The following is a 144179-nucleotide window of genomic DNA, read 5'->3' as shown; positions in this document are numbered from 1 at the left end:
AGCAGCATGCCGCTAGCTTCATGCTAATTGTCATCATAATGTAATGCATTTTTAAAAAGTAAAATATTGAACAGTGAATAAAGAAACTTGTACATTGCAAACAGCACATTCGATCCATGTAAATTACCAATAATGAGGTAAAAAATACAATAGCCCTTAATGCGTTTTTATGCAGTAAAAAATATTTTGATGAAGCAAAATCATTAAAATTGTATTTCATTTAATTAACAATTCTTAAAACCTTAGTGCATTATTTAAGTTTGATTTTCCTGAAATATGTGTGCTCATCTGGAGGCATGCAGCTGTAAAGAAACTTGTTATATGAACAGCTAGTAATGGATGAACTTTTGAATGAATCTTGTGTAAAACCAATTGTATTTAAACGTAGATATTTGGCATGTATCATTGTCTAGTTGGTTGGTTGGGTTTTTCTTCGACGCACCAACACAGAAGAAGTCATATGCCAACTTCCCAGCGTTACTGATGGAGAAAGATCTCGGATGCCCCTCCGTGCATTATTTCAGGCACTTGAGTAGAGACACCGAATTCGTAAGCTAGGTGGATAGCTTCCTCGCATGATTTTGAACCGACAGCGGTGAGGGGCAAGTGGTTTCAAGTCAACGACCTTAATCACTCGGTCATGGATGCCCAACTTAAACTTTTCCTTGACATGACGGAACTGGAAATATTTTTTTTTTCGATATTAATGTTCCATTTGACCGATATTTGTCTAGACCAATAGCTGGTGTGCATTGAATAATTATTCTAATTGTAAAAAAATGATGCAAAATTAAAAAGGGTTGCAACTCTTTCATTCAAACTGGACAAGGAATTGCTTTAAAGAAATAGAGGATATTGAATGAGTGTAAGTTCAATACTGATTTTATTGCACGAGTTGAATAAAATTATATTATGCGAGCCTCTTGCGAGCATAATATTATTTTATTCAACGAGTGAAATAAATTCAGTAATGAACTTACACGAATTTAATATTCTATTTATCAGTGTGGCAATACCACGTGACATTGATGTCATTTTTGGCATCATTTCCAAGACAAATATTGCTCGATTCGGAAAAGAAAATATCCGTAAATATTTTATTTCTGTATCAATATCTTTGGGATATGCACCAGTCTACGGGGAAAAATAAAAGCTTCCCACAGAATATTGGATCTTCGTCAGTTTATAAGCCGTTTTATCAAAACACTTTTGCATAACCTTGGAAGTTGCTTGTATTAGAGCGGGCTTCGGTTGCAAGCTATTTCGTTTTCTGGCGTTATTTGGTCTACGCCATGATAAAATAGGTCAGGTTTTACATCAACCGGGGGTTACAGACAGCAAAAATCCTACCTTAATATGTTTATATGTTTATTATTTATGGCGTAAATCTTGCCAATTTTCTTCAATTGTCAATTCTGGCACCAGTTTCCAAGTCGAAAAAAAGGATTCAGTTTAAAGCAGATTTATGAATCTGTTGCAAATGCGAAGCAACATGCCTACCGTTCTCTCTCTATATAATTATGTTAACCATACAAACATTTGTTATTTACTGTACGATTTACATAAACACAAATGAATATTTAAATGATTTTTACTTGCTGCGCTATAAGTGCTTTTAAAAGTCGTAAATTGTTGTCTGCACATGTGTATTTGTAAAGAAATTGATTTGCTCTTTAATCATTGTCCTTTCACGGTAATGATTATGAAAAATCTATATGTGTCATGTAGCAATACTAAACGTATTCAAAATAGAGAGAAAACAGAAACCCAAAACGGCAAAATTGACTTAGCTAGAATGTCCAATGAACGTGCACATTCAGGATCACTTCCATTTTATGCTGTAAAGCGTTATGCCTCAACGCTGCAATTTCAAAGTCAAAGGGTATTCTTTTGTAAAGAGTTATTTATACGTATAACCATAATGTTATAAACCTGTAGCAATGTTTAAGTATAATAGATTCAGCTTTTTAATACAGTGGCACTCGTTGATAAAAAATATTTCACATCCTGTTTTCATACCCACGGTAGATCTAACCGTTTTTCGTGAAGTGGATATAACTTCGTTCACTTAAGAACACTAAACACTATTTATTTTATTATTGCATTTATTTCTGTTGATAAACTACATATCTGACAAATTTAGTTAATTATATCAGTCAATCGAGCTTTATCAGAGAGCTCACCAATACACATTGTAAAGAGAGGAAGGGAACGGAATATAAATTTATGGTTTGAAAACATTTAAATCGAGTAGAATTTTTAACAATAATGTCTCTTCCAACTGAATAAAAACGATAGGGCTATTTGGGACTATTTCTTACCGATGTGGTCATTGGATGTAAATGCATGGATTATTGCACGCGGCATGACCTGCAGATGTCCTTAACAGGATTTTTGTTGCATTTAAAGATTTAAAGAAGGACCACATATTAAAATCTAAAACATGATAAACATAATGCATATGCCAAATAAATGAATTATCTGATATGTGAATAAAGAAATAAGTAATTTGACAGTTGAAGAATAAAAATTGAATATACTCTTCAAATGTAATCGTAATTTTACGTAGCTTATGTTAGCTATCAATAATTCAATGGACGCATCAGTGTCATATATGGACCTCAGTCGTGTTGCTATTACATATATGTTAATGTAAATATTTATATAATTATTGATAATCATTGTTATTTCCGACTTTTAGAATGTTTTGTTTCAAGAAATTTGACTGTGATCGATGGCTGTTGGTTTGTAAAATCATTTATCTGTTTACTATTTTCTACTTTGTTTACACCACATGGCGTCCATTCTCGTTTTTTTATTGGCGACTCATGGCTATTTTGGGCCTTTTTGATAAATAGAGAATCATAAGTAACGCAACTAAGTAACAATACTATCAGGTTTACACGCAAAGTTCCAAGTTATATGTAATGCTATTTAAAATTGTTCTACACAAAGAACAAAATCTGACTGATGATGAATATGCTTATAGTAAAATAAGCATAAAATGTAAACGTCATGTTAATGCGCTTGACAATTAGATTCAGGATTTTAATTTTAAATTGTGATTTTGCTTATCAAACTTTATAGAAATTTATTATACGGCAATTCCAGAAAAATATATACCTTTTCAAAGTCTCTCTTTAATTTGAGGACAGAAGAACCTATTCGTCACATTCACGAGTGTCAGTGTTTGTTAGTTACTCTTTACAAAAAATAGACTGAAAAAATTACCTTAAGCCATTTTACAACACTCGCGTTATAGTGTAACCCTTTCCGTAGTATTGTTTTATTTTAACTCTTTCTCTCACTGAGAGCACATTTATTTCTTATCAATTTCGCCATTGTGAAATAGAATAAATCACATTTTACTACATAGGATAAGATGAGCAATACTTTAAACATCTTCAAAACGAAACCAAACTATTATTTTTCGGTGCACTATTGCGATACAAGTAAGTGTTATTGCTTTAAGGAACAATCAGTTTTTTTTCACAATCTCTTTGTGAAAGATCAACAATGAAACAGGAAATTGTAGAAAGAGAACGGTAGTCATGTTGCTTTGCATTTGCAACAGATTCTAAAATCTGCTTTAAACTGTAGTCCCTTTTTTCGACTTGGAACTGGTGCCAGAATTGACAATTGAAGAAAATGGCAAGATTTACGCCATAAATAATAAACATATAAACATATTAAGGTAGGATTTTGCTGTCTGTACCCCCGGTTGATGTAAACCTGACCTATTTATCATGGCGTAGACCAAATAACGCCAGAAAACGAAATAGCTTGCAACCGAAGCCCGCTCTAATACAAGCAACTTCCAAGGTTATGCAAAGTGTTTGATAAAACGGCTTATAAACTGACAAGATCTAATATTCTGTGGAAAGCTTATATTTTTCCCCGTAGACTGGTGCATATCCCAAAGATATTGATACAGAAATAAAATATTTACGGCTATTTTCTTTTCCGAATCGAGCAATATTTGTCTTGGAAATGATGCCAAAAGTGACGTCAATGTCACGTGGTATTGCCACACTGTTTATCACATACCCAAAATAAAGACCGTTTAAAGTGAAATAAGAGTCATTTTTCTTTGACGCGCCTATAGTTTAACGCTATTAATGAGCGCGTCTTTACACTGTGTTTGTATAGAGGATATTGTTTAGTTCAGTGTAAGATCGGAATATATTTCACCGAGTGAGCACCAAAAGGTATATTTCACGAGTGGCGCAGTGTCATTTACGACGTCACGTCATTAAGTTGGTACCCAGTACTGTGCACGCTGGTATTTCACTGAAACAACGTAAGGAGCTTAAATTCAAAACAGTGAAATTATCAAAGTGGTAAGTTCATTGTTTCAAACAGTGAAATTACCAGTTTTATATCACTGATATATTTCTATAAACCACCGTAAAGCATGTAATAAATAATGCTAATAACGTCACGTCAAAATATATGCACGGCCGTGCAATACCATATTTACGGAGTCGTAAAATCGGCACGGGTGTGTGATAAACGATTTTAATTTCATTTCTGAATACATTGTATATTTCATCTTTTGTATATTCCATTTTGCTTTAGAGTCCCGGCCAGCTTATACTATGAAAGAATTTCAAATTTGATGTTATTAGGATTTTTGAAAACAGCGGCGTTCCTTTAACAAAATTTGTATACAGTATGCCCCTGGAGTAGAAACTCGGAAAATCTCAGACACGTCTGTGACAAGAGCATAACATACATATATTTGGCGTACCTCGTTCTCCACATGAGTTATACAAGTCACAACCCCAGGGTAAAATGTTGGCCTCAACCTGCCATAGACATAAATACAATATAGGAAATTGTATTTTAATCAGCTCTGAAATACTACGAGAATTGATCTAAACGTTCTTGGCCCGATGTACTTCCGGTATATAGTTAGAGAACCCAACTAATGATCTTACTTTCAATATAATCGCCCACTACAACAATGCACTTGGCCCACCTGTGCTCCAACTTGTTTAATCCTTCAAAATAGAACTATTTTGGTCATCAAAGAACTCATTGACCGCCTCCATGACACCTTCATTGCTACCAAAACGTCTACCGCGACGCTTGGTTTTCAGTTTCGGAAAGAGGTAGAAGTCAGAGGGGGCCAAGTCCGTAGAATATGGGGGATGGGGTCGCAGTCAGTTGCAGCAGCCATCGCATCTTGGGATGTGTGAGCTGGCGCATTGTCGTGCAGAAGCAGGACGCCTAGAGTCAGTTTTCCCCTCCTTTTACGCGCGATTTTTTGACGCAGACGCCTCAATTCGTCTGCATTGTGCGTACCGTTTATGGTACGACCTTGCTCAAGATAGTGAATCATGATTATCCCCTGACTATCCCAAAAAATTGAAGCAATCATCTTCCCTGCTGATGGCACCCTTTCAAACTTCCTATAATGATGCCAACCTATAGCCAGATATCGACAAAGTTCTATTTGGCATGGAGTTTTATAGTGTATGTATGTCTGTGTATTTGGCAAACAAAACGCCGGATTTTTAAAATAGCTAGTATATTTATGCCGAGATTTGACTTACGCCTATACTCGTATGTGTTTCAATCAAAGTAACTTGGTCTTACTTAGATGAGTTTTCCTTGGTCTATTTGAAAGTAACGTGCTAGTTGGCACACAAAACGCGGGTATTTACAATAGAATGATATGCAGAAAATTTGACATGCGCGCCAGGTAATCAAAACCTGTAAGTCTTCCAATCAAAGTAAAGAAGAAATTTCCTATCATGATATCACATAGATGAGTTATACCCGCCATACTTTTGGGTCAAAAGGTTATTATCACAACGTTGCTATTTTTGGGAAGTTTCTTTCTGGGTGTTTAATTTAAATTGAAACTTGATGTGTTGACATGCAGTTTGGTGAGTTCTACTTGCATTCCAACCACATTGCCGGGACAAAATATCAAATTCAATGTTTAAATCTGTTAAGATTTGATATCATTACAATTTCTATTTTGTATCACAATACTGTACATGCAGTATGATGATACTACAGTCGGGATTCGAACTCACAGCGGTGAGGGGCAAGTAGTTTGAAGTCAACATCCTTAGCCACTCGACCATGCACGGACGCCCCCATAATGTAATAAAAAGCATGCAAGTACAAGTCTCTGAAAGAACAGTACTGTTCAAACAGTTAAAAAGACAATAGAAAAATAAATTGATATATGACACGATATTTCTTATGAAAGCAATAAACACGATTGATCGATAATATCGGAACATCTCTGTAAAAAATACAGTTTACTAATCATGCTAATCAGCACTGAGAAAAAAACAGTGGAGCGCTCTGCTCCTCACAGATTGTTTACACCATTCTCCGCCTCCCATGTAGAATTCTTTAGCAATTTTGTTGGGAACTACAAGTTCCTAGTCAACCAATATCATAGAATTGATGTTTGGTACTAGTGTGGCTCATTGCAGGGGTCTTGGGTGAGATTTGATGTCACAGAGACCAAGGTCATTGAAGATGAAAATGGACATCATTGTACTGTTTTCCATAGTCTTAAAAAAGTTACATGTAATGACTGATGAGCTAACGGGGTCAATTTCACCGAGGCTAAGGTGCAATCCCTGTCATTTTGACGCCAAAACGAAACCATGATCAAGCAGCGGAGGAAATACGAAAGGTTAAAACCTAACTAATTTCCCCCGCTAAACCCGCTTCCTTTTCCTACGGGCATGTGGGGCGGGCTTACAACCACCTTGCGCATTCTAGTTTTCAATATCCATGGTATCGTGGTCATCATCAATTCAGTGTTCAATATGTTATAAATTGTGCATTACTGTAACAAAGTAATTGATCAAAATAATGAATTAACTACCCTTAAATATCTAATGTATTTTGGCGGGAAAAATTAGGCATATATATATGTATAATTATAGCATAAGCAATATTGTAAGTCTTCAACTGCTGTTTGAAATGTCAGTTAATGAGGTATTTTTATGTCTTTGGAAATGCGTATTTATTGGAAGGAGATTGTAAATTGCTTGACATTATATATTCGTCAATTAAAAAATATATTATTATTTTTAATTGGTTTTATAGTATATTCATGGTCATTAGATGTAATGGAAAGTACAGATTAAAATGGACCAGAAAGAAATAAAGATAAGATTAAGTAGATCTGGTAAATAGATCTATATAAATTCTGGAGAGAGAATTTTCTTATAAGTGGAAGGCAACTGATGAAACTGTGATTGACATAACTTGATCTAGATCCCTACTTTAATTTTAATATGAATATGAATAACAACAGATTTAACCACAAAAAGGGCATGTGCTCTTTTGTTAACAAACATGTTGTGGTGAAATTCTTATTGTATCCGATAATTAGAATTACACGAGCCAGGGATCTTTAGAGAGACGTAAGTACGAAAATATATAGGACGAAAAATGATTATTATCTCCCTTTAATCGAAATACAGAGAAATGGGTACGAAACAAACGTCGAAGCCGGAAAAGCAAAGCAAGGTTGTTTCAAGTCCTGATTGTATCAGTATGAGACACACTATAAGAGAAGGAATAAACGGTAAGATGCAATGTGTTTGTACTTTTCTTTTTGACACACCAGATTTCTAATATAAATTTGTGGAATATTTTTTGTTTACAGTCTTTCGCCCTTTATGTTTTCGTACCTATAATGCTGTTTTTAAATAAAATGTGAGATAATAGTTTGTTATGCATTTTAAGCGTACAGGGTTAGTTGATTGTTACTTCAACAGCATCAGTCTGACATGGAACTATGCAAATTTTATTTTATAGTGTATCTATAGGTGTAGTTTTGGACTAATTGCTTACCATGACTTTAGATATTGAGCTTACTGTTGTAACTTGATGTTTCAGGTTACGTATTCTGGTGTTTGTTCCAGGGATTAGCCCCAATGATTTGGTTCTATCCTTTAAATGACTTAGAAATCTCAGGATATGAAGCTTTTGCAGCGCTTTGGTTTACACAAATTCTAGCAGGTAACTTCATTCCTATTGTGTCAGTTTTGATTTTTAGTTTGTGACACCATTTGACACTGCTGTCCCAAATGTATTGCTCATTGTAAAATAATGCTCAGTCTGATAATGTTAGTCATTACCGACTTTCAATACTTGTATTTTCAACAAATAAGTTTAAACTTTAAGGAATGAAAAATAAATCTTAGGAATGACAGATAAGTCTTAAGAATGATAGGTAAGTCTTCAGAATGAAAATACGTCTAAGGAATGACAAATAAGTTTTAAGAATGACAGATAAGTCTACGGAATGACAAATGAGTCTTAAGAATGACAAATAAATCTTGAAAATGACAAATGAGTCTTAAAAATGACAAATAAGTCATAAGAATGACAAAATATGTCTTAAAAATCGGTATGACTAAATACCGAATATGAACTCATATTCGCGAATATGAATTCATGTTCGCGAATATGAACGGGAGTACCGAATATGAATTTTATTTTCATAAAAAAACAGCTGTTTTTGGATATTTTTCGTCCACAGAGAATAGAGAATATCATTTACTTGTATCATGTCTTTGAATGAAAAAACTAGATAAATCTGACTTTAATTTGTAATAAATATTGTGACCAGAACGGTAGGCCTATCCGAATATTAACAAGAATAATGAAGATGAACATTAGGCCTATTGTTTATAATCTTCTAAAAGTATAGAAAAGAAAGTTAAAAGTTAAAATTATATATGTTATGTTAATATTTGCTTTATTCAACTTTATTTAGTCACCACGGCCAGAACGACGTACAGTATATAAACATGTATATACATGTATATGTGAATACGAGGTTGTTGTTTTTTTTTTCTTTTATTTTTTTTACCCCTATTGTTAATTATTCGGTCACTAATAAAAGTCTGAAAGAAAGAATCCTTGATTAAACATGGATGACAATTTATATTTGCTAGGTTAATTGCAAGTTATCGCTCCTTATAGAGATATGTAATTCATATTCGTGAACGAATATACCGAATATGAATTTTAAACATACAGTAACTCAATATGAAATTTGTTGGAAAAGTTTTGTCGATAGAGACTACCATTTACTGCATCATAAGTTTCTGGTCATCAACCACATCTTATGTGACAAGGTTTACAACTCTAGCACAAAAATTATCAGTATTACCTCCCTTGAACTTAGAATTTTTATGAAAAAAATGTTGTCATTTTTAAATAACTTCTTTATTTCCTAATGTATCTACTACAAATATATATGTTTCTCATTATCACTCAACATTTTTGAGAAGGTTAAATACTCTAGCAAGACTATTCCAGAATTATGTCCTTCTTGAACTTAGATTTTTTTCGAGAAATTGGTATTTTTTACTCCAACTTCTTCATTCCTTATAGGATTTACTTTAAAATCCCACATCGTAATAATATGACAAGGTTGTACAAACAATATTTCCTTACTAGGAAGGGAAACTAAATTACACATTACTATGAAATAGACAAACTTAGAACTCAAAAGATTTAAGTTCATTCATGTCATTCATTCACTGGTAAAATTGAAATCAGAATGTTGCTGGGGTTCTAACCGGTAGGGGACTTATGGATTGCTTGCAATACTATGATAATTGCTTGTTTGAATTTGCGTTAGTATATTTTCTAAATAAAGTCATACTTTGAAACAGCAGAATCAACATAAAACATCTTTTTTTCATTATAAGTATTCAATGTATCGTTGCAAAAATTCATCGGTCAAAACTACTGTTTTTTTTATCTCTAAAAAATAGTTATTAAAAATGATATAAAAATTTGGTATTGGTCACACGGTAGAATATTCTAAATGCACGGCGAATTGGACTTAACTTCGGCGCAACGGAAAATAAAGATTTGCATAACGGGTAGATCTTATAATAACTTATAATCGTGAAATTAGTAATACAAATTGATAATAATAATTAATAGTCTTTCAAAAATGATCAATTTGAAAACAGTATGTTTTCGAGGTATTATTTGTATGACAGATATATAGATGATATAATCATATAATTATAATATATATATTCTTTACCTTAGTTTTTAGCTTAGATGATGTTTGATATGTTTCATAAAATAAGTTGATCGTTATGATAACACGCTTGCGGTACACGAGTACCTTGCCAGTATGATATAAAAAATATTATAATTTTTAACTGATATATATTATTATTATATAAATGGTATTGAAACTTTTAATAACTTATACTATAAATATTTCTATCATCCCTTTTTCAATGATTATACATGTATTTTTATATCAAAGCGAGAAAAGGGCCATTTACTATTATAATAATAGATGCAACTGATTATACCAATAGAATCTACTTTAACTTATAAATTCATACATCTTTTTTCATGAGATTCATATGATAAAGGCTAAAGTGTACAACTACTGTATGTTAAGAAGAACATTCTGTTCTCTTAAATTTCCAAATATCATCGAAGAAACATGCATATTTGTGATTTATGGTGTATAATAACAGATAAAACTCTGAAGATCTATTTTTAATATCATATAACTTGTCAATTTTTTACAGATATGTATTATACAAAGTTTCTTTTTTCTGAAGGCATAAAAAAATATATAAGGGGGGTCAGTATACTCTTCTGTACATAAGTCCATTTTGACGGCACACAATCCTTTACAACATCAAAATTAGCTATATCATATACAATTTATATTATATACTGATATTTTTATTTCTTTCTTTATTTATTTATTCAAATAACTTTAATTTTAATCAATTACGTTTTTGCTAAAGTTATCTCTGCGTTGTGCCATTTCGCCAGACATATTACCTCAAATGCAATTACACATATACAAATTATGACACATTTTAAAACAAATTTACTAACTTGTGCTTAACAATAATTTTATATACTCAAATATAACCAAATGACTGGCGTGCCAGTTTTTTTTTCATATATCCGTTGCGCCAAAAATCTCCATTGCGTATTTTAGTGGTACCCGATTTTCTGAATTATTAAAAAAAACACTCAACACGTTCATTCTATTTTTTAAGAGTTTTTTTATACTAATATTTTCGTGAATTTTTTTTTTTTATATAGATGTTTTTTTTTTCTTTCTTTTTTTTACAAAAGGTGAAGACTTCCTGATAACCTCATGTATTTCAGTTTTTATCATGATTCGATTGAAGTTGTTAAGGAAACCCATCAAAAACATTAATTAAAAATAATGATAGCATAGTACGTGACTTATTCCATCAATTTAACCGTTTATGCACGGTAGATGGTCTTTTTCATGCGCATGTTTTATGTAAGATTATTGTGAGTCAGAATGCATTGAATAGCGACTTCAATGCAATTCTGGCCCCGGTAAATCTTAAATAATTAATAAATTTAATTATTGAAATATAATAGTTAAATAGCACCGCACGTGCACATGTGAAAAAGTCGGCCAAAAATAAGGAAAACATAATCTTCATATATGTTTATACGTGTGTAAATAGGGATTTATCGTTGGGATTTTTTGACTGTAAAAAAGAGATCTTATTTATGTTTTGACATTTAAAGCTGCTTGCCTGCTGAAGAGCACTTAAAAAGCTTGAGAGAGAAAAAAGTTAATAAATTAAGAAATGAAAAGAAATACACAACAAAAGTATATTGTTCATATATTTTTGGTTAATAATGAACTTTTCATCATTATTTGCTGTACAATCTTTCTCATAACGAATATGAAGTCTTGAATCCTTTTTTAAAAATGTAAATTACTATGCAGCAATCATAGTATTATACATTAGATGCGTTTAAAAGGTTTATAATGTTAACTTCTGATTGTTGTATTGTGAATGTTACAGCTGAGAATTTATTTTAATTTATTTTTTATTTATTTTAGCTTTAGTTTTTAAAGGGTTTCTCTAGAGCGTAAATAAAAGTTTCAGATTAAGTTCATATTTTAGATAGAAAATGCACATTTAGAAACGGATAAAATTTTCGTCTTTAGAAAAAGAAAGTTTATGTACAGTTTTACAATGTCTAAATGATTTTAAAGCATGTTAGAGCATGATTATCACCTCAAGCACCGAAATATATGAATGAATGAACGAACGAATGAACGAACGAGCGAACGAACGATAGCATCGAACGATAGAACGATAGCATCGAACTGTGAAAACTTAGGCATTTTCTTTTACGATTTACTTTTACTAACTTATTTAATTTGAGAGAAAACACAGCAAAAGTAAATTGTGAAAAAGATATAGGTAAAATTCAAAGTTAAAGTTAACAGAAAATGTGGTAAATGATTAAAGCAGAACAAAAACATAATTATTTAACTGGAAGTAAATAATTGCAATAATGTCTCATTTGATACTCGACATATATAACATTAATTTTTGTTTTTAAGTTTTAAGATGATATGTAATATAAAGAATTATAAATGTACAGTCAGAGTTCATTTTGAAAAAAAATCTTTTTATTGTTTCTTTAAATGCTTTTAATTTGATTTGAAATCCGGGGCGGTCATTAGCTCCACCCAGCGTATCATTTCATTGGATAATTGTACTTAGAACCACGCCTCCAAAATAGGTTTGTCCAAACCAAAACATATCAGGCGCGATAAATACTATAACTCCGCCCTAGTGATTACTTGGTCATGGGATAGTGAAGGGAAAAAATTAAAATGAATTCTTTATTCACTCTGCTTTGTTAATATGTCTGTAGTCTTACGTTTTGCAATTCCAATTATACAACAATGTACCATTATTTGAATATATATTATTAGAATTAAATTAACAATTTAGCTTCAGAAATACGTTAAACATTAATTTATGTGTAAATATATATGTAATAAATAACATTCGATTTTATGTCAGTTTAGAATGGGTATATTAATATATTGAAAATATATTAGAATTGAAACTTGAAAATATGTCGGAAGGCAACCAGAAGAGATTTTGTAAACTTTGTTCCTCGAACTTAGTAGAAGATGAGATGTTTATTTCAGTGCGAATTGTATTCTGACCAACGTAATAATAATTTGGACCTTGATTAATGATTTTTTTCACATACGAATGAAACGAAATAAAAGAAAAAAAAAACAACTTAAAATATTATCTCGGCTTTAACGAATTGGTATAATTATTTCAGTTTACCGACGCTATGCAGTATGTACATATTTTACTTCATATTTATCCTAATTAAATATACATTTCCCTTTCTCACATGTACAGTAGATAAAATTCATATACATTGAAAATACATGCATGCCCAATCAACTGAGATTTATAAGAGACATATGTAACCATTTATCACATGTAATCTTACTATTTACGTACAGTACAGAACAGAACAGAACATATACTTTATTTAGAATGACACAGATTACAATATACAAGTATAATGTAATAACATGTGAACAAAGTCAGTAGACAAAATAAAATAAAATGGGTATGAAGAAAATGACAGTAATATTATGTAATGCAAATAATCTTTGAAGGTATTTTTGTTATATGGGTATTGCAGTAAATAGTTTTATCAAACTGTAAAAGCAAAAGAAAACAGGTATAGAGATTTGCACGAAAATTTCATTTTCTTGATGAATGTGTAATACAGCCGCGCGGTTTTATTGAATAACGAAAATCATGATTTGCGTCGTATTGCTATTTAATTAATGATAAAAACACAAACAAAACTATTGAGCCATGACTGTCTGTACGTCATTGAGGAAAAAAGAAACAAACATATAAAAAGTAAATAAATAATAAAAAAACAGATAGATACAAGTAGAAATCTGATTTATCTTTAAAATGCTATAAAAGAAGTAAAAGAAGAAGATGGGGAATAATTTGGCAATATACTCAACACTACAAAGTGGTTGTAAAATAATGATAATATGTTTTATTTAAATCGAACATACTTAAAATTTGTATCTTGTAATCGAGTAAAACATATTAACCTAAAATAAAACAAAAATAAATTTACAGGATAAAAACTATTTTACATCTGTAATATCAGAAAGCAGGCTCTTGCACAACATCTGATTACATCATCATTCTTAAAGAAAAAAATAATTTCTCTTCCTAAATCAAATTATGAAAATCATTATTTAACATAGTTGCTTTTATAAATAACTCATTTATATAATTGTCATCAAAACGAAAATTCTGTCGCTCAAATTAAGGCGTTGTGATATGACTTTTATATCACTAATGTTTAATGGGGTTTTATTTAACACCCTCTAATTTTATAACAGAAACTTTTGGTATTCTAATTATCATAATAAAATATGTTTTTACTCAAATGTAAGAGACTTGAATCATAAAAAAATTGATTCAAAGTTAATCACTTTGATATTTTCAAACTAGTTAAATGTAAAAAGTATTCCATTCTCTTCATGTTACTTCAATATGTTTCTCAGAAATATAATGTTTGTAAAAAGGGAGACTTTATGTCACACAGAGACGCACGTGTACACGCATAATAAGTAATTTTCATGTATTAGTATTTTAATATTTTCTTATATTTAACAAAATATCAAAGCCTGTTTTAAGCTCATACACTTATTTTAAACAAAAATATTTGTCATAGATCTTTAAATATATCGCTTAAGTATGACAATAAAATTTTAAAACAAGTTAAAAAATTTACTTATTTAGGAGTAACGCTATCAACTTATGGAAGTTTTTATCAAGCTCAAAACCAAGCTTTAAAGGCTCTTTATTCTTTGAACTCCATTTTTGATAATGTCAATTTAAAAAAGAAGAATCTTTATTTTGCAAATTAACTCTCAAAAGAGTCATGTACAAGCATTCATAATATATACAATAACATGTATGCATAAGTAAATAAATAATTACGTAGCAAGATGACGTGACTGCAAGTATTTCTTTTCTTTCATTATTATAATGGTTACCATTGATTATATATTTAATTTACAAGTTATTTACTTTTGAGAGATTCTACATTCAAATATATAATAATAAGAAATACTTCGTGTATGTATTAGGTTCTTCTGAGGAATAACACAAAATTGGTAAAATAAACTTATCAAAAAGTTCTAAATGGTGTTTTACAGAAAGATCTGTGAATTTATATACATATTTATTCATTTTGTATATTGCTTTTAAAGCTTGTCCTGATAACATTACATCGTGTTCTCTAAATGAACCACCTGTGGTAAACAATGTTCCTAAGTATTTAAATTTTGAAACAATTTCGATAAGACAAAAATTCTAAATTTCGAGGCAACAATCCACTCTTTCTATAAAGATTGAAGATAAATTAAAACTCTTTAATTCAATGGTATTACCAATTTTATGTTACGGCAACAATGGTTCTAAATTAGATTATTATAAAGAATTTACGTTAAACTTTATTCAAGCTAGTTATTTAAATTCTGTTAATGTCGAGGCACGCGAGATTTAGATGTTCCTCACACAACTTAGAGATTGAAGAAGGTCGATATAAGAATATTTTAAGAAGCGAAAGATTATGTAGAAGATGTAATATGAAGCAAGTTGAATCCGAGTATCATTTTTTGTTAATATGTCCTTTTTATAGAGAATTACGTTTAACTCTTTTAGATAATTATTATTACACATGGCCTAATATATAGAGGATATTGAATGAGTGTAGTTTAATACTAAATTTATTGAACGAGTTGAATAAAATCATATTATGCGAGCCTCTGGCGAGCATAATATTGTTTTATTCAACGAGTTCAATAAATTTAGTATTAAATCTATACGAATATAATATTCTATTTATCACATATATAAAATAAGAACAGTAAACTGTTAAAATGGGTATTTTTTCAATGACGCGCCTATAGTGCAACGCTAACATTAGCGCGCTTTAACGCTATGTTTCTATAAAGCGCAAATGACGTGACGTCAATACGGAATAAGGAATATTCAACCAGCATATGTTATTATAGGAACATATATCCCCAAAGCGCAAGCGATATTTCGTCTTATATGATGTACGACTCGAGAAAAGTCAAGACATTTGTATGTGATAAAGGAAACAATTAAATCAAGTCATATTTTCAATCATATATAATACGTACTTTTTCTGACAAAATGAAAAACACTTGCATCTTTATAATATGTATTTCTTTCCTAAAATTATATTAACATATAACAAACATACTATAAAACCGAAAAAACTATACAAAGTAAATAACGTAAATTATGTATCATATATATATAGTGGTGGTCGCTTTACTTGACCTAACCTTTATAAACGTAATGTTCATATTCGGTATTCACTTCCATATTCGGCAGTAATTTTTACAGTTAGTCTATATCTTGTTTTTCAATTTATATTTCAAATATATTATGTCATTTTTTAACAGTAAAATTGTAATTTATTTCTCATATGGTCAATTTTATTGATAGAAATCGCGCATTCAAATTTCTACAAACGGAAATTCTATTCTTAAAAAATGTTTTCACCAAAAATAATTCTTGTCGCTGTAATTTACAAAAGAAACTTATCAAAATACTTTTTTTAACATGCTAAATATTTATCATGGTTTATGTTGAAAATACTGTCAATTTATTACTTTTAGCCTTAAATATTATGAAAGCAATATTCATATTCGGTACTCCCGTTCATATTCGCGTACATGAATTCATATTCGCGAATATGAGCTCATATTCGGTATTTAGTCATACCCCTTAAAAATGACAAATCAGTCTTAGGAATGACAACTAAGTCCTAGGAATGACAACTACGTAATAAGTCTAAGGAATTTCAAATAAGTTTTAGGAATGACAAATAGGTCTTAAGGATGGCAAATAAGTCATAAGAATGACAAATAAGTCTTAGGAATGACAAATATGTTAAGAATGACAAATAAGCATTGGGAATGAAAAATTAGTCTTAAGAATGACAAATAAGTCTTAGAAATGACATATATTATAAGTCTTAGGAATGACAAATAAGTCCTAGGAATTGTATTAAGTGTTAAGTCTTATGAATGACAAATAAGTCTCAGGAAAGACAAATAAGTCTAAACGATGACAAATGAGTCTTAGGAATGACAAATAAGTCATAAGAATGACAAATATGTTAAGAATGACAAATAAGCATTAGGAATGACAGATAAGTTTTAAGAATGACAAATACGTCTTAAGTTAAGAATAACAAATGAGTCTTTGGAATGACAAATAAGTCCTAGGAATGACAAGTAAGTCTTAAGAATGACAGATAAGTCTTAGGAATGACAAATGAGTCTTAAGAATGACAATTAATTCTTAGGAATGACATGTAAGACTTGAGAATGAGAAATGAGTCTTAAAAATGACAAATAAGTCTAAGAAATGACATATAACTAATAAGTCTTAAGAATGACAAATAAGTCCTAGGAATGACAAGTAAGTGTTAAGTCTTATGAATGACAAATAAGTCTTAGGAATGACAAATAAGTTAAGAATGACAAATAAGCATTAGGAATGACAGTAAGTCTTGAGAATGACAAATAAGTCTTAAAATTAGAATAACAAATGAGTCTTAGGAATGACAAATGAGTCTTAAGAATGACAGATAAATCTTAGGAATGACAAATGAGTCTTAAGAATGACAAGTCTTAAGAATGACTATTAATTCTTAGGAATGACATGTAAGACTTGAGAATGAGAAATGAGTCTTAAAAATGACAAATAAGTCATAAGAATGACAAAATATATCTTAAGAATGACAAATAAGTCTTAAGAATTACAAAGAAGTCTAAGAAATGACATATATATAAGTCTTAAGAATGACAAATATGTCCTAGGAATGACAAGTAAGTGTTAAGTCTTATGAATGACAAATAAGTCTAAGGAATGACAAATAAGTCCTAGGAGTGACAAGTAAGCATTAGGACTGACAGTAAGTCTTGAAAATGACAAATAAGTCTTAAAATTAGAATCACTAATGAGTCTTAGGAATGACAAATGAGTCTCAAGAATGACAAGTTAGTCTTAAGTCTTAGGAATGACAAATAAGTCTTGAGAATGACAAAAAGTCTTAAGAATGACAAATAAGTCTTAGGAATTACATTGACAATTTAATAAGAATATACATGTAATTTGCGGCAGGATATAACACCAGTTTTGCTTATCTGAGAGTGGTTTAGATATTGTTAAGTTTTCTTGCTGTCCAACATCTCATTGGATCAATAGTTTAAAAGTTGTATGTAGCAGGAAGGAATGTATTTCATACTTACAAAATAACATCAAATTTCTAATCTGAAAGTTGTTATAATTTTAAATGTCCAACTAAAGACAAAAGTGAGCATGCAACATGCATTGCATGATTATGAAATTAGAAAATACTTTGCAATGATTATGTACAAATATTGCTTTATCTTTTTTTTTTAAAAATTGTATTGTTGTTTTTTTCTGCCAGGAATACCTTTGGTAAGGATTTTTATACACAAGTGGTATGTGCTGGGATGTTTACGTGGTCTTTGTGTTTGTGCACTGTTGTCATTTCAAGCACCTACCACCCTATCAAGACTTGTTACTCTGGCAGCTGGTAATGGTGTAGCAACTCTAACACTTACAGCCACACTGTGGAGTCCAAGTAAGAGAATCAGGTGAGAATATGTTGACCTGTACCAGCATCTTTTATTTTTGACATGTTAATGTACAATAAAGTGTATTCCTATTGAAACAAATTTTGTAAAATTATGAATAGGATGGTGAATTATAATAAAACAACACTTCATATAAGAAGATTTCATATCTTTACAATGGATCAGTCTGTTTAATTTATAATCTCAGTTCATTCATAGACTAAGAGATGATCAATTGTTACTGTGTCAGATCCAAATAAATTTTGATGTACTTTCCTCATCTCTTTTGAATTTTTCAAGTCTGAACTTCCATTCTTTCATGTAAAGAAGCCATCCAGCTAGCTTGCTGGACATTGACAGTTCATTTTTAGACTGAAATACACTTGTTAACCTTCAAAGTTGATAAAGGGGAGAGGTTGCCTAGAGATTAAGATGTCTTCCTGTCAAAGGATTATGGAATTGAGCCCTATTTGAGTACAACCATGTAACCTCATATGTCACTTGTATCGGTTATTTCCAGGAAATATATCCAAGAATAGTTTAAAGTAGCTTCAAGCTTTCATCACATTCAAACTAAATTAGATATGTTTACATTAACTATATTACCAATGGATCTAAACAGTAATTAGCTGACAAAAACATTTAACAAAACAAATGGAAAATAAAAAAAAACATTATGCTTTAATTTTTGGCTCACGCACCCTCAGTACACCATCCTCGACTACTCTGCCTACTTTGTAGGGCCACTCCCCTCAGCTATTGTAGGGCCACTCCCCTTGGCATAAGCAGGACACTGGCAGCTGGTCCGCAGTTCAAGGCCCAAAACGCTTACATGGATTTTGACAGAATTATTGCCCTTTTTGAACTTAGAAATTTCTACATTATCCAGGCTCTTGTTTTAATCAAAAGCACTCAAGCATGCTGTCCTACTGACAGCTCTTGTTCAGATAAATAGTTATTACTGTTTTATTGATGTTTCAGGGCATCAACATGCTGGGGCTTACTGCTTGGTTTTATTGGGTTTGTTGTAAGTCGTGTCTGGTTTACAACATTTGTACCAGCTTGGTGGTCAGACATGTCCAACACTGTGGTCGTTACCATTGGAGCTATAGCGGTAATTGACCAATTCCTCTCAGGTAACTATTCCTTTCCTGACTTCATTATATACAGAATGTTTTTAATTTGGTATTTAATTAAAGGCACATTAAGCCTCAGAAATTAATAACTGTATTGTTTTATAAAATGAAATATTGCGTTTGAACTAGAGAGTAAAGGAATGTAATATTTTCAGGTTATGATAAGATAGATGAAGGTGAACGCCATGTAGACAAGAAGTTACAATACCCTAACTCACTGGCCACTGGTCTGGGGTTTGGTAGTCTATTATTTTTGATAAATTGGGTATTTGGAGAGGTGTCACTTATAACAAGGTGGACTGTCCGTGCATACCCTGATAATGGACCTGAGCCCTATCCATGGGGGTAAGTCTAGTGCGCTTTCTTCAAAATAAATCAGGTTTTTCTGATCTGTTGGGCTAATTATCTAAAGGTTATTGTTTATTTCACTGTGTAAGATAAATAATATTTATGAAATAGTAAACTTATATAGATTTACAATACTCTCAGAACAGGCTTCCAGATAGTTTTCTGACCATCAGACAGGTAACAGTAAGGCTTATTTTCAAACTAGTTTTTCAGTTTTGGGTATCAGGTTGACTAATTTCTGGCATGGTGTATCAAACAAAACTGAAAATAAATATCTGGAAAAAAGTGATCCCTCGGAAGCATTAAAAACAACAAAATTGCATGAAAATTGTAGACTTGGTTTGAACTCAACTACAAGATAAATGAAAATAATTCAACAAATTTGAAAATTTGTTTTGTTCTCACAAAACATGAATCAGTTTTGTCTGACCAGATACTAGGCTTTTTTGGCAGTAGTTTAGTTATATTAGTCCTATTTGAAAAAAGTTTTTTTATGTGAGTTATAAGTTACAAGTTATCTTCTGATCAGTCCTTTTTTGTTAAATTTTGATTTTTCTTATTTTTATAGAGCTTGTATATTGGTTGCGTTATGTTTTGGAGCGTATATGTCTGCATGTAGACATGTAGCAATAAGTAAAATCTGGTGGTTTATCGGGCTAGTCTCATTCTGTGCACTCTATTATCTTCCTACATGGCTGGGATTTACAGGTATTGGTAATTTAATAATATTTTATTGTATAGTTTGTGTTACACAATCTAACATCAATAATTTAAGCATAAATACAATGTACATACAGAACGGTTGAACCAAAAGTTAAACCAACATTATCTGGGGTCCTCCCCTAATGGTCTATCTTGTTGGCTTAATAGAACCATAATTAGTAAGTGTGGATTTTAGAAATTTCTAAAATCCACAGGTATAGTTGGTCGCGGTATATTAGTTAGCTGATTCCAGAAACTTGATATTAGATTAGTGATATTTTCTGTCAATAAGTAAACACTGATCATTCGTGTTTCAATGATAACTGATCTTTGCTCATAATATGGCCTTTATAATAATCTTCTGATCAATCTCTTGTTGTTTTTCTAAATTAAAGAAGTGTACAAGTAATTATGCATGATTTTTGCTTATTTGGTGTAAACATATTTTGTCACATAAGAACATATTTATCAGTTGGGCATACTTCCTGATCGGGAAACAAGGGGATTCCCCTTCAAGGCTTCCCGATCAGGCAACAAACGTCAAAATCCTTCCCGATCGGGAAGTTAATTGGCCTTTTTTTACGTAGTTCAGGAAAAATGGCCGGTGCAGAATAGTTTTCAACCCACTTTAATATGAATATCACATTTAAGTGCAGAAAAGATACATCTAAAATCCTACCGAGTCATTTTCTTTAAAAATGTCTACAATTAAAATAATCTGAAAGTGAATTTGAGTGAAGTTTTACGATTTTACTAAGAAGTAGCTGCTTCCCGTTTTGGAAACACTGTTTCCTGATCAGGCATCTAGCATAATATTCACCATTAAATGTTACCGTTTGGAAAGTTTTATTCTTTAAGTTAGCGCGTTCTATTCTGGAATTCTTTCGTGCTGATTGAGATTGCTTGGGACAACACCAACAAATAAAGTTGTATGTGCAACAAATCAACATGTGAGTCATGTCGTGAATGTTTTGAAGTCTGGTGTGTCTAGCAGTTCAGATACAAATGATAGCATCATAGGTGGTGTCTTCTCAAATTTTGTAAAAACGAATATTCGAATATATTCGAATATGGAAAAACGAATATTCGAACATCAACTTTCTTATTCATACCCGGTCCTAGTTATTTTTATTATGCCCTACTTCGAAGAAGAGCGGGTATATTGACTTGCTAATGTCCACACAATATCTGTATGACTATAAATTGTATACAATTTTATGTTGAATAAAATATATGCTATGTTATGTTACGTTAATGTTGGTCCGTCAGTCCATCATTAGACCTCAGTTGTTATCTTAAAAACTATTTAACACAGAGTCTTCATATTTTACATACTAATTGGTCATAACTATAGTAGATGACATCTATTGATTTCAGGGTCACTATGTCAAAGGTCAAGGTCACAGGGATCCTAAATGTCAGAATGGTTTCCGCTCATTATCACTCACAAAGTCTTCATATTTCCAAATTAATTAGTCATATGTAGTAGATGACTCCTATGATTTTGTGAACACTATGTCAAAAGTCAAGTTCACAGGGACCTTAAATGTCAGAATGGTTTAAGCTCATTATCTTGAAAACTATCTATCACTAAGTCATTATATTTCACATATTGATTTGTCGTTACTAGTAGATGACCCTATCGATTTTGGGGTCTTTAGGTCAATGGTCAAGGTCACATTGACCTTAAGTATGTTTGTTAATCCGTCGTTAGACCACATTGTTTCTGCTTAACTATTTATCAAAAAATCTTCATATTTCATGTATTGATTGGTCATAACTATTAGATAACCTATATTGATTTTGGGGTAACTAGCTTAAAGGTCACAGCTACAGGTGTTTTAAATTTCGGAATGGTTTCTGCTCATTATCTTTTCACTTGCCCCTCACCGCTGTGGGTTCGAATCCCGACAGGGACTTTGGATTCTTTCATGTGAGGAAGCTATCCAGCTAGCTTACGGAACGTCGGTGGTTCTACTCAGGTGCTCTTTTGCGCATGGAATAATGCACGGAAGGGCACCTGAGGTCTTCTTCCACCAGTAAAGCTGGAACGTCGCGATATGACCTATACTGTGTCGATGTGACGTAAAACCCAAACAAACAAACATTTAACATTATTTTTTTTATTAGAAGTTTTCATATTTCACATATTGATGGGTCATAACTAGAAGATGAACCTTTTTGATTTTGGAGTCACTAGGTCAAAGGTCACGTTGCTTTAATGTCAAAATGGTTTCCGCACTATATCTTGAAAAGTATTTATCACAAAGTTTTCCTATTTCATGTGTTGATTAGTCATATGTGGTAGATGACCCTTATTGATTTTGGTGTCACCATTTTAAAGGTTACAGTGTCCTTAAATGTCAGAATGGTTTCCGTTCATTAGTTTGAAAACTATTAATTACTAAATCTTTTATATTTCACTTAATGATTGGTTATAATTAGTAGATGACCCTATCGATTTTGAAGTCTTTAGGTCAAAGGTCACAAGGCGTTACGTGTCAGAATGGTTTCTACGCATTATTTTCAAGTTATCAAGTTTTTATGTTTCACATTTTAATTGTTCATAACTAGTAGATGGCCCCTATTGATTTTGAGGTCACTAGGTCTCAGAGGACAAGGTCACAATAACCTTGAATGTTCGAAGTAGATGCTCATATTTACATTTATATGATAATGTATATTTTATTCCAGCTACTCTTCATTTTGTTTAACTTATAGATTTCATTCAATTTCAGATAGATAGGGGGCATATATGTCATTATGATATTTCTTGTTCTATTTATTTATTTATCTTATATTTTATTCATTTTTTTTAAATTAGAGTTGCTTAAAGGGTGTGTTCTATATCTTCAGAAATATTTTAATAAAATTTATCCACAGCAAAATTATGCTGGTTCCATTATTATATGGTTGATTCCCGAAAAAAGTAATGTAACATATAATGTCTCTGTTATTTAATACACATGAATCCTGTGCAAGAACACAATATTGTTTTGCTATTTTAAGTAGGGTTTTATCAGTTTAGCAATGATTTTGTTCTTGCGCCATTCGCGTTTAAGGCAATAAATTACCATATTTATTTTTTACAATCATTTTGGAAGTACATGTATACTTTTTTAAAATTCAAACAATAATTTTATCATCAGATATTATACAAATATGGACTTTTTAGCTGTTGAATATGATGTGATATGTACTGAAAAAATTAATATTGACCGAGGCGATAGCCGTGGTCAATATTAATTTTTCAGTACATATCACATCATATTCAACAGCTAAAAAGTACATATCTGTTTTATTATATAATTTATAAATAGCTTTTATACGGCTTATCACATCTGCCATTGCATACAACGGAAATCATTATTTTTCAGCTTGTCTACTGTTTCCATAATTTGGCCCTTTCCATTGGCATGCTAATCCCTATTGTTCTTAAAAATGTAAAACGGTAACTAAAATAGACTAATTTGACTCTTATGTACACCCCACTCAACGTTTTTAGTATAAAATATAGAATAATAACAACAAACTTGGCGTGATGTCACGTCAAAGTCTCGCGTCTTTTATGGATTTCCAGAAAATCTATTTTTAGAAGAAAAACCGGTGAATATACTCTGAAAATCTATTTTTAGGAAAAAAACAGTGAATATACTCTGATATTGACCTGTTATTTTTTACAAAAAGTTGCTTGTTAGCCAATCAGAGAAAGGCATTTCAAAGCTATTTATAGATTATATAATAAATAGCTTTATACACTTTAAGTTTCAGAAAACAGAAATATGACACAGTCGCTACAAACACATGTAGTATGCAAACACGTCTTGAGCTATAGCCAAAAAATAATATTTTATTGAGCTTTAGTCAACATTTAATTTAACTTAATTATTTGAGCTGCATGGTAATTCTTTTGAAAAATTACTCTCTGTGCAATGTTGTTCAACATGTGCTATACAATCTTAACAATATGAAACTTTTGTAATATAATGATGATTTTTGTACTGTCCGTCAAGTATAGCTTATGTGTTGATAGATATTATTACGCCTAACAAGGACATAAGCTTCGCCAGATATATTCCACTCATCGTAATTGAATTATTGCCTTTAAAACTGGCCAGGCTTAGCAATTTCTAATCATCAAGGCCAGGTACTACTACAAATATAAGGTACTTCCAGATTGGGAAGCAGTGTATCTTAAACTTTTAATGATGAATATTTTGCTAGATTCCTGATCAGGAGCAACGTTCCCAAAACGGGAAGTGGCTAGTTTTTGGTAAAATGTAAAAACTTTACTTAAGTTCACTTTCAGATTATTTTAATTGTAGACATTTTTAAAGAAAATGACTCGGTAGGATTTTAGATGTATCTTTTCTGAACAAAAGTGTGATATTCATATTGAAGTGGATTGAAAACTATTATGCACCGGCCATTTTTCTTGAACTACGTAAAAAAGGCCAAAAAAACTTCCCGATCGGGAAGGATTTTGACGTTTGTTGCCTGATCGGGAAGCCTTGAAGGGGAATCCCCTTGTTTCACGATCAGGAAGTATGCCCGACTGTTTATATACATGATGTTAAAAATCAATGCAAAAAAGGATTAGACAGGAAGCAACCTAATGCTTAGTGAAGTCTTTTCCTTATTTCACTTATTTACTGAACTGATTATCATTCTTTAATGTTTGATTTTTATTCATTATTTACAGCCTTATTTTAGTTTCTCATTGATACATACATATGTAGTTAAAAAATTAGTTTTAAAATTAGAATATATGTTTTAATTGAGTTTTGAAATTAGACAATAGTGTTTCGTAGTAAAGCAATAAATTCTCAGTAAGAAAAAATTTCTGAATTTTACTTATTTTCCAGGTGGACTGATTCTAGGAGTATATGCACTGTCAATATGGCCGGAGATGTGTGACAGAGTGTCTAGATGTCCACCAGCTAGAACATTGTTCCTAGCTATATTAGTGTTCATGATACAGAACTTCTTCCTCGTATGGACAGTAGCGTATAACTTTGTACCACTAGGGGAATATACCAGGGAACGTACATATATTCTGATTGCTATCAACATGCTGTGTATACTTGCTGGTCTATTTGTTGGTATGTCATTGATGTGTAAAGTATTTACTAAACCCATAACCCACTGAATTTCTTTCGATTTGGACAAAACCATACAACATTTTGTAAGGGAAAATTTCAAAACATGTACTGATTGAATATCAAATAGTGTAAACCATGATCAGACGGCACAGATGCAGGGCTATCTGATCATTGTCTAGACTGGTTGCATGGCTAAAACATGTGGCTACATCAAGATTAACTGAATGCCCAGTCAAGTCTGTTAATAGTTTAAAGGAACTCCACTGAGGTCCAAAAACCCAAACAATATAAAATTTAAATTTCTTACATAGATTAACTGGGGTACTTTAAACAGAACTAAATGCATAAGAATAAAGAATAGTTTTGGAAAAACACTCAGAAATAAATTAAAAATCATATTTTTGTGATATTCTGAACCCGATTTGAGTGAAAAGTATTGCAACGCTTTTCAATTTTAGGTCATTTTTCACAAAATAATTATTTTGGAAAGCAAATGAGTAAGCAAATGACCTGAAATTTTGCACACAAGTTATTATATTAGAACTTAATTTTGAAAAATTATTTACAGTCTCGTCACATCAAAAAAGCTCTTGCTTTATATGGCTGGTATAGATATGTCCATATTTGATGTAAAAAAGCAACATGTGTAAATATTGATCATTAAATTTAAGAATAGAGTCTTAAGGTTTACTTAAGAAAGACTAGAAACTTTACTTCAGAGCCTGCATTAGTATTTGCTAATTATAGGTGACCAGTATATTATATCAAAAATATGCTTTGAACACTGTTGCCTACACACAAGTGAAGTGGTATCCTGGGCCATCCTTAAAAAAATGTTTGTTTGCAGTAAAGCGACCGACTAACAAAATTTGCCCCTACTCAAAAGTTTTTTTCATGGTCTGGATAAAAAAATATTTTTTTTTGGATCAGAAAATTATGCCTTGTGCTTTGTTTTTGTTCTTTTAAAGGTTAATAGAAGAAATAAAATGTAGGTATTATTTAATTAGAATTCATTTATCAATTTAATAATTGTTACCAGATTATCAAAGCATAAATTGTCCAGCATCATGAAATTCCATGTTTATTTGGGAGTACAGTTCAATAAAAAAAAAAAAAAAAAAAAAAAAAATCGACCTACCTACCCACCTTGAATATTCTGGGTCGGGTTACTGCAAACAAACATTTTTTTAAGGATGGCCCTGCTTGTTTCAAAATGAAATAAGTTTTATTTACATATGATTTTGTAATGTCTGCTATAGCATAGTTACTGGACAAGTATGGGTAGTGAGATTAAACAACACAGCCATCTGGTTTCTAAATATATTTACTAATGATACAGAGAGGTGATGCTAGGTGAATTTAGGCGGGGCTTATCAGCTAATACTAGCTGATCAATAGCGAGTCAATAAATATATTACGTTATTGTGGCACCTAGGAACTAAGTTCAATGTAACTCCACTTAAATAACAACATTTATACATTGTAAGATTCTAGTTGTTTTCTGGTTGAAATATACAATGTATATACTAATATTGTAAGTTATGATTATTTTCAGGTGGTTCAACAAAAGATGATGGCTACACTGCATTTGTCAATTTACATAAAAAGAAAACACCTCCATCTAGCTTTAATAAAGGTGTGTTTCCTTCTTTGCTTATTTTTCAGAAATATTAAGTCAAAAGATAGAAGCAATATTCTGAATTGTTGAATACATGTAGTAGAATATAAGATTTTAAAAAAATATATACATGATACAATCTACATATACAAACTAACTTCTTTTCGAAAAATAGTATTGATGATTTTTAATTAAAATTTCGAACTTTTACCCATGGCATATAATCTGTATTATACAGGCACTTCTATATGAATTGATACTTTACTTTGATTGTATTTGTAAGGTTACTATATTATGGACAAATAAGGTGGGAAATATTTTAGTGGCAGTGTAACTGAGTTAGTGGAGATACATGTAGTGGAGATAATAAGTGGAGATACATACCTGTATTCTGAAGTCTTTGGTTTACTGAACAATTGCTGTAACACTAAGGGACTTACAGATTTACTATGTTTTACAGGGTTGATTTTACTACTGTGTGTGGGTCTACTAGGATTTGGATATAGATATAACCCACAGAGGTTTGATCATCCTGTCAAGGTATGTCTATCTTGTATACAACATTTACTTTCATGGTATGGTAATGTTATTATATTGGTTAAAGAAGCCTTCAGCTGGAAAAACAATTCTATGTTGTTTTAAACTAAGTACATGTATTTCAGTAATTTTATTTCTGAAAAGTGCATTATATCACGGTTAAGCCTAGTTCAAAACAGCGTTACCTGAGCTGTTTATAATGTGTCAGTGACATTTGTTTCTAAAAATAGGAGATCAGGAAACAAATCATTTGAATAACTAATACTGATATAGAGCACAGACCAGTAGATAAGAGGTATCGAGAGTTTCCTTATTGTTTATGTATTTTAGCTAGAAGTGCCATTGATAGAGACTATATCGATGTATCGTTGATATTTTTCTGCCGATCAATAATCAATACACATTTGTAAAAATCGATAACTTTGGTTAATTATTTTAATGTCTATGAATTATGAAAATTCGATCAAAACATTTACAAAAGCGGGTGGCCTTGTCTACTACCAAACTTTTGTTACATAATTGACACATTTCATAGCAGTGATAACTAAAATTGGTTAGGAAAAAGTCCTACAAAGGACATTTATTAACAGGACACAACATATTTGTATGAACAGAACATATATTTTACTAGGGATGAAAGTGAATTATATACAAGAAATAAGGAGTATACACCGATATATCGGTATATGGGTGTATCACTGATATTTGTCATCCAATATTGATGTATCGTCAATATGCTTTGCTATGAATCAATGACAGCTCTAATTTTAGCATCAGCAAATTTCATTTTCCACCTTTATTCTTTTTGATTTGACAATTATATGAGAATGAACAGGCTCTACACTTTATGAAATAAAAATTAATGAAATACATGTATTAAAAAAAGTTATGGCAGAAAATAAAACCTGGACTGTCTTTTGTTTTGTATTTTGCCCAACGCAGATGTTGTAGAGGCACTGTGTATCATGTTTGTTTAAATTCATCTGAATGTTTTATCCAATACAAAGGAAAACAGTTGTTTTCTGTTCATAATGAATTGCATACATGTAAACTCACCCACTTTTAGTGGGAGACTCTCACTTTCTGCAGCCATATTTTCAAAGATTTTTCTTAAAATAAGGCATATTTTCACAAATTAAAGAAATCTCCCTCTTTTTGATGTTAGGACTTTCTTCTTTGTTTATTGCAAATTCTAAAATCTCCCTCTTTTTGTAGAAAATCTCCCACTTGATCATCTAAAAAGTTCACATGTATGGAATCGCCTTTTTAATGTGAAAACATCTATTTATCTAAATTATCATATTTATATATAAATACAAATAATCATGCATGTCCACATTTCTGCTTGTGAGAGTTAACAAATTAAACCAGCAATGACACACAGGAATGTAAACATTTGATATTTTGTTTTCAGAAGTCACCTAAACAGATCACCACAGCTATATGGACATACCATTTTGGTTATGATAATAAAGGTTGGCCTAGTCTAGAGAGAACAGCTTCATTGCTGGATGATACTGGTAAATATAATATACAAGTTATGTTTTATATACATTTCTGGTTCTGATAAAGGAGAATGTTTACATATACACAGTGGATAAACGAGCATACTTCCTGTTTGGCAAGACAAATACTTATTAGGGGGCAGGGGACCTAAAAATGAACAATTTTGTATTTCAGTGTGACCAGAAACACAATTCCAAATATTTCAAAATCTGTTTCACAGGCAGATAACCAGTTGCACAGCATTATTCAATGATATATGACATACATTGAAGAAAATAATAGTTTGCATACATTGCTCCTTCAAAAAATGACTGACAGCAATTTAAATTAACCCCCACCAAGCCAAAATCACACCTAAAATATACCAATATGGGCAATCTTCATGAAGGTGCAGCATACTCCAGAATCCGCCCGATTTCTTTAAAAATATCAGTAACACGCAGTGCAAGCTATGGCATTTTCAGAAATGACCAATAAAGTGTCTGTCATACGTTTAGATTTTTCACAAAATTTATCTGAAATTTCTTACTTGTTTGGCGCCAACTGTCAAAGCTTGATTTTTAGCTCGACTATACGAAGTATATGGAGAGCTGTCCTACTCGCCCCGGCGTCGGCGTCCAGATTTCAGATTAAAGTTTTGGTGCAGTAAAATATTTTTCACTATAACTTTGTCATTTCTTAAGGTATCAACTTCAAACTTCAAATATATGTTCTTTATCATCAACCACATCTTATGTGACAAAGTTCATAACTCTAGCACCAATATTTTCAGATTTATCTCCCCTTGAACTTAGAATTTTCCTCAAAAAATACTATTTTTTACTGTTACTTCTTTATTTGTTAAGGGATTAACCTCATACTTCAAATATATGTACCTTATCATCATCCCCATCTTATGTGATAAGGTTCATAACTCTAGCACCAATATTTTCAGATTTATCTCCCCTTGAACTTAGAATTTTCCTCAAAAAATACTATTTTTTACTGTTACTTCTTTATTTGTTAAGGGATCAACCTCATACTTCAAATATATGTACCTTATCATCATCCCCATCTTATGTGACAAGGTTCATAACTCTAGCACCAATATTTTCAGATTTATCTCCCTTTGAACTTAGAATTTTCTTCAAAAAATACTTTTTTTTACTGTTACTTCTTTATTTGTTAAGGGATCAACCTCATACTTCAAATATATGTACGTTATCATCATCCCCATCTTATGTGACAAGGTTCATAACTCTAGCACCAATATTTTCAGATTTATCTCCCCTTGAACTTAGAATTTTCCTTTAAAAAATATTATTTTTTACTATAACTTTTTAAATTTAAAGGTATATACCTCAAACTTCAAATACTTATTCCTTATCATCAATTACATTTTATGTGACAATGTTCATAACTCTTGAAGCAATATTTACAGATATATCTTACTTTGAACTTAGGATTTTCTTTAAGAAATATTATAACTTCTTTACTTTTTAAGTTATCTACTTCAAACTTCAAATATATATTTCTTATCATTACACACATGTTGTGTGACAAGGTTCATAACTCTAGTGTGACTATTTCTAGAATTATTCCCCTTGATCTTGGAATTTATGTTAACAGATGTTTTTTTACTATAACTTAATACATAATTATACATAATTGATTTTTCTTTCATAGTTTTGTCCTCCTTACTGCGTCCAGTATTTTATTAGTCCAGCTTCGCTGTCTCCTGTGACAGCTCTTGTTAACTTTTTCACCTCCATTCGGAGAGTCAGAAATACATATAAAGCTACCAAAATGCTTAGTTTCGGGTAAAAACCCAAAAATACTTCTCATTTCCTACACACAAACAAGAAAGAATTACAATGACAGAGAAATATCAGAAGTTATCAGTACCTTCAAAACACCATGTCTGAGTTATTAAAAAATTTGACCGGGGCCATCATTCAAATATGTCCCTTGTCCCCTTATATGTAGGCTCCAAAGGAAGGTACAGTGAATGGAAAAACCAGGTGTTTGAAATAAAAACTAAAAAAAACATGGAACATTCTGAATTGTATAGGCTTACAAGACATTGTACAGTGATTTTGTTCCTCCACTGTGATATTCTTTGTTCCAGATATCTGATTTATCGGTTCTCACTGATTGCTGATTATATTTAATATAACTTGTATCAAGACAAATTTATAAACATTAGATAAACTTTAAATCTTAAATTCATACTCTTAGAAGAACATTCATCAAGATTTCATAAAGTCTCAGCAATGCATTTAGCTTATGATTTTGCTTATATTCTATATTGAAAAGAAAGTTTTACATATAGAATGTGTGCTTGTACAGTAGATTGCTTTTGTTTGTTTACAGGTGCAGATGTTATTACAATGTTAGAGAGTGATGCATCCAAACCGTTTCTAGGCAACAATGATCTTGGTCAATGGCTTAGTGAAAAATTAGGTTTCTATGTTGACTTTGGACCATCCACCAAGGATCATACATGGGGGTGAGGTTTTTTAACTTAATTCAGGTTTTTTATTGAAATTTTAAACCTTTATTTGATCATTTGATCATTATCATCTAACATTAGCTATAATAAATGTAATGTTTTATGTTTTTGCTTTAATTCAGCTTTATATAATATTCTCTTATAAGATCACTTTGATTTAAAAGCCAAGATTTTGTTGCTTTGCACACTTCAAAGTTACTTTATTAAAAAAAAATCTGTTGACATTGCAGAAACTTGATTCTGTCTAAGTATCCGTTTGTGAAATCAACTTATCACCTTCTGCCTTCTCCCCATGGTGAGTAATCTACATGTATTACCATTTTTATGTTTCAGATTTATATTTAGCTTGACTATGCAAACATATATGGGGCAATCTCCTCAATCAGGTGCCAGATCGTCACTTTCTTTTTACAAGTTTCATGTGGAACTTCTTGTATAACTTCAGATCTATCAACTAGTAAACATGTGTGCTAACTTCATATATGTCTTAGTTAAAAATACTATCTGAGGGTCATACCTCAAGCCTAGATTTTGGCATAATTATGGCCGTTTGTCAACTGTCTGTGTTGTAACACCTAATCTCAAAATTACCAAAAATATTTACTTGAAACTGAATACATGTGGTAGGGATCACAATTGGAGGTCAGTGTTCAAGGCTCATTACTTAAACTTTGACTGAATTATGGCCCTTTGTGAACTTTCATATGAAAATTATTGGATATAGTCAATCTTAAAACTTCTTGATGTATGACAGACTTTTAAAATTGTCCTATTTCAAGGGTACAGGTTTTCAGAGTTATTTCTGTACTTCCTTATACAAAGAAAATCCTATAAGTTCATTATTGAGTCAATTGAATTAATGCATAACATTTTGATTGTAAAATAATATGTTACTTTGTATGCAGATTCTATCTGTTTCCTTTATAAATATAATCATACTTTGGAAAGTATACTCTAATTTTTCAAGAGATATAAAAAAACCAGATGTTGCACGATGTATCATTGCTAAAATCTTTTGACCTAGAACTTTATTTTCTGCATACATGTAGGATATAGCATATGATAAAGTATTTTGATTATATCAGGTGAGTTAGCCCCTGCTGTAACAGCTACAGTGAACGTTTCTGGTAGTCTGGTAGATTTTGTGGTCACACACATGGGTAATGATAGGGATAAACTTGACAGAAAACTACAGGCTGAGTTCCTAGCACGCGAGACCAAGAATAGTGAGAACTCTGTAGTGTTTATGGGATATGTAACATCGAAGCCTGGTAGTAAGGAATATGTAGAACTACTCAATGAAGGAAACTTGAAGGATATCGATGATACTGATAGAAAACGATTCTGTGAATATATCATGTACAGAGGGTTAAAAAGGTAGGTCCGTTTTAAATAATTTTGTCAGAATTTACTTCTAATAAGTCTTTAGTACTCTAGAAGTGGAAAATGCATTGAATTAAACAATGCATAATTTGGAAAATGCAATCTTATTGAATAAATTTACTTATCTTGATCACCTTCATATTTTGCCTTATACCTTGATTGATTAGTCATCAAATTTCAGACACTAAAATATGGGGAAAAAATGAATAATTTAGTTAGAAAAGTACTCCCAAATATTCCCAAAATTTATATCAGACTGTTTAAAAAATGAAAGTTTGGGATATCCATTTAAAGGCTCATGATGCCTTAGAATTGCTATCATTTTTTTCACTCAGAAACTTTTTATTTTTTGTATATTACATGTATTCCAGTTTCCAAACATTAACTCATTTGCCACATAGTTGACTATCTGTTGCCTTTTTTGCTCTGTTGACAATTGGTATAATTATAGTGTATTAGTATTTTGTATGGAAGTCAAAATACTATTTTGTTGACATTTTGCTACCTTTATAACACATTACTGCAGGTCATTGCTACTTTCTTGAGTTGTTAGACATCTATTATGCTCTTAAATTCATTATTAAAACATGATTAAACCAAGCTTTACATTTCAAGAGAATTGTAAAAGTATGTATTTCTGAGGCATAATGTGCTTTTAAGAAATTCAGCAGGTGAATGGTAACTTATAATTTTGATATTTTTTAGACAAGGGTATGCAAGAATAACTCATGGTGGATTGAGTGACACAGAGTTACAGATGGCCAGATTTGAGATTCCTGATGACATCAATGATTTCAAGGACAACAGTAAAGTAACTTATGATACAGGAGAACATATCATTCCAGATAATGTTAAATTTAATGACAAGTATGTACATTGTTGTTTTGTTTGATTTCTGGAGTAACAGAATGTAAACACTGAATTGCCGTTCTGCCATATATTATTATAATTTTAATATAAAGAAGGAATTATGTTAATATTTTCTAATTGTGATACATTAAAAAGATTTGAAGGTAATGATGGCAGCGTCCATGGCCAAGTGGTTAAGGTTGTTGACTTGAAACCACTTGCTTCTCACCGTTTTACGTTCTAGCCAAGCAATGTCTGGTTCTACTCGGGTATAATGTTTGTGCTTGAAATAATGCGAAGAGGGCTTCCTCCACCAGTAAAGCTAGGAAGTTGCAATATGACCTATACTGTGTTGGTGCAATGTAAAAACCCAGTAAAAAAAGGTCCTACACATTTGTTTACCTTTTCACATATTACTTAAAGTTTTATCCTGCATTCATAATTTCCATACCTGTCAATATTATATGCAGTGGTATATAATGATTCTAGTTGTTTGTATGCTAGTAAAGCTGGTAAAATCATATTTTGACCTTAACAGTATCAGTGTAATTATACAGAATTTATTTTAATATAATTATGAAGGAAAATATAAGCTTATTAACACACACAAGTCTGTGCCTGGAATCAACTATTACTAAGCAATGAGTGTTGTAAATGTTTTTGCTCAAGGAAACAATGGCTAGTCTTTGACAGGGTTTGAACCCTTTGTAAATGAAAAAATCTAACCAGTAAAAAGGAAATAAAAAAGAAAAGGTAATGTTTGAGATTGATAACTATGCATAGTTTGAAAGTATAAAGAGGTTTCACACAGTTTTAAATTGCTAAGTTGCTTGGCTTGTACATTTTTGTATTTAGAAAATATATATTACTAGGTCTTTATTTTCATTGTTTTACAGGTTTGGAACACTACACCATGGACACGGCTATTTCTCAGGTCACAGATTTCATATGAGTACACCAAAATATTTCCTTCCTTGATGAGGCAGCTGAATGATACATTATGATAAAGTAAAACTGTTTTCACTGCCATACTGTTTATCAAAGTTAGTGTCATACTTGACAAAGTAACTTAGACTTTGAAATGGTATATCATTTATATATATCTTATATTACTAGGTTGATAGTATAAAAAATAGAGACATCTGGTCATTAAACTATATAATATAATAATTAATCTATTTACTTTTGAATTTAGCATGCTCAAAGAAACTATACATGTATTTATAAATACATAATGTACTGCATTTAGGATTGTAGTACATGACTTAACATTTTATGGCAATATGTCAAAATAATGTACTTAAATTGTACTTAAATGTGCTGCATATGTCATTGTTAATTACTTCTTTATTTAATTAACATAATATATCTTTATTTAATTAACATAGTATATAAATAAAATCACTGTATCCTGTCTTGCAAGACTATACAATTCAATGTGTACTCTACCTATGATTACAAACAGGTGTTACTTCCGACTGCTGTACCTTTCTTGGAGGACTATATATTTTCACTTGAACCTTTCTTGCAATTACAGAAAGTAGACTTGTTTATATACTGTCATTAAATAGATAATGTCATGTTTGGATTCAAGCAACTGTATAGTCTGAGAATGATCTCCTAGTTTTGTGTAGAAATTTTTATGAAAATCAAAATACATGTAGTGTTATATTTTATAATAATTTATATTTTACGTTAATTCACGTTACTTGCAAGTTAGTATCTCTATAACTATTTTAAAGGAAATGGAATGAAACATCACATAGTTATGCGAGAGCATAATATGAGGTCAAGGTACAAGGTCCATAGCTCTAACCTAGATTTTGACAAAATTATGGCTCTTTTTGATCTTAGAAAAATCCAACATTATCCAGGCTTAAACACTATCAAGCACTGAGGTTTGTTAAGTGCTACCATAGCTTTTGTTGAACCTAAAATTTAATATATTTATACAATAACATTGATCATACTCACCCTTGCCATACTCAGTATTATAAATGGACTTGTCCATATATCAATCTGGACAGAACCATTTATCCCTCATAGGGAAAATTTTAAAATATTTTTTAACTGAATGGTGAAAAAAGTGCAGACCATGAGTAAATGGCATGCATTTGCTGGCTTATCTTGGTTTACACTGGTAGTATAAGATTATGTTGCAGCCAGCTGGTAAAAAAATAAATTTAATGAATATCTAGTCCAGTCTTGTACTAATAATAATGATATGCATTGGTAGCGTTTGATTTGGATTTTTTTTATTTTACATTCAAATATTTCACAAGTTTTTGGAACACTTTTTAAAATATAAAAGTATATTTCATTTATCTTTGTATTGGTGTGTATATTTATTCTATGCCATCTTAAGGTATTGGAAAGTTGAATATTATAAACAGTGTTGGTTGAGATGGAGGTGTAATTACAATTTTAAAAAGTTACTTTCCTTTAATTGAAATTAAATAAATATTATACAAATATGGACTTTTAGGTGTTGAATATGATGTGATATGTACAAAAAAGTTAATATTGACCGAGGCGATAGCTAAAAAGTACATATCTGTTTTATTATATAATTTATAAATAGCTTTTATATGGCTTATCACATCTGCCATTGCATACGACGGAAATCATTATTTTTCAGCTTGTCTACTGTTTCCATAATTTGGCCCTTTCCATTGGCATGCTAATCCCTATTTCTCGTCTTTAAGGGATTTCCAGAAAATCTATTTTTAGAAGAAAAACCGGTGAATATACTCTGAAAATCTATTTTTAGGAAAAGAACAGTGAATATACTCTGATATTGACCTGTTATTTTTTACAAAAAGTTGCTTGTTAGCCAATCAGGGAAAGGCATTTCAAAGCTATTTATAGATTATATAGTAAAATTTGTTATAACAACAGCTATCAGATAATGTATGAAAATCATATATGCAATGTACATGTATATAAGTCATATTTTGTATTAATATTCACTTACATTGTAACACATTTTTTATCCAGTGTTGGGAAATAACTTATCTCTTGATCATGAATAAATAGCTTTAAATTTATGAATCTATAACTTAAAATGCTAAAAAAGAGATGTTTAAACATTTATGGAAGATCAGAGTTTTTTCTATTGTTTAAGATATTACATTGATTATTTTGTACTGTAGTTAAAATGTTGTGCCATTTTTGCAAGTGCCACATTATGCAAGACCTAAAGGATATTTTATGGTATGTTTTTAAATGTACACACATTTTTGTTTTATGAACAAAGTTGATGAATTTTATTGTTATTGGTTTATCATGTTGAACTCAGTCAATAGTTTTTTGCTAATTGGTCGGTTTTACAATGGACACATTGCTTAAGTATTTTAGATATTGATAAAAAACTATAGAAATTTGTTATTTGGATATCCTTATGAAATAAGAATCTTGAAATAAAAATGTTCTAAGTGTTCTAAGTGATTAAATATAAACATTTATAGGATAATTGATATTTTTCTATACCAATTTACTATCTGCTGTTACAACTATGTAGATCTATATAAATATGTGATATTAAATTGTATAATCTCACACTTACCAACTGCATCAATATATAATTGTTTCATGGTTTGTTGTCAGGTACAGAACTAAATACAACAACATGAGTATTAATTAGATGACATAACTTCCATTTTGGAACAATTCACTTTAAGATTTTTCATAGAAAGTTTTGTGAGAAGAAGATCTTTCTTAAGTTTTCTTCTGTTATGATATGATTTTTTGTAAGATTTTTATTATGAAAAGTTTTGTTAAACTTATGTATGCTCTTTTTTTAAAGCACAAAGATCAAATTGTATGATCCATGACTTTGACGGAGGTTTTGAGTATTTTTTGTAACTTGAACCTTTTGGATTCCAACAGAGACCTTTCAGATTCGACAGAGTATTGACTCCATAGGTCATCAACAGAAATTAATCAGTTTAATTGTAAATGTACCATTGTGACTCACTGTAATATTGTGCACAGTGACATGGTAATATTGTGAGCACATTTTAAATCTTTTGAATTTTGCAAACATTATTTTGTATTATTGTTAAACAAATTAAGTGAACATATATTCAGTCATTTTCATTTTTCACGTTTGTAATATTTGCAATGATTTTTTATGTAGATCATGATATATGAATAAGTTCAATTTTAAGTATATTAAGGCATTTTATGGAGTCAATACCATAAGTTTTGAGCTCCCTAAATTAATTATTTGCTGGGATTATTGTTATTTTGCAAGTTTTGGGTCTTTCAATAGAAGGTGAGTTTAGTGGAATGACATATAAATTTTTTGCATGAATGTTTTATGTAAATTTACATACTGTGCAATTTGAACACCCTATGCATTTATTCTGGCATTTATTATGATTGGTATGAATGTGATAGAAAAGAATGTACCAAATTTTGAGACTTGATGTCATTTACTTAATTGTATAGTTATTGCTTTATGATCAAATTTATTTGAAATATGATGTAAAAGGAAATAATGTAAGTTTTGAATTAAATCAAGGTACAGTTATTATTCAAAATCTTTTTAAGCATTTGCCAGGTGGTCTCTTAATGTAAGTTAGGCTGCTACTCAATAATTTATCTTAATTTTATAACTTGAGCCAATTTCATTCAAACACAATAGCAATGAATTTCAATGTACTTTAGTTTGGTTTCATTAAAAATTGAATGTAAATCTCCTGCTATGAATTATAATACTTTGAGGAAGCTTTCTTGCATGGCTGTGATGAAAAATCATTGACTGAAATAAATAATGTTTCCTCTAAAATTGTATAACTTCTTGACTGTGAAAAGAGTGACTTGTGTTAGCTACGCAATAAAACTTCTAAAACTTTGTCAATATATTTACTGTTACAAGGATATAAATAACACTGACAAATATAGTATATTTGCATTGTATGTACTTATAGTGTCACTCATAGTTATTTTTGTTGTTGTTGTTGTTCATTTTAATTGTTGTTATTTTTTGTAAAAAATATTTAAATTCTTTTTTTGTCTCAGATGTAACAGCTATTAATTTTATATAAATAACTGATGAACATACCTTATTGAATTTTCAAATAGTATATAATTATACAGTAAACAATAATAAGTTGTTATATTTAAGTTTAAAGTAAGGTTAACAGTAAGGAAAGTTTAATCTGAGAAGGCAGGTCAGGTTCAACATACTCTATTAATCATTTTTAAGATCATACATTTTATTTAACAACTTTTTGTCTTGAATGCCTGTCAAATGTTTGTTATGTTAAGGGTGACTATAGAATGAGAGCATTTTTTTAACATAAGGTGTTTCATGTATATTGTCAACTGTGTGTAGTGTAATCAGAAGCTTTATAATATTTGTACACCTAAAAAGTATGGTATGGCACTTACCTGCTCGTCAGTCTGTCTGTTAGCCTCATTGGCATGTGCTCAATAAATTGTCATACTTTGAAGGGAGGTCATGGCTAATAGATAACTCTCTAGTGATTTTGAGCTAATAAGGTCAAGGTCAGAGTGACAGTGTAAAATCCTTGTCTGATCAAAACAAAAACTTCAGAAGAAGTAAGTCTCAGTTTGTGAAACTTTAAAAACCATGGCCCACTAGATGACCAAAGTTGATTTTGAAATCATAAAGGCGTCATAAAGGTCAAGGTCACAGCAACACTTTAATTAAGATATTTGCCCAATCAATTACTGAGAGAGAACAAAAACAAATCTAGGTTTACGAAACCCTGCAGACATTGTTTGACCAGTAGATGACCCTTTTTAGCTCGACTATTCGAAGAATATGAGAGCTATTCTAGTCGCCCCGGCGTCGGCGTCGGCGTCAGCGTCCGCGTCGGCGTCTGCGTTGGTTAAAGTTTTTTGTAAAGTCAAATATCTCAATTACTGCTTGAGATATTCAATTGAAACTTACAATACTTATTTATAGTAACAAGGTACATCAGACTGACAAGTTGGATAACTCTGCCTACAATATTGACAGAATTATGCCCCTTTTTAACTTAGAAATTTTGGTTAAAGTTTTTTGTAAAGTCAAATATCTCAATTATTGCTTGAGATATTCAATTGAAACTTACAATACTTATTTATAATAACAATGTACATCAGATTGACAAGTTGGATAACTCTGCCTACAATATTGACAGAATTATGCCCCTTTTTAACTTAGAAATTTTGGTTAAAGTTTTTTGTAAAGTCAAATATCTCAATTATTGCTTGAGACATTCAATTGAAACTTACAATACTTATTTATAGTAACAAGGTACATCAGATTGACAAGTTGGATAACTCTGCCTACAATATTGACAGAATTATACCCCTTTGGAACTTAGAAATTTTGGTTAAAGTTTTTTTTGTAAAGTCAAATATCTCAGTTATTGCTTGAGATATTCAATTGAAACTTACAATACTTATTTATAGTAACAAGGTACATCAGATTGACAAGTTGGATAACTCTGCCTACAATATTGACAGAATTATACCCCTTTGGAACTTCGAAATTTTGGTTAAAGTTTTTTTTGTAAAGTCAAATATCTTAATTATTGCTTGAGATATTCAATTGAAATTTTAAATACTCTTTTATAGTAACAATGTATATCAGTTTGCAAAATTGCATAACTCTGCCTGCAATATTTGCAGAATTATTTGCCCCTTTGAAACTTAGAAATTTTGATTAAAGGTTAAAGGTCTTCAAAGATATTTACTTGAAACTTTACACATGCACTTAGGGTCATAATTGGAGGGTCATAATTGTATGTCACTGACCAAGTTCCATAACTCTATCTTGCATTAAGGCTGATTCATATCCCCTTTTCTACTTAGTCTCTTGGTTAATGTTAACATGATAGTTTTACATATCTCAATAACTATTAAAGATATTTATTTTAAACTTCACATATGCATTTAGGGTCATAATTGTAGGTCACTGACAATGATCCATAATTCTATCTTGCATTTAGGCTGATTTTTCTCCCCTTTTTCAACTTAAAAATTCATGGTAAAGTTTTGCTTGTAAGCTGTTATCTCAATAACTACTGAAGGGTTTGTACCTTTTTTGGGACAATTTTATGCATTCATAATAATAAAGCAGTGATTAACTTGATAAAACATCTTAATAACAAGCCTTTGTACCTTTTCTGTCAAATTAATGTATTCATAGGTAATTAGTATTATTTTACTCAATTAAACACCCTTGTGACATTACCTTCCGAATAGTCAAGCCAATACTGTATAATTAGACTCTCTCTAAGGCCTATAACATGAATTTATGAAAAAAATTAGCTCTTTTGTGAACTTAAAAAATTTAACATTATAAAGGCTCTTTTACTATCAAGCACTTACAATAGTCGAGCGTGCTGTCCTACCGACAGCTCTTGTTAAATCTGAGGTCATTATAAAAAAGGTCAAAGTTACGGTGTCACGATGTAACATCCTTGTTTGATTAATAACATGTTTTAACTGTTTCCAGCTTAACATTTTGATAAAAAACTTTAATTCATGGCATTTTCTTGTCACTTGTAATTATAAGGATAATTAAATATGCTAGGTAAAACATGCTTGGGTCAAAATTCATTAATTGGTCTCTATTTTGATTAAATGATATACATTTTGTATTTGATTCTTCAAACAAATTTGCATTTAGGTGTATATTGCCTCACCTTTATGGTGATCTTGCTGAATTATATATTTATAATTTTTTTGTGTTTTCTTGCCATGTAACATTAATTTACACACTCTGTTGCTTCATGATGTTCATTGGTATTTCTAATGGTTCTCTTAATTATTTCTTGTAATACTTGATACACATGTTATGTAGAAATCTTTCTTAGAAGTTGAGTGATTTTTTGTTTGTTTGTTTGTTTTTGAGTTGTTGTTTTTTTATTTGATAACCTGAGCTTTTGTGAAAGCAATGTATTTGTCATCTATCTTCAGCATTTGTCATGATGTACAATTTCTTTAAACATCTGTCCCAAAACAATATGGTGGATTTTTAGCTCACCTGTCACAAAGTGACAGGGTGAGCTTTTGTGATCGCTTTTCGTCCGGCGTCCGTCCAGCGTCCGTCCGTCCGTAAACTTTTGCTTTAAATGACATCTCCTCATAAACCACTGAGCCAATTTCATCCAAACTTCACAGGAATGTTCCTTTGGTGGTCACCTTTAAAAATTGTTCAAAGAATTTAATTCCATGCAGAACTCTGGTTGCCATGGCAACCAAAAGAAAAAACTTTAAAAATCTTCTTTTAAAAAACCATAAGAGCTAGAGCTTAGATATTTGGCATGAAACATCTTCTAGTGAGTGTCTACCAAGTTTGTTCAAATAAAAGCCCTGGGGTCAAAATTGGCCCCGCCCCAGGGGGGCATTGATTTTCCCTATATATGCATATAGTAAAAACTTAAAAAATCTTCTTTTAAAGAACCCAAAGAGCTAGAGCTAAGATATTGGGCATGAAACATCTTCTAGTGAGTGTTTACCAAGTTTGTTATCCCCCGCCGATGGAATCGGGAGGGGGATATAGTTTTGGCGTTGTCCATCCTTCCGTCCGTCCGTCCATCAGTCCGTCCGAATTTCGTTTCCGGAGTAGTTCTCTGCAACTAATGGCTGGAATTCAACGAAACTTTATGGGAATGTTGATCAGCATGTGAAGTTGTGCACCTGGGTATTTTCGTCTGGATATTTTTAGTATTTTTAGAGTTATTGCCCTTGACTTAGTAAAACGTCCGAATTTCGTTTCCGGAGTAGTTCTCTGCAACTAATGGCTGGAATTCAACGAAACTTTATGGGAATGTTGATCAGCATGTGAAGTTGTGCACCTGGGTATTTTCGTCTGGATATTTTTAGTATTTTTAGAGTTATTGCCCTTGACTTAGTAAAATTTTGTAATTTTCAACTTGTGTCGCATGTAACTCAAAAAGTATTTGACCTAGAGACATGAAACTTTACAGGAATGTTGATCAGTATGTTTAGTTGTGCACCTGGGTATTTTCATCTGGATATTTTTAGTATTTTTAGAGTTATTGCCCTTGACTTAGTAAAATTTTGTAATTTTCAACTTGTGTGGCATGTAACTCAAAAAGTATTTGACCTAGAGACATGAAACTTTACAGGAATGTTGATCAGTATGTGTAGTTGTGCACCTGGGTATTTTCGTCCGGATATTTTTACCAGTTTTAGAGTTATTGCCCTTGACTTAGTAAAATTTTGCAATTTTCAACTTGTGTCGCATGTAACTCAAAAAGTATTTGACCTAAAGTCATGATACTTTACAGGAATGTTGATCAGCATGTGTAGTTGTGCACCTGGGTATTTTCGTCTGGATTTATTTAGTATTTTTAGAGTTATTGCCCTTGACTTAGAAAATGTTTGCAATTTTCAACAAGTGGTCACATGTAACTCAAAAAGGATTTGACATAGAGTCATTTAACCTTATTGGAAAGTTGCTCAGCATATTTAGTTTGTTCCTGGGGTTTCGCTTGCGGATTTATCCAGTATTTGTAGAGTTATTTCCCTTGACTTAGTAAAAACTGTTTCATTATGTTGTTATTTGATCCTTGAGTGCTTGAGTTAGAATCGACCAACTTTACAGGAATAATGATCATCATCACTAAATTACAGGAATATTGATTCACCTCACTGTGAAGCTATGAACCTGGGACTTTGCATGTGGATTTTTTTCAGTTTTGTTAGAGTTATTGCCCTTGAATTACAGTAGTATAGATTTGCAATTTTCAACTTGGGGTTTGCTTGGGGATATATTCAGTATTTGTAAAGTTCTTGCCCTTTACTTAGTAAAAAGATTTTTAGTTTTCAAAAAATATTTGACCTAGAGTCATAAGATTGACAGAACAGTGGCGCGGTGGGGGCACCCGTGTCCTATGGACACATTTCTAGTTTTTATTAAAGAAGAATTAAAATGATTTGTTTCAATAACATTTAAAAATATTTGAAAATTGTGAGATCAAAAATGGTTCCGGTCTGTTGCATAAGTAGGTCACAAAGGAGTTTCAAAAATGCAAAATTAAAAAATCTTGTCTGAAAGTACAAGGCCTAGAGCTTTGATATTTGGTATATGATATAACCTATAGGTCCTCTACCAAAATTGTTCAAATTTTAGCCCTGGGGTCAAAATTGGCCCCACTCCAGGGGGTCATAGATTTTCTTTATATGTATATAGTGAAAACTTCTTCTTGTTTGAAGGTACAAGGCTTCAAGTTCAAAGAATATTACAGTTTATGCCATGATTAATATATAAATAAAGCCTTATGTCTTCAGTTGTTGTGTTAATAATAACCAGTACTCGGCGGGGGATATAAATTCAACGAATTTGCTTGTTCAAATAAAAGCCCTGGGGTCAAAATTGGCCCCGCCCCAGGGGGTCATTGATTTTCCCTATATGCATATAGTAAAAACTTAAAAAATCTTCTTTTAAAAAACCCAAAGAGCTAGAGCTAAGATATTTGTCATGAAACATCTTCTAGTGAGTGTCTACCAAGTTTGTTCAAATAAAAGCCCTGGGGTCAAAATTGGCCCCGCCCCAGGGGGTCATTGATTTTCCCTATATGCATATAGTAAAAACTTAAAAAATCTTCTTTTAAAGAACCATAAGAGCTAGAGCTCAGATATTTGCCATGAAACATCTTCTAGTGAATGTCTACCAAATTTGTTCAAATAAAAGCCCTGGGGTCAAAATTGGCCCCGCCCCAGGGGGTCATTGATTTTCCCTATATGCATATAGTAAAAACTTAAAAAATCTTCTTTTAAAGAACCCAAAGAGCTAGAGCTAAGATATTAAGCATGAAACATCTTCTAGTGAGTGTCTACCAAGTTTGTTCAAATTAAAGCCCTGGGGTCGAAATTGGCCCCGCCCCGGGGGTCATTGATTTTCCCTATATGCATATAGTAAAAACTTAAAAAATCTTCTTTTAAAGAACCACAAGAGCTAGAGCTTAGATATTTGGCATGAAACATCTTCTAGTGAATGTCTACCAAGTTTGTTCAAATAAAAGCCCTGGGGTCAAAATTGACCCCGCCCCAGGGGGTCATAGATTTTCCCTATATGCATATAGTAAAAACTTAAAAAATCTTCTTTTAAGAACCCAAAGAGCTAGAGCTAAGATATTTGGCATGAAACATCTTCTAATGAGTGTCTACCAGTTTGTTCAAATAAAAGCCCTGGGGTCAAAATTGGCCCTGCCCCAGGGGGTCATTGATTTTCCCTGTATGCATATAGTAAAAACTTAAAAAATCTTTTTTTTAAAGAAAGTCAAAGAGCTAGAGCTAAGATATTTAGCATGAAACATGTTCTAATGGGTGTCTATCAGTAATGTTCAAATAAAAGCCCTGGGGTCAAAACTGGCCCCGCCCGGGGGGTCATTGATTTTCCTTATAATGTGTATGGGAAAAAAACTTAAAAACTTTTTAAAAAACCCAAAAAGTATAGATTTTTAGATTTAAGCATAAAACTCTTTTAATTTAAAATATTAAAATTTTTGTTAAAATAAATCCCGGGGGGTAAAAACTGGCCCTGCCCCGGGGGTGTATTTTTTTTTAACTATATTTTGGTAAAGTAAAAATTTTAAAAATCTTTTTTTAAAAAACCCAATAAAGCTAAAAACTTAGATGTTTTGATGAAACTTTTCTTAGGGGGTGTCTCCCAAGCCCTTTTAAAAATAAACAAAAAAAACCCCCTTTGGAAAAAATTGGGCCCGGGGTTTTTGGGGGGGTATATACAGGGGGAGCGAAAATAAAGGGCCATCATGGCCTTTGTTCCCAAACTTTACGGAATTTAAAATGACAAAGGAGTGGTTTTTTTTAAAATTTATAAAAAGGGCCCAGTCTGATTAAATAAGGATCATAAAAAAGGCTTTAAGTCAACTCTGCCAATATTCAGAAGTGTCATGTAGCATCACCTAAAATGTCAAGATTTTACCTGTTCCTTGGGTAACACACATTAGATTTTTCTTCTCTGAAACAACATGTTCTAGAACTTAGCTGTTTGCCATGTTGCATTCCCTAGTAGAACACTACAAAATGTATAATAATGACCCCCAGCATTTAAAAATAGCCTGCAGTAATAGCAATTGATCAATTGCCTACTTCTGTATAAACGAATTATGACTTTTTTAGAATGGGATTCTAACAAAATAATTTGATTACAATCCTTACATATTTTCTTTACTTTTATAAAGTAAAACTCCAAACTTTATGCAATCGTTTTTGGTGTTACAGGCCAAGAAAACTATGAATATTCCAAAGAGGTGCTAAAATAGTTATAAGATTAAGCTATAAAGGAATATAATTATGTCTCCCCCACCTCGGGGGGAGACATATTGTTTTTGCCCTGTCCGTCCGTCAGTCCGTCCGTCCGTCAGTCCGTCCGTCCGTCAGTCCGTCCGTCCATTCTTCGTTTCCGGACGATAACTAGAGTTCCTTTTGACCTACAGCTCTCAAACTTCATAGGATGAATGGTCTTATTGAGCAGATGATCCCTATTGTTTTTGGGGTCAGTAGGTCAAAGGTCAAGGTCACAGTGACCGTTGGTCAATTTCTCGTTTCCGGACGATAACTAGAGTTCCTTTTGACTTACAGCTCTCAAACTTCATAGGATGAATTGGTCTTATTGAGCAGATGATCCTATTGTTTTTGGGGGGTCAGTAGGTCAAGGTCAAGGTCACAGTGACGTTGTTTGGTCAATTTCTCGTTTTCCGGATGAATAACTTGAGTTCCTTTTGACCTACAGCCCTCAAACTTCATAGGATGATTGGTCTTATAGAGCTGATGATCCCTATTGTTTTTGGGTCAGTAGGTCAAAGTCAGGTCACACTGACCGTTGGTCAATTTCTTCGTTTCCGGATGATAACTAGAGTTCCTTTAGACCTACAGACCTCAAACTTCATAGGTTGATTGGTCTTATTGAGCAGATGATCCCTATTGTTTTTTTGGGGTCAGTAGTTCAAAGGTCAAGGTCACAGTGACCGTTGGTCAATTTCTCGTTTCCGGATGATAACTAGAGTTCCTTTTGACCTACAGCCCTCAAACTTCATAGGATGATTGGTCTTTATAGAGCAGATGATCCCTATTGTTTTTGGGGTCAGAGTAGGTCAAAGGTCAAAGGTCACAGTGACCGTTGGTCAATTTCTCATTTCCGGATGATAACTAGAGTTCCTTTTGACCTACAACCCTCAAACTTCATAGGATGATTGGTCTTATTAATCAAATGATCCTATTGTTTTAATGGTCAGTAGGTCAAAGGTCAAGGTCACAGCGACCGTTGGTTAATTTCTCCTTTCCGGATGATAACTAGAGTTCCTTTTAGACCTACAACCCCTCAAACTTCATAGGATGATTGGGTCTTATTGAGCAGATGATCCCTCTTGTTTATGGGGTCAGTAGGTCAAAGGTTAAGGTCACAGTGACCATTGGTCATTTTCTCATTTTCCGGATGATAACTAGAGTTCTTATCAGTGAGGACATTTAACTATTATTGATATATATCAGTGATATATCAGTTGTCTGGTTTTATATACTCTGTTCTTTTATCTCCATTTCCATTCCTGTTTCCATTCACAGTTATTCTCAGCAGTGGGGGAGACATGCGCTTTTTTACAAAAGCATCCTCTAGTTTAAAAAGGTTTTAAATATGATTTTATTTTAAAAATTAATAATTTATTTGTTTGGAAAGAATGAATAATTTTTTTTTTGTTATTCTATTGAGAGGCATGAAGTTTTGTTGCCTTCCATTTATGACTTTGTTACTTTTGTTTTGCAAACCCTTGTCCATACGTCTTGTTTGTTTGTTGTTTGTATTAATATACTGATTGCTATCAGTATAGTTTCTTTACTTTAAAAAGTAAATCTCCTAATTGTATGTGATTATATTTACGTGTTTACATCCCAACAAGGCTATGAATAACCAAAAAAGGAGAATTTTTTTTTTTAAAGATTTAGCAAAAGTCAGGTAACCTCGGGTGAGTGGTTAAGGACCATTGTGGTTCTCTTGTTAAATAATATGAGCCGTGTCATGACAAAACCAACATAATGGGTTTGCGACCAGCATGGATCCAGACCAGCCTGCGCATCCGCGCAGTCTGATCAGGATCCATGCTGTTCGCTTACCAACTCTATTACAAGTAGAGAAACTGATAGCGAACAGCATGGATCCTGATCAGTCTGCGCGGATGCGCAGGCTGGTCTGGATCCATGCTGGTCGCAAACCCATTATGTTGGTTTTGTCATGACGCGGCTCATGTTACATTTGGACAGAAACGATATTTACCTACAGAACAAAAAATGATCAGATTTCTACTAGCAGTTTATAGATAGAGTTTCTTAATTATGTAACATCATTCTGGAAACAATTAACAAATAAACAAAGCTTTTGAAGACTTATAACTTTGAAAAAGAGATATTTCTTAATTATAGGAGTGTGGCCAATCTATTGGTCCTCAATTTTCATGACATGTTTTGTTTGTATGTTGTAAGATGTTTGATCGAGAATATTGCTGTTCTATCAACATACATCTTTTGTAATATTGTTAATGATTTATCCTTTCTAAATAAACGGTATAAAAAATAAGTTTATGTGTTTGTTATATTAACTTATGATGTACACTCACATTTAAATCTCATTTATTGGAACGTTACCAAGTTTTGATACGGGGCTGGAAATTTTTTGAATAAACCCTTTCCCGGGCATGGTCAAGAGTGGTTTATTCCTCTAAAAAGTGGTAAAACACTCTAAAGTTACTAAATGTTGAACACAATGGCCACAAAAGCTAACGACAGAAAACCTTTTAACAACATCTCCTCATTTAAAAAAATACAAAAATACTCTTGGTGTTCTGCTGAACAAAATGCCAACCAGTGCTAAATATAGACTGTTTTAAAACAACATGACCTCGACCTACGAGTAATATTTTAACCGCAACCGTTATGTTTTATAGGAAATAGGTACCCGCAATGACAAATTTTTTGGTTTCCTTTATTTAAAATCAAAACCGAGAAGTGCTCTTGTCGCTTTTACTTTAGGGAATTGGGTGGGGGTTTGGCAAGATTTTTTTGTGCGTTTTTGTAAGCGTTGTTTTGTGTTGTGTTGTTCATTTTATATAGTTGAAACGATTCTAAAGTTAATTATTGTAAAAATCGCATATATGAATTGGCAAAAACCAGAAATCACCTTTTTAAACAAAAATAATACTTTATTTCAATGTCATACAAAACAAATAAAAACATACATACATAACTTTAAAACGTAAAAAATATATTTTAAAAGAGTACATGTAAAATCTGTAATACTCGTAAATGCCGTGCACACATAAATAACAAAAACATGTATAAATGTTTCAGAAATGCACTATATACATGTGATAACCGAAGCATGAATAAAATAATTATAAGATATTCATAAATAACCTGCAGGCAACTTAAACACTGTGTGATGATTGATCCTAACACTTGCCCTAAGACGTTACTCACGTAAAATGATTTGCAATACCAATTTTGTATAGGAACTGGTTTATTTTGATACATATTTAAAATGAATTTACGGGTAAAAATATAATCAAACACCAATGCTTACATACCCAATATAGAAATATTGTTTCCTATTAAGGTATGTCTGGTCAATACCCTACTAGCTTCAATCACACAAAATAGCCCTATCATCTCAAATCACCAATCAACAGGGACTTCCCAATTTATTTTATATCAAACAAATCAACATAAAAGATAATACAAAATGTTCATCTAATCACCATACATATTTTCAGTAAGTAAAGACTTAGCACAATTAAAAAGTCTCTAATTTAGCACATGTATATAGGCTTGGATATTCAAAAATACGAGATGGTTTAAACAATTGTCACCTTTGATTTTTACCAACCCAATTATGGAACCATTTAAATCGATCTGACATTAAAATAAATTCCATATAAACGCAACGCTTACATAAAAGAAAACCATCATGGAATCAGCTGCAGTAATCAGTCAAATCAACCGTTCACTCAACGTTTTTGCTGATATATACATGTATATAGCTTCACGACAATCCAACCCTATTGTAAGTATATATTTATATTTCAGATATAGATGCCCGTTCTCGTAATGACGCAAAATGAGCTATAATATCAGCTTCCTCGAGCTCACATATCGAAATTTTTTTGGCATCTGATTTTGTTTTAGACTCATTTATTCTTGACAAATCTGGGGATTGGCCACAGCTCCTGTAAAACAGGGAAATTTCATAATGATAGCTCCCTCCGATATTACAGACTTTCTTAATACATTGAAATGTCGCCGTCTTTTAAATCGTATACGTAGATCTAGTTATAAATAACGTATAAGCTAATCCATATTGTAAATTCCTTAAAAACACAGACACCAATAGAATTACGTCTTTTTTAAGTATGGTTTCACCATAATCGCAGAAATGTTTGAACGACGTCATTTATAAGAACCTGCACTTGCAGAATATGTTTATAGATCTAGTTTGAAAGACGTCCTTAGGATATCAAGAGCATAATTATAGATCTAATATAATATGAATGTTTGAAATGACGTCATTCGTATGGAAACTTACAGCATGCATATACATGTATATAAAAAGTTTGAATGCACTTCTCAAACTTTTGTTAAACATTCAAAGCCTGTATCATAAAGAAGTTTGAATGACGTCCTCCAAAAAAAACTTAAGGACCTTTTCGGGAGTATTCATATAGGCAGAAATAAAACTGTTCAATTGAATTTCTTTAAATTTGGCATGTTGTAAGGATATGATAACATAAATAAAGAGACACAGAAATTCTATGATGCAGTTTTGATTTTGCCAAAATGTCTCTATAAAAACTCCCGAAAACGTCTTTAAAACCACTGATTGTACATGTATAAACAAATAATGGAAAACAATTTTAAATGTGTTACATTAAAACAATAATTTTTCAACCTACAATTTCATGATATCCCACTGGCGTCACCAGTAATTGTCTTTCAGCAACGAGCAATTGTCAAGAGAGCATTTCGTTTACACGTAAGCTCCAATGTGCATACACGTGAAAAGAAGGAGGAAAAACTAGTGAGAACATTCACACTGATAATGAACTATGTACATGTATACTTAACTCTCGAAATATTATTATGGCATGAAAGTTAATAGTATATGATCGGATATGAAACCATTTTCACACAATTGATATGTCTATAACTTACGATCCAACATGTAAAAAAACCCTAAAAATATAACCTTTTTATAGTAATATATTAGGCTGTTTTGTTGTGTTGTTTTTTAGCTTTACAGTACCCTTCTTGATTTATTATGAATGAAATTATACTGTGTTTTTTATTTGTCATGGAATCATTTTAATGAAATATGAATGTGATGTCACAGCATGTCTCAAACTCAAAACACGTGTCAGTTAATACAGGTTTGATTTTGACCTTGGATGCTCGTGTTTCAATTTCTTCTCAATGTATTGGTTAAGTAGCGTTTCCTTGTAAAGACTCCAGTCGGCTTCTCGTTGCATATTGTTTTGCATGACGTCCTCGGACGGGTACACTTTTATCTGATCTCGAACTTGAATTTTGCATCGCTGATCCGCATATTTCAAGAAAACTTTCTTTGATAACATTATCACCTCTGCGCCTCTGCTTACCTGAAACCATTTGTATGTTCAATAAAATATGATTAGCGTGTATATAGCTTTTGTTTTTTTACATTAAATAAGAAAACCTACGTATTCTTTACTTGAAATGCATTTTACTATGGCAACGAACTAGCCAAAACAGACCGGCAGCATGACGTTATCAATGCAAAATATCTTCTTTTTTTAAAGAAGTGAATCCTTTAAATCATTAAAGCACATGTAAATTAACAACTGTTAGCTTTTTTAAACAGTTATGAGTCCACAATATCTGTAGTTTTAGCACCAATAGGAGCATAATAAAAAAGATAGTTTAAAATTACCAGTGACAATATTGGTGTGTCGTCTGCACCGACATCAAACACATCATCGTCTGCTTCCATCACATATTTTAACGTGTTTAAACCCTGTACAAATAAATCGTGAGAATATGAAAAATATTTCCATTCCAATCTCAAAATGCCATTCACTTTGGACTAAAGGCAAAATTCATATACTTACCTTTTTAGAACAAAATGATACTATTTGGAGTAAAGTTATAGTGAGGCAAATATTTCATATACTTTCTTTGAGAACACATTATTACTTGTTGGAGTTAACTTTTAGTAATGTAAATTTCGTCCACTTCCTTTTAGGCAAAAAATACAAATGACGTCGTGCAAGACTTTTATTTATTTATTTATTTATTTATTTATTTACTTGTATTTATCTATTTTAAATAAACAGATGTACTCTAAACTCTTAACAAGTAGATTCAAATAGAAGAACATAAGTTCAAAAACATGCGTCATCTTACAAAGCACTGTTTCGGATACAGGAGTTCCACTTGTACAAAGACGTCATCGGAACCATTGTGGTTAGCTTTAAATACGTCATCGTCCAGTGACTTCGGTCTGTAGGAGGATCTTAACTTCTCACGTGACGGAAGTCGCTGAAATTAGCGCCACAAAAACACGTGAGGTAAAAAAAAACAGGAAGCAGTATAACAGCACGGAACCCTGGGTAACATTAAACAGACAGACGCGCGTTTTAGCGCTTTTTAAATATGTTTCTAAATTTGTTTGGTTCTATATAATAATTTTCAATCATTTTGTTAAAACATTTATTTACGGAACTTAGATGTATTTTTGTTAGCTCATAGAATTGTGACACAGATAAATAGCTTCACAAGACTCTGATGAATACGTAAAAAGGAAAGTCTCAAATAACAACTATTCAAGTAAAAACTACAGATGTAAGAACTAATAAAAAGATATACTTAAGAAAGTTTTCTAAAAAGCCGAGTTTTGAAATTTGCACAACTTATTATTAAAATTAATTTTGTTTTAAAAATGTTCACCGTTTGATGGCTTTTTTATCTAATCACAAACGATATAAAAAGATAATCTTTTAGAGTGACTTTATATTCAATTTTTACCAGGAGTTGTCGTTCATTATTCTCTGTTACAGAAGTTTTAGGACCGATAACTCTGGCTAGACATTTATTAGATCAAAGAGATATTGTTACATTGCATACCATATTAAAAATACAGAACTAGTTGGTAAACAATAAAATTGTTGCAAATAGGCTATAAAATAATTAAAACCCTAGTCGGTCAATACGTGTATTTATTTAGTCCTTTTTGTGTCTCAAGTTGAAATTTTTTACTTTAAAGCCTCTGACATAAACATGTAAACCACTAGTAGTTCTTTCTTTTTTCTCGAAGCAGTTTTTACAAAGCACAAAAGCAAACTTAGAAATGTTTGTACACTAAAACTGAAATGATTGTTTTCAAGCTAACATCAATATATAAGTAAATACATGTTAAAAAGCGGAAAAAGAAATAACTAAACGTATACAACTGTACAAACATTTTAGGATAATCAAAATGAGATTAATTAATTAGCAACAAAATGTGCAAAGCAAAGCATTTAAGTGTACGACATTTAAACACAAGAATTATTACATTGTTAGCAACTGGTTTCCATATGTATCCCTGAAATATGACATGATTTGGGTATAACCTTTAATGACGACAAATAAAATGTTATTATAAATGATTTATCGTTTCTAAACGCTTATTTTGTTATTTGTAAACAACGAAAACGCCGATGCCAATCACTATAAATGAAGCGTATTGTATTCCTTGTAGTTTGTCTAAAATTTCTATTAGTGTTCTATATCTAATTTGTAACACATTTTAAGGTAACAATCTGTAGTGGAAATGAACAACATGTATTGTTTCTACATTTCCAGAATGATAACCATAGATAAATTATATCTGATCACAATATTATATCCCATCATTTTAGAGACTTTTTACTCTTTGCAATGAAATGGTCTGTTAATTAAGAAAGTGTTAAATGTAATTTTAATTGTATTTATAGAATTAAACATACATGTAGTTTAGTTATGTTACAATAATTGGGGGTTACATTAATATTCATAATTTGTGTGTTTTGACATAAATGAATATTCGGGCCATTTCCGAGTAACATTTTCACTCAATGCCCTGTAATAATAATAAGCAGGAGGAATTTAATAAAATTATCTGCCATAAGTCTCAAATATCTTGATGTATGATATATGTTAATACCTAAATGTATGGTGTAAAATGGTGATTTGGTAAAAAGGAGACGATTATGATGAAATAATCAATGTTATAATAGTATACGTTAGAGGAAATCATTTTTCGTTGACATTTTGAAATCGTATCAATAAATGGTGGGAACAAGAAAACAAATATCAATAGTCAGCATGGTTTTCGAGATGAGTGTTCTACAACTGCTGCCATTTTTCTTCTTCATATTTTATTAAGAAGCTTTATCAAAGAAAGCTAAATTATGATGTGTATTTATTATCAAGAAGCGTTTGATTATGTTAAGATACTCTTACTGTAATGCTTGAATCCCGCCAAATAAATTGTTGACAATCTTCAGTATTCAATAATTTTTAATATTTTTATACCGGAATTTAGTACAAAGCGATAAATGATCAGTGATTGTAAATAATATAATGCCCAAGATTTTGAAAAAAATTCGTTACGGAAAAAAAACCGATTTGCTACGATATTGGCCGATGTTAGATTTTTTTGGCGGGAAAACATTACAGATGTGATGTGAATGAAGCTGCTTAAATCTGGCATTAGCTTATGATTAAATGCATATATTCCAACAAATCTCTGTAAAAATGTCAAGTTGTATGCAAATGTCTGATTTGTTTGATGTCTCTTTGGGCTTTAAACAAGGAGAGTCATTTTAACATCTGCATTTTACTCCCCCAATATGACAAAACAAATTTGGATTTCATTTCTAAACAAATTTTTGTTAAATATCTGTCAAAATATAAATTGTTTCCGGATATAGTTTTAGTATAGTATAGTGTAGTTTTAATTACAACAGATCCTCAAAGATGCCTTATCAAATTATTATAAGAAGTGGAACTGAAAAAAATGTACGGAAAAATGAAAGTATGTCTTTGAAAAAACGAAAAGAATCTAATAATTTACATAGATTATGCTCTTTACGATGAACTTGGTCGGATTTGTAAGAAGTGTCAAATTTTGGTTAATATCATTGAAAATGACCATTTACATATTATCGATTTATATACAAATATGAAATTGAATATTGATATTAAATGTACAAGTGCAAGCAGAATGAATCTTATTACAGATCATCTTGGTGTCGTCAGTATGGAACTAATGTTATCTATATTATAAAAAAATTATTATTGTTGTTGAAAGTTAGGATGAGAGGTCAATTTCTTCAATAATGGCGAACAAATATCAACACCATGTGTAAACTAAAATCCTATTGCCTTTGATTCTTCTTTTGCAAAATGATAGTTTAAAACAATAATTATCTCGAACGAGATTACGTTCTCATTATTTGCAAATTGAAGTTAATAGTTAGAGAAAATGAGATTAGTATGTAAAATTTGGGTACAAATGTTGTGGAGTCAGAATACCGTTTTGTTTAAAGTTGTCCATAAAAATTATGTTGACATATATGAATAAAAGTTTAGGTCAATTCCAACCAAAATATTTTCAATCAATTCATGTCTTCAAAGTTCTTTTGTATAAGTTATCTAAGCACTGGATCTAGTAACGTTATACTTGCTAGATAATCTGTTCTATTTCATTTTCTATTACTTAGTATATTATACATGGTTTCTGATATATCATACGCTTTTCTTTGTGATAATATGTTCAGCGTATATTATACGTTTACATTCTGTAAATGGTCAAATGCAAACATAATTATTGCCAATAAACTAAACTACTTGTATAATGATTATATTTATCAAACATGCGAGGGTTACATGTCACGTGACTGATTATAATTCCATGTGATTGGATATGAATGTGCTTGGCGGGGAAGGGATGGGTTATTTCCAATAATTGCCCTTACAAAATGGTCCCTCTTTAATTTCGGCGTATTCTCGTCCAATCTAGCCCGAGAAACAGGTCTTCGTGTATGCTCGGGTTCCAGAGGAACTATCTTAAAATCTTGATTTAAAAAATCTTCTTCAGTTTTTTGCTTTTCGTCAAAAAATCGAACTTTAGGACCAGGGGTGCCTGCTTCAGAAAATTTTCTCGGGGAAGGAGAGCGTAGGAACAATTTCGGTGTTTGTTTATCCGTTATATCAGGCATATCTACAAATAAATCGTCTTCTTCCATTTCTTTTTCAGTTACAGACGGCTTTGGTGTTTCCGCTGCATATTTCTGCGAGTGCAAAAATTACGTCACTGTTATGAAATATCTGTGATTCTCCTTACATGACAAAAAACTGATACTTCACATATATGTATAGACTATCAAATTATAAACTATAGACTTCATAAATATTTGTTTAAATGCTTAAAAAAAATATTTGGGGAAAAAAGATTTTTCACTTCACGAAAAGAAATAATTTCATGATCAAAATGGATAATGTTTTCTTTTAATGCCAACATTGGCAAATTTGCACAATAAGTGATACATGTATATCCATTTATAAATATAAGATTTCTAAAAGAACATTCAGAAAACGTGCGTTCTTATATACATTTATCTATATACAAATTTCCCATTGTAATTTTATTAAATAATCAACCTGTCAGCTTAAATACTATCCTATAATATTGAAAATAATAATTTCTTAATTTCTACTATGTTAAGAGCACAAGCAATTAGCAGTATCAAAATTGTTGACAAAAACTTCATATATAATATTATAGTAATCTATGTAAGTTTTTTTTACATTACTTACCCGTCTCAGTGAATCATAGAAATCTGTCATGTCTCGGTAAACTTGCGGATGTATTGTTCGTCTCCGGGTGTGATTTTTACCCGTATTTATTTTCGGATCTGAAACATACATATTTAACTTTTCTTTATTTGCTATTTGCACTTTAAAATACACTGCATCTGTCTCAATATTTTGTAAAGCAATAGTGCAATACAAAACTAAACATCTAATGAAATACCGGAGAAGTCATAAAAACTTAATTATTTTAATAACTTCACTCTTCTTCAATTATTAATTTAGAAGTTCAATTAACAAAACTTCAATATGTTAATTATGGAAAAAAATAAATGGTAACACAAAAACATTAGATCCTGTTAATAAAATATCACCAGTCTTCAATATTTGGCACGTGTACGTACGGAGCCATGTGTCTTTTAGGGAACCAAACCATGTTTTAACATGAACTTACGATTATTTGGCATTCCTAACTCTGGCAGAATTATGTCTGACATTGGGTCAGATTTTGGCCTCATTTCACTGAGACTTCTTCCTCGTACTTTCTTCAATTTCTTCAAGACTTCGCAAGTACCCTGTAACATAATCATAATTAGATATATAAATATATCTTACAGTGACTATCACCATTCGCTCGTACATCACTTGCTTTAATAATAGTGATATATAATGTAAATTAAGTCAATCAGGTCATTTTAAGACTTTTCTATAATATAAATTAAATATGAAGAGAAATATTCTGAATTTAGAAAGTATACTATCTATTAGTATATGTGCAACTACAACATTTATGTTACAATATATAACCATTCATTAACTTACCGACAATGCTGTATAAAACTAGAATATAATCATACACTGTGTAAACTTAACTTACCGACATTACAATATATAACCATTTAATGCTTAACTTACAAACTTAATATACATTTTTATAACCATTTACTATATTTTACTTACCGACATAACAATATATAAGCATTCACTGTGTTTAACCTACCGACATAATAATATATAACCAATTCACTCTGTTAACTTACCGCCATTCCAATATTTAACCATTCACTGTGTTTAACTTACCGACATAGCCATATATAACCATATACTGTGTTTAACTTACCGACATAACAATATATAACCATTCACTGTGTTTAACTTACCGACATAACAATATATAACCATATACTGTCTTTAACTTACCGACATAACAATATATAACCATATACTGTCTTTAACTTACCGACATAACAATGTATAACCATATACTGTCTTTAACTTACCGACATAACAATGTATAACCATATACTGTCTTTAACCTACCGACATAACAATGTATAACCATTTACTGTATTTAACTTACCGACATAACAATATATAACCATTCACTATATTTAACTTACCGACATAACAATATATAACCATTCACTGTGCCTGTCATTATCAGTTACTAAGCTGCCTCGTCTAAATAGAAAATGAAAAACAAAATCTTAAAAAGTATCTATGTTATTAAAGCTAGCATTAAATAGCGACTCGGAAGCTTTAGAATTTAAGTAAAGGTATAACATGTTCCAAAATATCATTTTTATTCTATATTTACTAACTGTTCATTCGTTTGACTTCATGAGAGAGATTTGTTTCAACATAAACAGCCTGACACTTGTTTCTCGTAGAGAAAAATAACAGAAATATATAAGCGATGCCCTCGCATATCTCACGCACATTTTCTGCCATGATCATTTTGACGTTGTAGCGGGATGAAACTTTACTAGTACGTTCATACGAAAACACAAAAATCATTCACCATGGAAATATATACAATTCTTTACGTATTACATAAAAGTGTCCATTATTAATAAAAATTGATAATTATGGAACTAAAACTTACTTGAAATAATGGGTTAGACATGCTCCTGGTTCCAGCTTCAGTAGCTCTATTGGCCATTCTTTCATAAATGGAATCTTTCTAAAAATATTAATGAAATCGAATAGTTTACTTCATATTTTGCACAGACATGGGAACATTGTTATAACAAACAGTTGAAAGACAAATTTATCAATACAAACAAAGCAATGGGGTGTTTTATATGTACAATGCAATACATATCACACATACTTACCCAACTCGATTGTTCAATTAAATTTTACAACTGATCAGGATCCATGCTGTGCGCTGTTAGTTTCTCCACTTGTAAAAGTGTTGTTAAGCGAACAGCATGGATCCTGGTCAGACTGCGCGGATGCGCAGGCTTGTCTTGATCCATGCTGGTCGCAAAAGCGTTATGTTGGTTTTGTCGTGACACGGCTCATATAATATATAAACTATTGTAGTAGCTTCCGAGCAGTCAAAAACAAGTTGTATTGTAATTCAAGATTACCTTAGAAATTTAATATGATCTGGCTCGTCATCAGGGTTTTCAGCTTTCATAAATATTCGTACAAAGTCCTCCTTGCCAATTACAAGCAATTCCATTGGTGTTGCACTTTCTACTGTAGCTGTACGCAGTGTATCGAACAGTAAACCTATCTCCTGTATAATGAAATTGTAAGGTATAAGACCTAGCTTAAACGAGCGTATTTTTTTTAAAGCTGCATGCCTCCAGATTAGCCAACATAAAGAAAATTATACTTTAAAAATGTAATATTTTTCAGATTAAAAAAATTACTTAGTAGATTAAAGAAAGAATTTACATGTTATTTGCGATAAATGACTAATTTAGCAGTTTATCACCATAATTTTACCGCGTGACAAACGCAGCAATGGATATTATTGGCACATTTGACCTCTTTTACGTGGATTGTAATTGCCGTTTGAAATATGTAAATTATTCTTTTTGTCCACTTCAACATACATTACTTTTTAATGAAAATTTCGAGTTTCATGAAAATTATCATTAATCTGGAACCATAGTGCTTTTAACTTTGCATGATTAAAAAGAACCATGATTGAAACAAATTGATAGAAAGAACATTGTGGGTCACAGTCCTCCTTTTTGGAATTATCTGCCACCGAAAGTGAGTTGTTTTTTCGCTCTGTTATGACATTTTCAAGGGCAGATAAAACAAAACAGGTCAGCAACACCCCACCTAGTGTTTCTGACAAAACCTCAACAATGCAACAGATTGTATTCTATAATTGCTTCAGTGGAATGAAAGAAATATTCGAGTTATGGCCCTCTTCGTTTTGTTCACTCAAGGAAGCATAGCAAAAGATATTCAAAATAGAATTGTTTTAAACTTGCATGATAACTGAAAATAAAGTAAAAAAAATAATTTGAAATTAAATGCTGAATTTTGAGTACTTGCTCCTGAAAGATAGGACGTTGACCACAAAATGTGTTTTATTAATTTATTTAAGAGCCTTTTCTTTAATTATGAAAATAATCTGCGCTGGTTTAAATTTTCTTCTTTGACTATGTAAAATAATGGGCCTTTTAAGAATTGAAGTCATGGCGTCACTACGATTTTCATTTTGAATAGTAAGTTATTATGAAAAGACCAATATGAAGTGAAGTGTAGTACATGAAAATGCTGACAGTAGTTAATAGGTAGATATAAGATAAATAAGCTGTTATAATTCATATTTTTCTATCAAAAAGTTAAATCATAAACAGTGTACAGTTGTCAATAACTAATTAGATCACATCAGCACCGGCCATTTTTTTGTTTAATAAAGCGACGAATAAGAAACAAACAGAAATAATATTGCATAGCAAAATAACTTAAAAAGCAACTGCAATTTCAATATAATGAACATAATAGTTTAACTAATCATTCTATACTACAAGACAGAAGCGGATCAGGCTGTTTACTACATTAGATATTCTATATACTCAAAGGTCGCATGAGTTGACTAATCTTATAAGTAGATCATTATACTCTTAACTTACTAAGTACCAAATCAATTAAATGATCTAAACAAATACTTCAACGTTGAAAAATACTTCAACTATAAGTATGATTACTATTAAATAAAAAGCACTTGCTATTAAAATATTAAATTGTTAAGAAGAGGAACAGTTCAAGCTAAGTTCATCTTTAAATAAGTAAGACATTTAAAGAACAAAGAGTTTATTTTGTTATTTTCAAAGAGGATTCGACATGAAGAAATTGACAAGGTGTAAAACGTATCGCATGTCTAAATACTGACAGAATACGATTAGCAAAGAAATGAAAGCTTAGCTAATATATAGCCAAATGCGATAATTTTGTAACTGTAACTAAGCGAGCAAATTACCCCATCTTCCCAGGAAAACTGTATATAAATAAGAAAAATGTATTATATCTATCATGTGGCACGTTTATAAAATATACATATATGCTTAAATATTCATTCAAAACGTTATCTTTAAATAATGTTTTAATTTTAATCATATGTATTTTGCAGATCTATGAAAAATACTCACTAGAAAATTTCGAATTATTGTACAATGTGAAATATTTTTCGATCTATTGATCGTGAAAGCGACCCGTTAAGCTTATTTTAAAAGATCCCAGACATTTTACTACATACCCCGAAACTATGACCTTTTGTTAATCTTGCAGCGACCTCGGCTTTCGTTTCTCCGGTGACAGGGTCTTGTAACATCTTCTTTACAAATGCTTCAATATCATAGATATACTTATATCAAACATTTGATAATTCATGTCAATATAATCAAATAGACTACTTCAATAACAGAAAACAAAATGTCAATACTTGAAGATAAATTTAAATATCATGAAATTACTATTATTTATGTATTATGTAAACTTTACGTATGGAAACACTTTTATACCTAATTTCTGGTTTTAAGGAACAATCCGTTTGAGCAAAATCCTTGCCCTTTGCTATAAGAAATATATATATATATAATAGTGAACACTGCAGTTAGGACTTAATGCTTATATGGAACACTTGCTCTAAATAGTGAAAACGATCATGCGAACGAAATAAATCTACTCTTTAGCTATGTAATAACAGGAAGTCCATTTTCAAGCATAATCAAACAATGACAGCAGGACATAAATAAGATGTTTGGAAATTTGTACAAAGCTGAAAAGAAAATGTCGGAATTTCGTTCCGTTGAATTTATTATTCATTTACCCATTCCGGACAGAATAAAGTAGAAAGATTCCGCATGATGTCCTTGTCTGACGATAAGTTTCTTTGGGCCTATTCTGTAAATAAACAATGTTAAATATTTTTTAGCCAAAAAGTAGCGAAATACTTAACAAATGTAATAATAAGAAAATTTGAAAAAAAAATATTAAGACGTTACTATTGTAAAGTTCAAATTTCGTTTAACACTATGCTAACTAAACATAAACAAACTCATTAAATTGTTACAAGATTATTCTAAACATATGGAATTGTTTCAGCAAACTTGAAATTCCATTATATTTAAGCTGGGAAACACTTACGTTTGGTACCACGCTACTTTGCACAGTTTTTCTTGTGTCTGCATGGGATACTCCGACAAAGATCGTAAAGATTGTAAACCATTTAAAACCTAAAGAAAAAAAAAACAAGTTCAAGTAATCAGTATTTAGAAATAGGGAGGAAATGAACGCGACTTCAGGAAGGTTCAAGTGTCACTTGAAAGTTGCCCCTGTTTCGAATACAAATTTCTGAATGTCCGGAGATCAAATGATCAAATCAATTAATGAATTAATTAAACGTGAGGTCCAAGTTTCAAATAAAAAACGATACCGGTAAAAAAATCAAGTTTCAAAACTTTCAAATTATCCAGACTCTTCGCGGAAGCTTAAGTGAAAGTTTAATAATTCATAACGCGTCAGGTTAAATGTTTACACAGAAAAAATATCTGATCATATATGGCTACAACACAACGAGACAATATAACGAAAACTTATTTCTGATATCAAGCAAATAAACTTGGGAAAAGAAACTTTTTGAATCAATCAGCAATGTACACCTCGAACATATTTGATTATTTTAAATAAACAACATAAAAAACTTTCAAATAACAGGGAATAAAAGATTTTTTACGAAGTCACAGTATATAAACAAGTCTGCTTGGTGTTATCATAAGAAAGTTGAGGCTCCCAGGAGTGGTATATATACATTTAATTGTATATGCTTGCAAGACAAGGTACACATTAAAATGTATGGGCTCACAAGACAGGGTACGGAGATTTTATTTATCTATAATGAAAGTACTAGATACAACTGTACCTGCTTAATCATTTTGGGTGTTCGGGACCACCATCTTGTTGTTAAAATCTTGCGTACTTCTGTACTCAGTGATATCTGTAATAAAGATTTATACAAGGTTAGCACATGATGTTTTTCGTAAATTTACTGATGAATGAAAATCTTAGCCATCCTAATATTGTTTGAAGAACTATCTTGCTCCCGGGAAGACTAATAAAGATTTATACAAGGTTAGCTCATGATGTTTTTCGTAAATTTACTGATGAATGAAAATCCTAGCCATCCTAGTATTGTTTGAAGAACTATCTTGCTCCCGGGAAGACATATATTGGGGGTAGCTGAATTGCAACCTCGCATGATATAATTCGACTTACAACCGGAACTTGAATACACGTCGGTGAATAGGAATAATCCGTGACAGGGACCTTAAACCATCAGCCATAGAAGACCTTTTAATATAAATATGAGACTGCATTATAACAACTATCTCTGTGTTGATCAGATGACATATATTGACATATATGACTGGAACCTTACAAACAAACAACAACTTCGGCCACTATAGTGAAAATTGGCCTCCGATATCATACATAATTTATGAGATACAAGGATGCGTCAGTGTTGAATAAAAATAATATTTCTATATTCATTGATCGTATCACATGGCTTAATTCAATATTGTATTGTTATACTACAAAGATTCAAATACTCTTCTACGTCGTAAACCTTGAAAAAAAAACGTCACATTATATTTGAAGTAGTTTATTTAATCATTTTAGGATTATGGTTTAAAACTCTTTTAAAATAATTCCGTAGAAACCTTACTGTTTTGTATATTCATCAGTTTTCATTCTGTCCCAAGACGTAAAATCAGGTTCTATATTTACAATACATGTATTTGAAATTGGATAATCATGACTTTTTATACATAGCTGCTGTCAATTTATGAAGAAATTATTCTCTAATAAAATGAGATTGCTTTAGTATTCTGTACTAATAAAGGGTAATCTAGTTTAGCGACTCGGGTTATAAAGTGGAATTAGAGGTAAAATGCTACGCATTGTTAAAAGTATGTATGAAAAAGTTAAGTCTTGTGTAAGGTTGTGTAATACCTATTCTGACTTTTTTGAATACGCTGTAGGCTTAAGGCAAGGGGAGGTAATTTCGCCCATGTTATTTTCCCTGTTTGTAGAAGACTTAGAGTTATATCTACAACAGAATACAGACTCTGGTTTTACCATTGATAACATTATACTTATTTTGCTGTTGTTTGCTGATGATATGATTATTCTGGGTGAATCGCCAGATGAGGTAAATCAATCATTAAAGCTTTTATGTACTTATTGTGAAACTTGGAGTCTAGAAGTAAATACCGATAAAACAAAAGTTGTTGTATTTAGGAGGCGTGGTGGTTTATTAAGTAATGAAGAATTTTTTTACAATGGTATAAGACTTGAAATTTTGGATAATTTTAACTATTTGGGTACAATTTTTAATTATACATGTAGTTTTGTTCTAAATCAAGAGCATTTAGTTGGTAAAGCATTGAAAGCCTTAAATTTGTTACTTATTAATTGTCACAAATATTGATTTAAAGCCTAAAATTATTTGTCAATTATTTGATTCATAGAAGTTAGTCTTTTGAATGTGGAAGTATTATTAGAATGGAGTTAAATCTATACCTCTTTATTTGCCTTGAAGAATTTCTTGTCAAATGACAGGCCAAACTCTGACATAGTTGAGCTGATCACTTTATCTTCTATTTCATTGGCGATGTCAACAAACGACTTTAATTCCTTCTCAAAGTCATACTTCTTGCTGTGAAATAAACATTTTAACAATGATAAAAATCAGTTTTACAAACTCATTATATTAATGATTTACTGTTTTAGGCGTTAATGTTCATTAAAAATTCACAATTTAAAAGGTTTTCCTTAAAACTTAATGAACTTATATTGATCATTTTGACCTTGATTGTTTTAACAATTTGTATGTATTAATAATTTATACAAGTATGTTAAAATGGACGTGGGACAGACTTCGTGAAAAGTTATGCTTTCTATACTCTATACATATGTAGAAATGGTCGGAGAAATATCAGACATTGAAGGATTATTGTATTGAGAGCTATTTGTATGGGTATCCTCTTGCACATTGAATCGAGCAATGAATTTTACTATTTTGTCAGTAAATTCATCTTGGGGATCCCTCTCATCATTAACATTATGTTTACTTAGACAAATACTGTAAATGTATTAATTTTGTAAATATGTTACGATGATGTACTTATGGTACAAATCTAATAAAAATAGATGTTCTAAAGATGTTCTAAAGTTATATATGCAAACAACAACTCTTTATATTGGGCCATATTAACTGTCAAATGTCTAATAGACGATTAATACATCTTTATAAATGATTTCACCACGTGCAGGACATTTTACGGAATTTAATGCTCGTCAAGAATATTTGGCCATCATAGAACTATGGGGGTAAGATTATAATGCATTGTCCCGCCCAAAGTGTGTCACTCCGACAGTCAAGCAACATAATGACGGAAACATTGTATTACCAAGTACATCAGTTGAAATGAAACGGAACTTTCTGTCACGCACTCTGTTAGAAGTTAGTCTTTTGACTGTGGAAGTATTATTAGAACGGAGTTGAATCTATACCTCTTTATTTGCCTTGAAGAATTTCTTGTCAAATGACAGGCCAAACTCTGACATAGTTGAGCTGATTACTTTATCTTCTATTTCATTGGCGATGTCAACAAACGACTTTAATTCCTTCTCAAAGTCATACTTCTTGCTGTGAAATAAACATTTTAACAATGATAAAAATCCGTTTTACAAACTCATTATATTGATGATTTACTGTTTTAGGCGTTAATGTTCATTAAAAATTCACAATTTAAAAGGTTTTCCTTAAAACTAAATGAACTTATATTGATCATTTTGACCTTGATTGTTTAAACAATTTGTATGTATTAATAATTTATACAAGTATGTTAAAATGGACGTGGGACAGACTTCGTGAAAAGTTATGCTTTCTATACTCTATACATATATAGAAATGGTCGGAGAAATATCAGACATTGAAGGATTATTGTATTGAGAGCTATTTGTATGGGTATCCTCTTGCACATTGAATCGAGCAACGAATTTTACCATTTTGTCAGTAAATTCATCTTGGGGATCCTTCTCATCATTAACATTATGTTTACTTAGACAAATAAAGGTTAAGTGATTTTACGTTCAAACATCTGAAATGCGACATCTTTAAATGAAACACGTGTTTAGGGTTAAATTTTGACTAGGCGTTGCCAAAAAACACTTTTATACTTTCATAAAGTTTATAATTTTTAAGTGCTTTTTACATAAATCTTTTTTGCTTATTATTGTATTTGAAGACAAAATCTGAATTCATGTGTCACATGAAAGTACTTATAACATGAATAGATAAGATAAACGAGAGAAACATGGCTGCTGTGTCATAACTTGACATTAGAGAAGTTAATAATGACTGAGTAAACACTTGACCCGCGACACCTCTATGTATATTTGTTTGCATAGCAAATTAGAATATAAAAACTTTCAATATATAGACAAAAAACAGCGAGTACAAAGCAATCCTGAACATTTAACTTTAATGTAGTTTTATAATACAAATACATTTTATAGTATACAAACACGGGTTCCCTTTTTATTTAGATGATTAATATTATTATCCAATCGATTTTAATATCCTGTAAGACTCTTAAAAGTAGATTTCTATTCAGGATATTGAAAAGTTCAATATTTGACAAAGAATAAAGTAAATAACAAGTGTGAAATATCAACTGGTCGTAAGTTTTTTTTTAAATATTCATTATGATACAAGGTAACAAGTACAGAATATCAATTTCACGAAGGTGAGGAAATAAATTTCATTCCATTATTTTATTGATTCCTACATTCATAATTACAAGACCACTTCAAAAGGGGGGCACATAACTCTTTAATCAAATTGAAGCGAATCAATTTACAATATATACGGATGACCCTCCGAGTTATTTAGCATAATTTACAAACTTAAAGTGCTGCTTTTTAGCAATTTTCCGCATTCGCAGTCCACCATTTCATAACATATAAACTCTCTCTCTCCGACCTATCCCTATTTTTTATTTCTTTGATACAGTATGCTATCAGTTAAGATAGTTTACAGACAAAAAAGGGTTTTGAAATATATATATGAATTTGTGAAGGTGGGGTCAGTAGTTTTCGTATGCAACAATTAACAAGATACAATATGTATAAGAAACAGTAAGTTTTCTTTCTCTAGATGAATAAAGTTTCTTCGTATAATACAGTGTAAAACAAATAGAATAAGGAAATTTTAAACCTGACCATAAATTGAAATCATTACACAGTTAGGAAGTAATACAATCAATGTCATTTGTGCACGGGAATCGCGATTTTTCATTATTAGATAATGTTAAGTAGGCGTGGTCAAGACTGAAGATTTTACTTACTTCATGATAAGACTGATCCACTGTGTGACAATCAGCACTAACCTTGCGTACTTTTTGAAATATAACAGTGCCTGTAAATGATAACGTAATGCAAACGTAACTTATGTGTTGTCATAGATTTTAAATTTCTATACCTCACCCTAAAAATTGTAAGGTTTTTTTAACGACAGATCTTACACAATCAAGTTCTAACGCCCTGATGATTAAACAAAACAAAAATAATACAACTCTTATAAAATCATGAAAAGATTAACGGAGACGTAGTTAATTTAACGTAATTTATCTCATTAACGTCACATCCTACAAAACGTGACAGTAACTTTTAAACTTTCTTTAAACATGTGAGTATATCTTTAGAAAAAAAAATTGTAAGTGTTGCAAATAGTTCATATCCATAAGCTCTTAGTTTCAACTCGACTGCCGTGATATTGTTTATAATGTCTAAGATGAAACCACGTGCCGTCATAATAGAAAAACAAATATACTGCAGTTACTTAAATACCATTCATTCACTTACCATTCCGTTTTTTGTAAACCTTGATGGAACATAATATTTCTTTTCTTCAGTCAGAGCATCGTCCACCCTACCGCTCTTGTCAGATTTATTTACCTTTTTAAATGAAAGAAATTTAGCGTTGATTTTATCAACATTGGCCTTTAAAACTGAAAATCTTGCCAGTCGGTTCTGTGGAAGGTTAAGGTCATCCTCGATCCTGTCTCGGCTCTTGTACATGGCAAGCTCTCTATCTATATCTGCTACGGTAAGACCGGAAATCGTTGGATCAATTTGATTACAACTTTCTTGCGATGTAAGAATTGCCGGTAAACACTTTTCCAAATCAACAGAACAATTTGAGTGATCTACGCTTTTCCGCAGACGACTTTGTCGGCGTATCAAAGGCGTAATTTGGGTTTTTTCAAGTTCATCCTTTTCACGTAAGATATTTTCACTTTGACCTCCATTTTTTATTTTTTCCAGAAGCTGAATCTTTTGAAGTAATCTCTCTTTTACTGACATCTCTGACAGCATCGGTAAATCATTTAAGAACTGTTGTTGTAAAACAGCCAATTTTAGATGTTTCTTCCTTTTCATCTTGTGATGAACATCTCTTAAATCATAGTTATTAAACATTTCCGGATCTATTTTATTTCCAACTTCATTTAAACTTAGAATAGATGAACTTTTCTCGAGGAATTTTCTCCTAGCGATCCCACTGTATCGGGACTTTACCCTTTTGATTGCTCTCTTCGATCGAATGAATAATTTAGCAGTTCGCTGAAAATCTGCAAGACCAACAGACTTCCGAGGCGTATCATCATCACTAGCTTCGCTACGAACCTCTGTTTGTATTTGAGCAACATTTTTAATTTTACCCCATATCTTTTTTTGATTGTTTTGGTTATCATCGTCGTCACTGAGGGTTGTATTGGCGGAGTGTTTACCACGTATTATCACATTTCCGGTAATAGTAGGAATGTATTCCGGCGTAGCTTGTAAGCGAACGACTTTTGTCGTCGGCACGGCGCCGCCGGTATTGACTTCTACAGACATTATTGGTCTGCAGGACTATTGCATGAGGTATTGATGAATGGATAGGCTGAAAATAAAGAACGTATAAAAACACAATGAAATAGATGTAACTTTGTCTGATATTTAATTAATTATTTTTCATCTGTATTTCGGAAGTGTGTAAAAAGGGCATTTAGAATGTTTATGTGTGATGGGTTTTATACATGTATGCCAATAAGTCAATCAGGGTTGTATACATTACAGGTTTACTTAACTTAACATTTCAAACTTAAGCATTTTATTAATCGTTAAGCATTTAAACCATACTGCAAATTAACATCATGTTTAAATGCAATTATTTGGGAACAATTAAATGTTGCAGTTTGATTTAGTTTACCGCTCCTTTCAAAAAGGCTTGCATTATATTTAATATTTATCACAACTGTTCATTACTGTTTATTGCATTATATTTTACAAATATTGTTTATATTAGTGTTTATTTTTTTATATTGATTCTGTAATATATTTCATATACATGTATATCAGTTGAGCATAGTCGTTATCACATGACATACTGTAAGAGGAGTACCTTTATTTGAGCCGTGTCATGACAAAATCAACATAGTGCGTTTGCGACCAGCATTGATCCAGACCAGCCTGCGCATCCGTGCAGTCTGATCCGGATCCATGTTGTTCGCTAAAAAACCCTATTACAAGTTCAGAAACTGATAGCGAACAACATAAATCCTGATCAGACTGCGCGGTTGCGCAGGCTGGTCTGGATCCATGTTGGTCGCAAACCCATTATGTTGGTTTTCTCATGGCACGGCTCATTTATATCCATGCTCACATGGTCGGTAGCAATTTGTGACCACAAATAGTATATTGTTTAAAAAGACTTGATTTTAAAAACTGGGGATTTTTGACATGACGTGACTAGAAATATTTCTTCGATAAGTACATCATGTAGGTCCCAACCAATAAGATGTGTGCAAATTTTCAAATCATTCGCTCACTCCGTGTTTCTTTTTCCATCATAATAATTTGAATTGTAAACAGTGACCCTTAATGAAAAATTTAATATGTTCGTGCTAAAAATCACTCAAAATGCAATTTAATTATTTATTATCTCTTGTATTTTTCTGTTATAAATGCCCTTGTTGATCTTTGGATGAATTTCAAATTCTATGAAAAATGTCACTGTCACAAATACATTTGTTTCACGTAAATTTAAACATGCGTGTCAATGGCATTACTATCTTTATGCTGGAAAACTCAGCAGTCATGTATTTAATATGCTTTTATTTGAGTCTGAGAGATAAGAGATAAAACAGATATTGTCATAGGAATGAACTTGGATGTCGTGCTGGGTGACATTTAAATAGGTAGATCAGAGGATCAAATCTAATGCATTAAATGAGTGTTACAATTCTCTCAGAGACATATATTTTATGCCATTTTCAAGGCTGACAACTCCAAATGATGTTAAACAATGGCTATTTTTCTACAGTCACGGTGCAAAATATCAGGGAATGGTATAAACATTTTTTTTATCTTTTTTTCTTCTGTACATAAACTTATGTCAGATATTAACAACAAGAACAAAAAAAGTTTTAATTTTGTGCAAATTTTGTCCAGATAAAAGTCCGTTATTTTTTTGTTGTATAGCTATTCATTGATATAAGGGAAGGACTGGTTTTCCTTCATCAGTCAAACGTTGGTTGGTCATATTAATTAATTGGCTAACACCTCAACACGTGAAAAAGAATGTTCTCTACCAATTTTATCATTTTATAACCAATACTGCCCCCAAAGTCATGTCGCAAATGTCTATTGTATTGTAAGCATATAATTATTTATAGATTAAATTCTATAACAGCTTTTACACACTTTCTTATTTAAACATTCATTACACTGAAAACAAAAATTACACCTCCTGACCATATAAATTGATATGAAATAATGGTTTTAGAAAGAGGTTTGCATTTTATAGCTCCTTTAATAACGTCTTCTAAATCGAACAAAAATGCACCGTAAATCTTGGAATTCATGTCCTAAATACGAATAATAAAAATTAAAAATCCCAAAGACAACTTGCAGTTATAATCTTCAGTCACAATAAAGGTCTTCAAAATGCTTAAATACAAGCAATACAGTAAAACGAAAGTAATACAAGATTACATCACACTAAAAAAAACACAAATAAAACAAGAAAACAATTGTTTTACTGGATCCAATGAATAAATTAGAAAAAAATAAACGAAACAATTCTTAAAAGGTTACTTGTAACTGGGACTTTTATCGTTGGTGGGAATATAGATAGTAGATCAAAATCACGTGGAGACGAAAATGCTTGATAAAAGATAATTGTAGACATAATATACCTTTAAAGATGGGACTAAACTTAAATCCGCACATATCAATACGTATTTTGCATAAAAAGTCTTATATTGTACATGTAATGATATTGATATGACATTTTTTTGATATTGTAACCTTTTTGTGCCATAACTCTGAATATAGATTTACGGTATATGCTTAAGTTCATTACAAACGTACAATTCGAAATTTCGCATGTTTTTTTACGAAGTGACATGTGCCGCAACTAAACCGATTTCCTTTGCCGCTAGGTGCTTCATTTATGTCCGGAAACTGGTTCTGACCAAGTCCGGGTAAAATATATATCGTCAGTGCGTTTTATTTTAGTGCTAATTGACAAAAAGGCCAAACAGCGTTAAGCAGAAGATAAGAAAAGAGAGGGTAGAAATTATGATTCCAAAATCATGATTCCGACTGGCGTCAGACGACTGTTGACTTAAAAGAGTATTTACCGCTTAAGAAGATTATCCCCTCTTGTTTCAGATTATAACTTTAATCCGTTTTGTGATTGACTTTGTTTATTCCTTTAAAAGCTTAGCGGTTTCGCGAAAGAACCAACTGGCCACTATGCTTTTAGTTTTAGCTATTTCAAATATCCATAATAAATCATTAAACAAAATGTAAATGAAAGTAATGTCTATAACAATAGGTGGCTTTGTTTCAAGTTTCATGTATAAATTTCAAATCTAATAATACATGTATTTTAAAATATATGTCAAAGAAAATACTCGTACAAAGGACCTTTATGTTGTTGATATTTCTCTAAAAGTAAAAAGTATTAAAATTAAATTTGCGACTTTTATTATCCATAATATTAAGTCATTTAAGATATGAGAATTGTATGATGCTTAAAATTGATATTTGAAAATACTGATAATTGCTATACAGTCCCCCTTTTCAAATTATACAAATGTATAATAACCATCTTTTGAGTAAACACAGTGAAGATATGTTCAATAACTAAAATTATGAATACAAAGTGTTACTAAAAACTGGCATTTTTTGAAAAGAAAGGACCACCATTTACTTGACCATTAGAATCGCGTACAGCTCCTTAAACGTCTAATGTACATTCTCTTCGTCAAACAAGACATTTCATAAATTTCTGCAGTAACAGCATTTTACCCACAAATGAGAATAGTATATCTTTAACAGACATCCAACCAGCCATATTTGTGTTACAGTAGATAATATCCGATCCAAAATAAATATGGCTGTGCATGGTTGAATAAAGTATGACAATATGTAATATGATGAAATATGAATATCAATACATAATAATGATACGGGAATGAAAGATAAGCTACAAAGTTAATCAAACAGGCATCATGAGTAAAAATCAAAATGGAGAGACACACACTATATTTGCACAGTCAAGGCAAAAGTGATTCTTACAAACAAACCTTCTATCTAAAATCACAATATTCAAACTTTATTCCATTTTTAATCCATAAATTTTACAACCATGTGAATTGAACCATATACTCATGTGAGCTATTTCTCACTGAGAACAGATGAGGGAATCTTAAGCTTAACACAAATAATGATTTAGCCTGTACTGTTTGATTCTTTTGAAATACAAAATATAATTAATACGTGATCTAAACAGGGATACTTAAGACGCAGATTACTGTATACTTTTAATTCAACATATTTGGTTTTTCGTTGTAAACTAGCGCGCACGTACTCCTCGCAAACTTCTTTACAGCTTAAATACGCATACATAATCTCTTTCCATTAAATAAATGTCTAACTAAACACAGGAATAATAGCTTCTGTCACTAACTTTACAGCGTGTTATGAATAAAGTAATAGTAAGTAAGATTGACGCACATTATATAAGTTTGTAAATTTATCAATACAATTGTCATATTTTATTACTATTCTGTTAGCGTTATCATAACTGTAATTAAACTTTGATATAAATTTCTTTTGCAAACATCTCTTTGAAAAATACAGTAAATAACAGTTTAATGTCGGTTTTACTTTAAATGTAAATAACAACACGTAATAATATAATACATTTAGGTACACAAGTAATAAAAAATAATCCTATTTATTTCAGTTTACCAGTAACTTTTATTCATATAGAGTCAATATAATAGCGTATATACAATATCCAACACCGGACTCAAATAAATGGGTTTTCCCTAAAAGAGTTTACCAAGAGCGGAGACTCATGGAATATAACTCGCAAAGTCCATTATTAAAACAATGGCTGCAATTGAATTTCCCCCGAGACATGTAAACAGACCATTAAAATGTTGGGAATGTGTGTGGAGGCTGCAGAGGACACGGACAATAGGCATTGTTAGATTGTGTATCAAATCTCCATCACAATAGACATTTATAGATAAATGTTGATTTTGTTTTATGAGCTGAATTGTATACCAGATAAATCAATTTACCACTGACAATGTATTAAAGCAATTAATTGGAGACATTCTATTAACAGTCGATTTTAATTCATTTTGGAAAGAAAGCGTTCTTTATATTCCTTAATTCAACATGCTTTAAAATAAATATATATACCATGTTCAGCATGCTTTATAATGGCTGATTACGTCATTGCGTTTATAGCTAGGTAAAGTTAAAATCTCTTTAGTATGTGTATTTAATTAATGTTTACTCGGAACCAGAGCAATAACCGGTCTAAAATAGTACAATATTCAGTATAAAATAAAACGTATCTTCCGTATCAATGAAGACGAAAAGTAGAGATAAATTGAGAACTGTTGCTCGATTATTATAAGTACATGGGGGTACAAGAACAGGTCCTACAAAACTGTACTTGCTACATTTTCTTGATTCTTTTATTATCTGCTATATACATTTATGCAATGCAAACAACATTAATACATAAATATTATATAATTCTTTTGTTGTGTGTTTTTGTCCAATAATAAAGTTAAAAAATATGCATACTATACTTTGTAAGTAAGTAATACTTAAAAAAAATTGTAATACACGTCTCTTATAACTCGCGAGTGGCAATTTACTTTTTGGTGTGTTTTACAAGTATCTATATGATTTTGTTGTATGTATTTTGATGGTACTGAACTAAAGAATATTATATATGAAAGTAAATATTAATTGTATGGCAGTCCTTCATTAGACCAATTTTATGTTTTTGACTTCCAAACAGATACCGACACCAAACATGTACACGAACTAGGTTTATGCCAAATAATCCCTGGTGGACCATAATTTACTCAATGACTAACTTCTGTAGTAGAACACATGGTGATAAAACAAAGGTGTGACAGTACTTTTTACTTACGTTTTCTCTCTGTTGCCATATCAACACAAGTTCTATATAGAGGATATTCATGTTTCTTCTATAAACACAGGATTTATTTTCATCGAGTGGTATGAAAATAAATATTTCACGACTGGCAGTAGCCGGAGTTGAAATATGATAATTTTTATACCACAATATGATAATAAATCCTGTATTAATAGAAAAAATTTGAATTGTCTGTTTATTACATACTAATGAATACTTTTACTTTTGTGTATTAGCTGAATTAAGAAGAATGTAGCCCGGCAAGACACCAGTGAAAATACGAATATATGTTTCACTGTAGTGAAAAACTAGAACTGCCACTGTCATGGCGTGAATACCCCCGCATACTACTTTGTCAGAATCAAGAGTGGTCATTTAGAACTCAAGGACAACCTCCCTGCCAAATCTGAGGATAATAAGACAGTGCATTGCTAAATTTTGTATTCTACATGTTTTTTTGTGGCAAATATCAAAGTGACCTTACCTTTGACCTCAAAACTGAAACTACATGACTTGAATACCCCCATTCATGCAGCATTGCCTGGGGTGTCTTATGATGAATATATGATAACATAATTATATGCTTCAAATGTCAGAATCAATAACACTTTAGGCAGGCATTCTTTAGCATTTGAGCGGACACTTATTGTAGTTAAAGCCCCTTTGACCTTGACCTTTGACCTCAAAATCAATATGGGAATATAAAGACTGTGGGTCAAAGGATCCTTAAGTTATTGGGCATACCAGCTTTTTATAGTCAAGGCCCTTCTGACCTTTGACCTAGTGACTTCAAAATCAAAAGGGTTCATCTACCAGTCATAACCAACCTCAATGCCAAATATGAAGACTGTTGACCAAGGCGTTGTTACGCAATTGAGCAGACAAGCTTTTTGAGCTTAAGGCCCATGTGACCTTGACCTTTGTCCCAAAGACCTAAAAATCAATAACGGTCATCTACTTATCATGACCAACCTCCATGCCAAATATGAAGACTGTGGGTGAAAGGTATGTAAAGTTATTGGGCCTTTATATATTCAAGGCCCCAGTGACCTTGACGTTTGACAAAGTGACCTCAAAATCAATAGGGGTCATCTACTAATCATGACTAACCTTCATGCAAAATATGAAGACTGGGTCAAAGGATTCTTAAGTTATTGGGCGGAAAAGCTTTTCTTAGTAAAGGCCCCTGTGACCTTTGACCCAGTGACCTCGAAATCAATAGGGGTTATCTACTCATCATGACTAACCTCCATGCCAAATATGAAGACTGTCGGTCAAAGGAATCTTAAGTTATTGAGCGGACAAGCTTTTTTCAGTCAAGGCCCCTGTGACCTTGACCCAGTGACTTCAAAATCAATAGGGGTCCTCTACTCATCATGACTGACCTCCATGCCAAATATGAAGACTGTGAGTCAAAGGAATCTTAAGTTATTGGGCAGACAAGCTTTTTTCAGTCAAGGCTCTGGTGACATTGACCTCAAAATCAATAGGGGTCATCTACTCATCATGACTAACCTCTATGCCAAATATGAAGACTTTGGGGCAAAGGAATCTCAAGTTATTGAGCAGACAAGCTTTTTTCATTCAAGGCTCCTGTGACCATGATCTTTGACTCAAAATCAATAGGGGTCATCTACTCATCATGACTAACCTCTAAGCCAAATATGAAGACTGTGGGTCAAAGGAATCTATAAGTTATCGAGCGCACAAGGAAAAACAGACGGATGACCGGACAGACAAGATATAATAAATTTTTACAGTGAAAATATGGAAAATAAAAATACACATTTCATTCCGTCAATATTTCATTTATAAGTATATATTTGAACATCTTTGATAAAGGAAATCCCGGCCAAGTTTCATCAACATTGGTTTAGTGAAATCATCTTGTGACAATTTAGTCTGAAGAAAATGTGAATACACATAGGACATGCAGTCAGTGATCACCTTTGTGCCAGATTAGTTATATACATTTGTTTAGAACTAAAACATTAAACCCTAAATGGACCTAATCAAATGTTCCAGTATTGGAAATTTCACAGTAAGTTGGTCAGTGAGAAATTGAGATCAAGATTGTGTTTATAAACATTTCCTTTGAAAAATGGTCCCCCTTGCATACAGCATATAACAGAGAAAGTAATAATTTTTTCATATTTATTATTTTTTATGTATTATCAACTCAAAATAAAACAAAATATATATTTTTTTAATTTCATGTTTATTTCTTCATTTTCTGCCTCTTTAGTAGGCTATTTCTTAGAGCAATCTGAAAATAAATAATAAATCAACTTCACCATTTATTTCATGAACAATAAAAATGATTTTATATATATTTTTTTTTTTGTAAATCTGTAAGTCCCACATAAACTATTATTATTTGGAAACCAATTGCATGCACATTTTCTGCATGACTTGTTTGCTAAACAAATATCTTCTTTGTAATTTTAAATTACAAAAAGTCAACTATTGGCTGTTAATTACTTTAGTTACTATTTAAATTATAATGGCTTTGTCAATAAACTGGTATGAAAACTAAGCTTCAGTCATTTTTTAAAAGTATGTGTATCTGAAAAATCTTTCTATCTTCAATTAATGTCAAACCCCTCGCAGGGACATAGACATGACTCTAGACTTAAGAAACAGCTATAAGATACAAGGGAATCCAGGAAACCAGTCCCTAGTTCTTATTGAATTGACCCCTTGGTTCTTTTACATGCCCAGTGTATAGCACTAATACATGCGAGGATAACCTGGATTTCTTACCAGTGCACCTCTATGAATGTGGGACACACTGAAAATGTCTCTGAAAAATCCCAAGGGTAAAACCAATAATAAACCAGAAAAATAAATATTACAGTCAAATCTACTTTTGTTAAAGTGTGGATCTACATTCATCATACATTGAAAGAAAAAAAAAACCTCGTGAAATTACTAAAAGAAATATGATAAATATCATTACCTGTTTATCTCTGAATGACCTTTTCTTCTTTCTATTCATGACCTTATGTTTAATCATGGTGTAGTTTTTACCCCTGGCTTTATCTTTGTTTGTTGTACTGGCATGTGGATTCATTTTCTGAGGTCCATGTGTGTACTTGGGTCTATCTTCTCTACCAGCCTGACAAATGTACAAATGAGCCGCGTCATGACAAAACCAACATAATGTGTTTGCTACCAGCATGGATCCAGACCAGCCTGCGCATTTGCGCAGTCTGATCAGGATCCATGCTGTTCGCTTACCTACCCTTTTACAAGTCGAGATATTGATAGCGAACAGCATGGATCCTGATCAGACTGTGCGGATGCGCAGGCTGGTCTGGATCCATGCTGGTCGCAAACCCATTATGTTGGTTTTGTTGTGACACAGCTCAAATGTTATGATTATCTTATTGTTTAGGGTTACAGAGATAATATTATGGTAACATAAGTACTTTCAAGCCTGTATCCACGTTGACTCACATCCAACTTGATGTGATTAGTTCATATATCAGTAAGCAAATGGGTAATACATTATCTATATAGACAAATGTACACCTGAGCAGTGGGTAGAATTTTGGTTCTTGTATGGTTAGAAACAAAGTCAGCTAAGTTTATGTCATTATTAAAACAAAAGTAAAGTCTCCAAATTGATTGTTTATAAAACTCTGGAAACAAAAAGATCCCTCGGAAGCATTAATCTCAACAAAATTACAAGATAATTATAAAGTTCAGTACTGGTCAAAGACCATCAACCGGACACTTTTGGAACATTTTTCCATACATATTTCATAATTTTTAACCTAGAGACCAAAAAAATTGACACAGTTCAGCTAGGTTCTTCTCCTAACTAACAAACTAGTTTGTTTATTTCTGATTGTATTGACACTTATATCTGAGGTTCGACAAGGAGGGTATTAAAATTACCTAAATTGTCTGCACTACAGTTCCGTGTGTCCGGACAGATATGTTCATGATGTGATTTAATTCAGATAAAAGCTTGGGTGTTTTGATTTTTGATTTGTAACATGATATACAATATGTCAGCAACAAATGGTGAAGTTTTGGATATTCTATTATTCACTCTGCAAATGATTATAGCTGGTATATGAGGTCAGGCATTGCTTTCTTGACCCCCAAATTTCAACGTCAACATTCTTGAAATAGACATTAAAATAATACCATTTACAGAGGTTGAAATAAATTTATTTACTTAATTTTAAAAGAAACATGCATTTATTGTTGATAAAAAAGTGACTGACAACCACCGAACAAAGAAAATACTAAATTAAGCATTTTCAGGCCGTCCGGGTTTGGTGGTTGTCCGGTTTTGGTGGTCCCCAACCAGTATAGTTATTGTTGTACAAAAACTACCATCAATTTGTTATGGTGACAGTAGTTTCAAGCTAAGAAAGAGAAAAGAAAAACTGGTTACCATGACAGTGGCTAGCCTTGATTCTTTATCATGTACTCTCTTCTTGTGAACATTCTCTATCATAGACAGTTTCAATAACTCTCCCCTACAATAAAATATAAGTATATTAAAATATCTGGTTGTCAACATTCTTTGTCATTGAAAGTTTCAATAACTCTCCCCTACAATAAACATAAATATCTTGCTTACATATCATTAAAAAATATCTTGTTGTCAACATTCTCTATCATTGAAAGTTTCAACAATGTTCGCAAACAATTAACTTTTAATATCTGCAATATCAAGAAAAATGCATAGTGCATATGCATCGTGTAACACTAACATTTAGCATGTTTTTACACTATGCTAGTATAATGCAAATGATGTCACATCAAAATATATGCACAGCTGTGAAATACAATTTTTATGGAGTCACAAAAGTGGCACAGGTATGTCATAATTTCCTGTCCTCATAAACGCAGTCATTAAATTTAACAATGGTGTTGTTTTGTGAACTAGTAATCATGAGGTTTTTTTTTCTCTCAATACAACATTACAATACAAGCTACAATAAATATTTTATGTCTCTGATTTAAGCTTTCTTCTGTCAGTATATTCCCCAGACTGTATTCATTCAACTCACTCACATTGCAAACACACTGTGCTCCAGTTTAACATATGAATGGGTAATAAAAATGTCGGAAAAGTTATTTTTTCAGTTTTAGCTCACTTAATACTAAGTATTACTAAGTAACAACACATGTAGATAACAATGCATACCTTTCTTCTTCCTCTTCTTCCTGATCTCTCTTTCTTTTCTTTCCTCCAGATTTCATTCCCTCGGTCTCTTTGGCTGCCTGTCTCCTCTGTAACACCTTAAAGTCATCCTGTGTTAGTATACGGGACGTAGATATTGTCTTGGCTTTCTTCACTTGTTCCTCTTTACTCTCTGGTACAGCTGAATTATCTACCTGGATAAAACAATCTCATTAGTTAAACATCTGTCTGTAACATCACTCTCCTATCTTGCTATAGTTTGGGCATACAAGTTAACAAGAACTGTTACTGGAAACAGACAAATGTCCCAAAGCAGGGTCGAATAGAGGGGCCATCATTTCTTGATTTTAAACTTAATCATACCAGTTCAATAAGTTTATATAACACATTTAATACTAGTTTAACATGTTTATCTGCAAGAATCTGCCAACTTCTACACAGAAGGGGGTTGTAGCCAAGTGTTTTCTTTCTCTTTTGTATCATTTCTCTTTTGTATCTTACCCAAAGAAAAAATTCCTTTCTTCACAAATAAAATAACCAATGTACGAGCATCTGAATATGACTTTTTTATCGATATATCTTCGCCTGTCGTTGCAATAAGTAAGCCCCAGAAAAAAATTAGCCAATCAAGGAGCATGCTCTGGACAGACAGTGAGTGCGGGTAACTTATATCTGTACTCCAGTTAACACACTGTGCATGTTTTGGTATACCATTTAACTCAGTAGTCTTGAAACTATGATACAATCAAATTTTACCTCATCATCAGATGAATGATGTACATCTACCCACTCTCCATCACTATCATCATCATCATCATCACTACATGATTCCCAGCCATCAACTTCTTGTTTCTTCTCATTATCTACATCATCATCCTCCTCATTTTCTTGTAATGCTTCTGTCCCTATAACAGTACAATAAATTGATGTTAGTAGAGTACAATTTTTCACTTTGATTTTAATACATGGTTTGGTAGCATCTCAGCTGTCAATCAACCTAACCAGATTTCAATCAGTAATTAGCAAGTTCTCCTTAAGTGACCAAACTATTAATCACACATGATTTTTAAATCAGCAGTGCCATTAGACTGAATGTACAAATTCAACTATAACAAAGAAATCATGCCTCGCCCAAGAATCAAAACCAACAACCCCTTGATTATCCAATCCTCTCTTTTTTGATCTAACCCAGCAAACAAGTAGTATTTGGAGACGTTCCATGTTGACAGTACAATAAATAGATGTAACATTTAAGTATAGTAAAATAAAAACACGTAACATTTAAGTATAGTACTATATGTAGATGTAACATGTTGGAACATTACAATAGATAGACATAACATGTTAGTATGGTACAATATGAATATGGAACATTACAATAAATAGACATAACATGTTAGTATGGTACAATATGAATATGGAACATTACAATAAATAGACATAACATGTTAGTATGGTACAATATGAATATGGAACATTACAATAAATAGACATAACATGTTAGTATGGTACAATATGAATATGGAACATTACATTGATTACAATAAATAGACATAACATGTTAGTATGGTACAATATGAAGAGGTAACTGACTTTAAAACAAATAGTGGTCATCTCACACATACTCTACATATCATGATTAACCTGTACATCATATCTTAGGACTGTAGTAATTTGCTTGATACGGCACAATAATGGAATGACTGACAACAAGTAGAACAAAATACCCCAGCTTCTATGACTGGGGGGGGGGGGGGGGGGGGGGGGGGGGGGCATAACTCTGTAAGCTAATTTGTCACTTTTAGTATGTTGTTCATAGCATTTTAGATGAAGATATTGTCTTTATATTTTTAGTGTTTTAAGAATACAATTTCAACATTTTAACAAATAGCATGATCAGTTAAAATATGTGATTTCTATTGGTGAAAGTTGACCATTGAACTGTTAATAGATTTGTTTTACCTTGTAAATATGTTCTGGCATCTTTCTCAGCATATTGTAAAACCTTTAAATCTTTTATAGCTTCTGTAGGTCTTCCCTGTAAATAATCATTTCATTTTAGTATCTTTTTATCATTTTCAGTAGGGGTCTTGTTTCTATATACAAGAAAATATTCAAATTCTTAAGCATTCTTTAGAGTGCCATTTTATATCAAAAGAAAAATCTTGTATCCGGCAGAAAAAAAAGAAAGAACAAAAACAAAATAATATTAACAAAGCAGCAGAAAATTTCAAACATAAGTACTGCCAAACAGATTTTTAAACAGTTGATCTTGTTATCAAAAAACATTTACGAGCTTTAGAGTAAATGGTAAATACATAAATAACACTCTCTTTTCTATTTAGATAATATATTCATATTTAAGATATCAACAAAATTGCCAGTCATCAATTCAATAGCAATGATTTTAAAATTTAGAAGGCATATAATTAAATTTTACCTTGTCTTTTCTTCTCAGTATATCAGGATTGATCTTTCTATATAACTGAATTAATGATCTAGATGCCATCATCACAGCTGGAAAAATCCGAGAAATGACAAATATTACAATAAATAAACATGAAATTTCCTATACCTACTTTAAAGACGTTTGTTCTTTTTAAAACAAAGTAATTTTCCAAACTAGCATAGAGAATGTTCTTAAACTTTGCACGATATTCTGGGAAAAATACAGAGAGAGTGAGTGATCTCAAAGCAATATGCCACAAGATAAATGTTAATTTTGATGAAAATTTTGAAGATGTATTAAAAAATAAAATATTTTTCAAGTGAACAAACACTGCAACATCACTTTCTAATTACCAAATAAATTATTACTTGGTTAGTCACACAGTAGAAATATACTGTAAAAGCAGTCATTTTACTGTATGTAACATTTAAGTTATCACTTAAATTGTAAACATTTGAACTCATTTTTTTTAAATCTTAGTACAGTTTTCTTAAGGCTGATTTTCTTGAAATATTTAGACTCATTTTGAGATATGCAGCATTAAATTTTGCATACAAATTATTCTGCCAGACCAACATCAAATTGTATAAAAATCTAAAAAAGTTGCTACCAGTCCTATCATGTCAAAAACCTTTAGTGCACTCCCTTTAAACAGGTGATAGAAATGGAGTTATAAGAAATTTACACACAATCCAAAATCATCTCTCATAAAAACAAACATTGTACCTATATCTTATCTTATTCATAGCTGGTATGACTGGAACCTAACTACATTATATATATAGTAATTTCTTCATGCATGATTGGTTAATGACCATAATGTATGATATATTTTACTCTCCTTTTGTATATCAAAGACAGTATCAAACAAAATGATAATTTATCAGTTACATGTATTAGAAATATGGTGAAAATTGTAAACAATTTGTTTTACAATATGTGATGATAACACTTTCTTTGACGATAACACTTTTTTTTCTAACTGCATGTACATCCTGAGTGTAATAGGTAAATACTGTATAAGTGGTTAATTTTGAAATGTGGAAATATTTGCGATTTGAACTTATTCGCAAATATTTAATCATGCAAAAATAGTTTCTTTTTCGGCAAACTTTCTTCTATCATTTGCAAACATGTTTTCATGCAACATCTTACTGTTCTGAGATTATTTTTTCTCATTGCTTGTTTGTTTAAGTTTGGTTTTACCAAATCACAAATGTTTTAATAAAGTAATATATGTGTAAATAACACAAAAGGTTATTCATATAACAAAAAATGTTTCAAAATATGACAAAGAAATGTATGATCAGGCCCTTATCAAACTAACAATGAATATTTCAAACAATTATATAAATAATACAAAGAGGGCCATGATGGCCCTGAGTCACTCACCAGAAATAACTGCTTATCAGTGTTGGAATGTCAATATATTCTAAAATTAAATTTGAGCATAGAATATGTTTAAAAAATAATTTGAAGAAATGCCATGACCTGGGCATTTAAGCTTTAGCTTAAACGGGGCTAATCAAATTAATATGAGCAACTTGATAAAAGACTACCTAAGAATGCTACAAAGTTTGGTGATCATCTATCAATTATTTCAGTATGAAATGATGTTTGAAGGTTTTTTCTATTTTTAAGCTTTAGTTGCCCCTAAAAGGGGCCAATCAAATTAATGTGAGCAAACTTGATAAAAGATTACCCAAAAATGCTACAGACAAAGTTTGGTGATCATCCATTAATTAGTTCTGTAGGAGAAGATGTTTAAACGTATTTCTATTTTTAATTTTAGCGGCCCCTAAAAGGGGCTAATCAAATTAATATGAGCAAACTTGATAAAAGACTACCCAATAATGCTACAGACAAAGTTTGGTGATCATCCATCAATTGGTTCTGAAGTAGAAGATGTTTAAAGGTTTTTCTATTTTTAGCTTTAGCGGCCCCTAAAAGGGGCCAATCAAATTAATGTGAGCAAACTTGATAAAAGATTACCCAAAAATGCTACAGACAAAGTTTGGTGATCATCCATTTATTAGTTCTGTAGGAGAAGATGTTTAAACGTATTTCTATTTTTAATTTTAGCGGCCCCTAAAAGGGGCCAATCAAAATAATATGAGCAAATTTCATAAAAGACTACCCAAGAATGCTACAGACAAAGTTTGGTGATCATCCATCCATTTAGTCTGTAAAAATAGACATTTAAAGGTATTTCTATTTTTAGCTTAAGTGGCCCCTTATAGGGGCCAATCAAATTCATATGAGCAAACTTGATAAAAGACTACCCAAGAATGCTACAGACAAAGTTTGGTGATAATCCATCAATTAGTTCTGCAGAAGAAGATATCTAAAGGTTTTTCTATTTTTAGCTATAGAGACCCCTAAAAGAGGCTAATCAAATTAATATGAGCAAACTTGATAAAAAACTACCCAAGAATGCTACAGACAAAGTTTGGTGATCATCCATCAATTAGTTCTGTAGAAATAGACATTTACAGATATTTCTATTTTTAGCTTTAGTGGCCCCTAAAAGTGGCCAATCAAAATAATATTAGCAAAATTGATAAAAGACTACCCAAGAGTGCTACAGACAAAGTTTGGTGATCATCAATCAATAAGTTCTCTAGAAATAGATATTTAACATTATTTCTATTTTTAGCTTTAGTGGCCCCTAAAAGGGGCCAATCAAACTAATATTAGCAAAATTGATAAAAGACTACCCAAGAATGCTACAGACAAAGTTTGGTGATCATCAATCAATTAGTTCTCTAGAAATAGATATTTAACATTATTTCTATTTTTAGCTTTAGTGACCCCTAAAGGGGCCAAAAAAATAATATTAGCAAAATTGATAAAAGACTACCCAAGAATGCTATAGACAAAGTTTGGTGATCATCAATCAATTAGTTCTCTAGAAATAGATATTTAACATTATTTCTATTTTGAGCTTTAGTTTAAAGGTTTTTCTATTTTTAGCCCTAAAGACCCCTAAAAGGGGCCAATCAAATTAATATGAGCAAATTTGATAAAATACTACCCAAGAATGTCACAGACAAAGTTTGGTGATCATCCATCAATTAGTTCTGAAGAAATAGATGTTTAAAGGTTTTTCTATTTTTAGTGGCCCCTAAAAGGGGCCAATCAAATTCATATGAGCAAACTTGATAAAAGACTACCCAAGAATGCTACAGACAAACTTTGGTCATCATCCATCAATTAATTCTGTAGAAATAGACGTTTAAAGGTTTTTCTATTTTTAGCTTTAGTGGCCCCTAAAAGGGGCCAATCAAATTAATATGGGCAAACCTCATAAAATACTACCCAAGAATGCTACAGACAAAGTTTGGTGATCATCCATCAATTAGTTCTGTAGAAGAAGATGTTTAAAGGTTTTTCTATTTTTAGCTCTGCTGACGGGCCAATTGGAATGACATGAGCAAATTCAAGTGTGACTGTCACAAGGATGCTACAGACCAAATTTGAAGTAAATCTGCTTAGTAGTTTCAGAGAAGAAGATGATTGTTGACGCATGACGACGGACGATGGACGCCGGAGCATCCCCCTTTGATACTAATAGCTCACCCTGAGCCTTCAGCTCTGGTGAGCTAAAAAGTATTAAACAACTGAATTTAATTATTGCAGTAACGGCATATTCTTAAATTGTACCTGTGTAATTAATGATATCACAAAAATCATATTTTCGCAAACATTTTTGCATGCAAAAAGTCCACTTTTTGACATTTGCAAAATTTTTGTGACACATAAATATCCACTTATTCAATACATTTGAAATAATTCAATATCAACAAAGGTGAATGATGATTTAAAGCTATCAAAATACGTAAACTTATTGGGCTTCTTTGCTACAGGCAAAGTTCTACCACAATCACTGCCAGAATTTAATAACAATGTTCATGCATTTTATAATAACCAGGAAATCAACATACATTTATCTCTATGATTTTTATACAATGCTAGATCTTGTATCAATTCCTCTGACATTGCCAATGGACATCTACAACAAATCTCCCTGACTGCATTCAACCTAAATATAAAACATAGCCTCATTTAGTTCACATTGCAATGAATATTGAAACTAATTCTGTTTTTATTTACCAAGCTTTTAGACAATTAACAGCTTATGCAGCCCCCCCCCCCCTTAAAAAATAACAGGGACTTTGACTTTTGGATTTATCAATCTATCTTTATCAGCCACAACAATTATAAATTATTGTAATATCCTTAATAATGCCATCTACACTGTCACATTGGCATATCCCTACTTGTCTTCTATGGTTCCAAAAAAAAATGTCATCAATAACAATTTTAAATTTGTTATGCAAGTTGCTGACTGGATATTTGGTAGAATATAGTTTTGTTGACATAAATATAAGCCTTGGCTAGTGCCTCAAGTCATATTTTATTCATTCAGGCTATAATCTCCTATATGTCTTGTCAGCAACTTGTATAACAACTATTATATATAACATTACAAACACAGATTGAGAATATTTACTATTTCTTAGTGAAAATAGGGGATTTATCACTTAAACATTAAAAAATATTAAAATTACGAAGCTTTTGGTGGGAATGAAATGTAAATTTCTCTTTTGAGAAACATTTCATCCTTATGGCAAAACTAAAGACCCAGTTGAAGCTGAAACTCACAACCCCTGGGCTGCAAATAACACATCCTAAATGTTTTGCCATCTCTCTCATTTATGAGCATGCCATAAAAATTAAGCACCTATAAGTTGACTTACCCAACAGCCATTACTTCTCCAGAATTTCTGTCTGTTATAAAATTGTTAGCTATTGTCTTAACAACTCCTTCTATATTCTGAAAACATAACACATAATAATTATGATGGTCCAATGCAGCAATATTTGTAATGCAATACATGTAAATCCAATTGCAGTTTTCTTACTAAATGTTATCATTTATAGAGTATCCAGAAAGTTGATAATTATAATACATTGAATTACATAGAATTACCTCTGAAAGTATTTTATTTGGTATTATCCTATCAATATGATATCCGAAATCAGAATGCGTAATCCTCATTCAATAAAGATAATGCTTACTTAAATTGTAAATTAATTATCACCCCATCAATGTGTAGGGTAGGTGAACTACATTCATCAATAGTTCAGTATAACACTATCACAACTATCTTGTAGATTAAATATACTGACCTCTGGTGGTACTAACTCATGACAAGATTGAGCAGCAAACAACAACAACCGTGTTACTTCTGAAAACATTGAAACATACCTATAAATAATACCTCTTGTGTAAAACAATTATCCATGTTTCAAAAATGAAATAAATTAAATGCTTGTGTTCAAAGGATACCTCCATATTCCACTTTTTTCAGTTAACTGATGGTTTGACAGTATGACAGACAAGAACAAGAGCCATGTCAACATGGCCATCCCCCGCCAAAATTGATTGCTCATTGGAAGAATGTATATGTAGTAGAGCAGAATAATTCCATTTTAAGAGGTCTTTTGGTAATGAAAACTGATGGCTATAGTGATTACAGATTTGAAACCTATGTGAATACTGATGGCTGAAAATAACAAAGGGCAATAACTGAAAAATAATGCAGGGTAGGTTATCATTCTTGTGTGCTGCATCCCTCCTCAGTAAAATCTATCCACCTATGAAGTTCAAAGTTGATACCTCAAATACTTTTTGAGAAAAATTGAAAGTATGAAAAATAACAAAGGGCAATAACTCAAAAATTGTGAAAGGTAGAGTTATCATTCTTGTGCACTGCACACCTCCTGAGTGAGATCTATGCACCTATGAAGTTTCATGTTGATATCTCAAAGGCTTTTTGAGTTATGCTCTGGACAAAAATTAATTTTGAAAAATAACAAAGGGCAATAACTCAAAAATTATGCAGGGTAGAGTTATCATTCTTGTGCAATGCACTCCTCCTCAATGAGATCCATCCACCTATGAAGTTTCAAGTTGATACCTCAAATACTTTTTGAGATAAGCTCTGGACAACATAGCATGAAAAAGAACAAAGGGCAATAACTCAAAAATTGTATAGGGAAGAGTTATCATTCTTGCGCACAACATTCCTCCTCAATAAGATCTATCCAACTATGACATTTCATGTTGATATCTCAAAAACATTTTGAGTTTTGCTCCACTCAGGTGAAAAATTAAGTATGAAAAATAACAAAGGGCAATAACTCAAAAATTATGAAAGGTAGAGTTATCATTCTTGTGCACTGCACACCTCATGAGTGAGATATATGCACTTATGAAATTTCATGTTGATATCTCATAGGCTTTTGGAGTTATGCTCTGGACAAAAATCAATTTTGAAAAATAACAAAGGGCAATAACTAAAAAATTATGCAGGGTAGAGTTATCATTCTTGTGTACTGCACTCCTCCTCAATGAGGTCTATCCACCTATGAAGTTTCAAGTTGATAACTCAAATACTTTTAGAGATATGCTCCGGACAAAAATGTCGGACGGACGGAGACTATTTCTATATCCCCCGCCGCCTTTTCAGCGGGGGATAATAAATGTATATGCTCCCTTCCAAACCTGTAGGGAGGGGGTGCATAAACCCGCATAAGGTCCCATCTGGATAGACTATAAGTTTCTATGGGATTTGAGTCTCATGCATATTTATTCTCTGATTAAAAGCTTGCCTATGTAATAAGTATAATCAAGTCCGTCCAATATGGACATATGTTGACTGCTTAAGTTTACCAATACAATATCAAAATTCCTTATATCAAAATAGAACAATTCCAAATTGAAACAGGGCAAATCTATATAATAAATGATAGAGAGACATAGTGCTTACCTCTCTGATGTGGCTGTAAAAATCTCTGTATATATGGATAGAAGTTAAACAAGAATAACTGATGAATTCCAACTAGTCGAGATACAAAATCTACCATCATCAGTTTCACTTCAAACCTCTCTGTGGTACTCTCAAGTTGTCTAAATAGTTTCTCACTCAACCCTTAAATGTATACAGATAAAGATATATAAAGTATTAATTGAATAGCTGACAATGTAATGATAATAAAATATAAAGATTTTTAGGTTATTCATTGAAATGTATTCAAATGCTTAAAAAGTTCTGGCTCTCAAAACTTTATAAGCCACTTTTTAACAATCTCAAAGAATAAGATTATTGATGAACTTTCAGCGTTATGCTGAAGACCTTAAGTTAATGCTAAAATAATAATGCTCAATCAAAGAAACTTTAAGCTGTCAGTAAGAAAGCATAGCTTGACTGTTCTAAGAGCTTAACAGCTTTAATCAAGCTATAAAAGAAGCACAGAATGAGATATGTTTATTCACCATCAAAGATGACAATAAACTGTACATACATTTTCTACAGAATAATATTTTCACTTATTATTCTATCTTTATGCATGGAAACACAAATTTATCTTGTCCATCATTTAACTAATCAAATAGGCCTGATAACATAATAGATAAGACATGTATGAAGTAGTGCACTTGAACAGAGTCAACTTCTTACATCATTGCGATATATGTATCATACTTTGAAACTAGAACTCCACGAGTCGCCTTGTGAACAATATAGTTTAGGAGAAATGGCCAGGACAAAAATGAAATTTGAAAATCAACAAAGGGCAATAAATCAAAAAATAAGAAATGCAGAGCAGCAGTTTCTATGCACTGCACTTCTTATCAATAAGATCTATCATCCTATTAAGTTTCATGTCCATAGGTTTTATAATTTATGAGAAATGGCCTGGACAAAAATAAAGTATGAAAATTAACAAGGGCAATAACTCAAAAAATAAGAAATACAGAGTACAAGTTCTTGTGCACTGCACTTCTTCTTAATGAGATCTATCATCCTATGAAGTTTCATGTCCATAGCTTTTATACTTTAGGAGAAATGGCCCGGACAAAAATAAAGTATGAAAATTAACAAAGGGCAATAACTCAAAAAATAAGAAGTGCAGAGTACCGGTTCTTGTGCACTGCACTTCGGGTCATTGTAAGAAGCATGCATACCAAGTTTGAAGTCAATCCGACTTATAATGACTGACCTATGCTCCGGACAAGCTTAAGGGGACGCCGACAAAAGTAACCCCTATATGTCGCCTTTTTCAAGGCGACACAAAAAAATAACTCATTGACAATAAAATAATTCTTACCTTGTGGATCATGTAATAAATGCAGAGCAGAAAAATTAAATACTTCAGCTTTTTTCTTCTTTTTCTTGTTTTTCTGAAAAAAAAAACAAAACAAATTTATGCAGAATTTAAGAAATATAAGCCAATATTTTTATTTCAAGAACAAAGAAATTTTTCCTAAAATAAACAAAAAATAACCTGGCTACAAATGAATTATCATTTTTAAGTTATTTTAGATAGAAAGCTCAAACAAATTTTTATGTCTTATCAAACATTAAATAATCTTACTTAAAAATATTTATTTTACATCTGCAAACCTGTATGCTCATTGAATGAAAAAAAATTATGTAAAAATTCATTACAGAAATATGTGAAACGTACCTTTAAATTTCCAAGTGCTCTGTCCAATTTTTTCTGGCGTTTTTTTGTCTTTTTACCCACTCTATGTCCAGTCAGAAGCTCTTTAGCAGATTTGGTTTCTTCCTAAATTTATTGTCAATTAACATTTTAAACATAAGTAATAACTTATGAAATAAGCTGTGTAACAAACATGAAATTTCATTAAATGAAAGTTTGCTCTAAATTCTAATTCACACTAAAAACAGATTAATGTACTTTGTATAATTCTTACAAATCAACCGATAATGAGTAAACTGATTAAAATAAAAATCCTCAAACTAAACCCATAGTGTTGTATTATTTTTGTTATATTTTTAGTTTAAAGCAGCATGCCTCCAAATTCATGCTAATTTACATGAAAATTTTGAAAATGTATTTAAAAGTTAAATATTGTGAAGTGAACAAAGAAAGTAATTTATACATTGCAAACGGCACTTACAATCGACGTAAATTAGGCCACAGAAAATTAATTTTTAGACTCTCATCCTCGCCCGCCCGTATCAAAATCTTTCCGCCCCAAAATAATTTATTTTCATAAAAAAAATTGTTCATTTTGAGACGTCTGTGGACGAAAATTCGTCCGAAAATCGTGGTCGAATATTCGCGGGACGAACTCATAAAAATCAGACTGAGGTTTACAGCGTCTAGTGATCAAGATTTTAAATACGTTCGTTTTGATCAGTAAAATTGTCAAAATGTTCGTCATATGTGAAATATATGATGCAGTAAACAAGAAAACTGTTTGTGATTGGTTTGGGTTTAGTTTTGATCAAAATCTGGGTATAAATAATGCGACGTTCATCAATATATTCTAGGGGTGTGGATCGTTGGATAAGTGACGATCCGATCCGAACCACAATTCAGCACTTACGATTCACAAATCGAACCACAAATCTTTTATTATCAAGACACCCATAAAAACATATAAATAGTCATAAAAACATGTTTATTTTTTTAAAAAAAAAAACAGCAACAATACTAAACATTTAATATATAATCGATATTTGAATATCTATTGTTGATTAAATAATATTGGAACAATTCATTCACATGTTTGACTTAGAAACTGAGAGTTTTTGCGAAATTTTAGGGTTTCTGGCGAACGTGAAATTGCCGATGTTCAGGATCAATTTTCGGATAGAATCTAAATATCAAAGAAAACTAAAGCGTAAGTGTATTTTTGGTTTGTTGTCTGGCATTTCGGCACAATATCTTAAATTCTTAATACTCTTATTGAACGTTTTTGTAAGAATGAAAACTAAAGCAAAAATGTGGCCTAGAAAAATGCCCGAAAATATTCGACAATCATTCAAAATTACACTAATTTGTAATTTGAGATAACAAGTCTTTAAACTTGCGGCGTAAATAGTCGATAATTTTACCCTTTTGTCGGTTAAAATTTGCTAATTACCAATCAACTGTTGATCTATCGCCTCGTGTTATATCTGGTAATTACATTGTACAGCGCGTTGTATACATTAGTCAGAAGCGTTATCGCTGATTGGCTAATCGCTGCAGGGGTCGATGTGCATAGGACCGCCTACCTATCTAGACTGACACGCACTGCACACGTTTTTGTGTATTTGTGTTGTAAACAATCTGTAATGTTTTATGCGTCACTAGGCAAAAAAAAAAAATTATGTGGAATCCTTTAGCTCTGAAATATTTTACGTCCAGCTGTAAAAACATGCGTACCCGGGACGCCGAAATAAGGTGATAAAAATAAAAACTTTATTTATGTTTTTATTCTTTGGATGAGTATTTTTGTTTTGTTTTTTGAAACCAATTTCTTCCTATAGCTCAGCATCATGGTACAATATGGTCTTTAACCAGCAAATTGTTTTTAGGTTGACTTCATATAATTTATACTCAAATCGTATTTTTCTCGATTTTAAGAGTGTGAGAAACAGTGAATGTATATAAAACAAGAGGGCCATGATGGCCCTAGATCGCTCACCTGAATTATCAAACTCATCCAAACAATTACCTAGACAAGCATTCTGACCAAGTCTCATGACAGGTGAGTCAAAAATGTGACCACTACAGTGTTAACAAGGATTATCCATATTTGAGCAGTGCGACCTAGTTTTTTACCCAGGTGACACATATTCAAACTTGACCTAGAAATCATCAAAACAAACTTTCAGACCAATTTCCAGGATACTTGGATCAAAACAGTAGCAACTAGAGTGTTAACAAGATTTTTCTATTTTTAGCTCCGGTGACCTAGTTTCACATGCGATTTCGAACTCATCCAAGCATTACCTAGACAAGCATTCTGACCAAGTTTGATGATAATGGAGTCGAAAATGTGACCACTAGAATGTTAACAAGGTTTTTCCATATTTGGGCGGTGTGACCTAGTTTTTTTCATCCAAGATGACCCATGTTCGATCTTGACTTAGAAATCATCAAAACAAACTTTCAGACCAATTATCAGAATATTTGGATCACAAGAGTAGCCACTAGAGTGTTAACAAGATTTTTCTATTTTTTAGCTCCTGTGACCTAGTTTTTCATCCGAGATGTCCCATGTTCGATTTATTCCCAGCAATGACCTAGACAAGTTTCCTGACCAAGTTTGATGACAATTGAGTCAAAATTGTGACCACTAGAGTGTTAACAAGGTTTTTCTATTTTTAGCTCCTGTGACCTAGTTTTTCATCCGAGATGACCCATGTTCGAACTCATCCGAGTTTATTACCTAGACAAGCATCTTGATCAAGTTTGATGATGATTGATGCAAAAATGTGACCGCTAAAGTGTTAACAAGGTTTTTCTATTTTTAGCTCCGGTGACCTACTTTTTCATCCGAGATGACCCATGTTCGAACTCATCCAAGCTATCAACTAGATAAGCATCCTGACCAAGTTTGATGATGATTGATGCAAAATGTGACCGCTAGAGTGTTAACAAGGTTTTTCTATTTATAGCTCCGGTGACCTAGTTTTTCATCCGAGATGACCCATATTCGAACTCATCCGAGCTATTATCTAAACAAGCATCCTGACAAAGTTTTGATGATGATTGGGGTCAAAAATGTGACCACTAGAGTGGTCACAAGGTTTTTTCTATTTTTAGCTCCTGTGACCTAGTTTTTCATCAGAGATGACCCATGTTCGAACTCATCCAAGCAATTGACTAGACAAGCATTCTGACCAAGTTTGATGATGATTGGTTCAAAAATGTGACCACTAGAGTGTTCACAAGGTTTTTCTATTTATAGCTCCTGTGACCTACTTTTTCATCCGAGATGACCCATGTTCGAACTCATCCGAGCTATCACCTAGACAAACATCCTGACCAAGTTTGATGAAGATTGGGTCAAAAATGTGACCTCTAGAGTGTTCACAAGGTTTTTCTATTTTTGGCTCTTGTGACCTAGTTTTTCATCTGAGATGACCCATGTTCGAACTCATCCGAGCTTTCAACTAGATAAGCATCCTGACCAAGTTTGATGATGATTGAGGCAAAAATGCGACCGCTAGAGTGTTCACAAGCAATTGTGGACGGCCGGACGGACGACGGACATTCATCGATCCTAAAAGCTCACCCTGAGCAAGCTCAGGTGAGCTAAAAAATTAGATCGCGATCCACGATCTCTGGGCTTACGAATATTCAAACTCGATTTTTCACTTTGATTTGTGATTATCCGAGTACTCGGATACTCGCCCCAGCCCTAATATATTCATACATTTCTGTTTTTTCAGGTCTTAAAAGTGATGGATAAAATAAATTATAAATTCCACCCACCCGCCCCAATTATTTCTTGAAACCTGGATGAGAGTCTAAAGATTAATTTTCTATGGCCTTACCAAAAAAGAGGTCAAAATATACATAAATACCTCTTACTATGTTAATAATTCAGTAGAGTTATAGTGATTGATACAGCAAAAACCAGTCATTTATTGCCCATAAGATTTAAATAATTAATTAAATATTGAACCTTTTTACTTTCCTTAAGATCTAAATACATTTTTCTTAAGACTGAATTTCTTAAATATTTTGGCTCATCTGGAGGCGTGTTGCTTTAAGATATATTATCTAGTACAGTTATATACCTCCTCCTCACTATCACTGTCTTTAACATCATCATCATCTGTTCCCAAGAAAAACTTTAAGGCCGCAACAAGAATCTAAGAGATAAAGCATAGCATCAAACTAATGGCATAATCTATAAAATTAATGAAACTGAAGAAGTGTGATCTTAGTAAAAAGCAAAATAATGACAATAATTTGAATTCCGTAAAGGTAACAAAAGTTTAAAGGTACAGTAGAATGAAAATTTATAGACAATATTTCGGAATTTAGAAAACAACAATTACCTTTGTCACTTTAGAGAAACAAGCTGTTGTAATAACATTCACTGTTTTAGCATCTTTCCAAATATTTCTTCTGTATAATTCAATCATCACATCCTTAAATAAAACATTGATAAAAATATGATAATTTCGTCACATGCATAGAACTTTTATACTAAACCTTTATTAAGAATTTCACATCAGGTAATATACTTATAAATCCGTGCTAGTATGAGGTGTCTGTCAGCGATCTACTAGTATGACCATGTAGACATGTGTTACGGTTTAAAGTATACTTTATGTGGCTATAGAGAAAGAGCATGCACAAAGAATTTAATTTTACTTTCACAAAGATGCATATTTCAGTATTAAATGTACTTCCACATGATGCTAATGTCAACATGAGGATAGCCCCAATATTCTTTAAAAGCCTTGAAGAAAATTGTTGCCATCCTTTATCTGAACATCTGAACTAACAAATTGTTATATAAACTCAGTTATCTGTCTCTTGTCTAAGAGAGGAAGGTACCTATCATTGAATGAGTAAAACTTGTGTTGTGCTGAACTCACTAAAATACATTAAAACAATTAAATCTGCATTTAACACTCATAATAACCATTTTCTTCTGTTTTACAAAAGACATAATAATTACATCCACCCCATTTTAACAAAATAAAACATGTATTCTTAATATAATGTATAGTAGTACAATACATATACTTTTAATTACATGACAAGAACCGAAGAAAAAAATTACATTTGTATACCGATACAGAATTATTTTAAGACTTCCAAGACATGTCCAAGATATAATAGTAAGGAATATTTTACCAGTGACATTTTAGCAGCTACAGGGTTGTTATCTTTTAACATGGTGTACATGAAGTTCTGGAGAGTCTGCAAATAATAATGATCAATATAATATAAAGTAATACAGAGTATCTAATAACATAGTGTTCAAAAATATCAAAGAAAATGTTATCATACAACAATTCTAAATAAAAATACAAAGATGTTTTTTTTTTATAATTGTAAGTTCACATGAATGATTAAATAAATCATGTGGTCCAATGAAATTTCTGTAAATATCAATCAGAATGTAGCTTTAACATTCTATTTATAAAATGTGTGGAACAGTCTTTTTATATTTTGTGCAGATTAATATTTTATCCCAAACATTTTCAAATCAACTATTGGTCAATCACCATTATAAAAGTCAACCTTTTGAAATATATAGTCAAGTCAGGTCAATTTGACAATGAAAAAAACTTAACATTATGTCACTTAAGATAAGGCAAGAAATCATGAAATGTTGTAAATGGAAGTAACAAATACATACTGTGTTTAATTTAGCATTTTTGTGGTTTATGTTGACATTTTTAATGTCACTGACAATGTATGTATATAATGTCTTCCTCAGCAATTTATCCTGGCATCTGAACATCTCAAAGAAAAGTTCTAGAACACTTGTAGCCGGTACTAGGCCTTTATTTCTCAACAGTATCAGTGCTTTACACAATGTCTGTAAAATAATATATAATATATAAGTTATCAAGTATTTTGTGAACAGAATAATAATAAAAATGTCAAAATTTAGAAGCAGAAAATGTTAGGTGTTTAAGTCAACTGTAATAAATTGTCAATACATACAAAGTATGTTTTTTGTATTTACTTCCTTTGACAGTTTTCATAAAAACTAATTTTTAGCAATGTATATTTTTTATAACATGTGATGGTGTTTTCATTGTGTCATCATTACAGACTAAATTCCAGTATGACAGCTAGTATCAAATGAAATCAAGAAAATAAATAAATTAAAGTCATTCACTTAGAATTTAAGATGTTATACCATTCTAATAGTTCTGTCTAATGTTGAAGAATGTCTCTGCAAAACATCTCTCACAGCCTGTGGGAAATCTTTCATTTCCTCTGGATAGCAATGTGCTACCTGAAATTTGACAAGTACAATGTAAATCATAATTGTATACTATACAGTAACATGTTACTTTGTCACTACAAGAAGAACTTTTTATCAATTGTACAAAGATATGTTCAATTAAGAAATTTTTATCTTGATAACAAACTTTACTATAATTATACCTTTTTACATGTAAACATCTTGAAAGTCACAGTAGCTACATCTTTGAACTTTGACCTATTATCTATGTGCCAAAAATGTAGGCCATATGCAATTCACCTGCAGCCTTTCTTAAAGGGTAGTTAACTCCTGCACCAAGCCCCTTATAACCAGTGCAAGGGACTGGGGCTATGGCATCAGGTTGGAAAATTTTGCATTGTTTTGAAGAAAAAAGATATTTTGTTTCTTAACAAAATACTCATAAAGATATTTTGTTTCTTAACAAAAATACTCATAAAGTTAAGTACTACATGCTCTATTCTATCTATGCAATGTCAATATGACATCGTGAAGGGTCATCTGTTTTAGAGAAAACAAACTTGACGTGGTTAATAAACTGATTCACAATTCATAGCAAAATAGATGTATTTTACTGACCATTTATTATTCAATGAGAATGAAAAACCTGAATATATCAAAGACATTTATTATTCTTTATGGATACAGAAAGTACAAACCTGGGCTAGGAAAATCACTAATTCATCGAGTGTCTTAGAGTATTGTGATGGCTTCAGTTGAAATATTTGTAAGTTGGACTCATAATGTCTGAACTGTTGTAGAAACTGAAATACAATAAATTTCAATTTTATTTGGTGCTGAAATTCCATATTTTCAATATACCACTATTAGAGGTGCCGATTTACCAGTATATTGGGATACAGCATCAGGCAGAACAGAACTGTTGTACCACGATATTTTCTTTACTATCTGCCTTGTATGTATTGCTATTTATGTATTGCTGTGCACAGCATGTTGTTTAATCTAGAACAGACAGGGCTTTTCACAGGTTGGGGAAGCGGCCCTGTCCTTAATTTTGGGGAAAAATGACACAGTATATTTGCAAAAGGGGAAGAAAAAACTTGATTTAAATTTAATTTTTAGGGAAAACTGCATGATTTTAAATATTGCAATATTTTTCTTTGGAGAAGCAGCCCTTTAACCGCCCCTGCTATAGAAGGGAAAAAAACCACCAGGGCCAAAACATCATTTTTGGGGAAGGGGCCTTAGCCTTTTTCTTGGGGAAAATATGTATGATTTTGGCACACTTAATGGGAAGGGGTCTCAAATTCAACACAAGCTTTTAGCAAGTTCTTCAAAATAGAAAAGCAACAAGAGGGCCATAATGGCCCTGAAGTCGCTCACCCGATTATCACCGAAGCATGCAAAGCATTGTGGGTCTGAATCGGACTCTTGTCTATTTTCGGAGTATCCTGTCTGTTGTTTATACGCGGAAAGTCCTAGCGTAGGCTGTAGCGCTCTTAGATAACATGTATGACGCGTATCAGTTCAAATGAAATCAAATTCAAACTAAATGAAAATTTCAAAAAAATGTATATCCTATACCTAATGAGCTGTGAAAAAATCGATCTTAGTTAACTGGGCGCCGCCATTTTGAAATCCTTTTGAGCTAAATATAGATATCAGAGCGCTTTTAATAAGCGTCTACATAACTCAGACTATTGCTAGCAGACCATTGCTAAGTAACACTTCCGGTGAAAGAATGATGTACAAAATCAGAAAATAAACCTGCATTTCATTGATAAGAATTAAAGTAACGATTATAAATATAAAAAGTTACTTTAAGATATACTTTTTGATAAACTAGCACATTAAAAATAACGTTAAAAACAACAACTGTGATCAGAGATTAACAAAAATGGCGGACGGGATTTTCCAAACGCCGACGCATGCGCAGAGATCCCCCTTTACGGTCGGAGATTTTCGGAATATTCCGAGCGCTCCGATGATAGGTTGAACGCCACCAATTTATTTGTTTTGTTTATGGTACAAAATACCTTCAAGAAAGATCTGGTTTACATGTACACTAAATATGTTAGGCTTAAATCATCATTCATAAATACCTTTTAACAAAATAATTGAACTGTCACATGCGTAAAGTCATGATTAAATCCTCTCATTTAATCAAATATCTTGTACAGCCGATGTACAAATGGCTGCCATACAGTGCGCGAAATCTGATTGGCTAATTCAAATGCAAGCGTTTAAATGAGTACAGAAGTTTCTAACGGAATAATTTTTCAACGAAATAATTGCCCATGCACCGTCAGTGTGTTCCAATATAGTTTTCCGTTCAAAAAATTGGAATCAATCTGTAAAACGCTTTACTTAACCAGTATGGCCGATGAGCGAAATACATTGATATTTATATTTATTTTTAATTGATAAGTACATTGTTTGAGAGTTTTTGTTAATGATAGACCATGCAATTGAAAGAACAGAAGATAGGCTTTTGAATAAAGCTTGAAAGGCAAGTCAACAGACATTTTTTTAATTTTTCAAAAATGCTACGGCGTTTATGAGCAATAACTATGTAGTACCGTATGGTACTGGTTACGGGAGTTGACGGAAGTTAACGGAAGGTTCCGGACCAACCGGAACTAGTGTGTTAGGCTGACAGTTAGGCGCCATATATTTGTGTGTAATATATAAACAAGAAGAATTAGGCAATTCCTAGCTTGGCTACGATCCAGACGTGGAAGGTAAGTCGATTGCTTGTATGTGTCAAAGTTATAAAGACCTTTTATAAAAGTAATCAAATATCGCAGAAAAAACACACGACAAAGTTCATAATTGGATGTAATCATTTATTGGGTGCGAAAGCGGTACAGCTCTTTTACGAATTACGTTCCGAACGAAATAGACGTCCCCTCAAGTTCCATAATTGTTATATTAACTACACGATTGTGTAGATTATGCCCTAAATTCGTGGCACGTCACTCATTAGAGGAAGATACACTACAATGACATTCTATATGGTTTGTTCATAAAAGTAGGTAATCCAATCTGCTTGATAGAATTTAAAAAAATCATGAATTTCTAAAGCGTAAATACAATACGTAGTTAGCGGGAATTTGCCCTCAAATTCCGCTTAGGTTGAGTATTACGTCACGCCTGGAAGGACAAAGAATTCTGTATTTGGATTTGTTTAATTTCTTTGGTAGGGAATTTCCTTATTGTTCTGCTGGCCAGACTGGTAAGGCAGTAAACTCTGTTATTATTGATTGGATGAAAACTCACCAATTTAGCTATTAGTGCCATATAAAGGCGGGAGAAAGAATAATCTAGCGACGTATTTATTGTAGTTGTATAAACACTCTCTTACATTAATATTTTTCCTGTACTCTATTTCGTTGTTATTGTGAGAATCTATACATATAAAGTGTGCAGTATCTAGGATAATTTTTCTCACGGCGTAAGAAGCAGGTTGTGTGCAACTACCACGCTTGAGATTGCCATTTATACTTTTCCGTTGGCTCTGAGGAAAGGCTACAGGCAATTACCGAATAGTGTGGGTGCAAGCATAATAGCCAAGTGCGGCGCAACTTTGCAAGTGAGCGTGAGAGCTCTGGTAATTATAACCAGGGAGATTTTTAGAGGCTGTCTGTCGTCGCAAGTTCTCCCCTGAGATACTTGCTATGATAGACTTTAGACAGAATATGTCTCTGCCAGCTGAGAATACTGACAAGCTAGGCCAATCTAGCTTGGAGGTAGACACAGACGAGGACGAGGAGGAAGATATTCAGCCAAGTGTGCATGATTGGTTGGAAATGGTGAAGGTGGTGAAAGCGGCAACCAATGTTTCTGGCCGCTCACAAGCAGCAACAAAAGGTCATCTGTTTGCACCCTTGCAACAGATGACAAGGTTTTTCCACATAAAAAATCTGAAGTTGATGACTCCTGCGGATTTTACTGCCAAAAAGTCAAAATCCACACACCCCCCTACCTACACCATAACTTCAAGACTATACCACCCCTAAACGTACCAAAACGTTTTGACCAGGTAGTGGATAGTGATTGCAGTGATGACTCTATGTTTTGCCAGGGGCACCATCTGCCCATAGGCGTTCTAGGGTTAGTAACTGGATATCTGCCTTTTCCCGACACTTATCATATGATGGTAAGAGTACTTGGGAAACCGTTCTTTTTAAAGTTCACGCGCTATGTCCAACAAGGCGAGTGGACTGATGAAGAACAAGTTAGCTGCCTTGTCTGCTGTTTAGATGGTAAAGCGCTCGAGTATTATGCGCTTGACTGTGAACAAGAAGGTCAGCACTTACATACAAGAGGCTGGTTAGCAAGTTGGCTGCCCGATTTGGCACAACATGAGTTGCCAGCTGCTGCTGCACAGGTAAGTTTTCAGAATGCAGCACAAGAGACAACCGAGTCCCTAGATGAGTGGGCTGACCGAGTGCTCACTCTAGGTTATAGAGCTTTTAAAAAGCTGCCAGAGGAGTTTGTCACTGTCCAAAACAGTGAACAGATTCTGTCAGGGTATGGTTGACAAAGAGGCCGGTCACCATGTTTGCATGGCAGCAACCAGAGTCTGTTGCATGCAGCCATACAAATGGTACGCCAGTACCAGCAGGTGTATGCAGCCATGTATGGTGACCGGAAGAAACCGGAAAAAAGGTTTTTGCTGTTGCCTCCCAGCCATCACGGAGCAGCAGACAGAGCCTATGTCAACCAATGACTTAAGCAAAGCCTTAAATGACCTGGAGCAAAGACTGAAAAAAACCTTTTTGTCAGAATTGTTCCCAACCCCGATCAGATCAAAAACGGATTGTGCTACAATTGTGGCGAAAATAGGGCATTTCAAAAGTAGTAATTGCCCTAAGCTTAACGACAACCATAAGTCGTTAAACTAGAATGGGACGGTGAAAAAGTAGGTCGTTTCCCGTCCCTGTCTGCAGACAAGACCTGCAAAATTAAAAAATCCCGGTTGGCTGCCAATTTCAGCCAAGTAAGCACGGGGGGAGTCGAACCAGACCCTATTGTTGTCTGTCAGGTCAATTCCTCTTCCCAAGTTTACCATGGGGGTCCAAGTAGGGGATGTCCAAGTAACAGCAGTGGTAGATACTGCTGCCCAGGTGACCATCATTTCTGATAAGGTTTACAATTCCCTGAAGCACAAGCCCCCAAGATAAGGGATGTCGAGCTGCAAACGGCTGGCAGGGAATTGTCTATGGCAGCCTTTGTAGCCGGTCCGGTTAAGTTGAAGGTTGGTCACCAGTGGTACCAGGTCAACATGTTTGTTGCCCCCATTGAGCAACAAAATGCTGTTGGGCTTTGATTTGCTTCGTGACCCTGGCAAATCTGTGCTAGACATGAGCAAGGCAGAGCTTTACTTTGATGGTATGCGCATCTCCCTAGATGTCCATTCATCAGATAGTCCCTTGGTATCCAAGGTCACGGTGTCTAAGAGACAGGTTATCCCTCCACACTCTGTGGCGAGAGTCCAATGCAAGTTACACTCTCCCCTGCATAGCTATATCGTGGAACCAGTGAACCAGAAGAAATTTCTGGTTCCCCGAGTGTTACATGAAGGCACTAACACCCCTGTGTTGTGTCTTGTTAATCCATCAGATAGCTACCGCCTTATCAGGAGGGGAACAGAGATAGGGAGGGCATTTGCCATCAGTGAAGTTGTCAGGAATGAGTGTGATGTTGAAACATCTTTGCCCAGCAAAGTGTTTGAAACATCAGGTGCAGTTGGTCCAATACCACCACACCTGCAGGAGGTCTATGACACCTCTTGTGGCAGCCTTGATGAAGGTCAACGGATTCAATTAGCGCAATTGCTGATTGAGTTCCAAGATGTCTTCATCAAGGGTGAACTTGACCTTGGTGACTTCACTGATAAGGAACGTGATATAGATACCAAGGAGGCAAAGCTTGTGAAGCAAGGTATGAGGCGAAAGCCAACATGCTTTGCAGGGGAAGAAGAGGCCCAGCCTCAGGGAATGCCGAAAGGCTGGGGGTGTACAAGATGCCACATCCAAATGGGCATCTGCTCCAGTTTTGATAAGAAAATATGACGGCTCTGTGCGTTATTGCATAGACTATAGGACGTTGAATAAGGTTACAGTCAAAGACGTGTATCCTTTGCCTTTAGTCGATGATTGCATGGACACATTTGCTGGCAGTGTTTGGTTTTCAAAATTGGATGCCAACTCCGCATTCTTCCAGTTGAACATCAGAGAAGGCTTTGGTTTGTGTGGTGCCCCAGCCACATTTGCCAGAGCAATGGACTTAGTCCTGAGAGGTTTGACATGGAAGACAGTCCTGGCATTTCTCGATGATATCATCGTGCTTGGACGCAATTTTGAGGACCATCTCTCAAACTTGCGGGAGGCTCTTTCGAGATTTCGGAGGCATAAGCTAAAGCTTAAGCCGAAGGAATGTATCTTCTTCCAACAAGAAGTAGAGTTTTTAGGCCGTAAAGTCGGCAAAAGACAGCATTGCTATGACAGAGCATGACATAGCAGTGGTGAAAGGATTGGCCTGTTCCAAACAGTGCCAAGCAGGTAGAGAGGTTTATGGGGTTGGTAAACTATCATAGAGTGTTTGTTAAGGACTTCTCTAGGGTAGCAGCGCCATTGTACGCCGTCACAGGCAAAGCCAACTTTGTCTGGGGCGAAGAACAAGCAGAGTCATTCAGGACTTTGAAGTGCTTGTTGACGCAACCTCCGGTGTTAGCGTTGCCAAATCAACATGACAAATTTATCTTGGAAACGGTCGCTTCCAATGATTCGATTGGAGCAGAGCTCTTGCAGGTGCAAGAGGGCCAAGAGAAAGTTGTTGCATTTGGTAGCTGTGCTCTTACTAAAGAGCAACAGGGTTATTGCATGACCAGGAAAGAGCTGCTAGCAGTAGTTCGGTTCACCAAACAGTTCCGACACTACTTGCTAGGAAGACCATTTGTGGTCAGGACTGACCATTCAAGTCTGAGGTGGTTGATGAATTTCAGGGAGCCACAAGGGCAACTGGGGAGATGGCTGGAAGAGCTGTCCCAGTTTAACATGGTGTTGAGACATCGTGTGAGTCGCGAGCATTCCAATGCTGACGCAATGTCAAAAATACCACTGCAAAGTGGGACATGCCGAGGTGGAATTGCTGGTGCGCGGCTGGATCAGTTGCCTTGTGGTGGATGTGAAGATTGTAAAAAGGCCCATACCAATTGGGTCAAGTTCTTCACAGATGTAGATGAGGTGGTACCGTTGGTAACCAAACCAGTGGAGTCTTCGGATTCCGGTTTAGGTGGCCAGCAGGGTACCAGGGTTTCTGTCATCTACGGGATTGATTTTCATGAAAACCAATCAGATGCAGATGGCCAGCCAGTCCTTGCCAATGAGGTCGGTGAGCATGGTCAACAGTCCCTCTCTGAAGGCCAAATCTTCAGTGGAGGGGAAGAGAAAGGTAAGTATAGGTTGCGTTAGAGACCGAACATCTGATATCAGGGCCATTCCTGATAATGTCGATGTTCCGTTGCTGGCACAGATTATAGAGGATATTCCCTGTGGCCAGCAAGGATCTCGGTGCCCAGTACCGGGATGTTTTGAGGATCTTACCCAGAGACATGCTATGGAGGCCCACCTCCCTGGCATATTCCAAATGTGTTTGACAGGTGAAAGCATTACGAACAGAAGAATTGGTGCTTTGAAGCTGGTGATCAGGTGGTTATTGGGGTCTAATAGCACTTTGTTTGACCTTGTAACTTACCTGGAGTGTGCTGGTGTTCCGGTTTCTCAGGAAACTTGCACCAGTAATCACAGGAAAGCAGCGAAGGAGTTCTGTGAGGTTCTTAGGGTACCCTTGCCCAAAGATCTCACCCCAAAGGTAAAAGGTAATGCTGTGACAGTTTTGTTGGCAGTGGCGCTGTCTACTGTCATTGATATCCATGCTGGAAAGACACCGCAGGAAGACAATCTGAAAGCCATGTTCAGCTTGTCAGCTAAGGAGTCCCAACTCCTTAGCTTTCCTAAAGTGTCTGACAGCCATTGAGTGTCTGGGTTTGAGGCTTGGCTGAAATGGTACGGTTCAGTCAAGTGGGCCATGTTGTCCAGCCCTCTGGCATCATGGTCAAGTACCAGTACCGGTATGAAACGCGGGAAGCTCTAGTCTGCCCTTGGACTAGAGAGGCGTCAGTGCTTGGTTAACTTCCTTGAGCCACAGACCCCTCCTAAAGAATAGGACGGGGAGGAGTGTAGTACCGTATGGTACTGGTTACGGGAAGTTGACGGAAGTTAACGGAAGGTTCCGGACCAACCGGAACTTAGTGTGTTTAGGCTGACAGTTAGGCGCCATATTTGTGTGTAAATATATAACAAGAAGAATTAGGGCAATTCCTAGCTTGGCTACGATCCAGACGTGGAAGGTAAGTCGATTGCTTGTATTGTCAATCCCTTTATAATCAATCGCGACAGTTCTATAACTATTAGACATCAGGCTTGACCAACATAAAACTATAACAAGCCTGTAACGTCTAATCTATTGGACTACAAGACCAGGAACGATTAGGTGGCTGAACTGTACTGTGGAAAACTCAATGTGGCTTACTGCCATGATCCGAGGTGAAAACAACCAACACCGCACCAGCACTTTAAGCTACTTGTTCTTCTGTTTACAGTATTTAAAGTTAACAAAAAATTTCTATAATTCATTGAAAAAAAAACTAGAATAATAAAATTTATGGAGGAGAATATTGTTAGTGAAACAATATACCTCATCTTTGTATGATCCAGGATCCCGCTTTATCAGATTTTGTAGCTGTGGTAAGTTATTTGGAAGTTTATTTCTATTTCTATCACTCATTTTTTATTATTAAATTTTGCCAAACAGAAAACACGTGAAATTGTTTTGCCGGAAGTAAATATTTCAGCTAGAGCTATCATTATTTTATATACTAAACTATTCGTACGTAAGAAAATTGATATTTTTTGTGGACAAACCTAATAAAAATTAATCAAGACATAAAATTTAACCGTCAATAAATATTTTTTATAACGTGATAATGTGCTTGTCTCACATAATATCCATTTAAAATTAAAACATTCGAAACTTATGCCTCAACAAATTTACTAAAACAAAATGGCTGCGCCCATATTTCCAAAATTGATCCCTTCAGCGACTGACCGACTTTGGTTTGCTGTTGACAAATTTTGTGACGATGAGAATGAATTATCTGAGCTAGAGGATGAGTATCAGTCTTGGGTATGAAATAAATTATATATTGCTTCCTTTTCGTTAGCTGTTACGAAATGCTATACAAAACAATCAAATCGGCCCAAGTCAAATCGACCCAAAAAGGTCAAATCGGCCCTTTAAATAAAAATCGGTCCAAAAATAGTAATATAAAATTAGGCAAAGCCTATGAACGGGGTAGTCATTGAAAAAATCCTTTCAATTTTCCGTTTTAAAGGTGTCATTCGGTATTTCATGCACCGCTTCCGTTTTCACTCGGAACACTCGACGATTATTATGTATCCGAAAAGTTGAGATTTGTTCCGTTATGGGAATACCCTGCCTATTATCATTGAATTGCATTGAAAATGGCGCCGACCGACTAGAACTGACACTGAAATTTTCATTGATAGGTATAGAATTCTATGTGTTCTTTAATTGTTTTTTATTTGATTTTCTTTTAAATATACACATGTAGTCTATAGCCAGGCAAGCCAAAGCCCGGGTCCCGCTTTGCAGACCCGGCCTTTGACTTCCCCATAATATTGGTTCTAAAAACATCAACCGTTAAAGTAGCAACAACTTAATTGGTTTGTTAAAACGGGGAAGTCGGGCCCGGGCTTTGGCTTGCCCGGCTATAGACTACACGTGTATATTTAAAAGGATTGCAAATAAAAATCAATTAAAAAATATATAGAATTCTATACCCATTTATGAAATTTTCAGTGTCAGTTCTAGTTGGGCGCCGCCATTTTCAATGTAACTCAATGATAAAAGGTGAGGTATTCCAATAACGGACAATCGCAACTTTTCGGATTAATAATATTCATCGAGTGTTCCGAGTGAAAACGGAAGTGGTGCATGAAAAACCGAATGACACATTTAAAACAGAAAAATAAATGATTTTTTAACTGACTTCCCCGTTCATAGGCTTTGCCTAATAGAAAGCTTAGCCTATGTAGGAGAAAATTTTGTTCATTTTTAGCTCGACTTTTCTATGAAAAGGGGAGCTATCCTACTCGCCCCGGCGTCGGCGTTGGCGTCACACCTTGGTTAAGTTTTTCGTACCACCCCACTTTATTTCAGAAGTATTACAAGTATGGCTTTGAAACTTACCATACTTGTTCACCATCATAACCTCCATCTACAGACAAGAGTACATAACTCTGTCAAGGTTTTTGACAGAATTATGGCCCTTTTTAGCTCGACTTTTCTATGAAAAGGGGAGCTATCCTACTCGCCCGCGGCGTCGGTCGTCGGTGTCACACCTTGGTTAAGTTTTTCGTACCACCCACTTTATTTCAGAAGTATTACAAGTATGGCTTTGAAACTTACCATAACTTGTTCACCATCATAACCTCCATCTACAGACAGAGTACATAACTCTGTCAAGGTTTTTGACAGAATTATGGCCCTTTTTTGACTTAGAAAGTGTATTGAGCTTGGTTAAGTTTTTTGTACCACCTCACTTTATTTCAAAACCATTGGAGGTATTGCTTTGAAACTGACCATACTTGTTTACCATCACGACCTTCATCAACAGACAAGAGGACATAACTCTGTCAAGGTTTTTGACAGAATTATGCCCCTTTTTTGACTTAGAAAATACATTGAATATGGGTAAAAATCCACTTATTGCTTAACCCTTTGAGATATTGCTTTGAAACTTTTAATGCTATTTCACATCATTACCCCCATCTGTACGCAAGAGAAGGTAACTCTGTCAAGGATTTGTTTTAAAAATTAAGGCCTTTTATCGACTTAGAATCTTGGTTAAGTTTTTAGTACCAGTCCACTTTTTGACTGAACTGTTTGAGATATTAATTTGAAAGTTGGAATACTTGTTTACAATCATGATTCCCAAACATGTCCAGGATTCTTGTATTGCCTTTTACTGCAAAAACTTTTTTTATTGGCAAGCAATAAAAAAGTCGAGCGCGCTGTCTTACGGACAGCTCTTGTTTGACTTAGAAAGTGTATTGAGCTTGGTTAAGTTTTTTGTACCACCTCACTTTATTTCAAAACCATTGGAGGTATTGCTTTGAAACTGACCATACTTGTTTACCATCACGACCTTCATCAACAGACAAGAGGACATAACTCTGTCAAGGTTTTTGACAGAATTATGCCCCTTTTTGACTTAGAAAATACATTGAATATGGGTAAAATCCACTTATTGCCTTAACCCTTTGAGATATTGCTTTGAAACTTATAATGCTATTTCACATCATTACCCCCATCTGTACGCAAGAGAAGGTAACTCTGTCAAGGATTTGTTTTAAAAATTAAGGCCTTTTATCGACTTAGAATCTTGGTTAAGTTTTTAGTACCAGTCCACTTTTTGACTTAAACATTTCAAACTTTGCTGCAGTGTTCAAGGGTATCACACAATTCAGTAAAATAATTCTTCACTAAATATCTTAATGCTCATGGCCATTGTTCACTTTAAAAATACAGAGATTCTTGTATTGCCTTTTACTGCAAAAACTTTTTTTATTGGCAAGCAATAAAAAAGTCGAGCGCGCTGTCTTACGGACAGCTCTTGTTTATTATGCCCCCATTTCGAAGAAAAGGGGGTATATTGCTTTGCACTTGTCGGTCCGTCGGTCCGTAGACCAAATGGTTTCCGAGTGATAACTAAAGAACCCTTAGGCCTAGGAACTTCAAACTTGGTATGGTGATTGGTCATGACCAGTAGATGACCCCTATTGATTTTGGGGTCAAAGGGTCAAAGGTCAAGGTCAAATTGACCTTGTAAGCAAAAACGGTTTCCGATCAATAACTAAAGAACCTTAAGGCCTAGGAACTTCAAGCTTGGTATGGTGATTGGTCATGACCAGTAGATGACCCCTATTGATTTTGGGGTCAAGGGGTCAAAGGTCAAGGTCACATTGACCTTGTAAGCAAAAACGGTTTCCGATCAATAACTAAAGAACCTTAAGGCCTAGGAACTTCAAACTTGGTATGGTGATTGGTCATGATCAGTAGATGACCCCTATTGATTTTGGGGTCAAGGGTCAAAGGTCAAGGTCAAATTGACCTTGTAAGCAAAAACGGTTTCCGATCAAATAACTAAAGAACCTTAAGGCCTAGGAACTTCAAACTTGGTATAAGTGATTGTCATGACCAGTAGATGACCCCTATTGATTTTGGGGTCAAAGGTCAAGGTCACATTGACCTTGAAAGCAAAAACGGTTTCCGATCAATAACTAAAGAACCTTAAGGCCTAGGAACTTCAAACTTGGTATGGTGATTGGTCATGATCAGTAGATGACCCCTATTGATTTTGGGGTCAAGGGGTCAAAGGTCAAGGTCACATTGACCTTGTAAGCAAAAAACGGTTTCCGATCAATAACTAAAGAACCTTAAGGCCTAGGAACTTCAAACTTGGTATGGTGATTGGTTATGACCAATCAGATGACCCTATTGATTTTGGGGTTAAGGGGTCAAAGGTCAAGGTCACATTGACCTTGAAAGCAAAACGGTTTACGCGATCAATAATGAAAGAACCCTTAGGCCTAGGGACTTCAAACTTGAGATGGTGATTGGTCATGATCAGTAGATGACCTCTATTGATTTTGGGGTCAAGGGGTCAAAGGTCAAGGTCACATTGACCTTGTAGGTAGAAACGGTTTCCGATCAATTAACTAAAAACGCTTAGGCCTAGGAACTTCAACCTTTGTGTGATGATTGGTCATGACCAGCAGATGACCCCTATTGAGTTTTAGGTGAAAGGGGTCAAAGGTCAAGGTCACATTGACCTTTTAAGTAAAAACGGTTTCTGATCAATAACTCAAGAACACTTAGGCCTAGGAACTTCAAACTTGGTATGGTGATTTGTCATGACCAGCAGATTACTCCTATTGATTTTGGGATTAAGGGGTCAAAGGTCAAGGGTCACAATGACCTTGTAAGTAAAAACGGTTTCTGATCAATAACTAAAGAACGCTTCGGCCTAGGAAACTTCAAAACTTGGCATGGTGATTGGTCATGACCAGCAGATGACCCCTATTGATTTTGGGGTCAAAGGTCAAGGTCACATTGACCTTGTATGTTAAAACGGTTTCCCGATCAATAATAAGAGAACCCTTAGGCCTAGGAACTTCAACCTAGGCATGGTGATTGGTCATGACCAGCAGATGACCCCTATTGATTTTGGGGTCAAGGGGTCAAAGGTCAAGGTCACATTGACCTTGTAGGTAAAAACGGTTTCTGATCAATTTACTAAAAACGCCTAGGCCTAGGAACTTCAAACTTTGTATGATGATTGGTCGTGACCAGCAGATGACCCAGGGCTCATCCGAAAGGGCGATTCAGGCGAAAACTTCGCCGTGTATATTCCAATTTCGCTCTTCCGATTGATCAAAGAGAAGTCAACATCGCCGATAAAATCTTAATTCCCAAATAGTAATTACTTAGCGATGTAAAGAGCAGAGATTGTATCCGCCCATATGACGACCGCTAATTGTCATTATCCAATCAGAGCGTCGCTTTATACTACCCTTCTACCTGTAAGCGAAGCGATAGACCGCCTACTCTAAACAGTAAATAATGAGAGCATCGGCCCGAAACGGTATATAGTTTTGCGAGTTTAATACGGGATTTGGCGATAATTATACATTGTTTTTTCCCCGATTATCTAAACACGTGCAATCTTCCCTAATTGATATACACGATGCACTTCGATGGTGGGTTTTTAACCCGAGTAAAGGCGATGTGCAATGGATTTTTCACGGCTATCACAAAACTGTTAGTCAATTAAAAATAATCAATTTTATTAATGATCAGCGACCGGATTAAAAACTTAATCATAGTTTTGAATGGTTTCAGTCTGTTAACATCAATTTTTACTGTAAATTGTTATGTCGCTCACGTCATGGCTACAAGGCGAGCAGTAAGAAAGTTACTGATTCTGATAGTTACACCTACGCAAAAATTTAAGAAAGCCAATTCGCAAAAATCTTGCGAATGGTATGTTGTAGACAGTGGGGGTGTTTGACATTGTTCTCTTTGTAGAAATGCCCAATTTGACACAGTTTACGCACGTGGGTAAGACATCCCGGCTAAACTACATATCGGTCGTATATCATGACAACAAAATTTGTCAGGAAAGAAGTGTTCTTATTGTTTCAATATATATATATTTGTTTTAATGTCGAAAATATGACGCTCAGATTAAGATTTATCAATATTGTAAATTTTAAAAAGCATTATTTATAAAGATATTACTGAATTTAACGTTTCATGAAAATAAAGGGAGGTAATTAGAAATTAATTTTCTACAATTTCTCAGTCAAATTTTTCAATAAGAAATGAATGTATGTAATTTTAGTGATCAAATATAATGTGCACAAATGTTTGCAGTACACATTTTTCATATTCTTTGATGTTTGAAAATTGTTTTATAAGCATAATTATATGCATATAATCGTGACATTACAACATTCTGTACATTGTAAGAAATTTCTGTTACCAGAACAGAATAGAACAGATATTATTAGTCAATATCCAATGTGACTTCATCTTCTTTTAAAGGTGAGGAAAGTATTAAAAGTAAAAAATATGAAATTGATTTTATCATCATATCTTTTCTTACACATTATTATCAACAAAATTAATGTACATGAAAATATATAAACACATATTTAGAGAAAGCTTATAAATAGCTGATCAATAGATATCAAAAATAATTTTTTATGTTCATATTTGCAGCTCAAAAACATTTAGATGCCATTGCCAGATCTACTACTACTAAATAATTAATCTACTTTTAATTTATACTACCATGAATTAATCTACTATTAATTAATAAACTGGAGAAATATTATAAGTGATGTTAATTGTGTTTATATTATAATTAAAGGATGTATAGCCATGCATGTTAATGCATACACATTGGGTTGTTTCCCTTCTCCCTAATTTTCGCGAGGTCGTCACTTCTCCCTAAAATTTCCCCCCAGGATGAGCCCTGTGACCCCTATTGATTTTTGGGTCAAGAGGTCAAAGGTCAAGGTCATGACCAGTAGATACTTTATAACCCTTATTAATTGTTTGATCACTGGGTCAGAAGTCATGCATAATAACCTTATCACATGACTAATTGGCTGCTGATAGGGGGCATACATGTTTTACAAACATATCTTGTTTAACATAAATTTGCCTTTTAAAGTTTCATTGAATAGTTCATACTGTATCTCATGCACTGCTTGCATTTTCAATCTGAACAGTGAACACCTTAAAAACTCCTTAAGAAAAGATGTGATTGTTATGTTATCGGAATACTGACAACTTTGGAGCCATTCAGGTGCAATCGTTTCATTGTTTATATTAATGTTTTCCTTTTAAATATACACTTGTAATCAATAGCCAGGCAAGCCAAAGCTATTGCTGCACTGAACAGCTGTGGGGTAGGGAGCAGGTCAGCTGCAGGCGGTACATGTAGGTGGTGTCAGTGGTCTTAGGAAAGGAGCAGAATATAATAGTCTGAAATTGCATAAATTTATATTTAAACTCCAAAACAATGGTTTAACTTATTAGTTTAGTTTATACAAGTTCATTTTAGTATGTGTTGGAAGCTATAAACTTATTGAAACACTTTAATCTGTTCTTGAAACTAACCAGTACTTAGCAATGAGTGTAAAGTTTCTTGCACAAGGAAACTCACCAGAAGTATTGTGGTGCTGGATTGACAATTTTGAGGTTGGATCGACATGGGGCCAGGATGATTGTAATTCTTCATTTGCAGATATATTGACCCTATACAAAATCAGCCAATTTATATAACCAAGGTGTTTAAAATTTATGTAGGGATAGAGCATAGTACTCCTAATCCAGAAGTCTTTTGTTCGAATCTCTATAGAAGAGAGATTCTCTTGACTACACATTTTCATAATGGTGCTGCCGTGCAATAAATTGACATTACTTAATTTTAATTTGTTAAAAAGCAAAACAGAAATGTGTCAAAAGTTTTATAATTTTTCGCTTTTTCCTTTCTGCAACATAATTTTCCCCTCTCCATGGACCTTGCCACCATCCCCCTTTAAGTGTAAAAAAAAAACTGACTTTAGCAGTGAGGAAAATTTAATCAAGATACTTTACTGTTATTTTCCAGGTGGATAGTATTTCAAAGAAAGATGAACACACAGTGCCAATTGGAAAAACAGCCTCAGAGGCAAGTACATCACTACATGTCAATGTTTTAATATAAAATCAATTATAGATTATAAATTTACGTTTTATATGAATTAAACAAACCACAAGGTAAGCTTCATTACAGAGTGAATGGAAAAATAATATCAATACATAGAAAATACTGTATAATAGACTAACTCTGGTATTAAGAATATTTGGGGTTTTACCAGCTAATAAATTTTTTACAATGGTACAAATAAACTTAAATTACAGTTATAGCTTCGAAAATAACTGAAACAGGTTGACTAATCTTATAATTGTGACGAGTAGTGCACTGTGAAGCTAAAACAGTAAAAGTTGGTTTGTACCTACAGATTAGCTAAGAAAGACCCAAATTTGGTGAGTTCCAGATAATGTCTATTTGGCAATGTGATATATAAGCATGTATAGATGTCACTTTAAAGATCCTGTATGTTGTAATTAAGGATGTAACAAGTGTGTATTTGAGTTTATTTATACTCGTTACCGGTTGCCCATATTGGCGAGTCCTCCTGAAGAGTATTAGTCATTTTATTATTTGGAGGATCAGTAGTGTAAGCTACAGATACAGAAAAATGCCCCAAATCCAGAAGCTTCTCCTTGTTCTTAAACATGCCAAGTGTTTAAGCACTCATACACGGGACCTTGATTTAAAAGTCTCATCCAAAAGACTGAATAGTAATTTTAGTTGGCTAGCCCGGAATCGAACTCACAATGTCAAGATGTCTTGGGCTGTAACCGATTGAGCTGTGTATCAACTATTCACTGGAATTTTTATATATGTATATAATTATTCTTCTAAAACAATTTCCAAACATCCAAAAATGTTAAATGTGTACTACAAATGTTTATTTGCATTATTAAAGTAGTCATTAAAATCTGTGCATTTATTTCTTATTGAAAAATTTTGCTTAGACTTTATCGGAAATAGATTTCTGATTACCTTCCTTTATTAACATAAAATGCAAATTCGGTAATATCTTTACAAATATGAATGCTTTTTGAACTTACCATATTGATAAATCTTCATTTTCATGAGTATCAGATTTATGATATAAAACCATAAAGAAAATGAGTTACAGGATCTGTAATGTGAATTAAAAGAAGATCAACTTTAAAAAGATACTCACAGGAAAGTGAAAACTTCACTCAGTTTAAACATATTTAATCTAGCTTAATATTATTGCAAGTTTAGAGCTTATACAAATCACTCTCCATTTTGCTTCCAAGAACTAATCAGCAGTGCTACCATGTGATGAGACCATCTTATGACCCTATTATATCTTAAACCTGTGATCCATGGGTTGAGAGGCAAACATGATAACCACTTTGCCACTTGTCCTTTAAACCCCCTTTGTTTTTATATGCCAGTATTCACTAAAATAGTGTAATCATATATGATAATGGTGATCAAAACATAAGGTTTTAGTAAAAATATTTTGCAAGTAAATAACTTGTATTGTTTTTTTCATTCAGCATTTTGATGAGGAAGAAGATGAAGACGATGATGATGGTGAAGATGACGATGATGAGAGTGATACAAATGATGACGAACTTGATACAGACATGATTGATGACAGGGATTCACCAGAGGAGGTTGGTATATTAAATGTGTTTTATGTCACAGATGAGGTTGGTATATTTACTGTGTTTTATGTCACAGAGGAGGTTGGTATATTTACTGGGTTTTATGTCACAGAGGAGGTTAGTATATTTACTGGGCTTTATGTCACAGAGGAGGTTGGTATATTTACTGGGCTATATGTCACAGTGGAGGTTGGTATATTTACTGGGTTTTATGTCACAGAGGAGGTTGGTATATTTACTGGGTTTTATGTCACAGAGAAGGTTGGTATATTTACTGGGTTTTATGTCACAGAGGAGGATGGTATATTTATTGGGTTTTATGTCACAGAGGAGGTTGGTATATTTACTGGGTTTTATGTCACAGTGAAACTGTCGTCATATGGCAGGCGTCTTTTCAGGATTGGTAAGGGCTAATCAATGAGTAATTAAAAAAAATGCTTGTAGATTGAACCACGGAATTTCTGTAAACTAGCTAAATAGTGTTCTCATACAATGTAATTTAATGTTGTTTAGTAGTCAGGCTCATAGTGGTCAGTTCATAGGGTCAATGAAAAGTTAAATCTTAAATGCCTTTTAAAGGCAAGTGCCTGTTACAATCTTTTGTACTTAATTATTATTTTAACTCACATCAAATTTGTCTGCATTTAAATGTGTTCATGCTTAAGTAACTTCTAGAGATTATTGAAGATCTTAGAAACATTCATTACGTCTGAAAACTTCTGGACGTTGCATGAAAACAATTCCAGAATTTTCAGATTTCATTATGTAAAGGTCATTATACATAATTCTGATGATCATGATAATCTGGTTGTTGTATATTGTATAAGTTTAATTTTAATACTATCGAATATTGTAATCTATTATCTTCCCATCACTCATACACCTAGAACATTCAGTGGTTGTTAAACGATGAAACTAGCAACTTGTCTGTCTTATATAACAAGTGCACGCTCTGTGTACATATTAATAAATAGACTCAAAATACAACACAGGTGAAACAATCTCAACTGTTGTTTGACTTGTCTCATCAAAATTTTGTTAAAAGGAAGATTCAGTTGATGTTTTTTCAACAAATTACTTAGTCTATTAAATTTTTATCTCTTTCTGAAAAAGCACCAGTCTGGAAACAGTTAATAAATAACTATCGCTTTGCACTTCAACTATTCAAGGGGTTAGATCCCTATTTATCAAGGAGTTTGCAAATACAGAGGGGTACATTGGAGGTTGATAAACTTTGTTAAAAAGGACCAGGTGGCTTACTATGGGAAGATTTTGTCTATAATAGGGCTACAGGAATTAACAAGGAACAGCTTTTAATCAATCAAAGTATTAACATGTATTAAACTAGAATCAGGAAAACAAGATGTTGTTTTTCACGTCTATGATATTTTCTGATTTCAGGTTGACATGGAAGCTAACGGAATGGCATTGACTTGAAGATATGAGATTTAGCACATTATAATACAAAAAGTGACATATGTAGGGAGAATTGTTGTGAAATAGTTTTACTTTTAAGTCACAGGCTTTACAAACTGTGTTTTAAGTGACTCGCCCTAAAGCAAGATTTTTCTACATTAAAACCAAGGGAAAGATCATGTACAATAGCAGTATTCATGTGTGTACAAACATTAAGTCAAAATGATGTTTTTGCATTAAGTATTTGTCTGGAGATAAATTTTTGACACCAATAACTTATACATGAAATAAGTTACGGATTAAGGATAGAATGTGCTATATAGTGACTGGTTCCTCAAAGATTTAGAAGTAACACATGAAGCTTAAAAACTGAAACAAAGTGAGCAGTATGACTGTGAAAGTGATTCTTAAAAGAATCTAAATTACTTTGTTGATATTCCATGCATCTGAAGATTTGGTTTTTTTTGCAATTTTGTATGTACATATCTGAATCTTATTTATACTTTAAAAGTGGATTAAAGTTATTTGTAAATATTATTGTCTTGCTTAGAAATGTATCAATCTGATTAAAATCAGCTCCAAAATAACATACATATTAGGATCTGACTATCACCTATCGGTTGTCACCTTGTCGTGATCTTTCAAACAAACAATTGTTGGTGAGCTTACATTATTTTAAAAGCGATGTGGTTGCTAATTTTAACAGATAGAAAATCAAATTGAGCAGGTAATTTTCATTATTTAGATAAAAAACATGATGTTGTCTATATAGCTGTCAGGTAAAGTGGCAAAACAATCTTGCCCACTAAAAATCTTTGATTTACAGTGCATTTGTTTCAAATTACTTCAAACATTTTATTCAAACAAAATACAAAAATTTTGTTTTACTTCCACAGACAACGATATTTTGATACTTCATCTATTGCCTATCTGTAAAGACCTGTTTGATTGCATGGCAAAAAATAAATAATAAAAAATAGCTTTCTTGTGAAATCCGAATCACAATGAAGGTGTTAAAAATAGGGTGGTAATCAGATCTACATGCAAGAAATAAATTGATATCTGAACTTAAGTCAGTTGAGAAATGTTCAGTTTCAAATCTCAGGATTGTCATTGGCCAGTGTACATTCTGAGCTTCCAGTTCCAGGACAATAAAAACAGTTCTTATTTCCCACAAATCACTCCAACCAATAAAATTTGGACAAATGACAGGAAATAAAAAGTTCCTTGAAAAATAATTTACAGTGCCGAGGACTCAAATGGCTCCAGTATGAGCGGCTTCTCAACTTAACCATAGTGAACTGTATCTATTTCAGTAGTCCTTTCATATTTGTATATTTTATTAACCAGGTTTTCCGAAGATTAGATTGAGGTATGTCGGCGGGCGGGCCGGGCGGGCGTAAACAATTTCTTTTGTGCGCAACTCCTCCTACATTTCTCAACGGATTTTGACCAAACTTTCACAGAAGCTTTGTCATCAAGTGCCCTGGGGCATATTGTCAGGGTTTTGTGAATGGATAATATTTGACCTAATTATGGCCCTTTGTTTTTTTTCCTTATATAGAATATAGTGAACAATTTCTTCTGTGCTGAACTCCTACAATTTTCTCAACGGATTTTGACCAAACTTTCACAGAAGCTTTGTCATCAAGTGCCCTGGGGCATATTGTCGGGGTTTTGTGATTGGATAATATTTGACCTAATAATGGCCTTTTGTTTTTTTTCCTTATATAGAATATATAGTGAACAATTTCTTCTGTGCTGAACTCCTCCTACATTTCTCAACAGATTTTGACCAAACTTTCACAGAAGCTTTGTTATCAAGTGCCCAGGCACATATTGTCGGGGTTTTGTGATTGGATAATATTTGACCTAATTATGGCCCTTTTTTTTTCCTTATATAGAATATATAGTGAACAATTTCTTTCGTGCGCAACTCCTTTTACATTTCTCAACAGATTTTGACCAAATTTTCTTGGAAGCTTAGTCATCAAGTTCCCTGGCACATATTGTCGGGGTTTTGTGATTGGATAATATTTGACCTAATTATGGTCCTTTGTTTTTTTTCCTTATACAGAATAATCAATATATAGTGAACAATTTTTTCTGTGCTGAACTCGTCCTACATTTCTCAACAGATTTTGATCAAACTTTCACAGAAGCTTTGTCATCAAGTGCACTGGCGCATTTTGTGATTGGATAATTTTTGACCTAATAATGGCCCTGTTTTTTTTTCCTTATACAGAATATATAGTGAACACTTCTTCTGTGGCAATTCCTCCTACATTATTCATGTTTTACATTGCACATAGTTACATTGTTTGTTGCCTGTATTTGTATTTCAAATACAACATATTTATCTACAATGGTGATAATTGAAAACCTGGTTTTATGGCATTGCCATGTTTCTTGTTATGATCATTTGTCAAGTTTTAGTAGGGGAAAACTTATGGTCACATCATCTGTTTCTTGGTAATTTATCAAAAAAGGCAGAGTAGTTGGCTTTATCACAGTACAACTGGTGATAGACGTGCTGGTTTATGCAGAGGATAAACTATTCAGTATATATTATATTGTTAACTACATAACAAGAACAAGAGCTGTCAGTAGGACAATGTGCTCCATTATCCTTAGTGCTTGATAGTAAAACAAAAACCTGGATACTTGTAGAAGTTTAAGTTCAAAATGGACCATAATTCTGTTAAAATCCATGTAAGAGTTATGGGCCTTAGACAGTGACCTCTTATGCTCTCAAATAAGAGTGTGAAGCTACAACCCATTATGTTCAGTAGTTTTCAAGTAAACTTGAACTTGACTTGCATGCAAAAAAGTTAACTTAAGTGTGACGCCAACTCCCGAGTGAACATATTCTTCGAATAGCTGTGCTCAAAATGGTTACATCAGTATCTTCACTCACTCATCTCTTATAATGTACACTCCAAAAACAGTATCTCCCAATAAAATGCTCATATCTTAAATTTATTTCTGAGTAACAAACAAAAACTGAGAGTATATGTATGTAATATTTATTGTAATATTCTAAAGAAATTTTACAACAGATGATTGTTAGCAAATTGTAAAGAAAATTGAAAGTATTTCAAAAACATAAAAAAAGAAAGACACATTTTCAAAATGTCAAAACTCTTGTAAATCAAATATGAAAGAACTTAAAAATATAACAAACAACAAAAGAATATACATGTATCACCAAAATGTATAAGAAGGTTTCACTGTACTACATGTACTTTGTTAGATGTTCATGCTTATCACATAAAATTATGAGTATTGTAATATAGAAAATATGTAAATATTCTAACAAAAATGAAAGAAATATTTTTTTAAAGGAAAATTCTTACAATATTATGAACAGAAATGATGGATTTGTGGATCTATAGCACTATGAGAACATTTATGACAATTCTAGCTTCTAATATAATTCCTCTGACAATTAAGTGGCAAATACCTGTATCATTAATAAGATATACTTGCCTGTATAGAAAAAAGTAAATACAAAATTAATTGTTAACATTATTCACAAGAATTTTATTACTTTACCACCAGTGCCATGGGACATACACGCACTTTTTTCCTGACAAAATGACATGTTTACAATAACACCATCACTTCTATAAATAGAAAACTTCTAACATCTACAAATATACTTGTTTTTATACTCTCAATCAAAAACCTGATTAAGCCCAAGACAAAAAAGACCCCCCCCCCCCAAACAAAACAACAAAACCATAAAAAACACAACAACATTGTTCAACCTGGAATAAATAATTTTTGTAGGACAAAAAATAGTGGTTATGAATATTTATATAAAAAGAATGTAGGACAAAATGTCCACTTTGTAAAATTTAAGGTGTGGGGTTTTGTCCACTCTATATAAAATTTTGAGGTGTGGGGTTTTGACGTGTTGGGTTATGTCCGTCTTCCATATAAAAAAATGTGAAATTACTTATTTATATAAAATAAAATCTGGTATAAACATTTTATCAAGTCAGTATAAAAAGGAAAATAAATATGGTTAGAAAATCTTGATATAAAGTAAATAAGTTAATCTAAATTTAACTACATGTATAATATTGTATCAACTGAACAATTCTAAAAAAAAATGGATAAATATTGTGGACAGTGCAAACGGATAATTAACACAATAGCATGATAATATAAACATCCCATATCCATCCTATTACACAAGAAGACATGACAAAAAAAAATGCATGTCATCATAAATGTTCACACATGTTACATAACAAAATAATTTTAAAGACTTGTATTTTTACTGAACAGTAGTCATGAGAGATTATTCATTGACCAGAGGTTTACTAATAATGAATTGCCAGCATTAATTTTGAAAATACAGGAATGTACACAGCAGTTACCCTGATTGACCCTAAAACAACTAATTTGATTGAACAGAACAGTGTTTTTCCTTATAAGTACATCGCCATGCAAATAGATAAACAAAATATATGACATTGTATATTTCATTGGTCATGATAACATAAAATACAATATGATACTAAATCAGGTTAGAGAAAATAAATTTGTTTACAAAGAGAATGATATGTTATAAGAGAATATTTTTTCAAAAATAACAGTACTAGAAATCCTATTGGCAACCTAACAGGATATTGTATACCATATTTTATCCAATGAGTCTGTTATCATCCCACTGATACAATATCTTGTATGACTTGTACCAAACACACAGAATAAGCTTTCATGAAAAAAATCAAGTCTACAAAAAAATATACAGAAATATTTATTACAATTATTTTGCCAATAAAAAATACTTTTCTCCAAAATTTAGCTGTAACTGTCACAAAAATTTGTAAAAAAATTAGCTAAAGTAATTGTATAACATGCATTGATATAATTTGTTGTCTTGCCTGGATAACTAACCAGTAAATACCAATTTCTCTAAAAGTGACTGACTACGTACTTCTGAATCAACAATGAGAGACAAATGACCATAATGTCCATGTTACAGTTCAGTTGTCACAGAGAACTTTTGCTCATGTGAGGATCAGAACAGTGACCCATGGATTATTAATCTGATGCCTTACCTATTAAGCTAAGTGGCAACCACCCATAGGAAACTCACTAAAAATAAGTTTCTAATTTAAAATACGATAAACAAGATCAACAAGGAAAAGCAGCATTCAATAAACACAACCCAAAACGACCCTGCAACAAGAACCAGCAACAAGGAGCCCTGGAGGACCCAAAACAAAAACAGGGCAGGGCTTCTTTATCCCTCATATTATTATGTTTTATAGTTACATTATCTGTATATGATTATATACATGTACATCATTTTAGTGCCATGAAATTCAATCATGTTACTTATATCAATAGATTGAAACAAAAATTTTAACCTGTTTTTCTAGCTAGCTAGTACATTATAAATACAAATATTTGTCATACAATATTATAAAACACATTACATAAATGTATAAACTATATAACTAAAGATGAATTTGAACAACCTGTCATGTTTCTTATAATGACATTAAATATACAGAAAATCAATTCTTACCATAAAACCTTCAATATTAGTGATGCCATAATTATAATGCTGTTAGTTCAACATTGTTTAAATACTTTAAAATAATGATTTAAACATATATCAGATACAGAATTATTAGATTATGACATGTACTATAATATTATGTATATACATATCGCGGGCTTAGCGCAAAACGGTTGTAACTCAATTTCAGCAAATTTTACAGGAGCATGAAAAAAAATTTTTAAACTTTTGTTAATGAATAAAAATGTTTTATTTTAGGAAAATATATACATTTAAGTTAAGGAATTAGAAACAAAATAATAAAAAAGAAGCAAATTATTTTTGAAAAAAGATATTTGAATAAGTTCAAGTTACAACCGTTTTACAAATAAAATTTTGATAATTTGTTATATATTTTTTGTGCAAAAGGGTAGTATCTCAAGTTACAACTGTTTTCCGCACAAATTTTGAGCAAATTTTATTATTTTCTTTGTGCAAAACGGAAGTATCTCAAACTCATATCTTTTTTGTAAGATTTGATAATTTTATAAAATAAAACATTACTTCTAAATCACATAAAATATATGTAGCCATTATAAAATAAGATTATAAAATAAGTGCAAGTCATTTTTAAATGATGAAAAAAATGAATGTAAGAATAATCAGTGATAAGTTTGAAGAGAATGAATGTCCTCAATAGAGAATAATATAGCATATACCACTTTATTTAGAAATATATTAAGGGATAAGCTAAAATTATTTTTGATGGTTTAAATTATAAATTTATATGCTATTCTATAGAATGGTATAAATGCTATCTTAGACACATGTACATGTATTTCAAAATAAAAAGTAAGGTTTAGCCACCCTTTCAGCTGCTGGGCATTTAATCCTTACCCCAATTGATATTATAAAATTAAGATCTTCAATTTTAGCAAAATCATTCAAAATTTTTTAGATTTCAAAATGTTTTAAAGGATAATTACGCTGGCTCTGATCTTTACTGGTTGCATGATAGAATGTGTGACACCATTAGCAGGTTTACAGTTTCAGCTGTAGCATTTGAAAAATATTTGTTTGGAAATATGACAGAGACACCATAACAACTGTGAATACAAGGTCCTCATAATGTGTCTTGACTTAAAGCTACCGTCTCAATGACATCCTAGCAGAGCCCCGGTAGACGTTCGGTGTGATCCGGGGCTCTACTTGGAACAATTGGGGTACATCTGTAACTCTGCTGGCAACGTTTGGGATGATCCAGGAACATCCAGGATTCGACCCTAGATGGAATAAAATATTTAATATCACCAGGGTGGTCTGGGATGATCCGGGAAGTAAAGCTTTGCAGGCTTCATCCTAAGCTCTGCCGGGAACGACCAGGGTTACACCGGGGAAGCACCATAGCTCTGCCGGCACAAACCGGGGATGATCCGGGGTATGATATAGCCAGTAGAGCTACGGTAGAGCCCCGGTGAATGCTGGCAGAGCCCCGGTAAATGCCGGCAGAGCCCCGGAGGATGACGATGGAGCTACGGTTGATCCAGGTAGAGCCCCGGCAAAGCCCAGTTCATTTCAAAAGAATCACAACAATTTGCGATGATTGCACTTGTTTGTATTAAAACCCTTCCCATTTCCCTTCTATCCAGTATTGCATAAGGATTTTTAAGAAAATCATCATGAATTACTGTTCTGGAACAATAGATATTATGTTAAATAAAAATTTGTATCAATGTTATCATTTTTTGCATTTGAAATCTACCAGGGGTCTGCCTGGATTGACCGGGGAAGTACCTGCATTAACCGTAGCCTCACCTGGGCTCTGCCTTGATGGTCCGGAACGCATCCTGGTTGGTTGGTTGGGAATTACCGTAGTGCTGCCAGGATTAGTGTGACCGCAACAATAATTTCACCACTGATAGTCCCGGATCATCCTGGTAACTTACCGGGTTGGTCCTGGGCTCTGCCAGGAGTAAGTGAGACCACAGCTTAAAATTGATGGGTGCTGATAAATCAATTTCTACTTGTTATACCTTTCAATTTCAGTTATAATATCAATTACATGTACTTTGTCCTTCTAGGAAGTTCATAAAATCTTAGAATACCTTTAAATTACCTCAGCCCACTGACCAGTTCACATTAAATTTGCAGAAGTTGTACATTCTATATCCAAAAAAAATATCTTTTACTTCTGGGCATATTTTGGTTGGTAATATTGTCCAACAATATTGTCCTTGATCTTCATTAACTTTCATAAAGGTCATTGAATAAACACTTATATATTGATATATTTGTTATCTTCACATGTCAGTAAGGTGAGGTATATTAAATTTTGTATAGATGCCGGGCTACTGATCTGAAGGTCTCTGGTTTGATTCCTAACAAACACTGCGTTATGAAGTCACACTTCTTGTGTGTGTTTTTTTTTTTTACATAATTATTGCAAGAATTGAATTAATTTGAAATTGTTTTAATATATCTACTTTTAGGATAACTTTTAAGTAGTGTGGTGTTTCCTTTTGTTTAATCAAGATGTTTTTCGTAAGTACTCAGACATACTGACGTTGGCCAATCGCAAGTTTTTCTCTAGAACGCAAATTTTTCAATGGTTTCATTATGGTGACATTATGCAAACATATATTGTTTAGCGCATACACACTACAGATGTAGTTAATATAAAAGTACACAGATAGTATACACACAAAAAAAAAATGATTTGCACGAATTATTAGAGATGGGCAATTTTAAAATTAAAAGAAACAAAGTGGCTGAACCAGGATTCGAACCTACGAGTTTATTATGTCTATATTGTCTTAAGGCAATGTCTTAATTAATGGTTGCCCTAAGAGGGATTCTTATTTAAGATCATTTAACAACTGGTTATATTATTAGTTATAAAGATTGTTGACAGGTTATATGGCCCTATATAAACCGCTATTTGTAAATATAACCTTAGCCGCTAGGGGAGGGTTATATTGCAAACAGCCGTTTATATACTGCCATATTACATGTCAACAATCTTTATAACGAATTTATAATACAGCAAGCATTATTTTTAGAGAAAAAAGTAAGATGTTTTAATGAATCGACAGCAGCCATGTATATAAAACTATATAAACGTCACTATTATCCAATGAAAAGCGACATTACAAACGTGCAGTATTATAAACATTTATAAAGATTTAAAAGTAGATCAAAAGTTTACTGAATTTACTAGCTATAGGGTCAAATGAAGAGTGCATGGTCAACATTGTTGGAAAAAACATACCCCTGTCTGTCTGTCTGTTAGTTAGAAAAATAAACTGCTGAATGTCTGTAATGGATTTGCCCTGCTTTGTATTTGGAAAAGTCAATCAAATCAATCAATCAATCAATATACAGGTACTAAAATTGAGCTGTCCACAGTACAAAACCTGAACTGAGTGCACATGTGTTCAGGCTGGCCTGGATCTATACTTGTGGCAAGAACTGATCATTTTCTGTTCCAACATGTCAAGGGTTAAAGACTGTGATAACAAACTAATTACGGAATTAAAACTTGATGTTTATAATATTTAAACATGGTCCTCTTCAAATTTGGTCTTACCCTGAATTTGTGATATAGAGTTTAAAATGGACTTCTTTTAGGCAAATTCTACATTGTATGTGGAAAGAAGCTTTTAAAAGGCTTCATATTATAAACTCTTAAGATCTGCTATTTCCATGTTTCAAGGCAGTGTCATTCTATGGTTCCTTTTTAAGTATGTCATTTGCTTCAATGGTTTGTTTGGGGATTTAACAATGGTCTTAGTTCCTGCCACTTTGTCCATTCCCTTCTCAGTTTTTCCTCATTGTATTTTAAAGTGTGTCTTTAGTCTGTACAGTTGTAGATTACACCCCCACCTTCCTCCCTTCAATTTGGTCCCATATCCCCTTCTGTTCTTTTATCTTTAATTACCCTTTATGGTACCATAGTAGTTTTCTAAGCTATTCACAATAATAATATGGTTTTTGAGAAGGTAAGATGCTTGTACCATAAAGAAAATAGTGACAAATGTAATATAATTTGTCATAAAAGTAGCAAAATGTAATCAAAGCACTGGCAGTATTGACTTCCACAAAGATATTAATTCACTGTAACTGTACTAATCTTTCAATATGGCAAAAGATGAAAAAGATTGTTAAGGTAATTTGCCATGAGTAACTTTCTTGATAAGAACACTTAAATTTTGAAGCTTTTGAGAAATAAAAATAAAAGCATTTCTGAAGCATTATGGGTCTGAGCTAGGTGGCCTTGACATACCTTCCATGAGCAGACTTTGTGCCTGCAACAATTTAAGTTTGCTACTTATAATGAGCATAAACTGAAGATATTCTGAATTAGATCTATATGTACCTGCATTATTTTTCAAAATATTGAAACGTTTGTCTGCCCTGTAAAAATAAGTGTGGCGCTAATTTTCGATCCATAAGGGGCTAAATCTGTCCACCTTGTCATTTTATAAACTGTATGTGTTATTGGGGTAGGTGGGGGAATATGGACATTTGTCCTTCAATAGTTGTACTTAATATCAAACAATTGCTGTTTGTGGCAGTGGATCTTTTTCATTTATTGGAATAAATTTATGAGATTGAACTATACTCAACTGTAATATACATTTAAATATATTTCATGAAGATAATATGTGATAATATAAAATCACAATTTAGTTGGTTTTTTTACCAATATTTAAGGTTTATTTAGATATATCAAAACAAAAAATGTTTTCTACTGTCTTTATATCCTCATTTTCATGTGATGATTCAAATAAGACAAACAGAATGCTAATTTACTTCCATTGCACTATCAGAATTTTCAGCGCAAAAAGGTTGTAACTTGAGATACAACCATTTTGCACTGAAATTTAAGAGCAATTTGAGATACAACCTTTTGACAAATATTGATTTAACTTGTTAATTTTCAGAATCCATTTAAAATACTTACTGAGGATATGCATAACCACAAAATACATTGAAAATGTTAAAACTGTTATTTTGTGGAAAAAAGTGAGTTACAACCGTTTTGCGCTAAGCCCACGATATATGTAATGTACACAAGAGTGTTTTACATGTATTGATGAAATAATTTATAGATCTATATGCAATCACTGGCTTACCCACAGAAGAAAATATAGCTTTAGAAGTCTTTGCCAGTGAAATATAAATTAATCTTCTACTTGTCACAAACAAATATCCTATAAATTCCATGCTTTGTTCTATTGATTTTAATTAATTAATACAATGTAATACTGATATTTGTCCCATGATTTAATATGCTCTATTTTATGACACCATCAAATCAGGACATACATTTTACATATAATGAAGTGTATTTCTGCTGATATTTTCATTCATTTATGATACAATGTGTTTATACTTTTCATCTGCATTTAAATATAGTTCTGCTACAGTTTAATTATCAAAATATAATTCAAATTATTATTTAAGTAATTTATTGAAAATCGTGTAATGAAGTAAACTACATTACAATCTGTCCCGTCTCCAAGATCAAAGTGACCTTCAACTAGTCACATTCTTCTGATGGATTCATTAGACATCATTTTACTGTCATTTTAGTGCCAGAATGAGTTAATTTATAAATAAAACAATTGCAGCAATCCCTGTTTGTTATTACACCATTCAGAAACAGCCAATATAAAATCAGCTGACTTTGTCCATTTCAGTGAAGAAAAAATTTATCTGTTTCTGGTCTTATTTTTGAACATTTGATAGCTATAAAATTATGGCAAAATTGATGAGATGTTCCAAACTTGTAGATGCTAATGGCCGACATGTCACTTTAATGCAGACGTAAACACATGATACCATCTCGTCCATCTCTTAGATAAACATGCCATCCTGCTTGAGACTGTCCTTCACTTTGACCTTCATTCTCTGTGTTACCATGGAGATATACAGGAAAGAATGACCTTGGACCATGACCCAGGCACAATAACACACCATGAAGGAGGCCGTCAAAATCAAAGTAAAACACGTGCTCCCGATAATACTCATCTGTATCATCGTTATGCTGAGTTAACGAAATCATCATACCAACTATAAATAGAGAGCATATGATAGCTGATATCTGCTGTAAGTAATCCTTTGAAAATTAAAATTCAAGACAACATTTTATATAAAATATCATTGTCTTCATTAGCCCTTAAACTGTTAGAACAAACAGTAATTAGAGACAGGTCAGCACAAAGGTTTTATACTGATGGCTGGCCAACTTCAAATTCTCACCTTGATATACCTAAAATTGACAATGAACTGTTCCGAAATGAAAATTGGAAAAGTCCATTTAAGAAATTCAGCAGGTCAAGGGTTTTGTTATTACATTTTTTTTTGTAGAAATTTATTTTACTCAATCTTTTTCTGATGCACTAACTATCTTTTTGAGCCTAGTACTAATTTATAGATTTTAATTTTCTGAGGTCAATAAATAATAAAACTTTCATCATTTTGGGTCCAATACTAATGCAGTATTCAACTCAATTGGTTTCGTACCTATTTCTAAGAAATTTTTGTATGTAAGAAATTTTTTTTTTATCTATAATTCAAATTTTCTAAATGGATTTAATTCTCAACTTACCCTGTTTGCCAACCAAGCAAGCTTCCTTTGGTAGACCTGGCAAATCTACACAAAATATCATCTCTAGGTGAACAGTGTCTTCATGTTGATTAGTCATTTCTAGAACAAACACTTTATTTTGTACACCAAGTACTACACGATACACAGGCCTTTGATCGTCCAGGAATGCTTTTTCTGTAAGGATCTCAATATTTTCAAAATCCCCTTTCATAGCATTATTATCCTTGGTAAATTCAAAATGCTTCCCACTGAAAAAGTTATATAAAATGTTGTTGTATTGTTATTTGTCTACTCTATCTAATATAACATAAAGGATATAATACTAGAGCTGTTTAAAGAGTTTGTAGAAAAGGCAAACAAACTGATGTGGTCAAGTGGTTAACATGTTGGACTAGTAATCTAAGGATTGCTGACCATGTGGGTTCAAACCCTGTCAGGGGCAATCCGTTGTTTCCTTGAGCAAGAAACTTTTTATTCATTGCTTAGTACTGGTTGGTTCCAGGAACGGATTCGAGAGTGTTTCAATAAGCTATAGCTTCCAACACAATCAAACTAAAATAAATAAATATAAAATATAAAATAAATATAACTTTAAACAGATGAAGAATCCGGGGCAACAGTGTATCGGATAAGACACACAGCAGACTACTGAAAGTAACACAACCAAATGAGCCAAATCATGACAAAACCAACATAATGCGTTTGCGACCAGCATGGATCCAGACCAGCCTGCGCATCCGCACAGTCTGATCAAGATCCATGCTGTTCACTATCAGTTTCTCTACAAGGGTTAGAAAGCGAACAGCATAGATCCTGATCAGACTGCGCGGATGCGCAGGCTGGTCTGGATCCATGCTGGCCGCAAACGCATTATGTTACTTTTGTCATGACGCGGCTCAAATCTCCTAGAATGTGTTACATCAGTTCTTAAAAAACACAAAATGTTGTCCTGTAAGGAAAATTAGTGACATTCTTGGTTTGAAATTGACTTTGGTACAATTGAAATACATGAAACCAGATAGTCAATTTAGTGAAGATAATACCCTGGTACTTAAGAAGACATGGGAAAAAACATGATCATTTCTCTATGTAAATGAGTATGGGATCCACTCTTATATGTTTAATGTATATAATGTAAAGTCAAAAATTTCCCGGACTAGGTTGATATCTCAAAAAGTTGATATCTTCTTTTTCCATGAAACTTTGCATATTGACAATAATTGTCGGTCTGCATTATTTAATCAATGGATTTGTTCTTACTAAAGTGTTACCTAGTAAATATTCATCTTTGAAACATCGAAAAACTCAAGGCATGAGGCACTTTGAAAATCATTAATTTCACTTTCACATTTTCTTGAAAAAGTTTAAATTATTTCAGAATTTTAAGTCAAATCATTATAAAATTATGATCTTATTGAAGTTTTATTTTGTTATGATTTCATTACAATTACATGTATAACATTTAGCTTGATTTCTGCTTTTTTTGTTTTCTCTTTATCACCAAGACCAAAGGCAGGCTAAGTAAAAATATTAGAAATTCTTTTATAAAAACAGTTTTGTAAGTTAAATTTTAATCTCTGTAAAAAAAATAAAAATGAAACCAAGACCAAAAATAATGAAAATTTGCTCTAAAATACATGTACACAGTATATAAATTCTGTGGTGAAAACTGAAAAGTTGGATAGTCTCAGTACGGAAATAAAGAATGAAAGAATGAGGATGAAATGTTGACTTAAATATGAGGGTCATGATGACCTAACACGTTACTCATCACCACCACACAGTTACAACATTGAATGTCTTTTAATGATTACAATGTATTTGAAAAATGTAAGACTGAATGCTAAATGTAAGTGTTCACACAATTTTTCAGTGATAATATCTAAACCCTTGAAACAATTAAAATTACAGGAGTTCATGTTACAGATATTAATTTTTTGGAAGAATAAACAAAATCCTTATGGAAATAAAATCATGAAGAGGAAAGAAAATTCAATATTTTCCCTTTGAATTGACACCCCTTTATTTTGGTATGATCAGGAAGCTAATTATGTAAAGGTAATGATTTCAATCTCATCATCTTAATGTAAAAGCAACTATGCGCAAATAATATTCTTTCAGTTTGATGAACTATAAATGAGCCGTGTTGAAATGATGTTTTTTTAATCACACCAGTCCTATCTTCTGACAAAAGAACAGAGATGAAATAAGAACTCAGAGAGATTATTTATGAATTATGCATGAATGTGAGTATATTTTAACTAAGGTTTTATCAAAGATGCATAAAACAAACTTGGGCAAAGTTATGAGAAAGCAAACATGTATCTTTTATATTATATTTTTCTACATGGTTTTTAAGCTTGACATTTAGACTTCAATGTGACATGTTTTTAGAAGCTTCTATACCTTTATTATATTATCAATAATTTTTACCTTGGGACATTTATACTGTTGAAAATACACACAATGTATATTCAGTAAAGAGAGAATGTGAAAATAATGCACAAATTGTGAAACAGTAAAGCAGAACAGTGCAATTTTATGGTAGAAACAAGCACCTTGAATGGTAAGCATATTTACCTATCGGCTCTTTTGTTAAAAGCGGTCTAGTAAATCACTTACCGACCGCTTAAAAGGTCTGCAAATATATACTGACCTGTTTATGTTCTATTGTTGTCTATACAATAGAAAATATGTAAAATCGAGAAACTCGTGCATTACAGTACACAATATTCACTGTAAAATAATGCTGAATTATAGAAAGGGGGGAGGGGAGGGGGGGTAATGACCACTGTGAATTGGAAAAAGGGGCGATATATATGTTAAAGATTAATAGAAATAAATTAGCGCATACGCCTGTAAGGACCCTCATAACATATATTCCAGATTATCTGTGAGAAAAACGAACTGGCTACTGTTCTGGCATTGAAGTTTGTGTTTCGCAGATATTTAAATGAGTACAACAATGCACATTTGACCTTTCTTTAAAGTTTGCTTTTCGGTTTATCTAACACATTTGCCGAACTATATAACTTCATAAGATACTAGTTTTCGGCATTTATTTCCACAACTATGTATGAATATGCACAATCCTGCTTTATTTAACAATTCTGCATTGTGGGATGTAATACGACGATTATCTTATTGGTGCATATCGAATAAAAGTCAACTTCTGCATCTTTCTTTCCCAAAATATTTCTTTCATTGAGAGTATAGCTCATCTTAAGTATTAAGACTGTTTTTCTCATTTTTTTCCCCGTTATTTTTACATTACAATTTTAATTTTGTATACCAGTACTTGCCTGTTCTTCACAAGAATAAGACTTACGCTTCCATTCTAGACCGCGTGCTTACAGGCGGTCTTATCAAACATATGAATAACGGATGATGCTAATTAAGAATACACCGAAAGAAAACTCTTCCAAACATGGATGAAATTCTAAGAACATTTAAAATCAGCCATCATAAAAAACAACAACAACAAAACCCAACTTACATGACGGTATAACTACATGTATTACTAATATTTATTCATAGAAGCCAGTCTTTTACTTTCCTTTGAAAAAATCGTATACTTTAATTATATAAGAAATAGCCTGATCATCTATTTACCATGAAATGTATTATATATAAAGATAAAGTGTTCCGTTTTTAAAAAGCATTATTTGTAAAGATATTACCTAATTTACATTTCATTTTAATAAAGGCACAGGTGACAGTATCAGTGTTTGGACACCCATCCCACCCTGCCCCTAGGTCTGCATAGTATTTACAGACCCGGTGGCCTTTGAAAAACTTCAATCACTATGCTCTCTCGGTCTTCAAATCGCCAGCCGGGTCTGTAAATACTATGCAGACCTATTCCTCGTATGGTAACTATTACTTATAGTTCATCAAACTGAAAGAATATTATTTGCGCTTAGTTGGTGAGATATTATAATTTAAAAGTATTTCCAGGAAAGTGTTTGTTTTTAAAGATCATTCATGAGAATGACAACCTGGCTAGCATGTTGAAGTCAACTTTAGTGTTTCATAGATATGCATTAATACAGTGTAACATCAGAAAACCAAACACCTGTGGGAGTATAGTCAAAGACTTCGTATTGTGAAAGTTTCCAGAATTCAGAGTTTTAGAAATAAACATGAAATTGGAATACATGTAATTATAAATTGTCTCTCTCTCTTGCAGGATGTCTGACATACCCAACCATACAAGGAGTTTTTCACTGCGACTATCTAAAGTGCTAAATGACATTGGTGTAAGTGATGCCACGGTTAGAAAAAGGAGAGAAATTATGTTGGCAAATGAAACTATTAAAATAATACAGCAAAAAATGCTAGGGAAGGAAGTAACGATATATAGTTTTGGGAGCCAGACAGAAGGCACCACAACAGTAGGGCTTCTTTCAGATACTGACACTCTTGTTTCAGACAACCGTTTAAATATTATACAAGATCTTGCAGAGTGGCGTGTAGGATATAAAAATCTATTGATGGTGCATGATCCTAATACACCTCCAGGGTATTGTCTTCTACAAGAGATATATGACAATGATCCTAGCCCAGTTGTTCATATACAAACTGGAAGAGACCTTGTAAGGAATGACTGGTTTGTAGATAGAATGCCTGCGGGTACTGTAAGACATGGACCATCATTGTCTACACGCGGTTTACAAGGATTTTTCGATGATGACACTGTGCATGCATTCTATTGTAAATCATGGCCAAAGGAGGCAAGACAGTGGATAAATACAACAAGACCTGGGGATTGGCCTCCTGAAGAATTAAAGAGGCAAGCTATGAATGATGGATGTTTTGTTGTACCGGTTGGTTTGCATGGTACTGAAAATGAGGAATTTCAATGGAGAATATCAACATCATTAACAGAACGCAGGCTGATGTTCAGCTTAAACATAGTTCAAATCAGGTGTTATGTTTTAATGAAAATGATTCTAAAATCTTACCAGACCCTTGTTTCTGAAGATGCTTTATCAAGTTTCATCTGTAAAACAGTACTCCTTCATTGCATTGAAAGAGAAGGAGAAAATCTCTGGCAAGATGATAACTTACTAAACTGTTTGAATATTTGCTTAAAATTTCTGCATGACTGTGTTTTGTTAGAGCATTGCCCACACTTTATTTTACGGGAAAACAACCTGATGGCAAGACGTATTCCACCAGACATCAAACCACAAATTCTTGCCACACTACAATATATTTTAGATAGTGATGGTAATGCTTTAAATGAAATCCAAATTGACCAGCTTGGTATAAGATTAAGTTTGATACAGTTTCAAAATGCTCACCACACTTATATATCTGAAGTAGATCTACCAGGGCCTACAATGACACAATCAGTATCAGAACACCTGCTTTATAATTTCATGCTAGGTTTGAGTGCACGCATTAAGGAAATCATCTCTACTTTGACAGATTACAAAACTGAAACTGTTGTTCAAACTTTATCACAATATATTGACAAGCTTGTAAGCAATTATCCTGAAGGTGATGACACTGCAAAGACAGCCTGTACTGTCCTATCATCCTTCTTATACATGTCACATGGATCAGTTCTTGCTTCTCGGTGTGTTTCTAGGAATGAACCAATTACAGAAAACATTCTTCTTATACTAGAACAAGGTTCAATGACTGATTTCTCATGTAGCTTAAAACAAGCATCAGTGTTTTACTGTAAAGGAGACATCCCTCAGACTAAAAGCATACTTGATCAAATAGATCAACAATATAGCATTGAACATTTGCAATCTGTTTGTGGTTGTTACCAGAGTCCAGATAGAGGAAGGCGAAAACATGAATTTCAGGAAGTTTGTCATGAAGGTGATATAAAACATGCATTAAAGCACACAGCTTTTTGTGTCAGGTTCCTACCATGTGAAGTAAACTGTGTCCCGGAGGAGCTAAAACAGGAGTATTTTCGCACAGCATCGGGCATGCATCATTCCAGAGGGCAGCATGACGATTGGATGGACTGGGCTGTAGTAGACTCTATCCCCTTTTTCCATTTCTTACAATACAAAGTCTTTTCCCATCAAGGTAACAGAGAAAGGAAATTGATGGCTGTTGACAAGCTTAGACAAGCCATAGCCACTGAGCCAAACCTTGGACACAAAGAAACAGCCCTAAATTTACTTGCACAATGTTTGGAGCAGGAATATGCATTGGATGATGCTTTACATTGCTACAATGCATCAATTAACCATCGTACAAATCACAATGCTGCATATTCTCTCATATCAAACATCACATATTAGACTCTAGAATAAATGATTAATCTTACTTAGACTGTAAGTCTGGTTAACTCATAGGTAGAAAATGAAAATTTATATTTAATAACATGTACAGTATCAACATGAAAAAGCAGCTTATCATATGATCTAAAACAAATAATTTTGAAATGATATTACAGGAAGAAACAAGAACGTGTTTGTTAAACACAAATGTCCCCGGCTCCGATTCTTGTCGGTAGCAATATTTCAAACAATGTTTACCCATTCACTCAGTTATGGACAGAAACATTGCCAAAAAATTGTTAACACAAGTTATATAGCTTGACAGAGTCATGGCATTTTGTAATTTTGAAATATATAAGTTGCCAAGTCATTGTTATGACTTGTGAAGTGATAAATATTCAACTTTATCAAATATATATAAATGTAAGAAATCTATACTTGGCACCCTTGACCTTGACCCACTGCCACCTATAGAATATCATGCAAGTTATCTTCCTACCAAATATGAATACACCTGTCAATAAATAAAGGCTGTATGGGCAAAGATGTTAAAATCTATTTTGAGCATTGATGACCTTGATCAAACTGACCCCTAACTCCATCCAAAGGAAGAATACCATGCAAGTTATTTTCCAACCAAATATGAAATAAATCTGTCAATAAATAAAGGCTGTATGGGCAAAAGTGTAAAAATCTATTTTTAGCACTTGTGACCTTGACCCAACTGACCCCTAACTCCATCCAGAGAAATAATAACATGCAAGTTATCTTCCTACCAAATATGAAATATATCTGTCAATAAATAAAGGCTGTATGAGCAAAAGTGTAAAAATCTATTTTTAGCACTAGTGACCTTGACACACGGATCCCTAACTCAATCAAAAGGAAGAATACCATGCAAGTTATCTTCCTATCAAATATGAAATACACCTGTCAATAAATAAAGCCTGTATGGGCAAAAGTGTAAAAATCTTTTTTTAGCACTTGTGACCTTGACCCAACTGACCCCTAACTCCATCCAGAGAAAGAATAACATGCAAGTTATCTTCCTACCAAATATGAAATATATCTGTCAATAAATAAAGGCTGTATGAGCAAAAGTGTAAAAATCTATTTTTAGCACTGGTGACCTTGACCCAACTGACCACTAACTCCATCAAATTTTATGTTCCTATCAATTATAAATGACATCTGTCTATAGAATATGGTTAATACACCTATAAAAATGTAAAAATCTATTTTTAACATTGGTGACCTTGACATTGGTGACATTGACCTTGACCCAAATGACCCCTTACTATACCCAAAGAAGGAGGACCTCCCTTGGCATGTTTGTATTAAACATGAAAGACATCAACCAAAAAATAAAGGCTGTACGAGCAAAAATGTTTAAATTTATTTTCTAAACCAGTGACCTTGACCTTGACCCTAGAGACCACTTACTCCACAAAAAATTAGAGGACCATTAAAGGTATCCACCTACCAAATATGCAAGATATCATAAAATAAATTAAGCAATTAAGAGAAATTTACGATAAATCCAACTTGCCGGAATAGGTTAACCAGACAAGGCCCTATTTTCAAAGTGTAAAAAGGGAAATAACTGGGAAATATGGATGACACAGTTATATAACTTGGCAATATCATGTACTTTGTATTGATAAGTAAGTGTGGAAATTATGAAGCCATTAGTATAGATAGAATTTAAGATATTTCCAACTTGCTGTTTTAGGTTAACCATTATTAAATTTCTAAGTGCTGAAAAGGGCAATAACTTGGTAAATATGGAAGCCATAGTTATGTAACTTGACCAGATCATGTACTTTGTATTGATTAGTAAGTGTGTAAACTAAGAAGCCATTGATACAGGTAGAACTTAAGAAAAATCAAACTTGCCGTTCTAGGTTAACCTCGTACGGACAGACGGACGGACGTTCCAACATTTTGGGTTTAGGGGCTATTTTCTTTGTTATTTTCTTTGTTTTCTTAAGGGCTACTAGCCCCTAAACCCTTTGATCACGGAATGAACCTATTGTTCTCTTTTGTTCTCTTTACTGTTATATAGCCCCTAAACCCAAAATGTTTGCTCGGACGGACGTTCCAACATTTTGGCTTTAGGGGCTATTTTCTTTGTTATTTTCTTAAAGTTTGTTTTCTTAAGGGCTACTAGCCCCTAAACCCTTTGATCACGGAATGAACCTATTGTTCTCTTTACTGTTGTATAGCCCCTAAACCCAAAATGTTTGCTCGGACAGACAGACGGACGGACGGTTCAATTACTATATGCCCGGGGGCATAAAAATAATTGTTTTGCATGAGCTGCATCCAAGTTTTATTTTTCCCCCTGAAAGACATCAAATAAAATGAGCAGGAAATAAGTATATTTTCAATATGAATACATGTATCAAATATCGAAAGAGGTGGGTACATGATTGAATCATAAGGTAATAGGTAACACTGATTATCGTAACCACATTTGAGCCGCATCATGACAAAACCAACGTAATGCGTTTGCGACCAGCATGGATCCAGACCAGTCTGTGCATCCCCGCAGTCTGGTCAAGATCCATGCTGTTCGCTTACAAACCCTATTACAAGTAGAGAAACTGATAGCGAACAGCATGGATCCCGATCAGACTGTGCGGGTGCAAATGCATTACGTTGGTTTTGTCATGACACGGCTCATTTTTATCATTCTTGAGATACAGACAGGTGACTTCAACATGAAGAAATCGCTCAGAACTAGATGTTACTTAACATAGTTATCCAGTGCCATACAGGGCATGTGATTATCAAGGAAGATAACAAAAGTTGTTACATTTTGAGATAAAAAGAAACTTCATTAATGGATGTTATATAATATCCTACATATTGCATTTTAAAAGGACAATAGTTCATCTCATTGTGCTTGTTTGTATAATAGTTAATGCTGTAAACCATTTTATTACAATCATCTATGGAATAAATTTAAAAACTATTTTTGGCTTTTAATGTATTCACTCAAAAACAAGAAGATATCAAATTACAACCTGAAAACTTATTATAACTATGCTTATCTTTGGGTAAAATACTTTTATTGCAGAAATTTATTGAAAACTAGTTAATTCTTCCTGAATATGTGTAGTTTGAATAAGTGAGTGTATACTATGTTTTGCAAGCTGCATTCCCTATAACTTGTCAAATGGTCTAATTTCTTATAAAAAAAATACCAGGCTTTTTTTTAATGACACTTTGTAATCATACTGTGATTACCTGTAGTGTGTAGAGTTTTAAACATTCATATTGGCAAAAGCCATGGTATTCTTGGTGGGTTTTTTTGCCGATTGTTTACAAATGTGTACTTTATAGATTTAAACAAAATTCAGAGGAAATTGTTCTTTTCTTTTTATAACAGTATCTATCTATCAATATTAAATATAAAATATATATTAAGTTAAAAGAATGAGAACAATGGTCAACATGGTGACAATCACTGAACACAGCACCTGATATATCCCAGCCACACCAGCAACACACCTAGATGGACACCAATACAAAAATTTGAAACAGGGACTTCAAGAGCAGAGAAAGGAGGAACCCTATTGTGTTTAATCTACCAAGTTAAAACGACTCCACTGACACGATGAGACTGGAAACAATGTTTCGAGATTGATGTTCCATTTCATGAAAAGGTAGAACAATGACTCGTGTGCAAAATTTCAGATCATCTAATAATACTCTGTTTTTCCAAAATTATCATTTTTATTGTGAAAAATGACTGAAAATTGAAAAGCGTTGCATTTACTCAAATCGGGCTTAGAATAACGCAAAAATAAGATTAACAATATTTTTCGTATATTTTTTTCACTATCTTTTGCGTATAGTTAAATGTTAAGTGCCCCATCTGATTTATGTTAGGAATTCATATTTCATGTTTTAAGCTTTTAAACCGCAGTGGAGTTCCTTCAAAGTAGTTTGTTTCACTAGTTTTTTTTTTTTATCACATACAGGCAACAGAACTTTGTAACATAGCAATATCCATATGTACATATATCTCTTCAAGTCCCAAATCAGTACTAGGAAATTATTAGGAAATGCTCTAAATTTGATGCAGCCAATTAGTATATTCTAATGTATTTCAGTACAATAGTATTAATACTAGTTAAGTTTAAATATATATATACTGATGAAAGCAGAAACTTATCTAAACCACCCTGAGACTAACCAGTACTGGTGTCACATGACATCCTTTTATGCCATAAACCTATGATTCCTAGGTTAAGAAGAGGGCATCTAAACCACAAGGGCACAGCTCGCCTGCCTTGATTCTAATATTGAATAGCAACCAATAAAATTTAGTCTAAATGCAAACAGCATCCCAACATTGATGCATGCATTTCAAAAGGTAAGACGGGACAGCACAAAAATTCTATATAAATTATCAAACTTCGCAAAATAAATGATGTAAGAAATTGAAAGATATGATAGTGTAAATGTAATTTGCTGTTAATGTTACATCAAAGTATATTAAACTAGACCTATCAATGAAGGTGATTAATACCCCCACCGGCAACTTTGACTTTTTGAAAAAAAAGTAGTCTGAAGAAAAATTTGAACACAAACTATCAAGTGTGTACAAAGAAATATTTCAATTAATTGTAATCACAACTGGGGTCTCGAAAAAAGCTTGCTATACACCAAGTTTGAATACAATATCTCATTCCTAACTCTAGTTATTGTCCGGAAACCATTTTTCTATTTTTAGTAACACTGTAACAGTGACCTTGACCCTAGGGGGTCCAAATGCAATACCAACCCAGGTCTTCATATAGGCTTCCTATACACCAAGTTTGAATACAATATCTCATTCCTAACTCTAGTTATTGTCCGGAAACCATTTTTCTATTTTTAGTAACACTGTAACAGTGACCTTGACCCTAGGGGGCCAAATGCAATACCAACCCAGGTCTTCATATAAGCTTCCTTTACACCAAATTAGATTACAATATCTCATTCCTAACTCTAGTTATTGTCCGAAAAATAATTTTCTATTTTTCCTAACGGTGACCTTGACCCCAGGGGGCCCAAATGCAATACCAACCCAGGTCTTCATATAAGCTTGCTATAGACCAAGTTTAATAACAGTATCTCATTCCTAAGTCAAGTTATTGTCTGGAAACCATTTTTCTATTTATAGTGACCTTGACCTTGACCCCAGAGGGCCCAAATGCAATACCAACCCAGGTCTTCATATAAGCTTGCTATACGCCAAGTTTGATAACTATATCTCATTCCTAACTCTAGTTATTGTCCGGAAACCATTTTTCTATTTTTAGTAACAGTGACCTTGACCCCAGGGGGTCAAAATGCAATACCAACCCAGGTCTTCATATAAGCTTTCTATACACCAAGTTTGATTACAGTATCTCATTCCTAAGTCAAGTTATTGTCCGGAAACCATTTTTCTATTTTTAGTAAACAGTGACCTTGACCCCAGGGGGCCCAAATGCAATACGAGGGCTGTCCAAAAAATCCGTGCACTGCAGTAATTGTCGTGAGAGTTATTAATAAAAACAAATGAATAATATATCACTTGAAGCGGAAATCTGTCTCAAATAAGAAAACAAAAGAAAAAGCCAGGTAACCGGCGTGTCGTGTAAAAGAATGGTCATTAAGTTACCTTAGTAACGTAATACAGGCGCACGGCAAAAATTTGGGTTAGTTCATTACTGTAATTGTATTCATTGTTTGTTGCTTGTAAAGTGACATTTGCTGTTTATGTTATAATTTGTTTTACTGTCAAAAGAAGAATGATTGATGCAAAGCATTTTGTAGTTTTTATTGTTCTTATGCAACGACCATGTAACATATCCCACCAGTGAACGAATATATTGGACAACCCTCGTCACATAGTCCGGCATTACGGACGGACGTCTGCCTGACGGGTTGTCATCGTCTACCGACTCTCGCCCTTCTACAGAGCGTTTGTGCCATTTAAAAATCAGCCTTCGTGACACTGAACTTGTCCCCGTTTGCCCTTTTTAAGATCTTTGTAGGTATCTGTTTGTGTTTTACCAATATTTGCACAAAATGTAATGATCGTCCGTATTTCCAGACGTTTAGCGACTGACATTTTCACATAATTAAATCATTGACGACCTCACACAAATGTGTGTTAACGACTGTTACAATAAGGCAAACAACGTCATATTTTATAGTGATGTTAGGAATGCGTACACATACTTTCCGTGAATTTTTACGTTTATGTGTAGTGTTTAAAGAACACCCTGATGCATAAAAGTAATGAACTAACCCAATTTTTTGTCGTGCGCCGGTATAACGTTACCAAGGTAACTGTATGACGATTCGTTTTCACGACATGCCGGTTAAACGTTTTTTTCTTTTGTTTTCTCATTTGAGACAGATCTCCCCTTCAAGTGATATATAATTAACGTTTTTCTATCAAAAACTCTCACGACAATTACTGCAGGGCACGAATTTTTTGGACAGCCCTCGTACCAACCCAGGTCTTCATATAAGCTTGCTATACGCCAAGTTTGATAACAATATCTCATTCCTAACTCTAGTTATTGTCCTGAAACCATTTTTCTATTTTTAGTAACGGTGACCTTGACCTTGACCCCAGGGGGCCCAAATGCAATACCAACCCAGGTCTTCATATAAGCTTGCTATACGCCAAGTTTGATAACAATATCTCATTCCTAACTCTAGTTATTGTCCGGAAACCATTTTTCTATTTTTAGTAATGGTGACCTTGACCCCAGGGGGTCCAAATGCAATACCAACCGGAGTTTCCAAATAAGGTTGCTATATACCAAGTTTGATTACAATACCTCATTCCAAACTCTAGTTATCGTACGGAAACCATAATGTGGACCGACCGACCAACAAGCTGACTCCTATATACCCCCCCTAAACTTCGTTTGTGGGGGTATAAAAACTTAAATGAGCCGCGTCACGACAAAACCAACATAGTGCGTTTGCAAACAGTATGGATCCAGACCAGCCTGCGCATCTGCGCAGTCTGATCAGGATCTATGGTGTTCACTATCAGTTTCTTTACTTATAGAGTTGGTAAGCAAACAGTATGGATCCTAATCAGACTGTGCGAATGCGCAGGCTGGTCTAGATCCATGATGGTCGCAAACGCACTATGTTGGTTTTGTCATGACGCGGCTCAAATACATGCTCTTAACTATTCATCTTGTTCTTACAAATTTTGATAAGCCAGAACGCCACAATCTCTCATACAAATTATTAATTAATCAGTACATACAAAGTTTATCTAATTAAATACTCACCATCCCTCTTTCACTGTTACTGGAACATACTCCAATGTGTTAGGATTGATAAAGTGCTAGCCCATAATGAAGGTTTGCCATTAAAAGTTTGCCTGTAGAATTGATACTCTTTCCCAATATAGGTCAACTGTTTTACATAGGGATTATGACCCGAGCATCAGACAGTTCATTTCATATACAGATCCAATGGTCCAGCAGATTTTGTCTTCAAATCTCTGATATCTTCCTCTAGACCAATTATTGTACACCAAATACTGTAAGTTTAACAAAGGGAAATGATATATTGCAAAAGATTACTGTATGTGTATTTGAATTCGCAGAAGAATATTTTCACAGTGCATTTTGGGGGTTTCTACAAACATTCGCACTATTAACAAAAGAATGCTCATTTACGTGCATAATTTTTTTCACAGTTTTACAAAGTTTTACACTCTTTATATAAATCAGTTTGCTAGTGTATTTGTGTTTCACTGATATGATGATTATTATGATGTTATTTGTATAAAAAACACTACACTGTACCTAAGTGTTCAAGTGTAAAGCTTGTCATTAATCAATCACATGTATAAAGAAACCAAAATTTACTATACCATATGACATATTAAAGTTATATAATAACTAGAAATGTGTCCATAGGACACAGGTGCCCCCCACACTCCACTGTTTCGTCAATTTATGACTCTTGGTCAAATATTTTTTGGGCTTCATGTGCCACAAGTTGAAAACTAAAAATCTTTTACTAAGTAAAGGGCAAGAACTTTACAAATACTGAATAAATCCACAAGCAAACCCCAAGGTGCATTAGTGCCCAACTTTATTTGTCATCCAATGAAAACGCTGTATTTCTTAAAAATTCTGTGCGTTAATTTTCATAGACGTATAAAAGTCGATAATATATCAAATTCTGTTCATAGTCAATTTCTATTTTTCATAGTACTTCATAGAACCGCATAGTGACATACTAAAGTGAATGATAATGAGGCCAAATAAAGCTTGACACTAAGTATGTAAGTATTCATCCGTAGCTGTTCTACAGAAATTAGAAACATTCTCCTGTCGCTATCGCTCCCGTTGAAGTTTCTAATTTCTGTAGACAGCACGGATGAACACTAACATATACTAAGTACACATGCTGACTAACATTCTTGTAATTTTTCAAGCCTACAGATCAAATATTTTTGAGCTATGCATGAACAAGTTGAAAACTGCAAATTTATATTAAAAACAAAGGGTAATAACTCTAACAAAACTGAAAAAAATCCACATGCAAAACCCCAGGTGCATAGCTCCACAGTGATGTTTGATCATTATTCCTGTTAAGTTGGTTTGATTCTAATCAAGCAATCAAGGGAACAAATGATACATTATAAGGGAACAGTTTTTTACTAAGTCAAGGGCAATAACTCTAGAAATACTGGATACATCCACAAGTGAAAACCCCAGGTGCAACAACTACACATGCTGACCAACATTCCTTTTAAGTTTCATGACTCTAGGTCAAATACTTTTTGAGCTACATGCAACACAAGTTGGAAAATTGCAAATTTTCACCAAGTAAATTGGCAATAACTCTACAAGTACTAAATAAATCCACAGGAAAATACCCATGTGCACAACTACACATGCTGATTAACATTCCTGTAAAGTTTCATGACCCTAGGTCAAATACTTTTTGAGCTACTTGTGACACAAGTTAATAATTGCAAATTTTTATTAAGTGAAAGGCAATAACTCTGACTAACAGCAAAAAATCCACAAGCGAAACCCCAGTTGTGCACAACAACACATGCTGAGCAACAT

At 32.9% G+C, this 144179-nt stretch overlaps 6 protein-coding genes across 6 annotated transcripts; 3 read left to right on the top strand and 3 right to left on the bottom strand.

The window, feature by feature from the left end:
- The first annotated feature begins 7428 nt into the window (after window positions 1–7428).
- Window positions 7429–36645, top strand: LOC132726587 (PGAP2-interacting protein-like). Its single transcript, XM_060711923.1, has 15 exons — window positions 7429–7567; window positions 7882–8004; window positions 18379–18568; window positions 19529–19683; window positions 19839–20028; window positions 20600–20739; window positions 25599–25835; window positions 27391–27471; window positions 27914–27993; window positions 29405–29510; window positions 31849–31984; window positions 32218–32282; window positions 33073–33364; window positions 34076–34237; window positions 35116–36645. The coding sequence occupies exons 1-15, from the start codon at window positions 7468–7470 to the stop codon at window positions 35195–35197; spliced, it is 2139 nt and encodes a 712-aa protein (XP_060567906.1). The 5' UTR covers window positions 7429–7467; the 3' UTR covers window positions 35198–36645.
- Window positions 36646–51479: 14834 nt separating this feature from the next.
- LOC132726600 (uncharacterized) lies at window positions 51480–69359 on the bottom strand. The gene is made up of 17 exons (XM_060711936.1): window positions 68273–69359; window positions 67756–67826; window positions 65918–66053; window positions 63264–63338; window positions 62489–62577; window positions 62172–62245; window positions 61599–61687; window positions 61323–61340; window positions 59464–59615; window positions 58974–59051; window positions 58489–58549; window positions 57543–57663; window positions 57095–57192; window positions 56254–56568; window positions 52658–52792; window positions 52185–52268; window positions 51480–51873 (listed from the first exon to the last, which is right to left on the bottom strand). Exons 1-17 carry the CDS (start codon window positions 69305–69307, stop codon window positions 51637–51639), a joined length of 2868 nt encoding a protein of 955 aa, XP_060567919.1. The 5' UTR covers window positions 69308–69359; the 3' UTR covers window positions 51480–51636.
- Window positions 69360–77070: 7711 nt separating this feature from the next.
- LOC132726598 (protein SDA1 homolog) lies at window positions 77071–106221 on the bottom strand. The gene is made up of 20 exons (XM_060711934.1): window positions 106062–106221; window positions 97997–98101; window positions 97251–97349; window positions 96741–96923; window positions 96233–96298; window positions 95425–95517; window positions 95161–95235; window positions 91082–91183; window positions 90722–90794; window positions 89383–89544; window positions 87740–87798; window positions 87307–87383; window positions 86491–86588; window positions 82538–82614; window positions 82060–82135; window positions 80854–81002; window positions 80101–80291; window positions 79342–79426; window positions 77890–78048; window positions 77071–77196 (listed from the first exon to the last, which is right to left on the bottom strand). Exons 1-20 carry the CDS (start codon window positions 106149–106151, stop codon window positions 77149–77151), a joined length of 2067 nt encoding a protein of 688 aa, XP_060567917.1. The 5' UTR covers window positions 106152–106221; the 3' UTR covers window positions 77071–77148.
- Window positions 106222–106391: 170 nt separating this feature from the next.
- Window positions 106392–117087, top strand: LOC132726599 (anaphase-promoting complex subunit 15-like). Its single transcript, XM_060711935.1, has 4 exons — window positions 106392–106550; window positions 113632–113691; window positions 115167–115286; window positions 116679–117087. The coding sequence occupies exons 1-4, from the start codon at window positions 106428–106430 to the stop codon at window positions 116712–116714; spliced, it is 339 nt and encodes a 112-aa protein (XP_060567918.1). The 5' UTR covers window positions 106392–106427; the 3' UTR covers window positions 116715–117087.
- Window positions 117088–127277: 10190 nt separating this feature from the next.
- Window positions 127278–142512, bottom strand: LOC132726590 (uncharacterized). Its single transcript, XM_060711926.1, has 3 exons — window positions 142380–142512; window positions 128828–129075; window positions 127278–128289 (listed from the first exon to the last, which is right to left on the bottom strand). Exons 2-3 carry the CDS (start codon window positions 129036–129038, stop codon window positions 128033–128035), a joined length of 468 nt encoding a protein of 155 aa, XP_060567909.1. The 5' UTR covers window positions 129039–129075; window positions 142380–142512; the 3' UTR covers window positions 127278–128032.
- LOC132726592 (uncharacterized) lies at window positions 130948–135181 on the top strand. Its single transcript, XM_060711928.1, has 2 exons — window positions 130948–131073; window positions 133017–135181. Coding segments are annotated over exons 1-2 (2085 nt in total). The 5' UTR covers window positions 130948–131071; the 3' UTR covers window positions 135100–135181.
- Window positions 142513–144179: the final 1667 nt, after the last annotated feature.

The sequence above is a fragment of the Ruditapes philippinarum genome, unplaced genomic scaffold (genome assembly GCF_026571515.1).
Source record: "Ruditapes philippinarum isolate M1 unplaced genomic scaffold, ASM2657151v2 ctg1765_1_1_1_1, whole genome shotgun sequence".
In the NCBI taxonomy this organism is placed as follows: Eukaryota; Metazoa; Mollusca; class Bivalvia; order Venerida; family Veneridae; genus Ruditapes; species Ruditapes philippinarum.
The sequence above is the reverse complement of the archived record's forward strand: the minus strand, read 5'-3'. Positions and strand labels throughout refer to the sequence as shown.

Bases quoted from the DNA above. Each gene is read 5' to 3' on its own strand.
- LOC132726587 (XM_060711923.1), top strand. From the start codon at position 7,468: ATGGGTACGAAACAAACGTCGAAGCCGGAAAAGCAAAGCAAGGTTGTT. The intron at 27,472-27,913 runs GTGTGTTTCCTT...TATGTTTTACAG, and splicing joins TCCATCTAGCTTTAATAAAG to GGTTGATTTTACTACTGTGT. The intron at 33,365-34,075 runs GTAGGTCCGTTT...GATATTTTTTAG, and splicing joins ATGTACAGAGGGTTAAAAAG to ACAAGGGTATGCAAGAATAA.
- LOC132726600 (XM_060711936.1), bottom strand. From the start codon at position 69,307: ATGTCTGTAGAAGTCAATACCGGCGGCGCCGTGCCGACGACAAAAGTC. The intron at 67,827-68,272 runs GTAAGTGAATGA...TATCATTTACAG, and splicing joins GGTTTACAAAAAACGGAATG to GCACTGTTATATTTCAAAAA. The intron at 51,874-52,184 runs GTAATTTTAAAC...AAATGGTTTCAG, and splicing joins ACACACCAATATTGTCACTG to GTAAGCAGAGGCGCAGAGGT.
- LOC132726598 (XM_060711934.1), bottom strand. From the start codon at position 106,151: ATGAGTGATAGAAATAGAAATAAACTTCCAAATAACTTACCACAGCTA. The intron at 98,102-106,061 runs GTATATTGTTTC...ATTGTATTTCAG, and splicing joins CTGGATCATACAAAGATGAG to TTTCTACAACAGTTCAGACA. The intron at 87,799-89,382 runs GTAAGCACTATG...CAATGTTTTCAG, and splicing joins TTTACAGCCACATCAGAGAG to AAGTAACACGGTTGTTGTTG.
- LOC132726599 (XM_060711935.1), top strand. From the start codon at position 106,428: ATGGCTGCGCCCATATTTCCAAAATTGATCCCTTCAGCGACTGACCGA. The intron at 106,551-113,631 runs GTATGAAATAAA...GTTATTTTCCAG, and splicing joins AGGATGAGTATCAGTCTTGG to GTGGATAGTATTTCAAAGAA. The intron at 115,287-116,678 runs GTTGGTATATTA...TTCTGATTTCAG, and splicing joins ACAGGGATTCACCAGAGGAG to GTTGACATGGAAGCTAACGG.
- LOC132726590 (XM_060711926.1), bottom strand. From the start codon at position 129,038: ATGAAAGGGGATTTTGAAAATATTGAGATCCTTACAGAAAAAGCATTC. The intron at 128,290-128,827 runs GTAAGTTGAGAA...CTCTATTTATAG, and splicing joins TTGCTTGGTTGGCAAACAGG to TTGGTATGATGATTTCGTTA.